The sequence below is a fragment of the Lampetra planeri genome, chromosome 34 (assembly GCF_965212315.1).
Source record: "Lampetra planeri chromosome 34, kcLamPlan1.2.h2, whole genome shotgun sequence".
Classification (NCBI taxonomy): domain Eukaryota; kingdom Metazoa; phylum Chordata; class Hyperoartia; order Petromyzontiformes; family Petromyzontidae; genus Lampetra; species Lampetra planeri.
This window is the reverse complement of record NC_136140.1, coordinates 10762061-10903638: the sequence shown is the minus strand read 5'-3', so window position 1 is coordinate 10903638 and position 141578 is coordinate 10762061. Positions and strand designations below refer to the sequence as shown.

General features: G+C 55.3%; 6 protein-coding genes and 1 long non-coding RNA gene across 8 annotated transcripts in view; 4 read left to right on the top strand and 3 right to left on the bottom strand.

The window, feature by feature from the left end:
- The window catches only part of LOC144729962 (prestin-like), a 27937-nt gene extending 16480 nt beyond the window's left edge, over positions 1-11457 (top strand). The window contains exons 8-18 of the mRNA XM_078610390.1: positions 859-936; positions 1255-1350; positions 2045-2151; positions 2351-2420; positions 3873-3965; positions 6409-6795; positions 8406-8627; positions 9713-9767; positions 9888-10051; positions 10410-10535; positions 11437-11457. Coding sequence (XP_078466516.1) covers positions 859-936; positions 1255-1350; positions 2045-2151; positions 2351-2420; positions 3873-3965; positions 6409-6795; positions 8406-8627; positions 9713-9767; positions 9888-10051; positions 10410-10535; positions 11437-11457 — 1419 coding nt within the window. The remainder of the gene's footprint in view (positions 1-858; positions 937-1254; positions 1351-2044; positions 2152-2350; positions 2421-3872; positions 3966-6408; positions 6796-8405; positions 8628-9712; positions 9768-9887; positions 10052-10409; positions 10536-11436) is intronic.
- Positions 11458-11680: 223 nt separating this feature from the next.
- On the bottom strand, positions 11681-25407 carry ARPC4 (actin related protein 2/3 complex subunit 4). Its single transcript, XM_078610733.1, has 6 exons — positions 25332-25407; positions 18461-18579; positions 15688-15799; positions 15467-15562; positions 13856-14026; positions 11681-12486 (listed from the first exon to the last, which is right to left on the bottom strand). Exons 1-6 carry the CDS (start codon positions 25332-25334, stop codon positions 12481-12483), a joined length of 507 nt encoding a protein of 168 aa, XP_078466859.1. The 5' UTR covers positions 25335-25407; the 3' UTR covers positions 11681-12480.
- A 750-nt stretch (positions 25408-26157) lies between these two features.
- TADA3 (transcriptional adaptor 3) lies at positions 26158-38775 on the top strand. 2 transcript variants are annotated; one of them, XM_078610732.1, is made up of 10 exons: positions 26158-26254; positions 27943-28181; positions 28970-29103; positions 30338-30535; positions 31379-31484; positions 32199-32331; positions 32451-32560; positions 33334-33443; positions 34335-34520; positions 38046-38775. In XM_078610732.1, exons 2-10 carry the CDS (start codon positions 27975-27977, stop codon positions 38236-38238), a joined length of 1377 nt encoding a protein of 458 aa, XP_078466858.1. In that variant the 5' UTR covers positions 26158-26254; positions 27943-27974; the 3' UTR covers positions 38239-38775. The 2 variants fall into 2 exon arrangements, with proteins under 2 accessions (XP_078466858.1, XP_078466857.1); XM_078610731.1 differs by having other exon boundaries at positions 26219-26306.
- Positions 38776-45508: 6733 nt separating this feature from the next.
- NWD1 (NACHT and WD repeat domain containing 1) lies at positions 45509-89147 on the top strand. Its single transcript, XM_078610389.1, has 28 exons — positions 45509-45627; positions 47480-47668; positions 48691-48776; positions 49583-49699; positions 50904-51101; positions 54662-54985; positions 57140-57329; positions 59576-59822; positions 64219-64450; positions 65008-65318; positions 65987-66190; positions 67439-67598; positions 68949-69066; positions 69196-69360; positions 69970-70167; positions 72118-72240; positions 73194-73489; positions 79424-79759; positions 81266-81365; positions 82279-82433; positions 84143-84271; positions 84493-84676; positions 85001-85131; positions 85533-85700; positions 85822-86226; positions 86641-86746; positions 86903-87095; positions 88900-89147. Exons 2-28 carry the CDS (start codon positions 47551-47553, stop codon positions 89129-89131), a joined length of 5226 nt encoding a protein of 1741 aa, XP_078466515.1. The 5' UTR covers positions 45509-45627; positions 47480-47550; the 3' UTR covers positions 89132-89147.
- A 7942-nt stretch (positions 89148-97089) lies between these two features.
- On the bottom strand, positions 97090-99593 carry LOC144730146 (uncharacterized). The gene is made up of 4 exons (XR_013587792.1): positions 99482-99593; positions 98455-98627; positions 97770-98038; positions 97090-97279 (listed from the first exon to the last, which is right to left on the bottom strand). It is a non-coding gene; the product is annotated as an uncharacterized LOC144730146 (long non-coding RNA).
- Positions 99594-104880: 5287 nt separating this feature from the next.
- On the top strand, positions 104881-116753 carry LOC144730145 (troponin C, slow skeletal and cardiac muscles-like). Its single transcript, XM_078610730.1, has 6 exons — positions 104881-104994; positions 105098-105131; positions 107339-107485; positions 112353-112467; positions 113121-113257; positions 116140-116753. Exons 1-6 carry the CDS (start codon positions 104986-104988, stop codon positions 116169-116171), a joined length of 474 nt encoding a protein of 157 aa, XP_078466856.1. The 5' UTR covers positions 104881-104985; the 3' UTR covers positions 116172-116753.
- Positions 116754-130934: 14181 nt separating this feature from the next.
- LOC144730144 (uncharacterized) lies at positions 130935-137993 on the bottom strand. Its single transcript, XM_078610729.1, has 6 exons — positions 137799-137993; positions 136501-136547; positions 135101-135226; positions 133147-133301; positions 132842-132959; positions 130935-132411 (listed from the first exon to the last, which is right to left on the bottom strand). The coding sequence occupies exons 1-6, from the start codon at positions 137914-137916 to the stop codon at positions 132274-132276; spliced, it is 702 nt and encodes a 233-aa protein (XP_078466855.1). The 5' UTR covers positions 137917-137993; the 3' UTR covers positions 130935-132273.
- Positions 137994-141578: the final 3585 nt, after the last annotated feature.

The following is a 141578-nucleotide window of genomic DNA, read 5'->3' as shown; positions in this document are numbered from 1 at the left end:
CGTGCAGCCGAGGGTCGGACAACGCTCGATTTTATTGCGCCTCACAATAGTCTACGGGAAGTCTGGAAAAAATATTACCAAGCTGCAGCAGCGTGTACAACATTCTCTGGCATGTGTCGCGACGGGTACTGAAAGATCCGACCGTGTCCGTCCAGTGCTCGCCAAGCTGGATTGGCTTCCAGTTGCAAAACGAATACGTGATAAGGTCACGCTCATTACACAAGGAGCATAAACCATCATGCCAACTCCGGTGGTCACCCTCGCTGCAGGAGCAGCTGCTTTGGCTGGCCATAGAACAAAGACGGTGGTCACCGCATTGCGTGGCGCTTTCAGATGCGCTTCTGCGGCCGTCTGGAACGCTCTTCCTTTCGATATTAGGAAGCCGTTGCAGCTATGCACTTTAAAATTATCATCTAGATTCATAACTTACTTCTTTACAACTGCTTTTTGTGTTTAGTTTGTTATCCTTCCCCTGCACTTCCGATTTGCACAGTTGGCTACGTACGATGTGAAAGAAGTTCAAAATACCTACATACCTCCCCCTTCCACCTCCCTCCCTGTAGCGCACCTGTACTACGAGCACAGCAACCCGAGTTTGATTCCCGCTCGGGACCAAACATCGGTGAGGAATATCTAAATCGGTCCTGGGCCTTCCCCAAGGACGATTCAGCCTTAAACATGTACCTAGTGTGGTGTGTAAGCATCGGCATTAGGGAAACAAAGGCGGGCAGGCGTGGTGTGCCGTTCACACAGCCCTTTATGTGTGTGTGGCATGCTGGCCTTAATAAGCTCCCGCTAACAGCACTTGCCCCAACAGCGATATGAAATGGTACACGGGGGGCCTGTGTCTCTGTGTAGGTGGCGGGTCTGGTGGCCAGCCTGGTGGTGCTGGTCAGCACGCTGTCAATGGGGCGTCTCCTGGAGCCTCTACCCAGGGTGAGTGGCAGGCAGATGCATGCAAACACACACACGCGCAGATGCACACACATGCACACACAAGACGAAAGATCCCCTCGATCGCCACCACTAACAACTACCAGCAGTGCCACCAATGCCACCAGTCTGTAACAGACCGTTGAGGCCAGTGCAGACAGCGAGTAGCACCTGAAAGGTCGGTATGGGGATGAGGCCATAGGTGGCCAGCACCACCACGCCCGGCTGCCTTTGTCTCAAATTGACAACCACGGTGTCCCTGCCCCACCCCTCCCCCGGCTCCCACCTCACTCCCTCTCATCCCTTGCTACCCTCGCACAGGCCACGCTGGCCGCGATCATCGTGGTGAACCTCAGGGGGATGTTCTGCCAGTTCGGGGACCTCCCCGTGCTGTGGAGAACCAGCCGCGCCGACTTTGTGAGTGCAGACCCGGGGGGAGCGGCCGCTGAGGATGTCCAGCCCATGACTCCAGGGTGGCGCTGCTGGGATCCAGGGTGGGGCTGGAGGGGTCCATGGTGGAGCTGGAGGGTCCAGGCTACCACTGGCAGGGTCCAGGGTAGGGTTGGTGGGGTCCAGGATAGAGCTAGAGGGGTCCAGGGTGGCGCTGTTGGGTTCCAGGGTGGAACTCGTAAGGACCAGGCTGGAGCTGGCAGGGTCCTGGATGTAGCTGGTGGGGTCCAGGGTAGAGCTGGACGGGTCCAGCATGGAGATGGTGGGGTCCTTGTGGAGCTGGTTTGGTTCCTTGGTGGAGCTGGTGGGTCTAGGGTCGAGCTAATGGGGTCCTGGGTGGAGCTGGAGGTGTCCAGGGTGGAGCTGTTCGAGGCCAGTGTGGAGCGGGAGGGGTCCAGGGTGGAGCTGGCAGGGTCCTAGGTTGTGTTGGTAGAGTCCACGTGGAGCTGGTGGGGTCCATGGTGGAGGTAGAGGGGTCGAGGGAGGAGCTGGCGAGGTCCAGGGAGGAGTTGTTGGGGTCCAGGTGGAGCTCGTGGGGTCTATGGTGGAGGTAGAGGGGTCGAGGGTGGTGCTAGTGAGGTCCAGGGTGGAGCTGATGGGGTCCTGGGTGTAGCTGGCGTGGTGGAGCGCCTCGCCTCACCGACACTGTGTGGTGCGTCAGGCCATCTGGCTGGTGTCCTTCGTGGCCGTGGTTCTGTTGGGGCTGGACCTGGGCCTTGCCGCCTCCGTCGCCTTCTCCCTCCTCACGGTCATCGTGCGCACGCAGAGGTGAGCCTCTCCGGGGCTTGGTGAGGCTGCCCGAGTTATTGTTGCCGCTTGGGCTCGTTTCGTTCGACCCAGGGGTGGTGTGGCTTGCCCAGGGTGGTGTTGTGGCTGTGTCGTGGTGCGTGCGTGCGCAAGTGCGGGGAGCGGTGGTGTAGCGGTTACTCGCTAAAGGCTATGCGGGGAATCTTTGTCGTTGTCACAGGCCGCACTACTCACTGCTGGGAAAGCTGCCGGACTGCGAGACGTACTGTGACATTGAGAACAACTGCGTGGTGACATCGCCACCATCACCAACCACCACCATTGCCCCACCATCACCAGCATTACTATCATCGCCACCACTATCACCATCGCCGCCACCACTATCACCATCGCCACCATCACCACCATCGCCACCACCACCAGCATTACTTTCATCACAATTACCACCACCACCATCACCATCGCCACCATCATCACCACCACTATCACCATCGCCACCAGCACTATCACCATCGCCACCATCACCACCATCACGATCGCTACCACCACCATCACTATCGCCACTACCACCACCATCATCGCCACCATCACTATCGCAACCACCACCATCACTATTGCCACCACCACCATCACTATCGCCACCACCAGCATTACTATCGCAACTACCACCACCACCATCGCCACCACCACCATCATTACCACTACCATCTTCTTACTTTGTACGTGCGCATGGAAAAGCAACAGTGTTGAAACGAGTTAATGGTTGAAGGCTAAAAGTTGTTTCAACCAATCCAAGGAGGCAGTAGACGCTGCATGGAGCATACATCAGCCGTCATCACCGTTGTCATTATCACTGACATCATCATCATCGCCACCTCCATCACCACCATCGCCACCTTCAAGAATACCAACAGCGTCACTCTTGCCATCAATACCGCCACTACCACAAACAGCACCATCACAATCACCACAACCATCGTCAACATTGTCAGCACAACCATACTACCATCATAAACCATCATATCACCAATGTCACCAACAACACCACAACACCCAGTCGCTATCAACGACTGCACTGGCCACTCGGTGAAAGCGACATCACCACAGCACTTCGCCATCACCACCAAAGACGAAGATCCCCCGTGTAGACTCTAACAGAATGTTGGGGCAAGTGCTGTTAACGAGTAATGCCTATGAAGGCCGGGCCGGTACACGAGGGGGGTGGGTGCCCAGCACAACGCCCGACTGCCTTTATCTCCCCAGTAGCGATGTTCACACACCGCGCCAGGCACTCATTTGAGGCCGAGTCGACCTACGGTGGGAGGCCCAGGACCGGTTCAGATAATCGTCACCGGTGTTGGCCGCGAGACGGAATCGAACTCGCGGTAACTGGGTTTTTGTCGCGCAGCCGCTCGCTAACCGCCGCGCTAACCACCACAACTAACCACCACCGCCAACCACCGCCACCAACCATCACCGCTGTCCACGACCGCTAACCACGACCGCTAACCACCACTGCTAACCACCACGACCGCTAACCACCACCGCCAACCACCGCCACCAACCATCACCGCTATCCACGACCGCTAACCACGACCGCTAACCACCACCACCACCGAGCTTCCAAACACCCGGCCGTGAGCCTCCGCCCCGCTCTCTGTGATGTAACCGGGTCACGTGGCGTGTGGCGACCACACGCTGGCTGGGTGCGGGGTGGTGGTGGTCGCTGCCTCTCTGTGCAGGCTCGGGAGTTGCCCGGCGTGAAGATCTTCCGGGCAAACGCCGCCCTCTACTTCGCCAACGTCGAGCTCTACGTGCGTGCCCTCGTCAAGAAGGTGATATAGGCCTAGCGGTGGCAGGGGGGTGGCAGGGGGGTGGCAGGGGGTGGCGGCTCCTCACCCCCTCTGTTGTTGTTGTTGTTCTACCCGCCATTCGCCACTAAGTGATGGTGACGTCACCACGGCGCCCGTGCCAGGCCAGGTGCACTTTGAGACTATCACGTGAAGTGTCGAAGGCTCCGCTGCTAACAGGAGGAGGTCTCGGGACAGACCCAGCAGGTGCCATGCGTTGGCTGACTGAGATGACCGGTAGATGCACCAACTGTACCCTCTACTGTGCCAACTTGCTACATTTTAGCCGCCCGTCGCTCCGCTCGTTGTTGTGGGCGGCTAAAATGTAGGAACATAGACGCACGGGTACATAGACACACGAGGGCACACGCGGGAATACACGGGTACACGTGGGTGCCGTGGGTTTGGCTGACTTGAGATGTCCGGTAGATGCACCAGCCTCACCCCTTCACCCCCACCCCAGAGTGGGGGGGGGGGGGGTTCAGCGTGGTCGTCGTTCAACCACGTGCCCAGCGCTGCGCTGTCTAGGCGAGGCCATCGCGCCCGCGCGCACGGCCGTCAGCCGGCGCTGTGGAGGTCCGCCATCAGTGGGGGTTGGTGTATCGCTGCACACTCGAGGCCGACTCAAACTGAATTTCTGGTTTCGGCTGAAACCGAAAGTTAAAAATTGACTTTCGGCCGAAACCGAAAGTATTCCTGAAAGAGGCCATTTGCCAACTTTCGGCGCCGAAACAGAATTTCGGTCGGCCTCTCCTGCACACCGGTGTTGTGCTGAGACTCCATTCCTTCGCCCGTGGGCGGCGAGGGGGTGCCGTACCCCTTGGCTCGCCCAGGTGAAGGCGGTGGAGCAGCAAGTGGACCAGTCGCCATCTATGTCCGTCTGTACAGGGATAAAGCGTTGCGCCCCCTCGCGCAAGGCGTCGGAGTTTCCTTCCGGGAATCTGTGGGGGAAAAAAGAGCTTGATAGCTCAACGGATTCCTCCAGTGTGAATACATATTCCGGTTTTCTCCGGGTTGCTCCGGTTTCCTGCCACACGTGTATAGTAACAAACGCAGATCGTCATTCATTGGCCCGAAAACATCTTGAAAATAAAAACCCAATGGAGCAGCAGCAGCAGCAGGACCCTCCTGAGAAAGTTCGAGGGCTCAGTGCGACTCTCTCGGGATAAATAGGTCGTCTCATCTCATCGAGGACTTCATGTAGCGCTACATAAAGTCCGAGATGAGATTTTGTCAAAGGGCTTTACAAGAATTATAAATGGTACATTCGTTATTGGCTGATGATGATGGATGGAGTTTGAGTTGTTGTGGAGGGGAAGGGATGGCAAGGAAGGGCGACGATAGGACAAGGAAGGGCTGGCGAGGTTAGGAAGGGGGAGAGGTAGGATGGCAAGGGAGGGCGATGATAGGGCAAGGGAGGGTGGTGGAGTTAGGAAGGTGGGTGGATGGTGAAGGGTTTAAGGACAAAGGCAGCGAGTAGTATGATCACGAACACGCGGGAGGCCGCGCCTTCACCCTCCGATTGCACCGGGGTCGACTCTCTCGAGTTGGTGGACTCTCTCGAGTTGGTGGACTCGGCCGATCGTCGGGTTGCGGAGGTCTCCTTGTAAATGTGGAAGATGTCTCAATCGTAAATGTTGGCGTGGGTTTTACTCTCGAACACACAACCGGTGTGCTGTACTCGTAACGACGTTTTGTCTACGTGACAAACCTTATTAATTGGTTGTGTCGGGTGGTGGCGGGTTTAACGACACATTCATATTTACGCGATCTAACCCAAAAACCTCTTACGGAGGTCTCCTTGTGGGAGCAGCCGGGAGTTCTCCCCTGTGAATGATACAAACTAAAACTATTCTGTATTTGACCAGGTAAGGCCCACTGAGCTATGTAGCTCTTTGACAGAAGCGACGTGGCTATCACGAAGGAAAGCTCAATGAAGCGGGGCTCAGCATCACCACGTGGACATTTATAGCAGCAGCCAAACACTCGAAACGTGTGACGTTGTTTCTAAATGTGCAGGGGAAATACCGGAGGACCCAGAGACACGCAAACTCCAAAAATACAGCAGGCGTCAGGATTGGGATCAAATCCACGACCTCATGTGTACCAGGCGAGGGAGTTAACATCTCATAGCCACCGTGATGATGATGAGACAGAGACACGCAAACTCCAAATATACAGCAGGCGTCAGGATTGGGATCAAACCCACAACCTCCTGCGTACCAGGCGAGGGAGTTAACATCTCATAGCCACCGTGATGATGATGACACCGAGACACGCAAACTCCAAATATACAGCAGGCGTCAGTATTGGGATCAAACCCACGACCTCCTGCGTATCAGGCGAGGGAGTGAACATCTCATAGTCACGGTGAACGCGATGCGCCGTCGCGAGTCAGCGCCGCTCACCGCGTGACATCGGTTCGCAGACGGGGCTCCTGGAGCAGGCTCGGGCTCCAGACAGGAGGTGCTCCAGGCACAGAGCTCACGGGGCTCCAGGGAACAACAAGGCGAGACGACTCATCCTCCTCCCACGCCTTCTCCTTCACTCCTCCACTCACTTCTCCACTCACTCCTCCACTCACTCCTCCACTCACACCTCTCGCACCTCTTCCACTCACACCGCCGCCACTCACACCTTATCCACTCGCGCCGCGGTGGCGACATGTTCACCACCTAGCCTGGTGTACAGGACGTGGGTTCAATCCCGACCCTGGCACGTACTGTACATTTTTTGGACTTTGCGCGTCTCTTTCCCCGTGGTCGCGTGGATTTTTCTCAGGTCCTCCACATTTATAATTCATTATGTAACACGATTTTTGTCCCTGGGTAGTGTTATTTTTTAATTGCTTATGCCTAAAAAGTATAGAAGATGGCTATTATTCCCCAAAAACTTTGCTTTTGTGACCAGTACTTTATGTGAAGGAATGACACAAATGCACACGTTTTCTCATTGAAAATAGATAAATTTCAACATATCACTGTCCTGGTCACAAAAGCAAAGTTTGTGGGGAATAATGGCCATTTTCAGTACTTTTAAAGCATAAACAATTAGGAAATAACACTTATTACCCAGGAACAAATTTATTTTTTACACAGTGAATCAACATCACGCATTTAGAGTATTTGGCTGCTATAGATTTTCACGTGACAATCCACTTCGTTATCATTGGTGATTGCCAGGTCGCTTCTGAAAAATCGATACACAGCTCAGTGGGACGCACCTGGTTAGATAAAAAATAGTTGTAATAGTTTATAGTTGTGCCTTCGCTCACACCCCATCCACCCACACCATCTACCCCCTTCGCAATTCATACCCCAAAGACAAAGATCTGCCGTATAGCCTTAGAAGACTGTTGGGGCAAGTGCTGTTAGCGAGCACTTAATGAAGGTCGGCACGGCACGAGGGAGGGGGTGGGTGGCCAGCACCACGCCCGACCGCCTTTGCCTCCTGAGCGGCGATGTTCACTACACATCGCAAACAGGTACTCATACGAGGCCGAGTCGACCTAGGGGAGGGCCAGGACCGGGTCCAGATATTCGTCATCGTTATTGATCGCGAGCAGGAATCGAATTAGGGTCGCTGGGTTCGTAGCGCAGCGCGCTGCTACACGACCGCTTCTCCACTCACCCTGACAGCCACCTACTATAACTCCACCCCCAAGCCAGACCTGAATTCACTCGCTTGCACGCAACTCCCATCGCTTCATCTCCTCCACTCGCTCTCTTCACTCTCATCTCATCGTCCACTCGCGCCTCGCCAACTTTCACCTCCTCCAGGACCCAGCACCGATGCAGCCACGGACAGACGATGGCCACCCGACATCTGTGAAAATGCAATAACCACGCACATCTATAGGATTGTGTTGACCCTGGTGATGTAATGACCCGGCTGATGAGTCGGGTAATCATGAGCCTACGGATACCTAGAACAATGAATGACACTCATGTTGAAATTATGAAAGAGCGATTCCAATTACACCCGTCATTGACACTGCCGTCTATGACCCTGGCTACGCCTATGCAAATGACCGCTTACAGATGTCCATGACCCCGCCGTACATTGCAGTGTTCTTGACCAATTTTGAGATTGGGGACACTTTCGCCTTTAAGACATCATCAGTGTGAGCGAGGGACCGCCACACCATGTGAAACCACTGGGGGGTGTGACGGCAGCACGAGGATGATGGGGGGTGTTCTCAAATGTTGTGTATTGTCTAGGGTGAAGGGGGGAGGGGCGCACGTTCAGGGGGCCGCAACTAAAGGCCACCAGAGGGCCGCCAGTGGCCCTGTAACGAACACCGGCACAGTGGAAACGCGATGACCTTCCCCGCTGCCCACGATACCGATGGCCCCACCGACGACTCGTGTCACTCGGCGATGTGGCCGCGCCCCCCCCCCCCACCCGCCCCCCCCCCATCTGCAGGTGGCGCCGGCCACGGGAGACGGGGCCCAGATGCCAGTGCCTGGTGCCGAGCCGGGGCTGGCGGTGGAGCCGGCGGGGAGGGAGTGCGCGCTCGGGCTGCCGGGGCTGATGGCGCCGGACACGGAGGACCGCGCGGCTCCCCGGCCCGCCATCCACTCGCTCATTCTGGACTTTTCTCCGGTCAACCTGGTGGACACCGTTGCCGTGAAAACCCTCAAGACGGTGAGGGCACGTGGAGACGTAACCCAGGCGGGTCGTGTCGCTGGTCGCCGATTCACTCCAGTCACTGGAACTACCGGTGGCCAGTCAACTTCTTTCGTACCGTACGTAGCCAACCGTGGCTAATCGGAGGCGCGGGGGGGGGGGGGCGACAACAAACTGAAAGCTGTAGTGACCATCTTAGCCAAACGCCGCTGCGAGAATGACAGGAGTTCGCGTGATTTAATGTGTTTTTAAATCCTTTATATTAAGTTCGCTTGCTTGCTTGCTTGCGCGCTTACGACCGTGCAAATCTTTCGGTCGTTTTTTAACCCACTTCCTGTGATCCAATCGAGCTGACATTTTCCACACAAACTCGTTGTGCGTGACAATTAATTTTCGTGAAAATTTTTTTGCAAAATTTTACACTTTTTAGGAAAAAATAAAATTATATTTAATTACCAATTGCTTAATGCTGCCAGGCAATCATCTGACCCATAGGTGGCAGCCATCACAAGCCAGAGGACGAGAGGACTCTAGCCGCCACGCATATAAAGGATTTATAGTGAAAAACTTTGTTTTTACGGGTTAATTTTTTTTGCGTGCATTCATTGGTGACCGCACCTGGGCCCATCAACTCACCACGCTTGAGAATCCGGTTTAATCACATGGTGGCTTGAAACCTGACTTAGAACCTAGGATCTCAGCATTGCTGGCTCAGCGTTCTTGACCTCCGAGCCACCCGGCCACCTCCCCGCATGGATCTGATGGGACCACGACGTCTTCCGCTGCTCCCGAGGCTGGAGACAAGATCCTCGCCACTCGCAATTCCCGCCAACAAAACGACGACGCGAGACCACGGGGCGGATAGGCCATCAGGAGCACGGGTAGCAGTGGGCATCCGCTAGCGGACACATCCAGCAGGCGCATCTACCCAACATGAGAGCACGACTCTCAAGCTGGGGCCTGGCTCGACGTCCCCGGGAAGGGTAACCGTTATCGGCCTGCGCCTGCGCTCGGCACAAAGCGCCGTGGCGACGTCCCCGCCACTTGCTGGCGAATGGCGGCTCCTGCTGTTGTTGTTGTTGCGCTCGGCGTGTGCGTCACAGGCCATGGCGGGGCTGGGCGCGATGGGCCTGGAGGTGTGCATCGCCGCCTGTCAGGGTAAGGGCTGAGCTCGCACACCGTCGACCCGCACCCGTGTTGCCACGCCGCCGCGCCCGCACGGTCATGACGGTGGCACCGTGCCCGTCACCGTCTCCCCCACCCCGCCCCCCGTACGAGGAGACTGCGTCCTGGAGCAGCTCCACTCCTGTGGGTTCTTCACGCCCGGCGTCACGGAGACGGGCACAGCAACGGACCCAGCAGGCGCGGACCCGGGAGGCGCCAGGCTGTTCCCCAGCGTGCACGCGGCTGCAGTCCACTGCCTGCAGCGGGGCCGGAGCGGGGTACGCACGGCCAACGCTGCAGCGCAACCACGCAGCGCAACCACGCAGCGCAACCACGCAGCGCAACCACGACGCGCAACCACGCAGCGCTACCACGCCGCGCAACCACGCAGCGCAACCACGCAGCGCAACCACGCAGCGCAACCACGCAGCGCAACCACGCAGCGCAACCACGCCGCGCTACCACGCCGCGCTACCACGCAGCGCAACCACGCAGCGCAACCACGCAGCGCAACCACGCAGCGCAACCACGCAGCGCTACCACGCAGCGCAACCACGCAACGCTACCACGCAGCGCAACCACGCAACGCTACCACGCAGCGCAACCACGCCGCAACCACGCCGCGCAACCACGCAGCGCTACCACGCCGCGCAACCACGCCGCGCAACCACGCCGCGCAACCACGCAGCGCAACCACGCAGCGCAACCACGCAGCGCTACCACGCCGCAACCACGCCGAGCATGGAAGCCGTCTCCGCACCGGTGCCTGGAGTGGGAGGGGCGCGGTTTGGAGCCAGTCGCGTAGATGAGGGCACGCGGCTCCGCCGAGGCTCTCCACTGCCCACCGGGCGCCGTTGCCAAGCTCCCTGGCCCCGCGGGCTCCCGTCGCGGTCGGTAGAAACGCCCGCGGCATCGCTCGGCTGGGGGGATTGCCCACGCACCTATTCGCACTTTCACCCGCTCACTTTGACCAACCCACCCTACCCCCACCCACCCACCCGCTCACCCACAAATCCGTTCACTTTCAACCACTGCCTTGCACGAGCTCACCCACACCCTTCGCTTCCACCCAACGACCCATCCACCCGCCGACCCGCTAAATCACTCAACTCCTCACCCACCCGGTGCTTTTGTAATGCGGGCGTAAACGGCTTCGCGGATATGACGTCATGGGGGGAGGAGTTAGGTCACGTGGGAGAGAGGGGTGAGGTCTTAAGGGAGAGATACCGGAAGAGACGGGAGAGTGTGGGAGACAGAGTTAGAGTGAGGCCACGCAGGGCGGAGGTCGAGGAGTGGCGAGATCGCCACATACACCAAGGGTAAGACTTGGCACCGTCGGCCAGCGGGTGACCAAGCACGGAGGAACGACGGGCAGCGGTGGAGCTGCAGTGAGGGCAGCGATGGAGCTGCAGTGAGGGCAGCCGGAGGACTGCACAGGGGGTCTGCAGCAGAGCTGCAGAGGTGTGGAGGCTACGGGAGCGAGGGCAGCTACGGAGCTGCCAAGGGGAGAGCTCTGAGCGAGGGCCGTGTGGGAAAAGTGTAAGAACCCGAATAAAGGACGACGGAGACAGAACCAGGATCGAGTCCCTTATTACACTTTCACCATTCAGCGACTCTTTCACCTCGACCGCCCACACTTTTCCTCTTGGTCCCCTGCCCACAGGTGCACACGGAGCTGGGGTGAGCTGGGGTGAGCCGGGGGTGGCGCGGAGGAGTGCGAGATCCACCCGACAAGCCGCGAGGAGCTGCTGCTGCTGCCTCCTTGCCCGCCAACCCGCCCGGCGCCCCGTTAGCGTAGACTTAGAAATAATAAAGGACTGCTTTAAAAACAAAATAAAAAAAACCACGATGGTCGGTCGAATCCCATTTTTTTTGCGTCTCCCTCGAGCAAGAGCACATCACGTGGGTCGGCGAGCTGCGGTCGTTTTTATTCGGATGCTCCAGTGACAAAACTTGCGGCACTTGCATGGGCCCAGACCCCCACCGCCCTCCCGTGTCCCCCCCACACACCGCCGCTCCCCTCTGCGCTTTATGCCGGGGCACCTCAAGGGCATCGAACACGCGCTCTCCACCACTGGGAGGTCGCGTCGCTGCCCCAGTGAACGAACGGCGAGAATACAATCTGAGAATACAATCTGAGAATACATTCTGAGAATACAATCTGAGAATACAATCTGAGAATACAATCTGAGAATACATTCTGAGAATAAAATCTGTGGGGGGGCGGGGGGCTCACGATTAGGGTTCACGGAGGGCTGTGCGCCGAGAGGGTGTTATTGCTATTATTGACGCCGTTTTATCCATCAGGCTCGTTAGACCGCCCCCACTAAGCTGTCAATCAAAACCCGAGCGGCGTGACTCCCCCGCCCCCTCCCGCGGGTGCACACCGGCGTGCTGCCGGCTCGGCGAGTACTCGGCCCTGCCAGGCGAGGAGGAAGAAGAGGAGGCGCATACAAAGATGAGCCGGGGATGGAAATGGTTCTCAAAAGCGTGGCTGGTTACCGACTCATAAATGAATATGTATCGTCACTGACACCATCCGAATCACACGTCGTTTACAAGCGAGCCCAACTGCCGACAATTTCTTTGTACAAAAAAATCCGTGGAGGTCGCAGCACGCGCCGCGTGGACGCAAGCGGGGGGGGGGGGGGGGGGCGTCCGGTGGTCCTCGGCTGGGCACGTCTTGCAGGGCTCCGGCCGTCTCAGCCTAGAACTGTAACGACAAAGGCAGGAGGCGTCACCATCACCACCCGCCGCCGTCACCACGGAATTTCATCCCGCAACCTCTCAGCAGCAGCCAGGCTCTAAATGAGCACCCGGAGGACCCCGAGTGAGTCACGGCGGTGACCGGGTCTCGAGTAACGAGTGACTGGCGGTAGCGAGCGGGTCCTCGGTGATGGGTGAGCGAGTCTCAGGGAGTCTCTCTGTGAGGAGTCTCGGTGATGGTGAGTCTCGGTGATGGTGAGTCTCAATGGTGGTGAGTCTCAATGGTGGTGAGTCTCTGTGATGGTGAGTCTCAGTGGTGGTGAATCTCTGTGATGGTGAGTCTCTGTGATGGTGAGTCTCTGTGGTGAGTCTCAGTGGTGGTGAGTTTCTGTGATGGTGAGTCTCAGTGGTGGTGAGTCTCAGTGGTGGTGAGTCTCAGTGATGGTGAGTCTCTGTGGTGGTGAGTCTCTGTGATGGTGAGTCTCAGTGGTGGTGGGTCTCAGTGGTGGTGGGTCTCAGTGATGGTGAGTCTCAGTGATGGTGAGTCTCAGTGATGGTGAGTCTCTGTGATGGTGAGTCTCTGTGGTGGTGAGTCTCAGTGGTGGTGAGTCTCTGTGGTGGTGAGTCTCAGTGATGGTGAGTCTCTGTGATGGTGAGTCTCTGTGGTGGTGAGTCTCTGTGGTGGTGAGTCTCTGTGGTGGTGAGTCTCAGTGATGGTGAGTCTCAGTGATGGTGAGTCTCTGTGATGGTGAGTCTCTGTGATGGTGAGTCTCTGTGATGGTGAGTCTCTGTGGTGGTGAGTCTCTGTGGTGGTGAGTCTCTGTGATGGTGAGTCTCTGTGATGGTGAGTCTCTGTGATGGTGAGTCTCAGTGGTGGTGAGTCTGAGTGATGGTGGAGTCTCTGTGATGGTGAGTCTCAGTGGTGGTGAGTCTCAGTGGTGGTGAGTCTCTGTGATGGTGAGTCTCTGTGATGGTGAGTCTCAGTGGTGGTGAGTCTCAGTGGTGGTGAGTCTCTGTGATGGTGAGTCTCAGTGGTGGTGAGTCTGAGTGATGGTGAGTCTCTGTGATGGTGAGTCTCAGTGGTGGTGAGTCTGAGTGATGGTGGAGTCTCTGTGATGGTGAGTCTCTGTGGTGGTGAGTCTCTGTGGTGGTGAGTCTCAGTGGTGGTGAGTCTGAGTGATGGTGAGTCTCTGTGATGGTGAGTCTCAGTGGTGGTGAGTCTGAGTGATGGTGGAGTCTCTGTGATGGTGAGTCTCTGTGGTGGTGAGTCTCTGTGGTGGTGAGTCTCTGTGATGGTGAGTCTCGGTGATGGTGAGTCTCAGCGAGGGGTCTCGGTGATGGTGAGTCTCAGCGAGGGGTCTCGGTGATAGCCTCACGTTTTTTAGGAACTCCTCGGCCACTATGCGAGCGCGGGCGTTGACGGACAGCTTCATCTCGCTGATCTCTTTGTCGATCTCCTCCATGAAGTTGATGAGGAAGTCCACCAGCTTATGCTTGTACATCTGCTCCGTGTGGAAGTTGGTGATGAGGAAGCTGATGTCGTAGCCCTGTGCAGCGCCCACAAAAGGGGGGGGGGGGAAGACGCCGTTTTCGATGTAGCAGGTGTAGCAGTGTACACCGCGCACGGCACATCGCACACGGCACAGCGTACAGCGTACAGGGCACACCGTACAGGGCATACCGTACAGCGCACACCGTACGCCGTACATCGCACACGGCACAGCGTACAGCGTACAGGGCACACCGTACAGGGCACACCATACAGCGCACACGGTACATGGCACACCGTCTACGTTACACTGCACACGGCACACTGTCTACGTTACACTGCGCACGGCACACTGTGTCTCAGTGCTATAAAGGGGGGGTCGAATTCCCGAACGGTTGATTGTCAACAAGTCTTCCAGACTACAGATGTTCCTGCATCTGTAGTCTGTCAACGAGTCTTTTTGCTTTAAAAAATGGCAGCATTGATATAGGCCGATAGTTATTAGAAAATGACGATGGTCCAAGGTTTTGGTTCCTTAAGAAAATGGGGAAACGGATGCGAGTTTTCAAGTCATGGAGGAACTGCGGCTTGACTGTAAACGAGTCCAGATTACGTGGGGGAGTCAACAGCGGTTGTCCGATACAGTCTCAGCCCCACCGTAGAAATGTGGAGTTTCCAGCACTGGTCTAGGGGCTTCATGCAGGATGCGAGCGCCGCCTCAGTGCTCGTCGGAGCAGCAAATTCGCTTCCGAGTCGGTCGCACACCACCACACGCGCCCTCGTGTGTACACTCCGCCATAAACACAACACGCACAGCACTAACACTGCGTGACACCACGCACTACCAGCTCAATCTCTCACGAGCTGTATACAGGCACACACACACCCCTATGCCACAGGTGAATAGGTGAGACACGGGTATAAGGTTGAGGAATTAAGAGAAAAGGGTGACACAGGGGGGTGAAGTGTGAGGACTAAAGTGAGGGTTAAGAGGTTAGGCAGGGAGGGTTAGAGGGGTGAGGAGGGCACCATGGTGGCTAGGAGATGTTAACCACCTCTCCGGGTATGCAGAGGGTCGCGGGTTCTATCCCGACCGTGACGCCTGCTGTATATTTGGAGTTTGCGTGTCTCTCTCCCCGCGGTCGCGTGGATTTTTTTCCGGGTCCTCCGGTTTTTTCCCTCCACATTTTACAATCAACGTCACGCGTTTTGAGTATTTGGCTGCTGTCAATTCCCATTCGACGACAAGCCACTTTCGCCGAGCCATCATTTGTGGTGGCCAGGATTGCTTCTGAAAAAGAGCTACATAGCTCAGTAGGGGCCTTACCTGGTGAAATAAAAAGTTTAGCTTAGTTAGTTTATAGGATTTGGAGAGGGGTGAGGAAGCTGAGACGTGTGTTTGAGTGCGAGGAGCGGTGAGGGGGGGGGGCGAGTGGTGAGGGGGGGGGGCGAGCGGTGAGGGGGGGGGGCGAGCGGTGAGGGGGCGGCGAGGGGTTACCTCCACAGGTTTGCGCCGTAGAATGAAGAAGTTCTCCGCCCGCATCATCATGAAGCGCATGAACTTGTGGCACAAAATCTTCTCGATCTCATCGGCCTGGGGAGAGTGGCGGGGGCCGGGGGCAAGGTGCGCGTCAGGGCCCGCACGGGACAAGGGGTGCGCAGTTGAACGCGAGGCCAACGCGGGGGCCGGCTGCGTGCGCGCGAGCGCCCGAGCGGTACCTGCTTCACGGAGATGCTGATGCGCACGGAGTTGATGGAGCCCTCGATGAGGACCTTCTCCTTCTCGTTGCGGCTGATCATCACGGGCTGCAGCAGCAGCTCCTTGCCGCTCCTGCTCGGGGCAGCACGGGGACGGCGGCCGTTAACGCGCGCGAGGCTCCAAGTGGTGCGGTTCGGCAAAGTGCCGTCACCCGCTTACGGGCGGAGAAAACTCTCGCTCTGTCAGGGTGATTTCCTGCTCCTCAGATGAACATTGAGCCATTGGTGCTCATCTTTGCTTCACAGCCCTGAGCCGCTGGTGGAAATTCCACATCCCGAAGTATGATGGGCCAAATCAACCTCCAACCAGGAGGTGAAACCTTGACGTGGAAATGCGGTTTCTCCCCACTGAGCAAAGTTGCCGGGCTTTCCCTGTATTCCCCATTGTGTTGTCTGTATTTCGGGAGCTGTGGGGTCTGACAGCCAGCACGAGGTCCGTTCACACAACGGTGCGAGTCTCCTCACTCCCCTCGCCACTTCTGACCACCAGCAGTATACATGTGTACACGACAGTTCGTCCATGAGCAGAAACTCTGCGGTGGCGAGATGTTACCGCTCTCGCCTGATATACAGGAGGTTGTGGGTTCGATCCAGGCCCTGAAGCCTGTGTATACTGAGTTTGCATGTCTCTCTCCCCGTGGATTTTTATTTGGGTCGTCCGGTTTTTCCCTCCAGTTAGAATCAACAGGCGTTTTGAGTATTTGGCTGCTATAAATTTCCACGTGAGAACCCACTTCATTAAGCAATCATTTGTGGCCAGGTCACTTCTGAAAAAGATATAAATAGCTCAGTGGGCCTTCCTTGGTAAAATAAAAAATAGGTTAAACAGTAGTTGACTAGTTTAACACATAGGCTTTCGCGACCAATATTATGGAGCAGTTGCATAGTTATAAGTGCTGGCTCCCTGTGTTCTATGACTTCAGGAACCTGACCAGCATCTACGACTGAACAAGGCTAATTCGCACGTCCTTCAACGCTGCGAGTTTATTGAATCTATCTGCGGTGCAACTCCAGAATGTACATGAGGACCCACATCTAATGGAGAGGGTCCCCTGTTTATAAACATCTGGCAGTTCACCAGCATTGGTTCAAGCATATTTGGAGACAATGAATTCTCAAAATGGCCCACAGTTGTTTCGTGTTGAACCAATTCCCACTGGATTAAAGCTATCCCAGACACGTGAAGGAGGTGGAACTACCTGCTTATTTGTTACTTTAATAGAATATACAGTGGTGTGAACGTAGAATAAAATATGATTTTAGCTTAATTCTAGATTTGAAGCTATCGTGACTGCAAGGATTCATACTCTTAGGTTTTGTCGGTAAAGTCACGTAGGTAAAAAATAATAATAATAAAATAATAATAAATGAAAATAACTAAATTAAATCACGACGTTTCGGTGGAAACACAAGTCTCCGTCTTCAGGTGGGACCGTCACAGCCAAATTTACTGTGTCAAGTTTTGATACAGTATTATTTTTTTTTTTACCTACGTGACTTTACCGAAAAACCTAAGAGTATAATTTTAGCTTGTAACGCGCAACAGGCTTCCCGGGCTCTCAGGGGTCGCTGCGGGGCGGGGATTGGCGGTGCGACGCTGCACGCTTCACCTGCGCCAAGCGCCACCGCTTGTCGCGGCGCTGGCGGCGGGCCCAAGTCGAAGTAATCACGAGCGCACGACCCGATCGTGTGACCAAGCGCCCCGGCAACAATGACAAGTCAGAGCACGAAGGCAACTCGCTCGACGACTCGAAGACTCTCTCCGGCCATTCCCATTCCTGGCCAAGTCTCTTCCCCGTCTGGTGACGAGAGCCCCGGGTGAACGCGATCGTCCCCCCATGTCGGCAAAAAGATTTCTAATTTGGACGCGACCTCTCTTCCTTGACCCACTTTATCTTGCCGATTAAAAACCTCTGCCCGTCCGAACTCATCGTCAGTCGTCTTCAATCTACTGCCGGATGAAATCCTCTCCTCAAGCCGTTGCTGCCTCTCACGATCCCGCAAAGACAATAAATCCATCCATCGTGTGCACACGAAAGGATTTCATCACTCCATCTCCTCGGTGGACGTTCCATCCCGGGGGAGCCACCCCGTCATTCACCGCTGTCTACCACCATTCTTTTTAGCCATGACACATACTGCCCACATCTACTCACCCTTTATTAAAAGTTTGAATGACATCATTAACCTGCATGTGTTCTCTAATCCATGTATTTATGAACTACATTCCAAAATAAGATATCCTGAATCGTGTTTATTTTGTATGTACCCATTCCCAGCTCCTATTTAATAATATGGATGTTCAAATTATATTTCTTACTTAGTTTAGCCACCTCAGTCTAGTTATTTCGGCATATCCATCTCAGTCTGACCACCTCAGCATAGCCACCTGAGTACAGCCACTAAGATAGTCATCTCAGCATAGCCACATCAGTATAGGCAACGCAGGAAAGCCACTCGAGCATAGCCACCTCAGCATAGGCATCTCAATATAGCCACCTCAGTGCAGGCATACCTCTTATAGCACTGCCTCTGACAACGTTGTTTAAATAAATTCATTGAACTCAGTGCTGCAGCTTCCAGTCCAGGTGGAAGAGGTAAGAAGAGCAGGTGGAGGGAGGGAGCATGAGGAAACCGCAGGGAGGGAGGGAGGAGGGAGCAAGAGGGAGGCAGGAGGAGCAGGAGGGAGCAGGAGAGAGGGAGCAGGAGAGAGGGAGCAAGAGGGACCACGTACCTCACTTCCACCTCGGGCTTGTTGTGCCGCTCCACGACCTGCGAGGAGAAGTTCTCCAGGCAGAGTGTGGCCTGTAGCGTGGCGCGCACTGCATTCAGGTAGGGCCGTAGAGTCGCCGTCTGTACCACGTACACGCACGCGCGCATAGAGGTGCACGCGCACACAGGCATAAAGCGCTATTGTTGACTATTACGTAATTTTATTTTGGTCAGGACAGCCTCACTGAGACTCATGACTTTTTTTTATGAGGGTCCTCCCAAGTTTATTTCAGGTCTCAGCGAATGGTTTGTGTATACCGAGTAAATTGATGATCCGACACTCACCGATATGCTCCCATCACTTGCTCACCGACGTACAGTCGTTTCCTTATCACCCTTCTATAGCTATTATCATGGTCAATCTTCATATATATTTACCCTGTTAATTCTTCCTCCTATGTTGAGCGTTCATTCAACCAGGCTGTTACATCCCATCCATACTACGTTCAAACGCCACACTGCCGGTGGGGTGAGCAAAGCGTCGCTCTCCCTGTTGATATTGGGTGGAACCAACGGCGTAAAGTGGCTCCAAGATACGTAAAATCCGGGGACCTCGTCGTGGTATCCATCACTGCTGCCACTCACCTCGACCACATGGGCACCCACCCAATCAGCCAACCGAGTGGGGATGCAGTTAAGATGTGGACATATCACATCAGCCCCAACGCTTCGTAACGTCGCTTTTGCGTGGGCATTTAAAGAGGGCAGTTCAGCCGCTTATTAGGAAGTTAGAGAGGAGTTCCGTGTTTGTAAGGTCCTTGTGCTTCCCGTCTTAGACCCTCAAATCATTGGGGGTACAATCGGGAAAGTCATTTATCAGGTCTCTGCACAATCTGATAATTGACCGTGTCAAAATTGTATTGACTGCACCTAGGGTTTGTACGCATATATGTTGAACTTCTTTTGCACCGTACATAGCCAACCTTGCTAATTGGAGGTGTGGGGGAAGGATAACAAACTAAACACAAAAAGCAGTTCTAAATAAATTAGTTTTTAATGTAGATTGAAAAGTGCATAGCTCCAGTGGCTTCCTAATATCGGAACATCATTCCAGACTGCTGAATAAGGGCATCCGAAAGCGCCGCGCGATGCAGTGACCATTGCCTTTCTTCGATTTGTTATCCAAAGATGATTCTGGCGTTTGCGTGATGGTTCGTGCGCTCCTTGACAAAATCAGCAAGGTAATAACACTGCCTTAAAAGGAATATGTATATACATAGTAGGCGACGGGGAGAGGTGAGACGCTACCTGTGGCCTACGTGCGGTGCAGGGCCACTGCTTGACACGTCACCTACTGCTGTTTATTACTGCGAAGGCCACACTGTTTTTTTGACAAATGTTTTTGCATTTTCAAAACACCGTCTCCTTTACACTACACACATGAATAGCCTCCTTGACGCGGCGTGCCGCACAGCACGGGTTATCTGACCATACTTCCCCCCCCCCCCCACATTGCCGGTCAGTGCAGATTTAAAGGCAGGGGGAACGTGGGCACGTGCGCATCATAAGACGTACAATGAAACCATTGACTTGACCACTCAGCTGGCTCTCAGATGGTTTTAAATAAGTAGTGTATCGTGGAGTAGCGCGGGGGCCGGTGGCATGGCCTTGCGGCAATAGGCGTTCGCTGCTTGTTGCAGAGGTTGGTAGTTTTTAATGCAGCGGCCGCCCTGATTAATACTGCGGGTATAATAGCCGGAGTAGCACGCTTCAGATTGGACGTTAAAGACCCCCACCAACCCACACCCCCTTGATGCCAATCATAAGCGTTAAATATCTAACGTGTACACATTTGACAAATTCCAAAATCGCCCACACATTACTCAAATGGGATTCAGCAATTTGCGGAAATCGTCAGACTAATGCCCCCGGGATAGCTCTTGCAAAATGAGACTCATCTCACGCCTCTTGTTCGCCTTCTCACCTGGTTACATCAAACTAACTTAAACCAAATGGGTTGTTTGATGCGCCGCCCCCTCTGCAGATCGTGTCGCCCCCACAGGGCCACCGACAGCAGCAGCAGCGGCTGTTTGTTACTCTTTGGTGGTCACCCATTCCACAGCATTAAACACGTTAAAAAAGCGAAAATATTACATTCCCTGATAGCGGGCCGTGAGTCTATCACGTGGGAAACACACTGTTGACGACACCTAAAGATTGCTTATGTTGTTTTATCGACCCCAGGAGGGATAACGGGCTGAATTGTATACCTGTCACCCCATACTATGGTTTACTCGTATTCTTGTACAGGGAAATGTAGTTTTAGGTCCATACGGCATACAGCTGTTTCAATACTGGCAAAAAATATATATATTTTTTTTTGCCTATTTGTGTGTTTCTATCTTGTGATGGGACTTTGTAGGATGAACGTTGATATTTATAAGTGTAACCAATCAAGTCTGAAATAGTCTGTAATAAGGGGTTGACAGGTATGGAATTGCAAGCACGACCCAACCAAGCTCGAATCTCTCTCCGTTTCCGATGACGCAGTGGCGATGTGGCCAGAGGCAGCGACGACTCGGAACACCGACATCCGCTCCTGCACTGGAGACCCACAATCGCCGCCGCACGAATCACGCGCCGCCTCGGGTCGAGCGGCTACCCGGGACGATGTAGCGGGCACTTGATAACAGCGCCACTCTCGTAGTGCACTACACCACCACCACCACACTGGTAGTGCACTACACCACCAGTACCACACTGGTAGTGCACTACACCACCACCACCACCACCACACTGGTAGTGCACTAAACCACCACCACCACTCGTAGTGCACTACACCACCACCACACTCGTAGTGCACTACACCACCACCACACTCGTAGTGCACTACACCACCACCACCACACGTAGTGCACTACACCACCACACTGGTAGTGCACTACACCACCACCACACTCGTAGTGCACTACACCACCACCACTCGTAGTGCACTACACCACCACCACTCTCGTAGTGAACTACACCACCACCACACGTAGTGCACTACACCACCACCACTCGTAGTGCACTACACCACCACCACTCTCGTAGTGAACTACACCACCACACGTAGTGCACTACACCACCACACGTAGTGCACTACACCACCACCACTCGTAGTGCACTACACCACCACCACTCGTAGTGCACTACACCACCACCACTCGTAGTGCACTACACCACCACCACAAGTAGTGCACTACGTGGTGTACTGCACTACACCATCACCACACTCGTAGTGCACTACACCACCACACTGGTAGTGCACTACACCACCACCACACTGGTAGTGCACTACACCACCACCACACTCGTAGTGCACTACACCACCACCACTCTCGTAGTGCACTACACCACCACCACTCTCGTAGTGAACTACACCACCACCACACGTAGTGCACTACACCACCACCACTCGTAGTGCACTACACCACCACCACTCGTAGTGCACTACACCACCACCACTCGTAGTGCACTACACCACAAGTAGTGCACTACACCACAAGTAGTGCACTACACCACAAGTAGTGCACTACGTGATGTACTGCACTACACCATCACCACACTCGTAGTGCACTACACCACCACACTGGTAGTGCACTACACCACCACACTGGTAGTGCACTACACCACCACCACACTGGTAGTGCACTACACCACCACCACACTCGTAGTGTACTACACCACCACCACACTGGTAGTGCACTACACCACCACCACCACACTGGTAGTGCACTACACCACCACCACCACACTGGTAGTGCACTACACCACCACACTGGTAGTGCACTACACCACCACCACCACACTGGTAGTGCACTACACCACCACCACACTCGTAGTGCACTACACCACCACACTCGTAGTGAACTACACCACCACCACACGTAGTGCACTACACCACCACCACTCGTAGTGCACTACACCACCACCACTCTCGTAGTGAACTACACCACCACACGTAGTGCACTACACCACCACCACTCGTAGTGCACTACACCACCACCACTCGTAGTGCACTACACCACCACAAGTAGTGCACTACGTGGTGTACTGCACTACACCATCACCACACTCGTAGTGCACTACACCACCACACTGGTAGTGCACTAAACCACCACCACCACACTGGTAGTGCACTACACCACCACCACACTCGTAGTGCACAACACCACCACCACTCTCGTAGTGCACTACACCACCACCACTCTCGTAGTGAACTACACCACCACACGTAGTGCACTACACCACCACCACTCGTAGTGCACTACACCACCACCACCACTCGTAGTGCACTACACCACAAGTAGTGCACTACACCACAAGTAGTGCACTACGTGATGTACTGCACTACACCATCACCACACTCGTAGTGCACTACACCACCACACTGGTAGTGCACTACACCACCACCACACTGGTAGTGCACTACACCACCACCACACTCGTAGTGCACTACACCACCACACTGGTAGTGCACTACACCACCACCACCACACTGGTAGTGCACTACACCACCACCACCACCACACTGGTAGTGCACTACACCACCACCACACTCGTAGTGCACTACACCACCACACTCGTAGTGCACTACACCACCACACTGGTAGTGCACTACACCACCACCACCACACTGGTAGTGCACTACACCACCACCACACTCGTAGTGCACTACACCACCACCACACGTAGTGCACTACACCACCACCACAAGTAGTGCACTACACCACCACCACACTCGTAGTGCACTACACCACCACCACTCTCGTAGTGAACTACACCACCACCACACGTAGTACACTACACCACCACCACTCGTAGTGCACTACACCACCACCACTCGTAGTGCACTACACCACCACCACTCGTAGTGCACTACACCACAAGTAGTGCACTACGTGTTGTACTGCACTACACCATCACCACACTCGTAGTGCACTACACCACCACACTGGTAGTGCACTACACCACCACCACCACACTGGTAGTGCACTACACCACCAACACACTGGTAGTGCACTACACCACCACCACACGTAGTGCACTACACCACCACCACACGTAGTGCACTACACCACCACCACACTCGTAGTGCACTACACCACCACCACACTCGTAGTGCACTACACCACCACCACACGTAGTGCACTACACCACCACCACACGTAGTGCACTACACCACCATACTGGTAGTGCACTACACCACCACCACCACACTGGTAGTGCACTACACCACCACCACACTCGTAGTGCACTACACCACCACCACACTGGTAGTGCACTACACCACCACCACACTGGTAGTGCACTACACCACCACCACACTCGTAGTGCACTACACCACCACCACACGTAGTGCACTACACCACCACCACACTCGTAGTGCACTACACCACCACCACACGTAGTGCACTACACCACCATACTGGTAGTGCACTACACCACCACCCACACTCGTAGTGCACTACACCACCATACTGGTAGTGCACTACACCACCACCCACACTCGTAGTGCACTACACCACCACCACACGTAGTGCACTACACCACCACCACACTAGTAGTGCACTACACCACCACCACACTAGTAGTGCACTACACCACCACCACACTAGTAGTGCACTACACCACCACCACACTGGTAGTGCACTACACCATCACCACACGTAGTGCACTACACCACCACACTGGTAGTGCACTACACCACCACCACACTCGAAGTGCACTACACCACCGCCACACTCGTAGTGCACTACACCACCACCACACTCGTAGTGCACTACACCACCACCACACGTAGTGCACTACACCACCACCACACGTAGTGCACTACACCACCACCACACTCGTAGTGCACTACACCACCACCACCACACGTAGTGCACTAAACCACCACACTGGTAGTGCACTACACCACCACCACACTCGTAGTGCACTACACCACCACCACACTAGTAGTGCACTACACCACCACCACACGTGGTGCACTACACCACCACCACACTAGTAGTGCACTACACCACCACCACACTAGTGCACTACACCACCACCACCACACGTAGTGCACTACACCAGCACACGTAGTGCACTACACTACACCACCACCACTGGTAGTGCACTACACCACCGTATTGGTAGTGCACTACACCACCACCACACTCGTAGTGCACTACACCACCACCACACTAGTAGTGCACTACACCACCACCACACTAGTAGTGCACTACACCACCACCACACTAGTAGTGCACTACACCACCACCACACTGGTAGTGCACTACACCACCACCACACTGGTAGTGCACTACACCACCACACTGGTAGTGCACTACACCACCACACTGGTAGTGCACTACACCACCACACTGGTAGTGCACTACACCACCACACTGGTAGTGCACTACACCACCACCACACTCGTAGTGCACTACACCACCACCACACTCGTAGTGCACTACACCACCACCACACGTAGTGCACTACACCACCACCACACGTAGTGCACTACACCACCACCGCACTCGTAGTGCACTACACCACCACCACTCGTAGTGCACTACACCACCACCACACTAGTAGTGCACTACACCACCACCACTGGTAGTGCACTACACCACCACCACTACTCTCGTAGTGAACGCAGAGGAACGCGGAAGCTAAAATCGCGGCCGCGCCCGCGCGCCGCTCCCACGGCTCCACGACTGCGGGGACGAGGCCGCGCACTCCGCCAGTTCGCCACCAAGCCCCGCGCCTCAGAGCCCCGCGCCGTGGCCGGTGACCCTCGCAGCCCCGACCGGGGCGATTCATCGCCCACAAAACGACCCGAAGCGGGTCCGCCGCGCCCTCACCATGGCTGCGTTCCGTCTCCTCCCGTGCCGCCGCGCTCACTGCGCATGCGCGCCCCGCCCTGATTGACGCCCCCCCCCCCCACGAGGCACGGACCGCACCACTTTGCCCTGGCGCCGGGGGGGGGGGTAGAATCCCTACAATTGTTTATATTCATACAATTACCTACAATTGTTGCTGAATTCAGACATGTCTATCTGGTGGCTTCTGCTTTACTCTTGTAAATTAACTGTAAACCATGCAGTTGCACAGCGATGGCGTAAAATGAGAAATGATCTGTTTGTAATAAAAGCAGCACACTTTATAATGGTAGGTTTTTACCCTTTTAACTGGTACAAAACTGACACCTTTATTCAAGGCATCATGTTTGCAATGACCACAACACAAGTAGTCAATAAAGCAAACAAAAAGAAGCAACTCTGATAAGGATAATAATATGCACTGTTATTGAAGTTGATTGGCCCACACCCGAGACGGCTTTCTTTAGAGCCTAGTCCCCATTGGTGTAGGGCCAGATGACACCAGAAGGCGTACAACTCAAAAACAGTGCAATATCAGAGTATTGAGAGTTCGGGGTAAACATTTACACTATGAGATCTCTTTTACCAGTGGCAAAATATTACTTGAAGCGTTCCCCCTATGTGTGTAATGGGGAACGCCGTATATTTTAAAAACATACCCCACATAAGGCGAAAACCGCCCCCATTCGCGAACGCTATTGGTCCAACCGCACCGCGTGACCGGCTGCACGACCCAACCGCGTATTTGAAAACGTAATACAGATTAACAAAACCCACCTTCGATTGGCTCAATGGGCGGCACGTGACGCGCGGAGGCGGCTGCGATTGGCTGTGGCGCGCGCGGAAAGAAAGCGGCAGAGAGGCAGAGCGAGAGGGGACCGCGGGCAGTGGGGACTGCGGGCCGGGTGAGTGCCGGGCCCTGGGTCCCTGTGACCGCGGTGTGGAGTTGGGATCTCGGTGAGCGTGGGCCCTGGGTCTCGGTGACCGCCTTGTGGGGTTGGGATCTGGGTGAGCGTGGGCCCTGGGTCCCTGTGACCACGGTGTGGGGTTGGGATCTGGGTGAGCGTGGGCCCTGGGTCTCGGTGACCGCCTTGTGGGCTTGGGATCTGGGTGAGCGTGGGCCCTGGGTCTCGGTGACCACAGTGTGGGGTTGGGATCTGGGTGAGCGTGGGCCCTGGGTCTCGGTGACCGCGGTGTGGAGTTGGGATCTGGGTGAGCGTGGGCCCTGGGTCTCGGTGACCACAGTGTGGAGTTGGGATCTGGGTGAGCGTGGGCCCTGGGTCTCTGTGACCACGGTGTGGGGTTGGGATCTGGGTGAGTGTGGGCCCTGGGTCTCGGTGACCACAGTGTGGAGTTGGGATCTGGGTGAGCGTGGGCCCTGGGTCTCTGTGACCACGGTGTGGGGTTGGGATCTGGGTGAGCGTGGGCCCTGGGTCTCTGTGACCACGGTGTGGGGTTGGGATCTGGGTGAGCGTGGGCCCTGGGTCTCGGTGACCGCCTTGTGGGGTTGGGATCTGGGTGAGCGTGGGCCCTGGGTCTCGGTGACCGCCTTGTGGGGTTGGGATCTGGGTGAGCGTGGGCCCTGGGTCTCGGTGACCGCCTTGTGGGGTTGGGATCTGGGTGAGTGTGGGCCCTGGGTCTCGGTGACCACGGTGTGGAGTTGGGATCTGGGTGAGCATGGGCCCTGGGTCTCGTGACCACAGTGTGGGGTTGGGATCTGGGTGAGCATGGGCCCTGGGTCTCGGTGACCACGGTGTGGGGTTGGGATCTGGGTGAGCGTGGGCCCTGGGTCTCTGTGACCGCGGTGTGGGGTTGGGATCTGGGTGAGCGTGGGCCCTGGGTCTCTGTGACCACGGTGTGGGGTTGGGATCTGGGTGAGTGTGGGCCCTGGGTCTCAGTGACCACGGTGTGGGGTTGGGATCTGGGTGAGCGTGGGCCCTGGGTCTCTGTGACCACGGTGTGGAGTTGGGATCTGGGTGAGCGTGAGCCCTGGGTCTCGGTGACCACGGTGTGGGGTTGGGATCTGGGTGAGCGTGGGCCCTGGGTCTCTGTGACCACGGTGTGGGGTTGGGATCTGGGTGAGCGTGGGCCCTGGGTCTCTGTGACCACGGTGTGGGGTTGGGATCTGGGTGAGTGTGGGCCCTTGTTCTCAGTGACCACGGTGTGGGGTTGGGATCTGGGTGAGCGTGGGCCCTGGGTCTCTGTGACCACGGTGTGGGGTTGGGATCTGGGTGAGCGTGGGCCCTGGGTCTCGGGGACCACGGTGTGGAGTTGGGATCTGGGTGAGCGTGGGCCCTGGGTCTCTGTGACCACGGTGTGGAGTTGGGATCTGGGTGAGCGTGGGCCCTGGGTCTCGGTGACCACGGTGTGGGGTTGGGATCTGGGTGAGAGCGTGGGCCCTGGGTCTCGGTGACCGCCTTGTGGGGTTGGGATCCCAGTGAGCAGGGTCTGGACTTGTGAGTGTTATGCTGTGTGTGTGGGAACCAGTGTTTAAGTGCGCCGTCTGGACATCTGTCGTAAAAAAAAAGCTTCGTAGCTCATCAGATTCCTCCAGTACAGTATAAAGATCCTGTGTGTGTGGCGTCTCTTGAAGGCGCACGTGGGGGGCGGGGAGCCACGGTCGCCATGAGCGAGCTCAAGGAGTGCCCGCTGGAGTTCCACGATTTCCGCGCAGTGGAGCACACGCGCCAGTGCCCGCGCTACACGGCCGTGCTGAGCCGCCCGGCCGAGGACGGCGTGGGCCCCGAGGAGCTGGACACGCTGCAGCTCGAGCTCGAGACTCTACTGGCAGCGGCGTCGCGCCGCCTGCGCAACCTCGAGACGGAGATCCAGGTGTGGTGGTGGTGGTGGTGGGGTTGAGGGTGGTCGGTGGTGGTTGAGGTGTTGGGGTAGAACCGGGCTGGGGAGCGAGAGATGGGATGAGTAGAGGAGGAGGAGATCCCAGGTGAGGAGAGAGTGGAGGGGTGAGCGGAGAGATGGGATTAGCGGAGGAGAGATCCAGGCGAGGAGAGGGTTGAGAGTGCAGGGGTCAGAAGAGTAGAAATCCAGGATTGGGATAGGATAAGTGAAGGAAGAGATTCCAAGTAAGGAGAGAGAGTGGAGGGGTGAGGGGAGGTACCAACGGACTGAGACCCCGGTGAATAAAGGGTGAGCAGAGACATGGGGTGAGCAGACGAGAGATGCAAGTGAGGAGAGTGGTGTGACACAGATGAGGGGATGGTGATGAGTGAGCTGGCGGTCCTAATGAGGTGCAGGGAGAGACCCAGGTGATGAGGGGTCGCGAGGCGCGGCTGGTTAAGGGGATCTTTCAGTCGTGTTTTGAGCCACGAATGCATTTGCATACCTGTCAACTCATACGGTTTACCTGTATTCTTGTACAGGGAGTTTTCAGGTCCATACGGCGTACAGCCGTTTCAATACAGGCATTTCTTTTGGTCTATTTGTTTGTGTATCTCCCTTGTGGTGAGACTTTGTAGGATGTACTTTGAGATTTATAAGGGCATGGGGTGACCAATAAAGTCTGAATTGGTCTGTGATGAGGTAGGCATTGATTAAGGGGTTTAAAGATATGGCACCATGACCCCTCCCTTGCCCCCCCCCTCTGTTGTGGTGCCGCACAGATCCTGACCGACTGGCAGGATCGTAAGGGCGATAAGAAGTTTACGAAGGCGGCCGAGCACGTGGCATCCTCCACAGGCAAGCACGGAGGCAGCAAACCCAAGAAACAGAAGCCGGACAGCAAGGGGAGCCATGGGTGAGTGCTTTCGGGGGTGGTGGCAGGTTTTATAAGGCCACGAGTTGACCAATAAGTTATGAATTGGTCTGTAATAAGGTAGGTACTGATAAGGGGTTGACGCCATCTCGCTTGCGTGTGCGTGTGCGTCTCCTACCAAACGCGACTTCACGCGCGCGGTGGGTGACCCCGCTCGTGTTTGCATGGAGACGTTTAGCACGAGCAGAAAATGTAAAAGATCTGAAAACCCCAAAAGAGGTGTGAAATTGTCCTTAAATATCCCAAAATCCTAAATGTTTTCTTCCACAACTCATCCTTAGACTTTCTTGATGTTTCTGACCCAGGTTTCTCTTGACAACGTCTCAATGGCTCTCGTGTACACGTACACTCTGTTGTCCCGTTAAGCGTGTTGTTATCATAACGCTAACTGGATATAACGCCATGAATATATTAGGGAACACATGTTTTGTTATGCCGCGGATGTGAATTGGATATAACGTGATCGAGAGAATGGAACTACGTCGCGCGAGTAGGAATAAGCAGCTGTACGGCTGCTTCGTCGTAGCGTGATCATACAAGGCATTGGGATGCTTCTCGATGCTACCCACGCGCCTCAATCTTTGTTTGGCCTGCATACGCATCTCACGTGTTATTGTGGACTGCTTTACGCCCTCTATTATATATTAATTATTATAATGAGATTTTCCCATAACGCGGTGTTCTTCAGGAACGGAACTACCGTGTTATAGGAGAACAGACTGTCCAGCCCTTTTTTCCACTAATGACTGAGGGCCACCTCACTCCACACGGGTTGTGGCGGTAATTTGACCATACTTCACCATGCTGGCCAGTGCTTTTTGGTGAAGGCGCAGGGAGCATCGTAGAAGTTCGGTACAACAATCGGCTTTTCTTATCTTCCCCTCTTCTCGGTGGCTCATGCCTGGTTTTAACATCATCTGCATTTATCTGAATAAATGTCATCTACCCGTCGATTCCTCCGAATGCCGCTTGGCCAGAGATGGCTGCAAAAATCTCATTCAAAGTTTAGACCAGAAATTGGCCTGCGCGTCAGACAAAATACGCCCTTCAAAGTTGTTGTTTTTCATTCAACAACGCGAGGATGTTTTTGGAGACACAAAGTCACCTGAAATATGGGACGAGCCTGGCTCAACCTCTGGCTCCCCTCGGGAGGTTCGGCCTTCCGTCGTTTGCTGACGCTAAAGTGACCGGTGGTGGGGCGGCGTGGTGCCGGTAGCGATGCCGAGACCGTCGGTGCGGGTCGCAGGCACGGCTCGGCGGGGGCGGGGGGCGCCCACGGCACGGGGGCAGGCGGTGGGGGCCATGGGCCCGGGCGGCCCAAGACCAAGAACCTCCAGCCCAAGTTCCAGGAGTACGAGTTCCCAGACGACGTGATGGACGAGCCCCGGGCGCCCAAGAACGACGCGCCCAGCCGGTAGCACGCGCACGTAGCACGCACATGCGTACTCGCAAAATGCGCGCACGCGTGCACACGCATACGTGCACGCTATGGCGCGCACAAAAATCCACACATTTTAAACCCACATTTACACACGCCAGAAGCACACACATACACCAACTAAACGTCGGGTTTACTCTCCAACACACCGGTGTGTTTTTGTTTACGTGACAAACCTTACTAATTGGCCGTGTCGGGTGGTGGCAGGTTTAACGACACATTCATATTTACGCAATCTAACCCAAAAAAACCTTTATTATGGATGACATTGGTCGCGAAAGCCTACCATGTGTTAAACTGATGCACAATTGCACGAACGTATGCGCGCACAAGCAACTGTAGGCTCACACTCACATTTACATACATGCACGCACGTGAAAACTTGCACAATTACACACGTACACGGCCATATATGCACGCGTGCGCAAATACGAACGTGTTTGCCGACACACATAGTTACATACAGGGACACCCGTATTTTCTCTCAAGTGCGCACAACAAAATAAAGCGAAGATCCCTTCCCTGTCAACAGACTTTTAGCTCACTGCACTACAAACCCGGTGACCTATGTAACATTCCCATTTGATAAATATTTCAACTCGTTCTGGGCCTCCCCTAGGGCGATTCAGCCTTAAATTGGTTCCTGGTGCGTTGTGTAAGCATCAGCATTGGGGAGACGATAGCAGTCAGGCGTAGTGCTGGCCACCCACCTGTTTGTTTGCTGTACGGCCTTCAATAAGGTGCTCGCTAACAGCACTTGCCCCACCAGTCTGTTAACGCTATACAGGGGAATCTTTGTCTTTTGCGCGTGATGCACAGCTTCTGGGCGTCAGTGGAGCCGTACTGTGCCGACATCACGGCCGAGGAGATCCGAGTCCTGGAGGAGCTGCTCAAGGTTCCGGAGGATGAGGCCGAATACTACAAGGTGAACTCCCACCCAGGAGTCACCCTGGCGGGCGGTCCCAGGCGCTGCCCCCCCCCTCCCATCTCCATGCGTTGCTCATTGCACGTGTGCGTTGGCTGGGCCGTCGTAGGTGCTCGCTATCAGGACTTGCCCCAGCTTTAATGGGGGGGGGGGTTCTTATTTTAGCTGGGTCATGTAGCCCATGCCAGCCACCACTTGCCCCAGCAGCTTTCGTTTGGATGGATAGAGGGGGATAAATGGATGCGGCACGGACTAGAGAGGAAATGGGCTGATCTGGTACAGGCAGATGTGGATCTGAGTGAACTTGCCGCTGACCGAAGCCAGCGGTGTCAAGATCGCCCTCTGTGGAGGAGGCTCGTGAAGGATGCCACTGGACAGTTGGAGGTTGTCGCCCTCCGGCAATAACAACGGGCAGAGTTCTGGGCGGCTAAAACGTTGCAAGGTAGCGCAGTTGGGAGCACACGTGGTGCATCTGCCAGTCATGTCAGTCAGCCAATAACACGGGTCTGTCCTGTGACCTGCCAATGATCCTCTGACGCTTTACGTGCAACTCGCCTTGCATGAGCGCTGTGGTGACATCACTGCTGCTTCGTAGAAAAGGATGGTTATTGGGGGTCTGTCAGTATCTGTGTTGGGATTGTAGTCGGGGCTCATGTAACGTGTTGTGGGCTCATGTCGGTGTGTTTTGTTGTGTGTGTGTGTGTTGGAGGGCAGGTCCCCCCGCTGGGCAAACACTACTGCCAGCGCTGGGCGCAGGAGGACCTGCAGGAGGAGCAGAGGGACGGCGCTCGCCCTGCAAGCGCGGCCGACAGGAAGAAGGGGACCCAAGGCACCCTGGGAAACACAGGTCAGGGGTCATTGGCACCAGAAGCGCTAATTTTTAAAGGTGTGTGGCCACAGCCACCGTCGGATTCTCAGTGCGGATGTTTTTCCGGAGCGCGGCAGGAACTGTGCGTGCGTGTGCAGAGGTGGACAACCTGATGCGGCGTAACGATGCGGGGACGCAGAACGAGCAGCCGGAGGACGCGTGCCCCTTTGGGCCGCTCACCCAGCGCCTGGTGCAGGCACTCGTGGAGGTAATGGCCGCGTCCACCCCTGAGCAATTGGTTGTGCTTCTTGGTTGCCTGCAACCAGAGACGACGTCCACATTATAAGCAGGCGATTCGTTCGTGCGACCTGATTGCTCGGGCGTGAATAAGCTGTCGACGGCCGTGGGTGCCACGCGCATGGCAAAAAGCAACGTTCTTCACTGTGGCTCTTCCTGCCGGTAGTGTGATCATCATCACCGTCATTTACTGTTTACAGCCAGCAGTGCACCCACATGTGGCTCTATTGAAGGGGCATAGCGTAGAATGTACTATCACAGTGGTAGCAAATAATTATGAATGTCTGCTGAAAACTGTCATTATATATACACATGTAAAATATACACACTTGGCTATTTGCAGAACTCATGGGTACTTGTTGGCTCTTGGCCTTTTACAGGTTCGTCACCCCTGGTTTATGGCCTCCCTCCCATGATGCAGTACATCTCAAAGTGCCAGTGGAGTCATGACTCGTATTCATTCGCCAGATGGCCACAAAGTGGTAATACAGCAGTGGGTTCTCAAATCCGTGGGGACGTTTTGAATATTACTCCCTTGTGTGCCTGTGGTTACTGTGGGTACTGTGGTTCTCTCAAGTATGCAAAACTTGCCATTTATGGAATTGGTCAAAGGACCCAAAGTAGTCGGACCCTCCTAAACAGAGTCTCCGGACTCGGCAAGGCTTCCCCAGGTAAAAAAATGAATGGCATTGTTGCTGAGCACACAAGGCTCTGCTGGTTGTAACGATGGTGTCTGCCTTGCAGGAGAACATCATCTCACCCATGGAGGAGTCTCCGATCCCGGAACTGGCCAGCAAGGCCAGTGAAGGGGATGGGGCGGCCACATCCCCCCGCAGCCAAGCCAAGCCGTTCAGGTAGACGTGTGTGTTTGGGTGAGGATCTGCATCGGTCCATGTTTGTTCGATGGACTGGTTACCAGCAGTGTCAAGATCGGCCTCTGTGGAGGAGACCCGTAAGCAACAATGGTGAGTGGTTAACCTATTTAAACTATTTTTTTTATTTTTGCAGGTAAGGTCCACTGAGCTGTGTAGCTCTTTTTCAGAAGCGACCTGGCCATAAATGAAAGCTCAACGAAGCGGCTTACACGTGGATATTTATAGCAGCCAAATACTCTAAATGCATGTTTCTAAATGTTAGGGAGAAACTGGAGTACCCGGAGAAAAATCCACATGACCACGGGGAGAGACACCGCAAACTCCAAATATACAGCAGGCGTCAGGGTCGTGATCGAACCCACGACCTCCTGTGTACTGAGCGGAGTCGATAAAATTTCGCCAATTAGTTACTAGTGTGTTTTAGAGTATACCTACAATATTTACAATTACCTTGAAACCCCTTGTTTACGTGACAAACCTCACTAATTTGCTGTGTTGAGTGATGGCAGTTTTAACGACACATTTATATTCACGCAATCTAACCCGAAACACCTCTTACAGATGATATTGGTCACGAAAGCCTACGTGTTAAACTAAACATCTCTCGACTGCGTAGTTAACATCTCGCCAGAGCAGAGGAGCGACCCTCACATCAACGATCCTGGTGACCCAAATTCGATTCCCATGCTCGCTGACAGCACCTGAACCACCAGTCTGTTCATCTCTATCCCAGAGGATCTTTGTCTTTGTAACGTGCGCCCGCGAGCGCCGTACCCATGTGCAGGACCTCACGTGTCTGTTGTGCGTTGGTACGTGTGCGTGCGTGTGCGTACGTACGTGCGTGCGTGTGCGCGCGTTGGCCCACCTCAGCGTGCCGCACACCAAGTCGCTGGAGGCGCGCATCCGGGAGGAGCTGCTGGCGCAGGGGCTGCTGGACTCGGAGGGCCGCGGCGGGGAGGACTCCGAGGACGAGGTTCTGGCCGAGCTGCGCAAGCGGCAGGCCGAGCTGCGTGCCGTCACGGCGCACAACCGCGCACGAAAGCAGGACCTCCTGCGGTGAGGCCCTGCTTGCTCAAATGAGCATTGGTGCATTGGTGCATTGGTGCTCGTCTCAGACTGCTTTTTGTGTTTAGTTTGTTGTCCTTCCCCTCCCCCCCACACCTCCGATTAGCACAATTGGCTACGTACGGTGCGAAAGAAGTTCAACATACATACATACGTCTCCTGCTAACATCTCTGAGCCGGTGGTAGAAATTCTACATTTCAATGGCAGGGACGAGTGTCTGTCCGTAGAACAAACCAACTGTTTGACTTTCCCACGAAGTGGTACCTGTTTTATAGGGCCCCCAGAGGGATGATGGGCTGAGTAAACCCCAACCGGGATTTATCTTGGTGACCTTCCCGTTGTGAGCCGCTCGCTCTACCGCTAAAGCCACCTCACCAGATTGCCCATCCCACCCGAGCGGATCGATTCATCCCACTGGGACATTTGATGAATTGTCGCAATTTCAGAGTCGTGGATCAATTCATGAATGGTTTTGTTTAACTTAGTGGTGAACGGCTCGCGCCTCTCGCGGTTGCATGGGCAACGTGAACTTAGCTGCGTGCGACGTATCATCCGCACAATGGGACCACGTCTATCCGCTGCTGGATGAGAACCTCCCAAAGCCCTTATTATTTGTTTCTTTCGGTTAAGTCACGTCTAAAGATAAAATAATAAATTAAATTAAATAATAGAATACGACGTTTCGATTGCAACACAAGCAATCATCATCAGGTATAATGAAATAGCGACATAAAATCTAACCAGAAAACTATAGACAGACATATTAGCAGACAGATATCACCAAGATACATAGCGACTTGTTTTCTCTGCCTGTGTCCTCTCTTTAGATTGTTCACACTTAAATTCTAACTTAGCAATCTTTGAAATACGTAATCAACCAGGCTATGCGTTAATTGTGTGTTGACCGACCCTCTGTGTTGTATTACATTACATTTCGATATTTTACTAGGTTATTTAATTTTAGTGTGTCCTTCTCCTGATTTTCAGGCTTGCTTGCCGTGCCATCGCATTCGCAGCACCACGTCTGTTGACCACTCATTGATATGCTAATTTTTTCTCTAACCCTCCTCCCTCTCTCTGCCTCCGCCCCCCCCCCCCTCTGTCTATTTAAGGCCACCACACAGAGACGATCACCCCTCTCTGTTACCTGTGTTGCTCTCGCTATGTATCTTGGTGATATCTGTCTGCTAATATGTCTGTCTATAGTTTTCTGGTTAGATTTTATGTCGCTATTTCATTATACCTGATGATGATTGCTTGTGTTGCAATCGAAACGTCGTATTCTATTATTTAATTTAATTTATTATTTTATCTTTAGACGTGACTTAACCGAAAGAAACAAATAATAATTCCTGCAGTCACGAAAGTTCTAAAATTAAGATTGAACCACTTCTACGGGGAAGTTTTAAGCTTATCTTTTTTCTCTCTCTCTGGCGACTTGTTTTCTCTGCCTGTGTCCTCTCTTTAGATTGTTCACACTTAAATTCTAACTTAGCAATCTTTGAAATACGTAATCAACCAGGCTATTGAACCACTTCTACGGGGAAGTTTTAAGCTTATCTTTTTTCTCTCTCTGGCGACTTGTTTTCTCTGCCTGTGTCCTCTCTTTAGATTGTTCACACTTCAATTCTAACTTAGCAATCTTTGAAATACGTAATCAACCAGGCTATGCGTTAATTGTGTGTTGACCGACCCTCTGTGTTGTATTACATTACATTTCGATATTTTACTAGGTTATTTAATTTTAGTGTGTCCTTCTCCTGATTTTCAGGCTTGCTTGCCGTGCCATCGCATTCGCAGCACCACGTCTGTTGACCACTCATTGATATGCTAATTTTTTCTCTAACCCTCCTCCCTCTCTCTGCCTCCGCCCCCCCCTCTGTCTATTTAAGGCCACCACACAGAGACGATCACCCCTCTCTGTTACCTGTGTTGCTCTCGCTATGTATCTTGGTGATATCTGTCTGCTAATATGTCTGTCTATAGTTTTCTGGTTAGATTTTATGTCGCTATTTCATTATACCTGATGATGATTGCTTGTGTTGCAATCGAAACGTCGTATTCTATTATTTAATTTAATTTATTATTTTATCTTTAGACGTGACTTAACCGAAAGAAACAAATAATAATTCCTGCAGTCACGAAAGTTCTAAAATTAAGATTCTCCCAAAGCCCGTCGCCATCTCTCTCGTGGTGTTTCGCTTTGATGGCCAACGTCGCGCCGGCTGTCGGGTCGATTTCATTCCTCTTAGCCCCTGCGGTGGTCGTCCCCCCCGGCACACTGCCTCCCTTCCCTGACAACGTTCTTGGCCGCTTATCGTCGTACCCCACTCACGTGCCCAGGCCCAAGCACTTGGCTTGACGGTCAATGTGATATCTTTTTTAACCTCAGCTTGTTTGTTTCTATTCTTCTGTGTGTGTGTCGTATATATATTTTTGGGAACAACAGAATTACACAATTCAATGCACGTGTTACAAGCTTGAGAATACATTTTAGTCTGTTAACCCTTGCCCATTCCGATGACGTACGTCATCAGTTTTTCCTCCGATTCTGCTCCGATCGACGTACACGTACGTTACGTACGTCATCGGAACGGATTCAAAATTAAAAGGCTATGCGGGAGGGGCGTGTGCGGCACAGTTTGGCGCCAGCTATCGTAAAGTTGCGGTCGTGTCGCTACGGTTCTCCGTCGTGAGTAGCGACGTCTTTAAAAACAGCGGCACTGCTACTATGACGCCTCTAAGTAAAATTAATGCCGAGCCGCTTGCGCATTTACGAGATTCGGCGGTGAACGGGGACAGCCACACGATGCAGACGTCTCGGAATGAGAAAGTTTGTAAGTAATATTATAATAAATAATAACAATCCTTACAATTACGTTGCGCCTGTAACGTAGCTCAAAACGTCTAATGGCAGCTGTCCAACGTGTGCAGTGCGAACCTGAACACGGCACCGGCCTGCAAGTGGCCACCGGTCTGCCAGCAGGGGGCGATGTTTCTATTGGTCGTTCCAATTTAAGTAAATTTGCGGTGTAATTTTTCGAATCGCTGAGCAAGCCTCTTTGTTGCACAGTAACACCTCGATTTACGTTTCCCCATTTTTACGTCATTTCGCAAGCACATCGTCGTTGTGTTCCTAACACAGCTACCCGATTTGCGTCGCCTCAAACCCACACTCGCGTCGCCGACAGCATCGTCTGTCCTTTCTCGTTATCCGTCGTCCTCTCAGCCTTCACTTGCCCCACCACCGTACTGCTACCCTGTAAACCGCTCCGATTGACGTCGTTTTGATATTCTTTGTCGCACATTTACAGGGACGCAATCCCCCGACGTAAACCCAAGGGGGTTGTATTACTCATATTACGGTTAATACACCGGCGGTATTAACCAGGCCAGCCGGGGCGGCTTGAACTGCCAATCCCTGCAACAAGCGGTGAATGCGCCACCGCTGGACACGCGTCTCTCTGCCCCCGAGGTTCGGGTTGGCGTGTACCGTTATGCGTCTTCTCGCGCAGGATGGCGCGGGAGGAGATGCGGCGTCAGGAGCTGCGCGCCCGCGCTCGCGTGGCCGACACGGAGGTGATGGAGGCCTACCGGCGCATCATGGGCGCCCGGCAGAAGAAGCGGACGCCCACCAAGAAGGAGAAGGAGCACGCCTGGAAGGTGCTCAAGGAGAGGGAGAGCATCCTCAAGCTGCTGGATGCGTGAGGACGTCAACGGGTTGGGCGGGGGATGGGGGGAGAGAGGCCATCGCCGCGTCGTCGGCCCTCTGGGGCTCGCGCCTGCGCCGTTGTTTCCGCGAGGGGAGATGTTGGCGTCCCGGGGGTGTGGAGGTGATAGCCGATCCTCGCGTGCGTCGCGATTTGACGGGTTCGTGATTCCGTTAAACGGTCAGTTCGTCTCGTTTTTGAGCGTCTCGTTGTCGCGTTGCCTCCTCTTCGTTTGTACAGTTTTATTTACCCCCCACTCGCCGACACTTGTAACGTGAGCGCGTCGTCTGTATAGTTCGCAAGTCGCGACTTCTCGCGCACGATTTAGGTAACGTGTGCATCTTGAGAACAGGAATCGATTTGAACCCGATGCACCGTTACACGCCCGGTGGGTAGGGTGCTAGGCAATCGTCTTGCTGCGTTTCCACGACCCCGAAGAAGCCGGCTCATCGTCCTGGATGCCTCTCCCATTACATCCCATCCCCTCCTGTGGCCTGGGAGGGAAGAGATAAGAGATACAAATAATGCAGGCCTGGTGTGTGTTAGGAGTTCCCAAGTAAGTATCTTGATTTATGCTTTTCAGCCGTGTTTTAGATGTGCACGGCCCCGAAACTAACTTCAGCGATGGGCGCCAATCGCCACACTTCTCGCTTCCTCATTGAAGCCATGATGCCACCACTGGTTTCCAAGGGCGGGCCCGGCTGACGGCGTGCAGCTCGCAAGCGAGCCAAGCAGAGGCCCTGCACGCAGGTCGGTCAGCTGGTTCCGGTGAAGCCAGCGTGGGAATTCGGCCTGAGCCAAGTTGCCCGGCTCGCGAACAAACCGGCACGCTTCCCAGTGGCAGTGGAAAAGGCAGCATTGGTATTGGTGTGAAGGGTTTAGAGTCTCGGCTAGTGCTCGTAGCATTAAGAAAAGGTCAGGTGTTAACCCCACAGGTAACATCATTAGGAGTTCGGGGCAGGGTTAGTGCTGTTTTAAGGGGTTAGGGTATCTGGGTAGTTCTGTGACGTGTATTGAGGTAGTGGTAGTGTTTTGCAAGAAGGTTTTGGGGTTGTGGTTTTTGCGCAGGTGTTAGGCGTTCGGTTGTGGATATTTGGCGAGCCGTCGGGACCCGCGCGTGTATAGCCTCGTCCTCCACAAGTAGCGTGTGTGTGCGGTGCGGTCGGTGTGTGAGTGGTTTCTACCTTCGTGTATGTGTGTGGTTTGTACTTCACTTTGAGTGTGGTCGCGACCTATGTGTGGTTTATAACCGTGTGGTCAGTACCTGACTGGTTGGTATTTGTGGTGGGTTTGTACTCGTCTGTGTGATTTAGTGTCCGCGAGTGGTTGGTTCCTGAGTTTTGGTACCTGGCGTGTGGTTGACGTTGGAGTGCGGTTCTGTGGTTCTGCTCCACGTGGGTTGCACATGACAAGTTAAAACAAGAGCAATGTTGAGTTGCTGAACACTTAATAAATATTTTTGAAATCCCAAGCGCTTGCCGTGAATCCCACAAATACGTGCCGCTTTAAATACGGCTGCAGCTCGGCCTCGTAGAAGAGCGTGGTGTATTATTAGTCGAAGGTCGTGTGAACGAGTGCGTTAGGTGAGATCGTACACAGGCGAATGTGTTGTGTGTCGAGTGTGTGTCCCAAGTGACTGTGGGAATTAATGTCTCCGGGACGAGTGACAAACTTTCCGGGGGGAGGGATCGTTTTCTACTTTGGTTGCCACCCCGTCGTTAATCTTGACCACCGGCCATCATCCCTTCCTGCCCTACTAATGTGTCCTGCCCAAGCTTCACTTTTATTTTTAACACGAAGGCTTTTGCGTCGAATATACATAATATTAAATATTGACTTAAAACTTTCGTGTGTCTGCAGAAATTCATATTCTTGGGTCTTTCGGTAAAGTCACATAGATCGGTTCAAATAAAATTTGTGTTATTTTCTTTGAACCTATCTACGTGACTTTACCGAAAGACCCAATAATATAATATATACTTGTTTAATTGGCTGTGTTGGATGGTGGCTGGTTTAATGACACATTTATGTGATCTAACCCAAAAAATACCTCTTATGGACTCACTTTTCTTATCATTCAACATTAACCACTCATAAATGTCCAAGAGATGGAACGATGGGATCAGTCCGTGTGCACGTGATGGATGGATTGTTTGTACATTGCAGGATTGTGCAAGAAGCCGATACATGTTGGCAGTTAGTGCCTGGAAGCAGATTTGGCCAAGAGCCAAAAGCCATCATCCGTGAAAAATGAAAAACCGTGGCAGCTAATGTTGGACGTTCGTTCCGAAGTCTACGTGGTATCGGATGTCGGTCGCATTGTGGCCAAGTGGTGAGCATTCGGCCCTGTGAGTTCTAAAAAACACAACTGTTAAACTAAACTTTTTTTATTTTACCAGGGAAGAACCCCACTGAGCTGCGTAGCTATTTTTCAGAAGCGACCTGGCTATCCCAAATGAGCTCAACGAAGTGGCTCATCGCGTGGGATTTTATAGCAGGCAAATACTCTATAAATGCATGTTTCTAAATGTGGAGGAAAAAAACCGGAGGACCCTGACAAAAATCCTCATGACTATGGGGAGAACATGCAAACTCCAAATATACAACAGGTGTCGGGGTTGGGATGGAAGCCAATACCTGTATACCAGGCGAGGTAGTCAACATCTCGTTGGGTGCTCTGTTCAAATTCTACTTTTTCTCACTTTAAATACAACTATATAATAAAAATATTTAAGAACCCAGGGCATTTTCATCCACCAATCGCTTGTGGCACAGTGGATATCGCAGTTGCGATTGTGTTCAAATCTCTAAACGAACTTTTGCCAACTTCGAAAGGTGACGTGATGACCATGGCTCAGCTTAATAGCTACGTGCCGGGCTGTGAGCCATGGGGTCCCAGGTTCAAATCCACGACCTCCTGTATACCAAGTGAGGTCGTTAACATCTCATCCATAAAAGGTTGTTTTGGGTTACTTCGCGTAAAAGTCGTTCAAACCTGCCACCACCCGAGACGGCCAATTAGTAAGGTTTGTCACGTAAACAAAACCTGCCAGTTACTAGTATCGCACACCGGTGTGTCAGAGAGTAAACTCACTCCAACGTTTCGGTTAAAAATGTACGTGATCTAACCCAACAAAACGTATAATATTGGTCGCGAAAGCCCACGACGTGTTAAGCTGACTCGATCTCATTTTTATTTCTGATTGAATCACGCAAAGTTAAACGGGGAATGTGTTTAGTCAATTTTACTAAATATTTCATACACGTATAAACTAAATCTGCAATACAAATGTCAAAAATGACAATGATGTAATAAGCAGGCCATGGACTGCTCGCACCGAGCCCACGTGGGGTAGTGGGTAGCACGGTGGCGAGGAGATGTTAACTTCCTCGCGTGGTATACAGGAGGCCGTGAGTTCGATCCCGAACCTGACGCGTGTTGTATATTTGGAGTTTAAGGTGTCTCCCCGTGGTCATGTGGATTTTTCTCCAGGTCCTCCAGGTTTTCCCCTCCACATTTAGAATCAACGTCACGCGTTTAGAGTTATTTGGCTGCTGTAAATTTCCACACGACAAGCCACTTAGTTGAGCTATAATTGTGGCCAGGTCGCGTCTAAAAAACGAGCTTTCATTGCTCAGTGGGGGTTACCTAGTGAAGCAACCAAAAATTGTAAATATTCTGACGCCGGTGTTTGCCTCCTTGCAAATTAAGCGATGATGTCACTAGGGGGCGCCGTTGCATTAAATTGACTTGGAGTGTCGTTTTACGAACATTGTCATTGAAACCGGGGTTTTCGATTAATTGAAGCCTTAAGCCAAGGGGAGGGGGTGGCTTGCAACATAACGGCGAACTTTGCCAGGGAAATGCAACAAAAAAAGTCGCGTGCAATTGGGAAAAGTGCGATTCCCAGTCGCCAGGAGACACGCTGAAATGCAGAGGTGGGACAAAGTCATTGTTATGCAAGTCCAAGTCGAGTCGCAAGTCATCAAATTCATGACTCGAGTCTGACTCGAGTCCAAGTCACATGACTCGAGTCCACATCTCATAGGTGGGACAAAGTCATTGTTATGCAAGTCCAAGTCGAGTCGCAAGTCATCAAATTCATGACTCGAGTCTGACTCGAGTCCAAGTCACATGACTCGAGTCCACACCTCTGCTGAAATGTGGCATGAAAACTGCTGCAACGACAAACGTCCTCGATTTTGTCTCGAGACAAAAAAACCCACTGCGAAATATTGCCAACGATACCCATTTACCCAGCAGCGGACTAACGTGATGTCTGGCAAAACAAACATAACATCTACAACACGTAACTTTGAGTGTCAAATTCCATTCTAAAAATCGCAGTGAGCATACCACCTGGGCAAACATTGACAAACCATTCTCTCTCGACTCTACCCTCCCCTCTCTCCCGTCTCTCACCTCCCCTCTCTCCAAACTCTCCCTACGCCACTTCGTTGAGCAATCATTTGTGATAGTCACGTCGCTTCTGAAAAATAACTATATGTAGTTAAGTGGGCATTACCTGGTTAAATAGTTTTAAATAGTTTTAAAATAGTTTAAATACTATATATGTAGTTTGCATGCCTCTCCTCGTGGTCACGTGGATTTTTTTTCTCCGAAAACCCCAGCAGTTTTTTCTTGCTGTGGTTGCCCCACCTGATGACGATTGCTTGTGTTGCGATCGAAACGTCGTGATCGATTATTTGTCTAGCTCCGTGACTTTACCGAAAGAACCGAAGAGTATCGTCATTATTGTTACCGTCGCCGTTGTTGTTGTCATCATCACACGAGTCCGGCTCCCAGCGGGTCCGGACAGATCCCGCTCACAGGCGCCAACCTCATTCGCGCTGCGAACCTTCACCACCCACAGCGCTGGCGGCTGCGTGGATGTCAAAGTGGAGGTGGCGTGGGGGGGGTCATAGCGGAATTTGACTTCTATATTTGGGGGGCTTGGGGGGGGTTCGTTTTGCCCCTCATACTTGGGAGGAGCATTGCCCCCTCCGCCCTTGGGGACATTAAAGACCCTCCTCTGGACATGAGCACGGAGCGCACAGCGGACGGAATCCGCACCCGACGGTGGCGGGACGCTGTGGCGTGGCGATCACCCCGGCGAGATTCACCACAGAGGGAGGGAGAGTCGCCGCAGCAGCCACGGCCACCAGCTACAACCATCCGGCCCAGAGGGGGAGGTGGGGGGGCTGCAACCGAAACAACAAGATCGAGCCATTATTTCTCATTTCGAATTTGGTTGAATTCAAGAACAAAAAAAAAAATCTTTCAGGAACCGCAATTGCACTGTGGGGCCCTTGATAACTCCTCACGTCGCACGAAGCCAGTCCCTCCCTTCAAGAGCCGCAGGCTTGCCGACCCCTGACTCGCGAGCGAGCCAGCCCAGTCAGCGAGCCAGCCCAGTCAGCGAGCCAGCCCAGTCCAGCTCAGTCAGCGAGCCAGCCCAGCTCAGTCAGCGAGCCAGCCCAGTCCAGCTCAGTCAGCGAGCCAGCCCAGTCCAGCCCAGTCAGCGAGCCAGCCCAGTCCAGCTCAGTCAGCGAGCCAGCCCAGTCCAGCTCAGTCAGCGAGCCAGCCCAGTCCAGCCCAGTCAGCGAGCCAGCCCAGTCCAGCTCAGTCAGCGAGCCAGCCCAGTCCAGCCCAGTCAGCGAGCCAGCCCAGTCCAGCTCAGTCAGCGAGCCAGCCCAGCCCAGCTCATACTCTTTGGTTTTTTCGGTAAAGTCACGTAGGTTAAAAAAGAAAACAAATAAATTAAATTAGAGCTCTCTTAGAGCTCTCTTCACTTGATACAGTAATTTTGCTGTGACGGTTCCACCTGAAGACGGAGGCTTGTGTTGCCTCCGAAACATCGTGATTTAATTTAGTTATTTTCTTTTTTAACCTACGTGACTTTACCGAAAAAAAACAAGAGTATGGATCCTTGCAGTCACGAAAGCTTCAAATCCAGTCCAGCTCAGTCAGCGAGCCAAGCCCAGTCAGCGAGCCAGCCCAGTCCAGCTCAGTCAGCGAGCCAGCCCAGTCCAGCTCAGTCAGCGAGCCAGCCCAGTCCAGCTCAGTCAGCGAGCCAAGCCCAGTCAGCGAGCCAAGCCCAGTCACGCACAAACACTTCTTTGCTGTCGCGGCATTCAAGTTTGGTGCCTCTCTCACGGTGTTGCAAATCGCCGAGGTCGTGCACCGGAGCAGAATCCCCGTTAGTTTGAAGAACATTAATTAGATTTAAAAGTAGAAACAAAAGAAAAAATGTTTATAATTATATATTTTTTTACAATACACTGTATATGTTTGTTTGTCTCTTAATTGTGATTCTTAGTGTGTTATTGTTAGTTGTAATGTTAGGGTTAGACGTGTCTTATTGTGTGTGCTCTCTAGTTACGGCGTGGGCTCGGCATTTCCCAATGCCTCCTGCCCAGCTCGCACGGCGACTTCGTGAATGAATGAACGCACGCGACCAACCACGGTGGTGGATCTTTGCATTTCTGAATGTGTGGGGCGTGTGTGTGTGAATGCACGTGCATGGGGTGTTTGTGTATTGTGTGGGTATGGGGTGTGTGTGTGTGTGGTGTGTGGTGTATGTGGTGTGTGTGGTGTGTATGGTGTGTGTGGTGTGTATATGGTGTGTGTGGTGTGTGTATGTGGGGTGTATGGTGTGTGTGGTGTATATGGTGTGTGTGGTGTGTATGGTGTGTGCGGGTATGGTGTGTGTATGGTGTGTGTGGTGTGTGTGGGGTGTGTGTGGTGTGTATGGTGTGTGTATGGTGTGTGTGGGTATGGTGTGTGTGGTGTGTGTGGTGTGTGTGTGGTGTGTGTATAGTTGTGTGTGGTGTTTGTGTATGGTGTGTATGGTGTATGTGTGTGGTGTTTGTGTATGGGGCGCTGTGCTCACACCAGGAGCGCCACGTGGTCAGTTTGCAGGTGACACTCCTGGGACAGCTGTGCGCGCCCTTCCTTCCACGGGACACGGGGCGCGTGACACCGGCTCCATTAGCTGGCTGGCCCCTCGCCCCGCAGGTGAGCACAAGGGAGTACAGGTGAGCACAGGTGAGCCACGCGAGGCGGTGGCGCACCCGTGGCGAGTCGTGTTTCTGTTGTGGAAACTCGCCGTGCTATTCACTGAGCCCGTCGCACCCTCGCACCCTCTGCAAACACTCTCTGTGTGTGTGCGTGTGGAGCTCAGTTCGTGTTCGGGCGAGAGCCAACAAAGAGCCCGGGGTGATGGGAAGAGAGGGGGAGCGCGGGGGGGGGGGGGGCGAGGAGGTAACTGGGTAACCGAAGCGTTTAGCAGGAGCAACGCATCGGTTCCCGCACGCGGTGGCTACCGTTCACCTGCCCGCGTGCGAGCTCACCTGAGCAGGTGAACGTGGACACGCACGGGCACAGGTGCGTACATGCGAGGGCGAGCGGGGGTGCGGTCGGATTCTTGTAGCTATCTGTGCGGAGGTTTAGTTGTCTCCGGCTGAGTTGTCTTCCTTCCCACGCGAAGCCGGACTCGCATTGCTCGGCCTCGTGGCCAAACGTCCCGGTGCGGCAGAATCCTCGTGACTCAGCGAAGCTCTCATGGGAGGGGTGCAAATGGCATTGTTGTTATTGTGAATCTCGCACTGGCGAGATGTTAACCACCTCGCCTGGTATGCAGGAGGTCGTGGGTTCGATCCCGACCCTGACGCCTGCTGCTGTATATTTGGAGTTTGCCGCGTCTCTCTGTCTCCCCCCGTGGTCGCGTGGATTCTTCTCCAGGTCCTCCGGTTATCCCCTCCACGTTTAGAATCAACGTCACGCGTTTCGAGGATGTCTGCTGCACACTTCCGCAAGATGAGCAACTTCGTCGAGCTTTCATTCGTGATAGGAAGGTCGCTTCTGAAAAGAGAACTACGTAGCAGCTCAGTGGGGCTTTCCTGGTAAAATAAAATGAAACAAATGTAGCGTGGGCTTCGTTACCACTTGGACAGAGCGCACAGGTGGACGTGCGTGCAGGTAACGCTGGGCACGCGTGCGCCTACACACCTGGGGTCTACCTGTGCCGGGGCAGGAGAGGGAGGGGCGGTGGGTGCCGTAGGAGAACACGGGAGACCCCCCCTCCCTACCCCCCTCGACCCCCCCCGCCCACCTCCCCTCGGTCCCATTCAGCCGCGGACCCCAAAATTCCCCGCGCAAAGCGCGCCCGGACTGCGCGGGAACGGAGCCACTGCCGGCTGCTGCTGCTGCCCCGGGGTGCGTGGGCGCTAGGGCAGCGGGGGGGGGGGGGGGGGGTTATGCGGACCCCCAATTGGGGGGATTACGCGGATTCCCTTGGGGGGGGTGGGGGCTTCGTAACAATGTCCCCCAGTCCCCCAGAGGGTGCGCGTCCGTGAGGTGGTGTATAAATGTGCGCAGTGATATCGTGCGTGAGAGTCACCGGTGAATGATAGCGTGTGAATCTGCCAATATGAACTCCCTGCGATCACATTGTAATCCGTGTGGTAACACTAGAACGGTCTAAACATACCTTTCTAAACTCATTGATCGTTAACAAAGCGGTGTTCTCGAGTAATCAGCGAGCGCGTCCGTTGATGGTTGTTGTTGTATCATTATTATTCGCTTGCAGTCACTTAGCAAGTTGGGATGGATGTATCTCACAAGATGGAACATTTGGTAAAAAAAATATCGACGTTCATCATTCGGACATTTATTTTCCCAGAACCATGTTGGGTGAGGCGAGGCGTGGCGGGGTGAGGGGGGGGGGTACACTCGGTTGAAACAGCATTCAACAACATACTCTTTGGTTCTTTCGGTAAAGTCACGTAGGTATAAAATATAAAATACATTTTACGGAAAGAATCAAAAAGTATGGATCCCTGCAGTCACGAAAACTTCAAATCTAGAATGAACATTCAACAAGGCGGGGAGAGCATTCACAAGGTTGAGAACCACCGCATTAAGGTTTGGAGCTAGAGGGGTTCGGGTTGGAGTTTGGCTCAGGTCGATAGAGTGAGGGGTTAGAGAGGGTCATGGATCGAGTCGTGGTGGTGAGCCGTGAATGAAGGATAGTGGTGAGGAGTTGGTGAGTGGTGAGAGGCGCAGAGTGATGAGGGTTCAGTAGTGAGGGGTGAGGGTGAGGAGTTCTATGTCGTAAGAAGCGTTGAGTGTTTAGGAGCGGTGAGTGGCGGTGAGTGAGGAGCGGCGATGTGTGAGGACGAGTGGTAACCTATGAGTGTATGCACCGCATGTTAAACTTCTTTCGCACCGTACGTAGCCAACCGCGTTAATCGGAGGCGCCGCAGAAGGACACCACAGCCACACCGACATCACGGGTCTCAGGAGGCCATGAAGAAGGCCTGGCAGAAATGGGGCCACAAGAGAGCCCTGGTGCGTGGCCGCCTCGGGGTGCAGCTGCCGGAGGCTTCCAACCTCGTGCGCGTCTTCCTCAGCTCCACCTTCTCGGGTCAGTGAGGGGGGACGCTCGGCTTCATCGGTAGCTCAGGCTCCGTCCGTTCGTCTTGCCGGGAGGGCTGATCTCGCTCTCATACCGAGGGACGTATTCGGTTTAAATGCGGGGTCTACAGACATCGTTATTTCAGTCCAACAGTCAGTCAGTCCAAGAGCTCAGTCAGCCAGTCAACCGATCCGTCAATCAGTGAGAAGCTCAGTCTGCCAGTCCGTCAGTTAGGAGCTCACTCAGCCAGTCAGCCAGTCCGTCAGTCAGGAGTTCAGTCAGCCAGTCAGTGAGGAGCTCAGTCAGTAAGTCAACTGGTCCGTCAGTCAGAATCTTAGTCAGCCAGTCAACTGGCCAGTCAGTCAATCCGGAGATCAGTCACCTAATCAGCCGATGCGTTAGTCAGTCAGGAGTTCAGTCAGCCAGTCAGCCGGTCCTTCAGTCAGTCCGGAGGACCATTTTACCAGGCAGTGAATCGGCTAGTTAGGAGGGAAATTAATTCGCCAACCAGTTCATCAGTCAGGGGATCAGTTAAAGCAAGCAGTTTATCAGTAAATTCGAAAACTCTATGGATCGTAGAACCGGTTCCATCGGTTTGACAATTGGCGATTTAAGGAGCCCGTCATTCCAATCAATCAGTAAATTGGCCACTCGATAAGACGATAATGTAAGGCGAGGAACTTAACCTATCTCCAAACGAGTCGCGGGGTGAAGTGGGCAGAACGTAGCTGCAGCCACCCAAACAACCGCAGCATGACTCAGGGGTCACAGGCACACGGAGGGCTCACGGGCGAGACTTCCATCCAGCAGCGGATGGAGAATGTGCGGGTGATGCCGTCGCTGGCAGCAGCCGTGCATTTGTGAGCTCGAGTCCCGGGGTCTCTGTGACCCCCCATGGTTACGGGGTCTCTGTGACCCCCTTGGTGGTGGTCTCTGTGACCCCCCTGGTGGTGGTGGGGGTCTCTGTGACCCTGGTGGTGGTGGAGGTCTCTGTGACCCTAGTGGTGGCGTGGCCACGGTGACCCCCGCAGACATGCAGACGGAGAGAGACACGCTCCTGGACAAGGCCTACCCCGAGCTGCAGGCCTTCTGCCAAGAGCGGGGCCTCACCTTCGAGGTGAGCACACCTCTCTCACCAACCCACTCACCTTTCTACTCGCCCACTAACCACATCGCGCCGCCGATTAGCACGGTTGGCTACGTACGGTGTGAATGAAGATCAACACAAAGATGCGCCGTACGTGTTGCCTCAGCAGACCCTTGGGGAAAATTATGTTAGCGAGGAGCACCTATGACGGCAGGCACGGCACACGAGTGGCCAGCACCACGCCCGACCGCCTTTGTTTTCTTCGTGGCGATGTTTATGCATCGCACCAGCTACTCATCTGAGGCTGACCAGGTTCAGGTCATCGTCACTGGTGTTGGCCTTGAGCAGGAATCGAACTCGGGGCGCCGGGTTCCTAGCGCGGCGCGCTGACCGCTACACCGCCGCTTCCCACTAACCAACCAAGACACCAACTCACCCGCCAACTCACTTGTTTACTCCCCTGCTCGCTCGCCCACTGATTCACCTGTCCACTCACCCGCCTACCAATCAATCCTCTCACCAGCATGCCACCCACGCATCCGCCTACCCACTCACCCTCTTACTCACCCGCTCACCCACCCACCTACCCACTCACCCTCTTACTCCCCCATTCACCCACCCACGCATCCCACCTACCCACTCACCCTCTTACTCACCCGCTCACCCACCCACTTACCCACTCACCCTCTTACACACCCATTCACCCACCTACCTACCCACTCACCCTCTTACTCACCCACTCACCCACCCACCTACCCACTCACTCACCCTCTTACTCACCCATTCACCCACTCACCCGTCTGCTCACCCCTTCACCCGTGGTGGTGGTGGCGCAGGTGGTAGACATGCGCTGGGGAGTGCGTGACACGGTGGCGGTGGACCACATGACCACGGAGCTTTGTCTGCGGGAGATCGAGAGCTGCCAGAAGACGTCTGTGGGCCCCACCTTCGTGGTGAGTGAGTCGGGGGGAACAGATTCACGCGTTTGGCTTTCGCAGGCCGATATTAGCCGTAAGCAGAAGATTGGAGAATCGCCGAATCGAGCGGACGAAGCCGAGGTCTTCGCGAGCGTTACCGAAGCAGGAGGATTTCTCCACAACTCCGGCTGTCCGCTCTGATGGTGCTTCGTTGTAATTATTGGCGAAACGTCGTAAATGTTGTGCGTTTTACTCTCCAATACACCGGTGTGCTGTACTAGTAACGAATTGGCGCGTTCTGTTTACGTGACAACCCTTACTAATTAATTAGCTGTGTCGGGTGGTGGCGGGTTTAACGACACATTTATATTTATGCGATCTAACCCAAAAACAACTATATTACGGGGGAACAGAGTTGGAAGCGGTGACGATTCAACAACGACGACTTACAGCCCTTGGTCAATACATGCCGGTATGAAGGCCTCCCCACGCTGTTCAAATCACGAGGGTTGTCTGACCATACTTCACCACGCCGGTCAGTGCCTGTCGATGAAGGAGGGAACCCGGGACCGGTTCAGAATCAGAATTATTTCAGATTACTTTCCGAATTTGTATTCATACTGGAGTGAGTAATCCGATGAGCTATGAAGCTCCGTTTTTTCGCCAATGTGAGCCGTGGCCGGGAATTGAACTCGTGTGGCCTGAGTTCACAGCGCCTTGTGCCAATCGCTGCGTTGCTTCCCCCCCCCTATCCTCCCGATCTCCTCTCTCCCCCTCTCCCTCTCTCCTGGTAAGATAAATCGTATTTTTTTATTAGTATGTTTTTTTTTATTATTTGCTTACATTTCCTATACGCTGCATTCCTATCGTGTTTTCGTATTGTTGTTGTGACGTTCTGACCCCGTGCCTCGACTGGACATCTGTGAAAAAGAGCTTGATAGCTCATCGGATTCCTCCAGGATCAATACATATCCTAATTCTCTCCCCCTCCCCTCCCACTCTCTCTCCTCTGTTTATCTCACTGCCCCCTCCCCCCCACCTATCCCACCACTCCCCGCTCTCTTGTACCTCTCCCCTCCATCTCTCCTCTCCCTTCCCCCTCCCCTCCCGCCCTCCCTTTCCTCTCCACTCCCCCCGCTCTCTCTCCACTGCCCCCCCTGACCTCTCCCAGCACTCCCCGCTCTCCTCTCCCACTCCCCGTCTCTCCCCCCCCCCCCGTCTCATCCCGGCTCGCTCGCAGGCCCTGCTGGGGAACCGCTACGGCTACCGACCGCTCCCGCGCACCATCCCCGAGGCGGAGATGGAGGCGCTGCGCGGCTGCGCGACCCACGAGGAGACGGAGCAGCTGGACGCGTGGTTCTGGCGGGACGCCAACGCGGAGCCGCCGCTTTTCCTGCTGCAGCCAATCACCGCCCTGCTGCCGCACTTCGACGACCAGGCCAGCCGATGCTCTCGCTAGCTCGCTCGCTCTCTCTCTCTCTGATCTGCACGTTTAAAACAAACAGACAAACATTATAGCTAGAAAAATAATAGATCACGACGTTTCGATCGCAACACAAGCAAGCGTCATCAGGTGGGACAACCACAGCAGTTTTTTTCTTGCTGTGGTTGTCCCACCTGATGACGATTGCTTGTGTTGCGATCGAAACGTCGTGATCTATTATTTTTCTACCTACGTGACTTTACCGAAAAAACCAAATAGTATTGATTCATACAGTCACGAAAGCTTCAAATCAAGATTATAGTTAGACATTTAATCGTTTATCGTAGGAGTCGTTTTTTAGGAGGGTCTTGCTGCTGTTGCTGCCGCTACAATGCGTTTTTATTTGACGATGTTTTCAGCCAATTCATAACGAGTACTGTGGACAGCGACTCCTCTACTTACGAACGAGTTAGGATCCATAGGTCTGTTAGTAAGTCGATTTGTTCGTTGGTCGTTAACTTTACTCCTGTCGACTCCCAACATGTTGTACGGCGTGTACACCAAATAAGTTGTGGATTCTCCTGTAGATGCCACCGGTTCACAACGCTTCATCACGTCCACGTTAGTTTCCATCGTAAGAGTGCATCACTTCTTCCGACCACCCTCAACACTTTCCCCACTCTGACGCGTCTGAGACAGTGCAGAGGTTGACGATGTTCGTGAAAAGCAGAGAGAACGTCGTCGTGAGCCGGCAACACAGCAAGATACATTACCCAGCATTCCCAGAAATTCAGGGAATGCTGGGTAATGTTACCCAGCAAGCACCGCCGTCTATTGCGCGGTGGTTGAACTTACGACTCACGGCCCGAACAGGCAACTCGACATACGGACCAGGTTCGTTCGTGTCTCTGAAAGTTCGTAAGTCGAATGTTCGTAAGTAGAGGAGTCCCTGTACCAGGTGGGAGGAAAGCGGAGCAACAAAACCCGCGCCTTGGGCGAGTTGGCAACGCTCCATCCCCGTACAGATGGAAACAGATCACTATTCGCCCCCTTGACGTAACCGCCTTCTCCTGGCGAGCCAGGGTATGGCAACCTCCTCGTCGCCCACGGGAAGCGAGTTTCACTAAACCACCATCGGTGTGTGGTGATCCACCGACCCTCGCTGCTGCTCCCAGCACAGAACTGGACGATCACAGGCAGCAGCAGCAACCGCAGCAGCAGCAGCAGCAGCTGCAGCAGCTGTGGTAGCCACCGCTGCACTCCCATCCTTCCCCCACACCATCCCCTATAGAGGGGAGTAGACATAGCGTGTCAACCCATGCGGTTTACCCGTATTATTGTACAGGGGATGTGAGTTTTGAGGTCCGTACGGCGTACAGCCGTTTTAATACGGGCAAAAACATAGTCTATTTGTGTGTGTTTCTCCCTTGTGATGGGACTTTGTGGGATGGATGTTGGGATTTATAAGGCTACGGGGTGACCAACAAGGTCTGAATTGGTCTGTAATAAGGTAGGGCACTGATAAGGGGTTGGCAGGTATGGGTAGATGGAGGCTATTGAGGGCAGGAGAGCACGTGTGCGTCACTGCGTGGATCAGAGAGAGGGCTGGGCCCTCACGAAGACTCGTGGAGACGAGTTTTTGGCTCTTGAGACCAGGAGTCTGAGACGGATGCTGGGAACTTCGTGGCAAGTTTCGGAGAAGCAATGGCAGAAGGCCGCTAGCGAGCACGGCAGGCGCGTGTTGTTGCTGTGGTTATGAGCGGTTAGCGCTGGGTGTGACGAGCGCGGGGTGGTGGAGGGGATGGAGTGGGGGGGAAAATTGCTTGTGGCAGACATCGGAAGCGGTCTCCACGAGCCCGGGCCACCCAGGGGAAGAGAAGACCTCAGATCTGACGGCGAGAGACGGTCAGGAGCAGACCTTGGAGGTCCCAGGGCGTCGACTGGGCAGCAGCTTCGGGATTTGGCGGAGGGGAGCGAGCGTTGGCGACGTGTGGTGGTAGTGGCGGTGGTGGCGGTGCTGGTGGTGGCGGTGGTGGTGGTGGCGGTGTCGGTGGCGTTAGCGGTTAGCGCGCTGCGAACCCAGTGACCCGAGTTCGATTCCCGCTCGCTGCCAAGGCCAGTGACTATTATTGAAACCGGTCCTGGACTTTCCCTAGGTCAACTCAGCCTCAAATGAATACCTGATCCGGTGTGTAAAAAAACATAGCCACTGGGGAGACAAAGGCGGTCGAGCGTGGTGATGGTCACCCACCCCCTCGTGTGCCCTGTCGGCCTTCATAGGTGCTCACTAATGGCACTTTCCCAAACAGTCTGTTAAGGTTTTGATCTAAAGCTTTCGTGACTACAGGGATTCATATTCTTGGTTTTTTCGGTAAAGTCACGTAGAAGGGAAATAATAAAATAAAAAAACAATGACTGTAACACAAGCAATCATCATCAGGTGTGAAATCCACAGCAAGAAAATTGTATTTATTTTTCAAATTTTCTCATTTTCTTTCTGTGGCTTTCGCACCTGATGATGATTGCTTGTGTTGCAGTCGAAATGTCGTGAGAATTTTTATTGTTTTATATTTCTATTATTTTATCATTTCCCTTCTACGTCACTTTACCGAAAGAATCAAGAATATATAGTCTGTTAAGGCTTCACGGGGGATCTTTGTCTCAGGTGGCGGCGGCGTCAGTGGCATCAGCGGCTTTGGCAGTGACGACGCCTTCATCTCTGCGCCCCGACAGGACCCCTCGCGGGCCGAGTTGCAGGCGCGGGACGCGGCGCTCTGGAGAGACGCGGAGTCCCGCCTCTCGGACATCCTGAGACGCAGCGCGGGCGCCGCCATGCGCAAGGGACTCCTCTCCGCAGAGAGATACCACGCATACCTCTGCTCAGGTGAGGTCTCGCCTGAGTGCGTCCCAGCCGTGCCTCTTACCGGTGTGTGCTTCCCGTGTCTCTCTCGCCCGTCTCACTCGTGTGTGTGTGTGACCTATCTCACACAGATAAGCCTCACCTGTGCCTCTTACGGTGTGCTTCCCGTGTCTCTGCCACATGTCTCACCCGTGTGTGTGTGACCTATCTCACACAGCTAATCCTCACCTGTGTTTCTGCTGTGTCCTCACCACGTCGTATACTTTATTTAACCAGATGGATTAAGCCCGATGAGACACGTGAACAGCACTCCCTCTGTTGCACGGGTCAACCTGGATTTCTCTCACTTGCGTGTTTGTGCCACCTGCGTGCGCTTTGCATGTCTCTCTCATCTGTCTCACCTGTGACCCTTATCGGTGTCTCTCGCACAAACGTGTCTTGTTTATCTCCTGCGTCTCATCTGTATTTCTGTCACCTGCGTCACTCACCAATGTCTCACCTCTGAGCCCTTGCCAATCTCTCTCATTCCTCACCCGTATCTCCCCTGCGTCACTCACCTGCGCACCCCGCCCCCCCCACCCTCACCCCCCCCCCCCCGCACACGCCGCAGTCACCGAGGCGGAGATAGAGATGGGCGTGCTGAGCCCCCCCCCCGCCGGCACAGAGTGCGGGGGGCGCTCCCAACCCCCCCACCCGCCCCCACCGTGCGGCCGAGTGTTGCTCCGTGTTCGTGCGCGAGGCCCGCGGGGTGGCCGCGTGCGTGCCCGCGAGCGAGCGCGCACGCGTCTTCGTGGACGCCGAGCGCGGCCCCGACGGCGCCTTCCGCGTCGACGCCGAGGCGCAGGCGCTGCTGCGCTCGCTCAAGCGCCGACTGCGAGCGCACGGCGGCGGCGGCATCCGGGGCCCCCCGGCGGGATCCGAGAACGCCCCCCGCGCCCGCCTCGTGGTGTACCAGGTGGAGTGGAGCGAGGGCATGGTCGACTCGGCCGTCGAGTCGCACCGCCGCTACCTGGACAGCGTTTGCCGCACGTTCACCGCGGTGAGTTATGGCCACGGCGCCTCGTGCCACGCAGGGACGGCTGCCGCCGGGGGAGGGTTGCTCCTTTCAAAGGCGTCGACGCGAGATCCGGGCGTGCGGGAGCGCAGCTCCGTCCGTGGGGCAGAGCGACGGCGATACCACGACAGCGCTACGTGTCACGGGCGGCCAATATTGTTATTATTGTTCTTCTTCTTCTCGTGTTGGATGCCTCGCAAAGTCTCGAGGCTCTTGTTTTTTTAATGACGGTTCCTGCCAAATTTTCGTAGTCTGGGGGATTGGTGTAAAGTCGTTTTAAAAACTCGGCCAAATTTTGGACGATGATGCCGTGCCCCCCGATTATGCACAACCCTGCCAAGCCACGCCCATGCCCCCACCAATTGCCATGACATTGCTCCCTGGACAGGAGCTCCCTTCTTCACTCTGCTGTCTGGAAACGGAACTCTGCCTCCCCTGATGAACACATTGCCGGCGACATCACCGATTTCGGTCTTCAGGCCTTTAAATGGCGAGCTCACACATTGGGACATTTCCTAACTTCACCGCACGCCTTGTAGGGACTGAGTCTCTGAGCTGCAGTGAGCCAATGATTATGTTGATCAGATGTGCTCATGTCTGATACGGCGATTGCTCACAATGGCACCAAATGAAGTAAAATAAACACAACGACCTCCTCGTCTCCGAGCGACGCCCCCGGGATTGACCGCCCGCCGTGAGCGGAGCAGACGTGCAGTGCATTGTGGGTTGTTCGGGGTGGCAGGATGGCAACACTCGTCAGAGGCGCAGCGATCTCTTCCTTCGGGGGTGGGGGGGGCTATGGCAAGATCCGACTGTGGGTGTCCACTCCTTTCTCGCGACTCGCTTTTACTGAAATAGCTACGGATGGTTTTTAACCCCGGGTAACAATACTAATGTGTAGGGCTATAACTACGCATATGTTATTATAGTTACACCGTGTATTGGATGTAGAGTAATACAGTCGCGCAATGACAGTTATTAATAGTAAAATATATACTTTAAGGTAACAAATACTTACAATTAAGTTTTCGTGCGTCTTGCTTCCATACCGCCCCCATCGGTCTCGGGTTTCCTCAAAGGTGGTGTGGATCGTGCTGCTGCTCTATTGATGCGATAGCCAGATCCGTTAATTGGGCTTGGTCCATGGTAGACCGCAGATTATTTGTAATTAATAAAATATAAAGTTGAATATTTTTTCTTAACATTATTAAACTGGTTTATTTGTTGATTCGGGGGCCCCCTTGTTGCCGACTGAGCCCCCTTATGCGTCGCATAATGCTGCCCCCCCCCCCCCCCATAGTTGCGCCTGCCGCACAGCAATAAGCACCTGGGTTTGATTCCCGTCTCGGGCGTCGTACTGCGTGGGATTCCTCCCAACTCCTTCCTTAGCCAAAGAAACCAAAGATACCCCGTATAGCCTTAACAGACTGTTGGGACAAGTGCTGTTAGCGAGCACCTATGAAGGTCGGCACGGCACACGAGGGGGTGGGTGGCCAGCACCACGCCCGTTCGCCTTTGGTGATGTTTATACATCACAGCAGGTACTGCTGTGATGTATAAACAGGTTGAGTAGAACTAGGGGAGGCCCATTACCGGTTCAGATAATCGTCACCGGTATTGGCCGTGAGCAGGAATTGAACTCGGGTCGTTGGGTTCGTTGCGCAGGGCGCGAACTGTTACGCCACCTCTCCCATAAACAAAGATCCCCTATATAGCACGAACAGACTGTTGGGGCAAGTGCTGTGAGCGAGCGCACAGACACACACACGCAGTGTCACCGGTATTGACCAAACAATTTTAGTGCTGAACAATTACCTGAAAATCACTCAATTGGGATCGCACGCACACCGCAACAGCAGCAGCAGCAACGGCAACATCAGCCCCCTTTTGCGGAAAATTGTCAGGAACCCTCCTGAGAAGGCGTCTTAAGACTCAGCGAGGCTCACGTGGCACAACAAACAACACGCGCACCGGCGATGTGAACCGGGGGCGAACCCGCTACCTGAAAACGGGGGGGGGGGGGGGGGGGGCGACGCCGCTGGGAACACCGTGGGGGCCCCTGCGGTAGGGTGCCACCTGCCCCCCCCCTATCGCCGCACCCCTCGCAATCACCAGACCCCCCCGCCCACCCCACTCCAGGAGCTGAAGCGGCAGATCACGCGGTGCGTGGAGGCGGCGCGGCGGGCGCAGGCGCCGGACGACCGCCTGCTGCAGGAGCTGGGACACCATGCGGCGCAGTGCGAGCGCAAGTCCCGGGGCCTGTGCGGCCGCGCGGCGCTGATGGCCACGCTGTGGTCACGTCTGCACGGGCGGCGGCGCGGAGACGGAGGTATCCGAGGCGTCCGTCGCCCCCCCCTCCCCCCACTGCGAAGTCGCGGCGTCGCCGAATCTGCCGGGTATACCGCACGAGGGGTGGCTACATCCTGATTTGAAGCTTTGGTGACTGCAGGAATCCATACGCTTTGGTTCTTTCGGTAAAGTCACGGAGGTTGAAAATAATAGAACACGACGTTTCGATCGCAACACAAGCAATCGTCATCAGGTGGGACAACCACAACAAGAGGCTGTGGGGGCCGTTGGCCCCCGGGGTCTCCCCCGCCTGCATCCCCTATTCCGGTTGCGTTACCGCACCGCCCTAATACCCGCTAGGGTTTCGCCGGCATTCGAACGCGACGCCCCCTACTCATACAGCCTCGCGCAGCGCTCCCACGCTGCGAGGATACTTATACAAAGTACCGCGCACTCCAAACGCAGCCCCTCCCCTCGGGCTGCTCTGCGCAGTGCTCCCACGTGGCGAGCCACTGTATACACAGCACCACACGTGTTCACACTTCTCAGCGAGATCATACGAGGCCACGATCAGCTATTAATGATTTATTCTCGGCTACCTGGGAATTGATGTTAAATCAGTATGAATCGACGAGGCTGGCCTACCCTGATACCCCTGGGCCTATTCCCTATTTATCTGCTTACGATACTCTTTCACCTTCTTACTCACGGTTCGAAGTATTCGGCGTCCCGTGGGTTTTCCTCGCTGCTCGTCTCGACACGTCGCACGGACGTCCGGAGGGCAGAGCTGGGAGCCGTCTTGACCGCTGGCTTCTTGGAGTGAGATCGCGTTCATCTCTCTCCCTCTTGCTTTTATACCCAAAACTACAAATAAATTCCCACTCGCCCGCCTTTCTAGCCAATAGGGTCGTCGCGTTCCCAGCTTTATTCTTGAATAATCCTAACAATGGGCGCATACACGCTTGAGCCCCTTTTGTCATGCCAATTATGCCGCGGCATCCATCACAAAGGCTTGCCGTGGGAAGTTATGCACGGAGCTTCCTCGTGCCTCCGCCCCTCTGATTATTCGTAATTCCAGCTTTACCCTTTAATTTCCCTAATAATGGCGCCTACGCGCTCGAGCCCCTTTTGTCCTGCCAATTATGCCGTCTCGCTCCTCCCCTGCCTGTCTCGTCGATACGTGTGTGGGTGTGGGGGGTGCGTTTCAACCGCAGTGGCCGAGTGGCCCCTCGCCACGACCATGCAATCTTAATGCCGGTCACAGCGCCGCGAAGTAGCATCGGGGGAGGTCGTCCAATTCCCTGGTCGCCGGAAACCGTCAAAGTTATCCCGATAAGGGCTTCTCAGATTAAAACCGGTCGGCCAGGTGACTTCCCCTCGGAGCTCTATGGGGGGGGGGGTGGGGAAATGCGTGCGGGTGTGTTTATGTGAGGTGAGGTGGGGGGACGCGGGGGTCGGCTCCGTCACTTGGTGGTGGCGAGGTCGGGGATGGGGCGCCCGCCGAGCGGCTTCGTGGCGGCGGCATCACAAGGCCTCGGCAGTAGGGGGGGAGAGAGAAGTGGGGTGGGGGGGAAGGAGGCGGGGCAGACAGTGGACCCCGCAGCAGCGCCCGGGTCACTGGAGTAAAGTGGACCACCGCGGCAGCACTGGAGAGGTCAGCTGCTGGGGGGGGGGGGGAGAGAGAAGTGGGGGGGGGGGAGAGAAGTGGGGGGGGGAGAGAAGTGGGGGGGGGGGGGGGAGAGAAGTGGGGGGGGGGGGAGAGAAGTGGGGGGGGGGGGGGTTAGCCCCCTCGCCGCAGTGGCTGGGAGACGTTGGCTACCGTCGCCTGCTATGCATGGGGGCCGTGGGTTCGATCCCGACTCCTGGCGGCGCCCGGTGTTAATTTGGAGTCTGCGTGTCTCTACTTCACGTGGTCACGCGGATTGTTGTCCGGGTCCTCCGGTTTTTCCCTCCACATTTAGGAGCAGCATGCAGTTTAGAGTATTAGGCTGCTGTACATTTGCACGTGATAAGCCACTTCGCCTTTACCTGGTGAAATAAAAACAAGTTTTGGTTTTAGTTTGCTCAGAATCAGAAGATTAAAAAAATCCGGTGACTCTTTAAAAACGAATCCCCCCCCCCTTCTTCAGAATCTAGATTTAGACCGGAAGAATCCGATGATCTTCGAAGCTCTTGATGATCACAGATGACCGGTGCACCTCCAGTGGCGGCATCACGTGACCGCCTAGCACCTGCAACCCGCCGGACGGTTGCGTTGATCCCCCCGCCCCCCCACCCCCCCGTTAGGACATCCCCCGGTGGTGGTGTTCGGACCGTCGGGCACCGGCAAGACGTCGGTGCTGGCCGAGTTGGTGCGCCAGGCGCCCGAGCAGCTGGGCGAGGAGGCGGTAGTGGCGGCGCGCCTGCTGGGGACGTCGCCGCTCAGCTCGGACATCCACGCGGTGCTGCGGGGCCTCTGCCTGCAGCTGTGCCTCGCCTACGAGCGCGAGCGGCCGCCCGCCCACGTGCTCAACGTCTACGCGGACACCGTGCGGTGAGCGCCCGCCAGCGCCGGCCGCACCCGTCGCCTGCGTCTGGGGGCTCCCTCGGGGATTCTGTGGGGGGAGTGTGTGCGGGTCTCCGTGCGGGTCTCTGTGTGAGTCTACGGGGTCTCTGTGTGAGTCTACGAGTCTCTGTGTGAGTCTACAGAGTCTCTGTGTGAGTCTATGGGTCTCTGTACGAGTCTACGGGGTCTCTGTGTGAGTCTACGGGTCTCTGTGTGAGTCTACGGGGTCTCTGTGTGAGTCTACGGGGTCTCTGTGTGAGTCTATGGGTCTCTGTGTGAGTCTACGGGTCTCTGTGTCAGAGGCGTAGCTAGGATATTTTGCGCCCGGGGACGAGCTATAAAATTGGCGCCCCCTGCCCCCCCCGTTTAATCACATTTTCCTATTACATGGAATAAGGAATAACAATTTAAATTTTAATGAAACATTGTATTTAAAGAAGCAAATTTATAGAAATTATATTACATGCCTCACTCAGCCACTGTCGTAGACTGGTTGACATAGTCTACAAAATATTAATTTTTCTTGATTTCACTGTCGCAAACTGGTCAATCAGGTAATCAAAATCTGTTTTTTTCCAATGTTTCTCTTTCAACGCTAAGAAGAGCAAGATCGCTGAGACGATCTTGTCCCATTGAAGCACGCAAATACGACAAAATAAGTTTCAATTTGCTGAACGACCGCTCACAGCTCGCAATTAAAACTGCTATTGTTAATCAAATTTGCAGTGAAATTCGAAAATTCGGAAATGTCGTCTCCATAATACACAATAAAACCAAGAAGATCCAAAGTAGTTTCTGGTAGAACTTAATTCCGGTTACTGAGCAGCATTTTGCAATCTCCAATTTCTGTGAAAAGTTCGTGGCCATTTATGTCGGTGTCATAGAAATTTCCAAAATCTGTGCAATTTCGGCGAATTGCATCGACATCTGTGTCGGATAGAAGAGTTTTGACGTCCAGCAGAAATCCAAATTTTGTGTTCAGGTCTTTTAGTCGTAAAAACCGTGTTGACATCTCCTGTTGAAGTCGATAAAATACGCTCTTCATAACGCGCAAAATTTCTTCTTCTGCTGAAAGTCCTGCATCTCTTGCCAGTTCTCCTGGAATCTTCCGACGTCGCCTAATTCTTCTGTCCACATCGATCCCCCAGGCTGTGCATCTTGTTTTGGCGTTTTCTACAGAAACTTGGCTCAAATCATCACGAAGCTTGACAAATTCATGCTCCAAAGATTCAAGATCAGTTGCTGCTTTCTTGAAATTCATAGTAGGATCCTGTAAGCGCTTTTGAACACGATACATTTTTCCAAGAATGACATTCCAGAAATGTAATAAAACTATGAAGTTAAAATTTAATACGCATGCCTGTAACTGTTCTGCATCAAATTTCGATTTAAAGCTTTCGTGACTGCAGGGATTCATCTTGGGTTTTTCGGTAAAGTCACGTAGAACGGAAGTAATAAAATAATACAAATAAAACATAATAAAATAATTCTCACGACGTTTCGGCTACAACGCAAGCAGCCGTCTTCAGGTAAAGAATGAGACACTGCCAAGCTAGGAGCTTATATATGAGCTGAGTTGGAGGTGGAAGAAGAGCGCCTTAACAAAAGAATGTGCATATTAAGAGGAATTTAGCATATTCATGGTAAATGCGTAGGAGGTGGGCGGGGGAGTTTCAAAGTCATATTATGCCCATGCATTATGCAGGATCAGCAGCACCAAAGGGAGGGGGCAGGGGGTAGCATTAACAAAGGGAGGGAATGTTAATAGTATGTAGAAGCAATGAAACATGATATATATAAGCTCCTAGCTTGGCAGTGTCTCATTCTTCATCTGAAGACGGCTGCTTGCGTTGCAGCCGAAACGTCGTGAAAATTATTTTATTATGTTTTATTTTTATTATTTTATTACTTCCCTTCTACGTGACTTTACCGAAAAACCCAAGATGTTCTGCATCACTTCTGGTTTCAGGCGTCATAGTTACGTCCTCCGATAATTTGTCTAGCAGCCCTACTAGTTCATCCAGTCCTTCATAGATAGCTTTAACAGCTTCTGATCGTGCACTCCAGCGTGTTTCAGACTCCCGCTTTACTGTGATGGGCACAGCTTTTTTTAACTCTTCCAAACGAATTGTTGAACGAGAGAAAAACAAATATATACTTTCAACTGTTCCAAAAAATGTGACAAGTGGATCCTGTTTAGCTGAGTGTACTCCTGCTAAGTTTAAGATGTGGTTGTCACAGTTGACAAACAATGCTCTGTGATTTTTGTCATATTCGTTGTTGAAGGCCGGATATATGCCCAGTCATCACAGCAGCATTGTCATAACATTGTGCCCGACAGTCGGCTAGAGGTATGTTGTCAGATTTCAGTCTCTCGACGATGACTCTTTCTAGGCTTGCTGCATCTTTTGCATGTATCTCGATATAACCTAAAAATGTTTTGATAGTTACTTTTTTAGTTTGAAAATCCACATCCACAAATCTTATGACCTGAGAAAGCTGTTCCCGATGTCCTAGATCAGGAGTTGAGTCAAGTAATATACCGTAGTACTTGTTTTTCCTGATATCACTCAACAATTGGTTCTTTACAGTCGACGCAAGTATGTGGATAAATTCATTCTGGATTTCCGGTGACAAATAAGAAACTGATCCCGGATTTTCTCCTGCGTGCTGTACGTGTTTTGCTAACAATCGGTTATACTGAGCAACGAGTTTGATCAGCGCGAGAAAGTTTTCCAACATTTTTATCCTCATCCGCATTCAAATTTTCCTCATGGCCACGTAGTGCCAAATTTTGTGAAACCAGAAACTTAATACAGGTGAGTATTCTTTGCAATATATCTCGCCAACGTTGTTTTTACAAATGAATCTGAGCTTGAACCACTGCGTCAATTTCAGTACCATCAATTATATTTCGTTCGGCTTCCTTCCATGTAGTAAAAGCTGTGCGGTGGCTATGATTGTTTTCACGAGAATTTAGTTTTTCTGACTTTCTCCACTTGTTGAAACCGTTTGTTAACTCAAACGAAGCGCGTGAGTTTGAACTCGATGATGTAAATAATAGACAACAGAAACAATAAGCAGCTTTATTGATTGGTGAATATAATAGCCACAAACGATTCACTTCCTCTCCATTCGCTAGTCGGCGTCTATACCATGCTGATGTAATTGAACGTTCCCTGGATACTGATGATAGATTGTCTCTGTGCTGAAAAGGCAAGGATCCGAGAGTAATCATTTCATTGCGACGAGGCTGTGATATTTTCGATAGCTTTGTCGTTTTATCAAATTCTAAGTAGCCAACATCGTGAAACCTTAGTACAGCAGGAACAGCATCATAATGAGTATTTTCAGCTTCTCTATCAGAAGATTCTTCTATCTCATCTTCCCCGTTACTGTCAACAAGTTCATCATCATGTCGTAGTTTCCGCCACCAAAAAACACATGCCACTAACTAAGGCTGAAAGACTGCACCTGTTTGTTGTTTGGGACGTTCTTCCATGTAAGTTCTTAATAGGACGCGTACCAAAATGTAATTACATGACATGTACGCTGTGTGTGGCGGGATATATACCTTTTAGGTTGAGGTGTAGATTTGTGCAGCAGTTTCAGGCTGCCGCGCCCGCCGCAATAAGTTATAATGCAACGTTGTAAGCCTCATTTTGGCGCCCCTTTACCTTGGCGCCCGGGGACAGATGTACCCCCCTGCCCCCCCCCCCCCCTAGCTACGCCTCTGCTCTGTGTGAGTCTATGGGTCTCTGCGTGAGTCTACGGGTCTCTGTGTGAGTCTACGGGGTCTCTGTGCGAGTCTACGGGGTCTCTATGCGAGTCTACGGGGTCTCTGTGCGAGTTTACGGGTCTCTGTGTGAGTCTACGGGGTCTCTGTGCGAGTCTACGGGTCTCTGTGCAAATCTACGGGGTCTCTGTGCGAATCTACGGGTCTCTGTGTGAGTCTACGGGTCTCTGTGTGAATCTATGGGTCTCTGTGTGAGTCTACGGGGTCGCTGTGTGAGTCTACGGGTCTCTGTGCAAATCTACGGGTCTCTGTGCGAGTCTACGGAGTCTCTGTGCGAGTCTACGGGGTCTCTGTGCGAATCTACGGGTCTCTGTGTGAGTCTACGGGTCTCTGTGTGAGTCTATGGGTCTCTGTGTGAGTCTACGGGGTCTCTGCGCGAGTCTACGGGTCTCTGTGTGAGTCTACGGGGTCTCTGTGCGAGTCTACGGGTCTCTGTGTGAGTCTATGTGTCTCTGTGTGTGTCTCTGTGTGAGTCTACGGGTCTCTGTGTGAGTCTACGGGGTCTCTGTGCGAGTCTGCGCGAGGACGGTGCGATTCCCCGCCGCGCGGAGAAGCGTAAAACCACGCCGCCGCCTCTCCCCGCCGCAGGTTCTTCCACCGGCTTCTGACGAGCTTGGGCGAGCAGCCGCAGGCGCCGCCGCTGCTGCTGGTGCTGGACTCGCTGGACCAGCTGTCGGGCGCGGACGGTGCCCACCGCCTGCACTGGCTGCCCAAGCGCTACGCGGCGAGCGTGCTCGTGGTCGTCTCCACGCTGCCCAACGAGCACGGCATCCTGGACGCGCTGCGCGCCGCCGTGCACGACGCGGACGCGTACCTCGAGGTGACGGCGGGGGGGGGGGGGGTTGGGGGGGGGCGAGGAGGGAGTGGAGGAGAGGGTAGGGGAAGAAGGCGACAGAGGGAGGGGAGTGGAGGTGAGGGAGTGAGGAGAGGAGGGTGGGAGGAGAGGAGGGAGGAAATGGAGGGAATTTGGGAGGAGAGGAGGGAGCGCGAGTGGAGGAGAGGGATGGGAAGAAGAGGGACTGGAGGAGATGGAAGGAGGAGAGGGAGTAGAGGAGAGTTTGGGGGGGGGGGGGTGTGCATGGACGGAATGACCGACTTTGCGAGGGGCGACAGTGGTGGTAAGAGGGTGAGGAGTGGATGAGAGGTCGTGGTGAGTGAGGAGAGGAAGGGGGGAGTGGGGGAAGAGAGCGGGCGGCCCAGCGTGTGCAGTTCCAATCCGGCGGGCCCACCCCGGTTAATATTATTACTACAGCGGGTGCGTTCACCGTAACATCACGCGCACACCACCGGCTTCTCGAGTGGCGGTCGGAGACTCTGACGACGTCATTCGACCCACGCCCCCCCCCCCCTCCCCTACACCCCCCCTTTCCTCCGCAGGTCGAGCCTCTGATGCCGGAGAACGGCGGCGAGATGATGGACGGGCTCCTGCGGGTGGCGGGCCGCACGCTGGCGGGCGAGCAGCGTGCCCTGCTGCTCTCGGCGTTCGCCCGCTGCGGGCAGCCGCTCTTCGTGCGCCTGGCGTTCGACGAGGCGCGCCGCTGGCGCTCGTTCGCGCCGCTCGGCCTCGAGCTGCGCGGCCGCGTGGCGAGCGACACGAGGGAGGCGGTGCACGCGCTGTACGCGCGCCTCGAGGCGCAGCACGGGCGCGCGCTCGTGGCCCACGCGCTGGGCTTCGTGGTGGCCTCCAGGTGCTGCCACGCTCCTCGCACTTTCTCTCTCTGTGTGTGTGTGTGTGCCTCGAGCCGAATTCGCGTCGTGCGTAGCCGGCCGTGGTCGTCGGAGGTTCGGTGGAAGGTTGACTAACAGGTGCTATCGGCTTGCCAGGGTCGGCGTTGTCAGCAGGGAGCTGTGCAGAAGATTGTTGTGCTGTACATCTAAAAACAACCTCGTCCTCGATCAAGCATCATCATCATCCATCATCATCATCAACCATCATCATTATCAACCATCATCATCATCATCAACCATCATCATCATCATCCATCAATCATTATCATGATCATCATCAACCATCATCATCCATCAATCATTATCATCCATCATCATTATCAACCATCATCATCAATCATCATCAACCATCAACCATCATCATCATCAACAACCATCATCATCATCACCGCGGCTGTCATCATCACTGTCCCATTCATGTGGCTGTCACCGTGGTTACCATCCCGATTGTACTTTTACCATCGTCATAATCATCATCACCATCGTCGTCATCACTTTTGTCGTCACCACCGTCGTCAACTTCATTAGACAGCATCCTCGCCGCCGCCACCTCTATGTGACATGCGCTCGTACGTACGCACGTGCACCCCGCGCTAATGGGAGGTGCGTGGTGGGCGGCCCTGGCCAGGAGCGGCCTCTCGGAGCTGGAGCTCAAGGACTGCCTCTCGCTGGACGACGCGGTGCTGGCCGACGTCTACCAGTACTGGTCTCCGCCCAACCGCGACATGGTGCGCCTGCCACCTCTGCTGTGGACGCGCCTGCGCCACGACCTCGCCGACTACCTGGTGGACCGGCAGGCGGACGGGCACACCGTCATCGCGCTCTACCACAGGTGCGCCCGCCTCACCGCCTCGCCGCCTCGCCGCCTCACCGCCTCGCCCGGCACGGTGCTGGTGTGGGCACTTTCGTGACCGCCGCTCTGCCGTGAGCAACCCCAGACGAAGTAGATGTTTCACCCTTTCCCGTGCCATCATCAGTTTTTCTTCCCCAAAGCGACGTAGGTGTACGTCATCAAAACTAAACCGGGAGAAAAACTAAAATGAAATAACTTTATCGGTAGCGAGGCTCCCACAAGGCCCCGCAGGAGGGAGTGCAGCAACAGTTTGGCGCCAGCTATCGCAGAGTGAGGCAGTCACGTCGCTACGATTCTCCGCCGTGATTACCGATATCTTTAAAACAGCGGCGCTGCTACTACGCCTCTCTAAATAAAATTAACGTTCCAAGATTCGGCGGTGAACGAGGACACCCACACCCTGCAAGTTGCAGGGTTAACCCTTTCCCTACCTCGCTGGTATGCAGGAGGTCGTGGGTTCGATGCCGACCCTGATGCCTGCTGCTGCTGTATATTTGGAGTTTGTGTCTCTCCCTCTCGCCCCGTGGTCGGGTGGATTTTCCCCAGTTTTTCCCTTCACATTCCGAATCAACGTCACGCGTTTAGAGTATTTAGCTGCTAAACATTTCCAAGTGACGATGATCGGCTACTTTGTTGCACTATTCTTTGTGGTCTGGTCGCTTCTGAAAAAGAGCTACATAGCTCAATTGAGGCCTTGCCTGGTCAAATAAAAAGGGTCAAATAGTTTTAGTTTCACCCCGCAGCTGTCCCCGATGCTTTGACCGGCGCACCTGGCCAGAGATGAGCAGTTCACGACTGAAAAATGCAAATAAGGCGTGTAAATTAATTACATTGGTAACTTGTAATCGGTGCATAAATTACACACCTCAAAGCAATTGGTAATTTCCCACCACGTGGCACGAGACCCGGTCGTTGGTTCTGGTTTGTCTTCTGCCGACCTCCCACCGACACCTTTTGATCTTTCCGTGGCGATGAAGCCAGGGGGAAGGAGGTGCGGACTTGTGGGTGAGGGGGAGAGAGGGGAGGTTGCGGACTCACCAGCCAGACTCACCTGGCAGGTGAGAGTGACAGGTGACAGTGACAGGTGAGAGTGACAGTGACACGTGACAGGTGAGGGTGACACGTGACAGGTGAGAGTGACAGTGACAGGTGACAGTGACACGTGACACGTGACAGGTGAGGGTGAGAGTGCCATGTGCGAGTGGCAGGCTTCCCTGTCCGTCGCAGGCAGTTTGTGGAGGCGGTGCGGGAGCGCTACCTGCAGGGCGAGGAGCGCCGCCTGCTGCACCAGACGCTCGCCGACTACTTTAGCGGCAGCTGGGCCGGGGGCCGGCGCAAGACGATCCACCTGAGCCAGCGCGGGGAGGTGCTGCACGCGGACCGCAAGGTGCTGCCCGCGGGGTCGCGTGTGTACATGGGGAGCGGTGGCGCAGCGGTTAGTGCGCCGCGGTTGAGGACCTCTTACCACGGCATCTCTTTCCCACTTCAGCAAAAAAAAAAAATCTTGCTGTGGTTTTCCCACCTGATGACGATTGCTTGTGTTGCAATCGAAACGTCGTGATTTATTTTATACCTACGTGACTTTACGGAGCCGGGTTACATTTTGCGGCCCACGGCCATCGTCGGTGGTGCACACGAGCCTCTCTTCGCCTCTCCGAGGTCGTGCACGTGTGTATGTGTGCGCGTTTCTGTATGTGCGTGTGTATGTGTGTGTGTGGGAGCGGTGGTGTAGCGGTTAGCGCGCTGCGCTGTGAGCCTGACAACCCGGGTTCGATTCCCGCTCACGGCCAACACCAGTGACGATTATCCGAACCGGTCATGGGCCTCCCCTAGGTCGACTCAGCCTCAAATGATTACGCGGTGTAGGGTGTGGACGTCGCCACTAGAGAGACAAAGGCGGCCGGGTGTATGTGCTGGCTGGCCACCCACCCCCTCGTGTGCCGTGCCAGCCTTCATAGGCGTTCGCTGACAGCAACTTGCGTATGTAAGTGTGTGTACATGTATCTGCACGCGTGTGTATGTTTTCATTGTAATAGAGGAGCTGAGCACACTAGGCATGAATGCCCAAAACGCCCAGTGGTCAGCAACAAACGGCATGACCAAAGTTGTAATAGATTCGAGTTAAAACTCGTGGCTTGAATCGAGATTCGTGACCTGCGGTGTGGTGAGTGGGTGGGTGGCTGGGTGGGTGGGTGGGTGAGTGAGTGGGTGGCTGGGTGGGTGAGTGGGTGGCTGGGTGAGTGGGTGGCTGGGTGAGTGGGTGGCTGGGTGGGTGGCTGGGTGGGTGGCTGGGTGGCTGGCTGGGTGAGTGGCTGGGTGAGTGGGTGGGTGAGTGGCTGGGGAGTGGGTGGGTGAGTGGGTGGTGGTTGATCACGGTACGGATGACATCAAATAGTCAGACTGATAGACCAAGTCCTCAACATGGGAGCAGGAATCAATAACCATCGTAGTAGCAACAGTGCTGGCAATCAAAGGTGGGAGACAAACGGTTATAACAATAAAACTATTAACTATTTTTTTTATTTTACCAGAGAATTATAGGTCAAAGGCTGAGGTCAAAAGGTCATCATGGCCCTTGTTGTGCTGCCTTGGTCATCGCTTCCACCCTTCATAGCTCGAGCCAGCGGACTCCCCACCACCATCACCGACGCCAGCACCACCAGTCAACAGCGCTGCCCCGTGTACTCGTCCCCCCCCCCCACCCTCCCCGTGCCTCCACCCCCCCCCACCTGCACAGGTCGCCGCCCAGCCGCTACGATTTGGCGAGGACAAGGTGAACCTGCGCAAGCTGAGCGAGCTGCCGTTCCACCTGGCGCACGCGGGGCGGCACCAGCAGCTGCGGGAAGAGATATTCGGTAGGGGCCACGCAACGCCAGCGCCATCGCCGCCATCGGCACCACCACCCTCGCCTCCCCCCCCCACCCCCCCCAGAAGCCGCGGGGGCGAGAGGGCTGACGCCCGCCTCCCTCCTCCCGTGGCTGCAGGCAGCGTGGAGTGGCTGTCGCTGAAGCTGAGCGCGCTGGGCGTGAAGGCGCTGCTGGAGGACTTCGCCCTGGCGCTGGAGCTGCAGCCGTGCGCCGAGACGCAGCTGGTGCACGACGCCGTGCTGCTCATCCGGCCCACGCTCGAGTTCATGGAGAACGGCGTCGGTGGGGAACACACGACCCTGACCCTAACCCTGACACACAGCACTGACTTAATCCAGACCCTAACTCCAACCCTAACCCCGACCCTAACCCTGACCCTAACCCTGACCCTAACCCTGACACACAGCACTGCCCTAACCTCAACCCTGACCCTCACCCTGACCCTAAGTCTGACACACAGCCCTGACCCTAACCCCAACCCTGACCCTCACCCCGACCCTAACCCTGACGCACAGCACTGCCCTAATCCAGACCCGAACCCTAACCCTGACCCTGACACAAAGCACTGCCCTAACCCCGAACCCAGTAACCTAATCCTAACTCTGAACCTGAATGTAGCCCTCAGCCTCACGCGATCCACAACTGAGTGGTGCGATTACCGTGGCCCAATCCTCATCCCCCCCCTGCCTCACCGGTTACTTTTGTCCCTCATCACTCCCCCGGGTGTCTCGTGATGCGTGATTTGTCCTCGAGGAACGGGGTCTGTCTCGACTCTCGCGTCCTCCTTCCTCTCCCTTCCGCTTGTCGTCACTGAGTGGTCTGACCAGCGCATCCACGCGACCGCTGCCCCTCCGCACCTGCCCTCCTGTTCATCCCCCCCCATCCCCACAGACGAGTCGGTCTTCTTCGTCGAGCTGCTGGCTCGCCTCGAGTACTTCGAGCGGCAGTACCCGGCCATGGTGGGGCGGCTGTGCGCGCAGTGCCGCCAGCTGTGCCAGACGCGGCCGGAGCCCATCCTGCTGCCGCTCTCGGGCTGCCTGCAGCCCCCGGGAGGGCCCCTCCGCACCACGCTCACGGGCTTCGGCCAGGGTGAGGGGCACGTGGCCAGGGTGAGGGCGCGCGGCCAGGGTGAGGGCACGCGGCCAGGGTGAGGGCACGCGGCCAGGGTGAGGGCGCGCGGCCAGGGTGAGGGCGCGCGGCCAGGGTGAGGGCGCGCGGCCAGGGTGAGGGCGCGCGGCCAGGGTGAGGGCGCGCGGCCAGGGTGAGGGCGCGCGGCCAGGGTGAGGGCGCGCGGCCAGGGTGAGGGCGCGCGGCCAGGGTGAGGGCGCGCGGCCAGGGTGAGGGCGCGCGGCCAGGGTGAGGGCGCGCGGCCAGGGTGAGGGCGCGCGGCCAGGGTGAGGGCGCGCGGCCAGGGTGAGGGCGCGCGGCCAGGGTGAGGGCGCGCGGCCAGGGTGAGGGCGCGCGGCCAGGGTGAGGGCACGCGGCCAGGGTGAGGGCACGCGGCCAGCGCCGGGCGGGGCGGCCCCGTGGGTCACGCGGCACTCGCCGACGACGCTCGCCGATGACGCTGGGACGCAGCTCGCGGACGACGTTGGGACGACTCTCACGGGGGACGTTGGGACGACGCTCGCAGACGATGCTGGCGCGAGCCTCGTCCCAACATCGTCCATGAGCGTCGTTCCAGCGTTGTCCGCGAGCATCATTTGCGTTGCCGGTCGATGGCGGTTTGTCACGCAGGCAGAACTCTGAGGAGCGGTGATTGTAAAACTTTCGCCCTTCTGACCGTTAAACGGAGAGAGCAACCGTGAATGTTCACACACTGCACCTCCGAGCCGGAGGAGCACAAGGTTAGATTCCATTTCCCAGCGCGGCTGTGACAACAGCAGGGCAAGTTTCTCAAAGCCTCCCCCCCCCACGCCCCTGTCCACCCAGCGGTGTAAATGGGTTCACCACTGTTGGTCGATCATGTGGCGGGGTAAAGTGTGGGTACAGCTGCCTCTTCCAAGTTTTCCGATCAGCGTGGAAGAGTAGACCAAATAACCCCCCTCTAGAGCGCCCTCTAAGTGGGGGCACTGTCCACCAGCAGTGGCGCGAGCGAGCGGCTGCAGGGCTCCGCCTTTACCTCGCAGCTGAGACACGAGGGGGAACCCACACGGTGACCTGGGCCGCCGTGCGGCTTGTGTACGTCCGCGCGAGCCGCTCGGCACGTCCGTCAGCGGTTCCTGGTTCTAGGGCCCCGTGACCGGCTCCCGGTTTATGCCGGCTGTCGTTTAACAACTGCGTAGTGGGCAATCGGGACGATGGCAATGGTCGTCTGTGCAAACTGGACATCTGTGGGGGATAAAAGAGCTTAATAGCTCATCGGATTCCTCCTCCAGTCTAAATAACAGATTCTGATTCAGAAATATAGGTGGTGAGGACGATGGCAAAACCGGTGGAGGGGATGATGATGATGGGACAAGGTGATGGGATGATGACCGGGCAGACAAAGCGACGATGCTCAGGTGTGTCACGTGGCAGTAAAGTGACGGCGGTAGAGGAGGAGGCTGGTGGCAAGGAGGGCGCCATGGTGGCGAGATGTCAACTACCTCGCCTGGTATACAGGGGGTCATGGGTTAGATCGCAACCCTGACGCCTGCTGTATATTTCGAGTTTGCGTGTCTCTCTCTCTCTCCCAGTAGTCGCGTGGATTTTTCTTAGGGTCCTGCGGTTTTTTCCCCTCCACATTTAGAATCAACATCACGTCTTTAAGAGTATTTTGCCGGTATAAATGTCCACGTGATGAATAGCCACTTCGTTGAGCTATCATTTGTGATTGCAGGTCGTTTCCGAAAAAGAGTTACATAGCTTAGTGGGGCCTTACCTGGCAAAATAAAAAAACTAGTTTAGTTTAGGATGCTGCTCCGGGTGGGGGTCGCGTTGGAGGGGGTGGTGCGTGTCGCTTTTCCTCTCGTGTGGAATCACGGGGTGTGAGCTCAGCGACGCTGGGACCTGTCTCGTGAGTGCCCCCCCCCCCCATGCCCCCCCCCCCGGGCGCAGGCGTCTCGGTGCTGGCTCTGAGCGCCAGCGGGAGGGTGATGGCCGCGGGCTCTCTGGACGGCACCATCATCGTGTGGGACCTGCAGGAGGACGAGGCCACCCACACGCTCGCCGGGCACGCGGGTGAGCGTGGCTGACGCGTGGGCCCACCGGGCGAGGGATTGTGGGCCCACCAGGCGAGGGATTGTGGGCCCGCCGGGCGAGGGATTGTGGGCCCGCCGGGCGAGGGATTGTGGGCCCACCGGGCGAGGGATTGTCGTGGGTGACGCAGGTGGCGGTCGCGGCACCGCGGCGCGAATCCGGCGACCTGAGTTCAATTCCCGCTCCTGGACAGCGTTGGTGGTGAGTGGGAGCTGAACCGCTCCGAGCCTCCCCTGTATACCTCGCCTGGTATACAGGGGAGGGTGTGGGTTCGATCCCCACCCTGACGCTTCTATATTTGGAGTTTGCATTGTGCTCCCAGTGGTTGCGTCGATTTTTTTCTCCGGGTCATTTGGTTTTTCCCCTCCACATTTAGAATCAACTTCACGTGCTTCGAGTATTTAGTTGCTATATATTTACGCACGATGAGACACTTCTTTGAGCTATCATTCGTAATAGCCAGGTTGCTTCTGAAAAAGAGCTACATAGCTCAGCGGGCCTTACCTGATAAAATAAATAAAATGTTTAGCTTAGACTCAGCCTCAAATGACTACCTAGTGGGTAAACATCACTACTGGGGAAACAAAGGCGGCCCGGCGTGGTGTTGGCCACCAACCTCCGCTTGTATCGTACCGACCATTACAGATGCTTGCTAACAGCATTTGCCCCGACAGTCCGTGATAGGCTACACGGGAGATATTTGTCTTTGTGTGGCAGGTGAATGGGGAGCGGTGGCGCAGTGGTTAGCGCACTGCCCTACGAATCGGGTGACCAGAGTTGAGAACCCGTTCACGGCCAACACCTCCAGTGGCGATTATCTGAACGTGGGCTTGGGCCTCCACTAGTTCGACTTAGCCTCATGGCTACTCGCTAGCAGCACTCGCCCCAACAGTCTGTTCGAGGCTACACGGGGGACCTTTGTCTTTGTACCGCAGGCGAAGTGCTGTCCTTGGTGCTGGGCCGCCGGGCCGACCTGCTGGTGTCGTTCGGGCGCGACTCGACGGCGCGCGTGTGGAGCCTCGTCACGGGGAAGCAGGTGACGCTCGTGTCCACGGCGCCCGCCGGCCCCACGGGTCCCAGCGGCCCCAGCAGCTCCCCAGGCCCCACCGGCCCCGGCGGCCCCACCGGCCCCGCCGCCGCCGCCTCAGGCAAGGAGGAGGAGGAGGTGTCGTACAGCCTCATTGTCGTGAGCGAGGAGCGGGAGGAGTTCCACCTTTTCACTAACTCCACGGTGAGCGTGGGGGGTGGGGCGGTTTCCGCGCGGATCTATTGGCTCGTCGTCACTTTTTGGCCAAAACTTTCGTTGTTTTTGCTTTTGTGCTTGGTGCCATTTCTTACTTCGTTTATTCGTGATTTTGCTTGGTGCGCGCCTGTGTGTGTAGGGCTTCTTTAGCGACGTGGGTAGCTAACCACGTATATGGGATTGGTCCGTATATATATGTAATGCGAGCAAGGACAGGGTGGGCGCTGCCTCCGCACCACTCACACGGGCCGGTGTATTGGAGAGGCGGAGCCTGGTCGTCGGGGTGAGTGGGGGCGGAGACAGGGGCAGGATGAGAAGGTGGAGTTTGGGTTACGTGAGAGAGGGGATATAAGGGAGAGACGGAGGAGCTGGGGGAGAAGAGAGTGAACGACAGAGGGGAGCCACGCTGGCGGTGAAGGGAGAAGTGGCGCCATTGCCACGTGGTTGGGGCCGATAGGCGTACTAGAGGTGAAGTGTGCGCGGGCAGTGGAGCGTGCGGGTGTGCACGGGAGAGAGAGAGAGAGCCGGAGCGGGTGTGGGGGACCCGAAGGGCAGTGTGGCTCGAGCGGGTGAGGAAGAGCACACGGAGGGGCCGGAGGTGACGGCGTGGCGAGAGCCACACGGGCGTGCGCGGGGCGTACGGGGACGGAGGGAGAGAGAGAGAGCCAGCGGAGCGTGCGCAGGGCGCACGGCGAGGGTCGGAGCGAGAACCGGCGGGTGGAAGGAAAATAACTCAATAAAGGACCAACGGAGAGCGACAACATGTGGAGTCCTTTATTACATACTAGCGGAAGTACCCGGCTATGCCCGGGTGAAAAATATATTTCTTAAAAACCTTACATATATATACACAGATACTAAGGTATTGTCAAAGCCCGGTGGGCTGTTTGTACATTTCTCCACCAACAAATATATAAGAGGCTTTCACAAGTCCAAAAAGTTGTAGAAAGTGTGGGGTAAATAGTTGATGTCAAAATGTTTCCGAAAATTGTGGTCTCCCCCCCCCCCTCAAAAAATATCTTTACCCCTCGTAGGTATATATACTAACAACACCTTACATACAACAGAGGAAGTGGTATCTATTGACTCTGTAGTAGTATCTACTGACTGTACCGTAGTATCTACTGAGCCAGTAGTAGCTACTGACTGTGTAGTAGTATTTAGTGACTGTAATAACTACTGACCATAGTAGTATTTACTGGGCCTACAGTAGTATCTACCGACTATATACTCGTAACGACTAACTGTATAGTATCTGCTGACTCTATAGTTGTATCCACTGACTATAGTAGTAACTACAAAATCTATAGCAGTATCTACTCACTCTATAATAGTATCTACTGACTCTAGTAGCTACTCACCGTAGCAGTATGTACTGACTGTATAGTAGTATATACTGACTGTAGCAGTATTGACTGACTGTAGTGGTATATACTGACTGTTTTAGTATTTACTATAGCGGTATCTACCAACTCGATAGCAGTATCTACTATCACTACAGCAGTGTATACCGACTGAGGTCGTACCTGCTATCACTACAGCAGTGCATACTGCTGTGTTGGTACCTGCTATGATTACAGCAGTGCATACTGCTGTGGTGGTATCTGCTATGATGAGAGGAGTACACATTGTGGTGGTGGTACCTGGTATGATAACAGCAGTGCATATTGACTGTACTCATCATTCACCCTCACCATTCACCACTCACAACTCACCCTTACCACTCATCCTCACCACTCCCACTCACTATTCACCATTCACCCTCACAACTCACCACTCACCAATCTCCCTCACCACTCACCCTCACCACTCACACTCACCACTCACCAATCACCACTCACCCGCACCACTCACTCTCATCACTAACCCTCACCACTAACCCTCACCACTCCCTCACCACTCACCACTCACTCTCACCATTCACCCTCACCATTCAGCCTCACCACTCACCCTCACCACTCACCGTCACAACCACCACTCACCCTCACCACTCAACTTCACCCTCACTACTCAACATTCATCCTCACCAATCACCACTGACCAATCACCACTCACCACTCTCCACTAGCCCTCACCACTCACCCTCACCACTCACCCTCAAAACTAACCACTCTCTCACCACTCACCCTCACCACTCAGCACTCACCCTCACCACTCACCCTCACCACTCACGCTCACCACTCACCCCTCACCGCTCACCACTCACCCATCACCACTCACAACCGCCACTCACCCTCACCACTCATCCTCACCACTCACCCTCACAACAACCACTCACCCTCACCACTCACCCTGACCACTCACCACTCATCCTCACCAATCACACCCTCACCAATCACCACTCACCCGCACTGCTCACCCTCACCACTCACGCTCACCCTCACCACTCACCCCTCACTAATCACCACTCATAACCGCCACTCACCCTCACCAATCACCCTCAACACTCACCACTCACCGTCACCACTCACCCTCACTACTCACCACTCATCCTCACCAATCACACCCTCAACAATAACCACTCACCCTCACCACTCACCCTCACCACTCACTCTCACCACTCACCCTCACAACAACCACTCACCCTCAACGCTCAGCACTCACCCTCACTACTCACCCTCACCACTCACCACTCATCCTCACCAATCACACCCTCACCAATCACCACTCACCCTCACCACTTGCCACTCACCCTCACCACTCACCACTCGCCCTCACCATTCACCCTCACCACTCTCCCTCGCCACTCTCCCTCACCACTCACCAGTCACGCTCACCACTCACCCTCACTACTCACCACTCACCCTCAACACTCACCCTCTCCTCTCACCACTCACCCTCACCACTCACCCTCACCACTCACCCTGACCACTCACCACTCATCCTCACCAATCACACCCTCACCAATCACCACTCACCCTCACTGCTCACCCTCACTGCTCACCCTCACCACTCACCCTCACCACTCACCCTCACCATTCACCACTCACGCTCACCCTCACCACACACCCCTCACTAATCACCACTCACAACCGCCACTCACCCTCACCACTCACCCCTCATCCTCACCAATCACACCCTCAACAATCACCACTCACCCTCACCACTCACGCTCAACACTCACCCTCACCACTCATGCTCACCACTAACCCTCACCACTCACCCTCACCACTCACTAATCACCTCTCACAACCGTCACTCACCCTCACCACTCACTCTTACCACTCACCCTCACCACTCACCCTCACAACAACCACTCACCCTCACAACAACCACTCACCCTCACTACTCACCCTCACCACTCATCCTCACCAATCACACCCTCACCAATCACCACTCACCAATCACCACTCACCAATCACCACTCACCAATCACCACTCACCACTCACCCTCACCACTCACCCCTCACTAATCACCACTAACAACCGCCACTCACCCTCCCCACTCACCCTCACCAATCACCAATCAATCACCCTCACCACTCTCCCTCACCACTCTCCCTCACCACTCTCCCTCACCACTCTCCCTCACCACTCTCCCTCACCAGTCACGCTCACCACTCACCACTCACGCTCACCACTCACCCTCACTTCTCACCCTAACCACTCACCACTCACCCTCAACACTCACCGCTCACCACTCACCCTCACCACTCACCCTGACCACTCACCACTCATCCTCACCAATCACACCCTCACCACTCACCCCTCACTAATCACCACTCACAACCGCCACTCACCCTCACCACTCACCCTCACCCTCACTACTCACCACTCATCCTCACCAATCACACCCTCAACAATCACCACTCACCCTCACCACTCACGCTCAACACTCACCCTCACCACTCATGCTCACCACTAACCCTCACCAATCACCCTCACCACTCACTAATCACCTCTCACAACCGTCACTCACCCTCACCACTCACTCTTACCACTCACCCTCACCACTCACCCTCACAACAACCACTCACCCTCACAACAACCACTCACCCTCACTACTCACCCTCACCACTCATCCTCACCAATCACACCCTCACCGATCACCACTCACCCTCACTGCTCACCACTCAACCCTCACCCTCACCGCTCACCCTCACCCCTCACTAATCACCACTAACAACCGCCACTCACCCTCCCCACTCACCCTCACCCTCACCAATCACCAATCACCACTCACCAATCACCACTCACCACTCACCCTCACCACTCACCCCTCACTAATCACCACTAACAACCGCCACTCACCCTCCCCACTCACCCTCACCAATCACCAATCAATCACCCTCACCACTCTCCCTCACCACTCTCCCTCACCACTCTCCCTCACCACTCTCCCTCACCACTCTCCCTCACCACTCTCCCTCACCACTCGTTAAGGGCGATCCTAAAGGAATCTACAACCTTCGATGATTCCTTTGCGCGATTCAAAGAATCGATTCCTGGTGCATAGGAGGTTTCCGTTTTTAATTACAGAGTTTTATTTTCATTGTTATGTTATGTTTTAAAGTTTTCAGGAGTTTTTAATTATATTTTAGCCCCGGTCAACGCCGGATATTTCCCATTCGTAGCAGTTTATATCAACTCTATAACCAACTTATATTAAACGAAAATAAGGCGATTCTAAATGAATCTACAACCTTCGATTCCTTTTCGCGATTCATAGAATCGATTCTTGGCACGGTCGGGTTTAGAGTTTTAATTACACAGTTGTATTTTCATTGGGATGTTATGTTTTAAAGTTTTCAGAAGATTTTAAATGTATTTTTCCCCCGGGCAACGCTGGGTATATCGAGTTTATACCACAAAGTCGTCGCCTGACAGAGTTGCGTGTCGAGGCCTAGTACCGTGCAGAGCCTCCGGCCTCGCCTAGATTGCCCACCCGGCTGAGGCTGGGTACTGGGGCCGTTACCCACTGTCTAATCGCTATAATTTTATTATCTACCGACCCTATAATAGTAATTGCACACATTGGGGTGGGGGGGAGTGAAGAGGACGTGAAACTTTGATGAATTTACCTCAGAGTCGCGTGTTAATGCGTGCGCATATTTTTAACGGGAATTAAAAATGGCGTCCACCCCGCAGCGAAGTTGTTGCTACCCGTTGCCAGGGGCAACCGCCGTGGTCCGCGCCGGTCGGCGATAGTAAATAAATAAATAAAGATTTAAATACATAATTAAAGAGAAATCGCACTAAATCGATAATCGGGCCGATTGAAAGTTTAGAGACGAAAAATCGGAAATGCCTAAGTTCACCTGCAAAATTTAATCTCGGCGAACCCCACGGTCCGAGAGCTACATCCCCTGCAAGGGAGCGTACGCAGACGGACAGACAGACAGACAAAAAATGAATTATATAGGTTAGATACAGTAATTAATGTACAGCATTGTGGGATGCTGTTGGCATGAATGACGCGAGATAAAATTTAAATATTTTTTATTATTATCGTACCCCTACGAGTAACGAGACCTGTAAGAAACGAAGCAGACGTTACTCCTCCAGTCTCCCCGCGGTGTTGACATCGGGCATCTCGTCAGCAGCGTAGACCTGCACAGAGCGCTGCCCAGCGCAGATGCCATGCACAACGACGCTGGCAGTCGCTCTGGACACTGCCACGTGCTCCCCCCCCCCCCTTGCTCTCCCTCCCCCCCCCATGCTCCCCACGTGCTATCCCCCCCCCCCTGTACTCCCCCTCATGCCCCCCAAGTGCTATCCCCCTCACCGTGCTCCCCCCCACCCCTTGTTTCCCCCCCCCGTGCTCCCCCCCCCCCTTGCTCTACCTCCCCCCCCATGCTCCCCACGTGCTATCCCCCCCCGCTGTGCTCCCCCCCCACCCCTGTACTCCCCCTCATGCCCCCCACGTGCTCTTCCCCTCCCTTGTTCTCCCCCCCCCCCCCGTGCTCCCCCCCCCTCTTGCAGCTCCGCTCGTTCTCCCTGTGGAGTGGAGCGCCGCTCCTGTCGGAGCCGCTGGGCGGCCCGTCACGCTGCCACGCGCTCGGCGGGGACGGCGAGGGCGCCGTGGTGGTGACCGCGGCGGTGGCGGGCAGCGGCGACGGCGACGGCGGCGGCTGCCACGGTGGCGGTGGCCACGGCGGCGTGCGCGTGAGCCTCGTGGAGCCGGGCGCCGGCTTGCTGAAGCGGCGTCTGGACGCGTGGGTGCCGGGGCCGGCGGGCCCCGCGGGGCGCCCCGTGTGCGTGGCCGTGGCCGGGCGCGGCCTCCTCCTGGCCGGCTTGGCCGGCGGCACGCTGCTCACGGTGAGGTTCCGGCGAATCCGGTGCGGCTTCGTCTGGCGTCGCGCTCCGTGGCCTCCTCTCGTCCCGTTGTATTTTCCCACGCCCAACATTTTACGACAGATATCATGGGATAACTTTTTGGCCAGTATCAAAGTATGAAAAATAAGAAAAGGTTTTACCCTTTCTGGCAATAAAACAAGATATTCAAACACCAAATTGATACCTTTTGTAAGGAATCAAGTACTGCATTAACCACACACAGCACTTGTGTCTGACTCTGGTGAGACTAGGCCATAAAGAGGGCTGTCTCTGTTGTAAGCCAATCAATTTCAAAGACAATGCATATATCATTACCAGAGTATGTTTGTTTGCAGATTTCATTCCTTGCAAAAGGTATCAATTTGGTGAAGTTTTCGTGACTGTAGGATTCCATACTCTTTGGTTCTTTCGGTAAAGTGACGTGGGTAGAAAAATAATCGATCAGAACGTTTCGATCGCAAGACAAGCAATCGTCATCAGGTGGGATAACCACAGCAATTCAGTTTTTTCTTGCTCTGGTTGTCCTACCTGTTGACGATTGCTTGTGTTGCGATCGAAACGTCGGGATCTATTATTTTTCTACCTACGTGACTTTACCAAAAGAACCAAAGAGTACATCTTAACACATATTTTATTGCCAGAAAGGGTACAAACCTAATTTTTCATATTTTATGACGGAGTTGCCTCCGACCGGACGCTGGTCGATTGTGTGTGGTTCTAAAGTAGGGAGGGCTTCGACCATCGGATCAGCTCCTGGCTTCTCCTGCACCGATTCTGAGCTCTGCCGATTCCCACGTGGGTGAACATATTTCACAAAAATACAGCTGTTGGGTGTAATTTTAAAGCGTTGTGGGTAGCTGGGTGACTCAGCAGTGAGAGAACCAAGCCGGCAACCTCTCACATTCTGGGTTGGGGTCCAGGTTTCAGCTGCCCGCGATTAAGCTGGGTTCTCAAATGTAACGAAATTCTAAGTTGTTGAGTCGACAGCCACACAAAGAATCGGCATGATCCACCAACCCCACCATCACATCGCAGCCGTGGCTTGGATCGCTTGAAGCTGTAGTGATGACACACACACACAACACGCACCATGAAATCGAAGCCCTGAAGAAGGGTGCCAACCGCATCGCTGCCCGAACGCCTCGTTCGCAAATTCACGATAATTGGAAGGTTCCTAGTCTTCACCCCCCTTCATCGTCTGTGAACATTTGTGACCTTGGGCGCAATGTTGCCTCGCCTACGAGTGTCCCAGCTGTCCCCCTGAGGACACCGTGGCCAGGTGGCGCGAGGTCACCCCCATCGCTCTCACACGCTCGCCGTGCCCCCCCCCCCCCGTGCCCCCTCCGTGCCCTCCCCGTGCCCTCCCCGTGCCCTCCCCGTGCCCCCCCCCGTGCCCCCCCCCGTGCCCTCTCCGTGCCCTCCCCGTGCCATCCCCGTGCCCTCCCCGTACCCCCCCCCGTGCCCCCGCCCCGTGCCCGGAAGACGCAGGTGTCGCTGGAGGACGGCGGTAGCTGCCGGAGCACCGAGGCGCTGGGAGCGGAGCCCAGGTTCATTGCCGTGAGCCCCGACTGCACGCTCGCCGCCGTCGGTCAGAGCCCGCGCCTTTGCCCCCACCTCGGCTGCTCGCAGTACACGCACGTGACCCTCGCCTCCCCCCCCCCCCAAAAAAAAAGAGACAAACGTCTCCCGCTGTGTAGCCTCGGCAGCCCGTTGGGGTGTGCGTCGTTAGCGGAGTTGGCACCTCTGTGAAGGCCGGCACGGCGCACCAGGGGGTGGATGGCCAGCACCACGCCCGACCGCCTTTGTTTACACACCGCACCAGGTACTCATTTGAGTCTGAGTTGACCTACGGGAGGCCCAGGATCGGTTCACATAACACAGACGCGTGTGCGTGTGTGCGTGCGTATGTAAGTGTGTGCGTGCGTGTGCATTAGGAGTGGACAAACGTGTGTGCGTGCGTGTGTAAGTGTGTGTGTATACGTTAAGAGTGGACAAGTGCGTGTGTGTGTGTGTGTATGTAGGTGTGTGCATGCGTTAGGAGTGGAAAAGCACGTGCGTGCGTGCGTAAGTGCATATGTAAGTGCGTGTGTGCGCATGCGTGCGTTAGGAGTGGACAAGTGCGTGTGTAAGGGTGTATGTGTAAGTGCGTGCGTGTGCATGTGTCAGGAGTGGACAAGCGCGTGTGAGTGTGTATGTAGGTGTGTGCGTATGTGTGCAAGTGCGTATGTAAGTGCGTGTGTGCGCGTGCGTGCGTGCAATTGCGTATGTAAGTGCGTGTGTGCGCGTGCGTGTGTTAGGAGTGGACAAGCGCGTGTGCGTGTGTAAGTGCGTATGTAAGTGTGTGTGTGCGCGTGCGTGTGTTAGGAGTGGACAAGCGCGTGTGTGTGTGCAAGTGCGTATTAAGTGCGTGTGTGCGCATGCGTGCGTTAGGAGGGGACAAGCGCGTGTGTGTGTGCAAGTGCGTATGTAAGTACGTGTGTGCGCGCGCGTGCGTGCGTTAGGAGTGGACAAGCGCGTGTGCGTGTTCGACCTGCGGGGCGCTGGCGAGGCCCCCGCGCGCCGCGCCGTCGAGCCGCGCCACCAGGACCGCGTAGAGGCCGCCGTCTTCTCGGGCTGCACGGCCCTCATCAGCGCCTCGCTGGACGAGACCATCAAGGTTCGCCCGGCATCTCCTCCCGGGCCCGCTGCCGGCACCGCTCGCCTCTCTCGCCTTCCACCCCTCTCCCCCTCGCATTGGCAAGACGCCGCGGCGTACGGGGGCGGCGTGGGTGGTGTGTCAGAGTCAGAATATTGATCTCTACCGGGAGGAGGGAGGAATCCGAAGAGCTATAAAGCTCTTCTTCACAGATGTCCAGCAGGAGCGCCAGGGTGAGAACGTGACTTGTTTTTTCGGAAGCAACCTGGCCACAACTGATAGCTCGACAAAATTGGCTCATCACGTGGAGATTTATAGCAGCAAAATAATCTTAATAACTATAATTCGAGTTTATAAATGTGTTGCGTGGTGCAGCGACGTACAGCGGTGTGTGTGCGCAATGTGCGGCGAATCCTCGTTTAACGCGTTCCTCGTTAAACGCGTTGAAGCGACGACAATTTCCCCGTAAATAATGTACCGGCAAAGTTTTGGCGAGATACGACGAATCGCGCACACGCGGTGAGATGGTGGGACGAAGATAACCGAGGCTGCACCGCCACGTTACTGTATCATTCCGCGTGACTTTCTTCGCCGTCGACCGCTCAGAAACGGCGTTCGAACAACGGTGGACGCGCGTTCCGCGTTGTGGTGCGCGAAAAGTGTTCCCGAATGGAAGAACAGCGACAATGCATTGCTATGTAAACACCATTCCTGTCAACCCCTTATCAGTGCCCTACCTTATTACAGACCAATTCAGACCTTATTGATCACCCCCGTGCACTTATAAATATCAACGTTCATCCTACACAGTACCACCACAAGGGAGAAACACAAACAATTTTCGACCATTTTTTTTGCCCGGATTGAAACAGCTGTACGCCGTATGGACCTGAAAACTCAATGTCCCTGTACAAGAATACGGGGTAAACCGTCGTATGGCTTGACAGCTATGGAACACCGTGTGTTTAAGCGAGGGGCTCGCCACACACGGTTCGGGGATGGGCATACGGAGGGCAGTCATTCGTCTCATGTGCGTCAGACCAGCTTGTAACGACGACGTCCACGACCGCTAGCGGTGGGCACGGTGAGGCGTGGTGCTCCTGGAGCGCGGGGAGCGACGCGCCCTTTTTGCCGCAGGCTCCGGGCCGTGTGCCCGGGCTGCAGGTTTATATTCTTGGATACTTTGTCGATTCCAGGTATTTTATTTTGCATTGTAACAAAACGCGAGCACGGTACAAGCGGCTTCGCGTAACAACCAGATGTCACGGTACCCGCAGAACAGTCCCGACGCTACTGAACCATATACAAAAGGGGGGGGGGGGGATAAGAGATAGGGGGATTAAGTATTTATTTTATGCGATTTGCTTACCTTACCTATACTTTGCACTCCAGTTGTGTTTTTGCATCGTTTGCCATTGCAACGACCCCGTGCCCTCTTACTGGACATCTGTGAAAAGAGCTTCATAGCTCATCGATTCTGAGCATGCGGGTCGGCGGTCACGGCTCTCGCTCCGTCGTCGTAAACTCTTCGGCATTCAGAGCCACGGTCTCCGGGCACGCTGTGGCGGCGTTGAGCGGTGCGTACGTACGTTGCACTTCTATCGCACCGTACTTAGCCAACCGTGCGAACCCGTGGTGCGGGGGGAAGAACAAGAAAGCGTGCATGGCGTGCGAGCTAGCGTGTGCGTTGCTGTGGTACGTGCGACGCGCGTGCCGTGTGCGGCGCTCAGGTGTGGGACCTTCGGGACGGGCTGTCGCTGCGCGAGTGCATCGAGGGGATGGGCATGGCCGTCACGGCGCTGTGCCTCGCCGCCGACGGAATCTTGGTGTCGGCGTCGCGCCAGGCTTACTACCTCAAGGTGGCACCACCGCAACCTCCGCACGCACCACCGTGCCGCCAACCGCACCGCCCGCGCACTGCCCACGCCACCGTTATGCGCCACCAGCGACACGTCCATCACCGCCGCCACCACCAAAGTCGCTACCACCGTCATGCACCACGGACTCACAGGCGGGTGTCGGTAAGCCCCTGTGCCCGTGCCGTGATGGCGTTGCCCCCCTCCCTCCGCGCCTCCGGCAGGTGTGGGACGTGGGTGAGAGGCGCCTGCGTGGCGGGGACCCAGGGGGCGGCAGCGCCGGAGGGCTCCTGAGCCCCCCGTTCCACGACCGCAGCGGCCTCGTGGCCCTGACGGTGGACGCGGCCACCGTGGTGCTGCAGGACATGGAGGAGGCGTCGCGAGTTGTCCTGTGGGACACGCGCACAGGTGTGTGTGCGTGTGTGTGTGTGTACTCGCACACATACACAGGTGTGTGTGTACTCGCACACATACACAGGTGTGTGTGTGTACTCACACATACACACAGGTGTGCGGAGCGGTAGTGTAGAAGTTAGCGCGCTATGCTACGAACTCGGCGACCTGAGTTCGATTCCCGCTCACGTCCAACACCAGTGACGATTATCCGAACCAGTCCTGGGCCTCTCCTAGGTCGACTCAGCCTCAAATGAGTACCTGTTGCGGTGTGTAAACATCGACATTACTGCTGCCGCTGCTGTCACCGCTGCGCCGTGCGTCGTCGCCCCGTGCCAGGAGCGCCACGCCAGCTCGTGAGCTGCCCGGCGCACGTGACGAGCGTGGAGTGTGCGCGGGGTCGCGACCTCATCCTCGTCGGCCTCAGCTCAGGCCTCGTGCTGGCGCTCACTCCACAGCTGCACTCCACGGTGAGCATCGCCACGGCAACGGCGCTCGCTCACCCACCTCACCCTCCTCACCCCCTTCACCTCCCTCACTCCCCTTACCCTCCTCACCCCACTCACTCCCCTCACTCCCCTCACCCCACTCACTCCCCTCACCCTCCTCACCCCACTCACTCCCCTCACTGAGGGTTTCTTTACCGAATTAGAAAAACCAATGGCTCTTCGACCTTGGTGTTTTGGTTGCCGTTAGCCCCTGGGATATACCCACTTTCATGCGGGTGCCGCGTACACCTCGCTCCGCTTACGGCACGGCTACCACCGGGCTCCCCCCTCGGCCGGGCCGCTGTGGGTCGCCGGGATGGTCGAGACGAGGTGCGACTAACAGTGCCGAGTGACCGAAGCGAGTGGCCGTGCGTTGTCTGCAGGAGAGCGGCGGAGAGGGGGCCGTGCCCCCCGCCGACGCGCCGTGGGCCGTGGCGGCCGAGCTGGGGGTGGCCGGGGCGGTGAGTGTCACGTGCTTGGCGCTGGGGGACGGGGACTCGCGCCTGGCCATGGGCCTCTCCTCCAACCGCGTCGCCGTGCACTGCACAAAGGTACCAGCCGCGCCGGTGGGGGGGGGGGAGATGGGGGGCGGTGGGGGGGTGGTGCCGCGACAATGGCGGATGATGGAGCGCGGGGGGATGCGATTGTCGCGGTCAACTCCGTCGCGTGCAGACGTGGCGGCGCGAGTGCGTGCTGGAGGCACCGTGCCGCGGGGCTCTGAGCGCCGTGGCGATGCTTCCTGGGCTGGCCGGCGCAATGTGGGGCAGCGACTCGGGACAGCTGGGCATCGCGCTGCGGGGACCGCCAGTGCCCGCCGGCACAGGGGACCGGGAGCCGGCGTCGTCGGTCCCCGAGGGATCGTCTCGGACCAAGGACCGCGCTGACGACGACGGCGGCGGCGGCGGCGGCGTAGGAGAGGGCGGAGAGCGTTGCGTGGAGCTGGAGGGCTACGGCACGCGCGTCTCGTGCGTGCTGCTGAGCCCCGGCGGGCGATATGCCTTCGCGGGCTGCGATGGGACGCTGCAGCGGCTGTGGTGCGCGCGCACCTGGCAGGTGCTGCACGAGTACACGTACCAGGTGAGCGCCGGGGGTGCGTGCATCGCCGCCCAGCATGGCTCACCAGAGCCCGTGCGTTCGTGCGTGTGTGCCGGTGTATGTGCCTGTGCGTGCGTGCATTGTGGGGAGCGGTAGTGCGGCGGTCAGCGCACTGCTCTTCAAACCCCGGCGACGCAGGTTTCATTTCTGCTCACGAACAATCACGCCAGTGACGACTGTCAGAACTGGTCCTGGGCCTCCCATAGGTCGACTCAGCCCCAACTGAGTACCTGGTGCAATGTGTAAAAAATCGCTACTAGGGAGACAAATGTGGTGGGGCGTGAAACTGGCCGCCCCTCGTGCGCCGTGCCGGCCTTCGTAGGTGCTGCTGGCTAACAGCGCTCGCCCCAACAGAGGCCACACTGGGGCATCTTTGTCTCTGTGTGTGGGGCGCAGGGAGCTTTCTACCAGGGCGTCACCTCTGCCGCCTTCTCCCCCGAGGAGCGGTTCCTGTTCACCGGCTCGCGCGACCGCTCCATCAAGGTGTGGTGCGTCGTGACTGGTAAGCCTCGCCGCACCGAGCCGCCCCTAAGCGCCCGCGCCGGCGCGCCACCATTCACCACCGCCACCGCCACGCCATTCACCACCGCCGCATTCGCGCTGACACCGGGAGTCGTGCCCCCCTCTCCTCCCCTTTTCCCTTTCCCCCCCCGCGCAGGCATCCTGCTGAAGGTGCAGTACGTGTACGCGACGGTGACGCGTTTGGTCGCCATGGAGACGCGGGGAGGGCCCTCGGGCGAGCAACTGGGGTCCGAGGCGCGGCCGGCGTGGGCCTGTGTGGTGCTGGCCTGCACGCGCCTCGGATACGTCCTGCGCCTCGAGTTCCGCTGCCCCCCGCGCCTCGCCCCGGGGTGAGCGCTCGGCACCGCCAAGCGCCCAGCGCTCGTGCCAGACGCAGCCCGTTCTGCTGCAAGGCGGTGGGAGTTGCGTTCCCGAAGAACGACCGCGTTCTGAAACGAAAATCGCGCCATGATAGATAATGTATCATGTGGTGCACGGTCCGCGATAACACGTGAGATGTTGGCCAAGCAAAGACTGAGGCGTGTAGGTAGCATCTAGAAGCATCCAGCAGCATCCCGCCTTGTGAGATGATGCTACGCGAGGCAGCCGCACAACCGTGTGATGAATTGGATGTAACGCGTCACAGAAGAGAACGGACTGCACATCGATGAGTTGGCAGTCACCAGCAGGGGCGGTTTCTTCATTAGGGCGATTGGGCGACGCACCACCAATGTGTGAAAGGGACTTTTTCAATCACATTAACAATCTCATTCAACCACAGAGCTATGCTAGCTGTTACTGTGCCTCTGGATATAGTCCAATCAGCGTCATGTCACGTTCTGTGGAGTACCGCCTCTTTTTGGGCGATTTCACTCTGGCTGAGAATCGCCCCGTGTGGTCCCATAGACTTACATTCAAAGATGTTTTTTTTCGAAGGGCGGGCGCTGCAATGCATTCTCTATGGCTTCCGGGAGGGCTCGCACTAATGTGCTTACGTCATCATACGTAAGCACGTTTCAGTCAACAAAATTATTTGTCGCCACCTAGTGGAATCTTTAATAAAAGAAACTGAGTGGATTGTAATAATAGTGAGTATAGAAACAAACAAGATGTATTGTAAGAGTCACTTTATTTTTCATTAATATTAAAGAAATGAAGTTGCCTTTACATGCTTAAGCTGTTAATTTATCCATTGCATGGGTGGACCTTATCCTTCTCAATCATCCAGACATTTGCCCCCCGAGAGATTTTGCAGGAGCCGCCACTGGTCACCAGCCACCGTCCTTAGTGGCCCCGTAAAACAGCAAGCCACGCCAGCGCCTGTGCACGTTGCCATCTCACTTAGCGTCAACGCTGTTCGTGAATGAATAACATTTACAATTAGCAACCTTACAATTAACAACACTACAATTAACAACAACATTACAGTGGGCCACAAGGCTCAGCGGTCGAATGGGCGTGGCTCACATTCGGATATTTGTGGGATTCGAATCCTACTTGGGGGGTGACTGGACCCATCATCTCCACGTGGTGGATAAAATTTATACCATTTTCTGGGGAATTCAACAGTGGTTGTTCTGTGAAATGGAGAACTTCACCACTGGCTCAAGACTGTTGAGACAAAATGGATTTCGTGGGTTCGATCCCAACCCTGACGCCTGCTGCTGCTGTATATTTGGAGTTTGCGGTGTCTCTCTCCCCGAGGTCGCGTGGATTTTTCTCCGGGTCTTCCGGTTTTCCCCTCCACATTTATAAACGTGCGGTTAGAGTATTTGGCTGCTGCTATAGATTTCCACGTGATAAGCCAATTTGTTGAGCTATATAATTCGTGATAGCCAGGTCGCTTCTGAAAACGAGCTATATGGCTCAGCGGGCCTTACCTAGTAAAATAAAAAATATTGTTTACTTTTAGTTTATAGTTCAAACTGAGTGCAATTGGCCAGAGTAGAACCCCCGTCACCGCATCCTATTGCCCGCCAAGTTGTATGTTTATGTTAAACTTCTATCGCACCGTACGTAGCCAACCACGACGATTACGGTGAACACCGCAATTCACCATTAGCGTCGTTGCCGGTGACGGTTTCCAGCGAAGGTCACTCCTAACTCACCGCGGCGGATCACGGCCTCTGCACGGGCTGTGGTTGCCATCTACAGGTACGACCCCCTGCGCTACATCAAAGCGTCGTCCAGCGTGCGCTCCTGCAGGCCCAGCGCCCCGGGCGGCGCGTGCCGGGAGCAGCCGGAGGCCGCCGCGCGGGCCGAGTGGACGCGGGGGCTGCAGGACGACGGCGGCGGCGTTGGGGCCGCGGGGACCACGAGGGAGCAGGAGGAGGCCGCGGGGCCGGGCAGACGCGGCGGCTCGTCGCGCACCTGCGCACTGCTCTGAGCCGTCACGTGGGGGGGGGGGGGGGGGGGCACGTCGTCTGTGACGTCACCACGCTGCGTCATCACGCGACTCGCAACCGGAGTCTGAATATTACTGAGACCGGAGGAATCCGATGAGCTGTGAAGCTCTTGTTCACAGAGGGTCCAGTGGGGGCACGGCGGTCAGAACGTCACAACAACAAACGCAAGACTCACAAACACGATTAGAGTGCAGAGTACAGGAAAGGAAGTTGCTGACTTCAAATCCTGGCTGGGAAGTTGACACAGCCCATCATCCCTCTGGGGTAGATAAAAATGAGTCACTGGTTTGTAGTGGCTGTCCTATGGTTAGACCTGCCCTGCCACAGGAATGAGGAATTCCCACCACTGGCTCACAGCTGCGAACAGGAGATCAGTACCACCACAGTGCTAATTTCAGCAGGAAAATCACGATCTCTTGTAGTTTCATTCCACTTCTAACTGATATCTAAAATGATGTGCCCCAAAGTAGCTCTCGAGTCATCCGTGATCCAAATTGCGCGAGGCACCGGGCACATCCATCGTTAGCATCTCATCGCATCCCCTCGGGTCGTTGCTGATTTATATATTAATATTCATCTAGAATGTGTAATGTGTAATACTCATGCAAGATAATTATTCGGTGGCGCAGCCAACAGTCTGCCCAAGTTCTGCTGGTCCTACACTTGTTGGGAAGTTTGGACAAACCCCCGTTAACGAGCGCTCATACTTGTGGCAATAAACCGGAGTTCCCGGAGAAAACTCACGCAGTGTGACAGGGGGAGGGAGGTTAGTAACACTCAACCTCCCGTAGCAAGAGGGAAATGAACCCCCTTGCTGTACTGCCCTCGCACCCTGGGCCACCAGTCGGGGAGAAGATGGGGACCATCGACGCGCCCGGGCGTTGGAGGGGAGTTCCGCGCAGTGCGCGCGCCCGATCCACCAGCGCTCGCTGGCCTCGTTCCGCTTCCAAACTCGTGGTTGGATAAGAACACAAATTCTGTCAGATCACGGGAATGAACCATGCCTGTGTCGTGTTGTGCGTCTCCTCTTCCTTCTCTTGCTCGAGGCTTGCGTGCGGGTGGCGTGCGTCGCACACGCACTCACACACACGCACACACGCAACAACAACAACAACCGCCATTCGCCACTAAATGGCGGTGACGTCACCACGACGCTTGTGCCAGGCCAAGTGCACCTTGAGGCCACGTGAAGTGTCGAACGCCCGCTGGCAGGAGGTCACGGGGCAGACCCAGGTGCCACGGGTCAACTGACCGAGATGACTGGCTGATGCACCACCTGTGCCCCCTACTGTACCAACTTTCTGTGCTTTAGCCACCCGGCGCTCCGCTCGTTGTTGTGAGCGTCGCTCCTCTGCCCTCCGTTGTTGTTGGAGGGCGACTGCCTCCAACTGCCCAGTAGAGTCCTTCACGAGCCTCCTCCACAGAGGCCGATCTTGACACCGCTGGTACCAGTCATCAGCAAGTCCACTCAGCTCCACGTCCTCCTGTACCACATCACTCCATCTCTTCTCTAGCCCGTGCCGCGCCCGTTTAGCCCCCTCGATCCGGCCGAACAAAAGCTGTTTAGGCATGCGGTGGCTGGGCATGCGGGCTACATGACCCAGCCAACGCAGCCTTGCCTGCCGGAGGAGCTCACCGATGGGACTTTGCCCAGATCTTTCAAGGATTTGTGAGCTCCTCACACAATCCAGCCTGGTTAAACCCAGGACGGATGGTAGGCAGGCCAGCCTAAATGTTTCCAACCGGCGAAGATGTTCCATTAGGGGGGTCCACGTTTCGCAAGCGTAGAGAAGGGAGGGAATGACCGTGGCCGAGAAGACTTGAAGCTTCGTGCGGAGCGACAGTCCAGGTAGCTTCCACATAGCGTTACACAACCGATGAAAATATATTGCCGCTCGACTGATTCGGAGTGAGACCTCTGCTGTTAAACTGGAGCCTGTCATAAGCACACTGCCCAGGTATGGGAAACTCTCCACTCTCTCCACTACTGCCCCATCGCACACGCACACACGCACACGCGCGCACACACACTCACACACGCACACACACGCACTCAGTCGGAGACGCGGTGGTCGCAGCAGGCACCGTCCTCTCTCACGACCACGCTGCCACACGACCCGTCCCGTGGGGGGGGAGTGAGTGTTGGGTGGGGGGAGTGGGTGGGGGGGAGTGGAGTGGGGGTGGGGGTGAGTGGGTTTGGGGGAGTGGGCGTTGGGGGGAGTGGGCGTTGGGGGTAGTGGGTGAGGGGGAGTGGGGGTTGGGGTGGGGGGGGAGTGGGGGTTGGGGAGAGTGGTTGGGGGGGAGTGGGGGTTGGGGTGTGGGGGAGTGGGGGTTGGGGTGGGAGGGAGTGGGGGTTGGGTGGGGGGAAGTGGGGGGAGTGGAGTGGGGGTGGGGGGTGAGTGGGTTGGGGGGAATGGGGGTTGGGGGTAGTGGGTGAGGGGGAGTGGGGGTTGGGGTGGGGGGGGGAGTGGGGGTTGGGGTGGGATTGGGGGTTGGGGTGGGGGGGAGTGGAGGTTGGGGTGTGGGGGAAGTGGGGTTGGGGTGGGGGTAAGTTGGGGGAGTGGAGTGGGGGGAAGTGGGGGTGGGGGGATCTGTATTCCAAGAGGGTCCGCTCTGGGACGACGCAGGGATTCTGCGTAGCAGTGCACCGCCGGTGGCGCTCTGCAGAGATCCGTGCGGCAATGTGCTGTCTGTATGTTGAACTTCTTTCACATCGTGCATAGCCAACCATGCTCAGGCCACTGCCTAAACTGATGAAAGGTCTGGAGCGCCCCTTTGAGAGGATATTTTTGCCTTCTCTGCGAAGCTGGCCAGACGTCGTGGGAAGAGATGGGAGTCACCCACACGTCATCTTACAGCTTCGTCCTACCACACACGTACGCACGTATGTTGAACTTCTTTCGCACTGTGCATGGCCAACCGTGTTATTCGGAGGTGCACGGGGGGGGGGGACGACAACAAACCATAAACACAACAACAATCGGTCCTAACAGAAATGAGTTTTCAATCGAGATAATTTAAAGGCAAAAATTTTACGCTTCTGATTATTTGATACGGCGCCTACACGCGCGCGTTCTGCATAACCCGTGGGGCCACGATCTGCCGCAGAGAAAATCACGGCCCGGACCCTGGACAGGGAGTCGGCAGCACGGAATACTGGATGTTGGTGGTGGGGGGGGAATGGAGTTACTAATTGAGGGGCCAGCAGAGGAGGGAGGAAGAGGAGGGGAATAAGCGAAGCAAACGCAGGGCAAAGGTTGACTCGAGGCGAGTCGTGAGAACGCCTTGGGTCGCGAGAGCAGAGGACGTGGGGCTGGGAGTGGAGTGAGTGAGAGGGGTGGAGTGTGAGCAGCGGTGTAGTAGCGACATCATTGGCGTAGTAACTACATTATCAGTGGCATCGTAAATGCATTACACTATGTAACACAGTAGTAAGTGTTATTTCTTAATTGCGTATGCCTAAAAAGTATAGAAAATGGTTATTAGTCCCCACAAACTTTGCTTTTGTGACCAGGACAGTGATATTTAGAAATTTACCTATTTTCAATGAGAAAACTGGCGAATTTGTGTCTTTTCGTTCACGTAAAGTAAGAAAAAAAAAATATGAATCAAAATTAACATTTATTTATACTAAAGTAATACAAACATGAGCGAGATGAGAGGGGAGTGAGGTGAGAGGGGAGTGAGGTGAGGGAGTGAGGTGGGAGGGGAGTGAGGAGAGAGGGAGTGAGGTGAGAGGGGAGTGAGGTGAGAGGGAGTGAGGTGAGAGGGAGTGAGGTGGGAGGGGAGTGAGGTGAGAGGGGAGTGAGGTGAGAGGGGAGTGAGGTGAGAGGGGAGTGAGGTGAGAGGGGAGTGAGGTGAGAGGAAGTGAGGTGAGAGGGAGTGAGGTGAGAGGGAGTGAGGTGAGAGGGAGTGAGGTGAGAGGAAGTGAGGTGAGAGGGATTGAGGTGAGAGGGAGTGAGGTGAGAGGGGAGTGAGGTGAGAGGGGAGTGAGGTGAGAGGGAGTGAGGTGAGAGGGGAGTGAGCTGAGAGGGAGTGAGGTGAGAAGGAGTGAGCTGAGAGGGAGTGAGCTGAGAGGGAGTGAGGGGAGTGTGGTGAGAGGGGAGTGCGGTGAGAGGGGAGTGAGCTGAGAGGGGAGTGAGCTGAGAGGGAGTGAGGTGAGAGATGTGAGAGGGAGTGAGGTGAGAGGGAGCGAGGTGAGAGGGAGTGAGGTGAGAGGGGAGTGAGGTGAGGGGAAGTGAGGTGAGAGGGAGTGAGGTGAGAGGGAGTGAGGTGAGAGGGGAGTAAGCTGAGAGGGAGTGAGCTGAGGGGGAGTGAGGTGAGAGGGGAGTGTGGTGAGAGGAAGTGAGGTGAGAGGGGAGTGAGGTGAGAGGGGAGTGAGCTGAGGGGGAGTGAGGTGAAAGGGAGTGAGCTGAGAGGGAGTGAGGTGAGAGGGGAGTGAGGTGAGAGGGAGTAAGGTGAGAGGGGAGTGAGGTGAGAGGGGAGTGAGGTGAGAGGGGAGTGAGGTGAGAGGGGAGTGAGGTGAGAGGGGAGTGAGGTGAGAGGGGAGTGAGCTGAGAGGGGAGTGAGGTGAGAGGGGAGTGAGGTGAGAGGGGAGTGAGCTGAGAGGGGAGTGAGGTGAGAGGGGAGTGAGGTGAGAGGGGAGTGAGGTGAGAGGGGAGTGAGGTGAGAGGGGAGTGAGGTGAGAGGGGAGTGAGGTGAGAGGGGAGTGAGGTGAGAGGGGAGTGAGGTGAGAGGGGAGTGAGGTGAGAGGGGAGTGAGGTGAGAGGGGAGTGAGGTGAGAGGGGAGTGAGCTGAGAGGGAGTGAGGTGAGAGGGAGTGAGGTGAGAGGGAGTGAGGTGAGAGGGAGTGAGCTGAGGGGGAGTGAGGTGAGAGGGGAGTGAGGTGAATGGGAGTGAGGTGAATGGGAGTGAGGTGAGAGGGGAGTGAGCTGAGAGGGAGTGAGGTGAGAGGGAGTGAGGTGAGTGGGAGTGAGGTGAGAGGGGAGTGAGCTGAGGGGGAGTGAGCTGAGGGGGAGTGAGGTGAGAGGGAGTGAGGTGAGAGGGGAGTGAGGTGAATGGGAATGAGGTGAGAGGGGAGTGAGCTGAGAGGGAGTGAGGTGAGAGGGAGTGAGGTGAGTGGGGAGGGAGGTGAGAGGGGAGTGAGGTGAGAGGGGAGTGAGGTGAGAGGGGAGTGAGGTGAGAGGGGAGTGAGGTGAGAGGGGAGTGAGGTGAGAGGGGAGTGAGGTGAATGGGAGTGAGGTGAGAGGGGAGTGAGGTGAGAGGGGAGTGAGGTGAGAGGGAGTGAGGTGAGAGGGGAGTGAGCTGAGAGGGAGTGAGGTGAGAGGGAGTGAGGTGAAAGGGAGTGAGCTGAGGGGGAGTGAGCTGAGGGGGAGTGAGGTGAGAGGGGAGTGAGGTGAATGGGAGTGAGGTGAATGGGAGTGAGGTGAGAGGGGAGTGAGCTGAGAGGGAGTGAGGTGAGAGGGAGTGAGGTGAGAGGGAGTGAGCTGAGGGGGAGTGAGGTGAGAGGGGAGTGAGGTGAATGGGAGTGAGGTGAATGGGAGTGAGGTGAGAGGGGAGTGAGCTGAGAGGGAGTGAGGTGAGAGGGAGTGAGGTGAGTGGGAGTGAGGTGAGAGGGGAGTGAGCTGAGGGGGAGTGAGCTGAGGGGGAGTGAGGTGAGAGGGAGTGAGGTGAGAGGGGAGTGAGGTGAGAGGGGAGTGAGGTGAATGGGAATGAGGTGAGAGGGGAGTGAGTTGAGAGGGAGTGATGTGAGAGGGAGTGAGGAGAGTGGGGAGTGAGGTGAGAGGGGAGTGAGGTGAGGGGAGTGAGGTGAGAGGGGAGTGAGGTGAGAGGGGAGTGAGGTGAGAGGGAGTGAGGTGAGAGGGAGTGAGGTGAGAGGGGAGTGAGGTGAGAGGGGAGTGAGGTGAGAGGGGAGTGAGGTGAATGGGAGTGAGGTGAGAGGGGAGTGAGGTGAGAGGGGAGTGAGGTGAGAGGGAGTGAGGTGAGAGGGGAGTGAGGTGAGAGGGGAGTGAGCTGAGAGGGAGTGAGGTGAGAGGGAGTGAGGTGAGTGGGAGTGAGGTGAGAGGGAGTGAGGTGAGAGGGGAGTGAGGTGAGAGGGGAGTGAGGTGAGAGGGAGTGAGGTGAGAGGGGAGTGAGGTGAGAGGGGAGTGAGGTGAGAGGGGAGTGAGGTGAATGGGAGTGAGGTGAGAGGGGAGTGAGGTGAGAGGGGAGTGAGGTGAGAGGGAGTGAGGTGAGAGGGGAGTGAGGTGAGAGGGGAGTGAGCTGAGAGGGAGTGAGGTGAGAGGGAGTGAGGTGAGAGGGAGTGAGCTGAGGGGGAGTGAGGTGAGAGGGGAGTGAGGTGAATGGGAGTGAGGTGAATGGGAGTGAGGTGAGAGGGGAGTGAGCTGAGAGGGAGTGAGATGAGAGGGAGTGAGGTGAGAGGGAGTGAGGTGAGAGGGAGTGAGCTGAGGGGGAGTGAGGTGAGAGGGGAGTGAGGTGAATGGGAGTGAGGTGAATGGGAGTGAGGTGAGAGGGGAGTGAGCTGAGAGGGAGTGAGGTGAGAGGGAGTGAGGTGAGTGGGAGTGAGGTGAGAGGGGAGTGAGCTGAGGGGGAGTGAGCTGAGGGGGAGTGAGGTGAGAGGGAGTGAGGTGAGAGGGGAGTGAGGTGAGAGGGGAGTGAGGTGAATGGGAATGAGGTGAGAGGAGAGTGAGCTGAGAGGGAGTGAGGTGAGAGTGAGGTGAGTGGGGAGTGAGGTGAGTGGGGAGTGAGGTGAGAGGGGAGTGAGGTGAGAGGGGAGTGAGGTGAGAGGGGAGTGAGGTGAGAGGGGAGTGAGGTGAGAGGAGAGTGAGGTGAATGGGAGTGAGGTGAGAGGGGAGTGAGGTGAGAGGGGAGTGAGGTGAGAGGGAGTGAGGTGAGAGGGAGTGAGGTGAGTGGGAGTGAGGTGAGAGGGGAGTGAGGGGTAACGCGCACGCTGGCACTCTGCGTCGTGCCGCACTGGAGGTCTCACCAGACGGACATCGTCATCATCGTTGTTGTTGTTGTTGTTGTCCTTGTTGTTGTTGTTTCCAAAGCGGGAATTGAGGCTTCCTCGTTGGCCACAGATCGCCATTAGCCGCGAGGGGCAACGGGGTTGTGCACTCTATTTAACAACAACAATAATAGCTATACTTTAAAACAGCGTCAATCATGCCGACAGCCCGGTTGGTTGGCTGAGCACGGCGCGAAAGAAGCCGAACTACTACAAAGTAAATACAAAATTATATATCAATGGTACAAAAACAATAAGCACAAGCAACAACAAAGAAAGTTTCACGACAAAGAAATGTGACACGCACCACCCCTTCCACCGCGACCTCCAGCATCCTAAACGAACTATTTTTATTTTATTTTATCAGGTGTAAGGCCTATTGAGTTACGTCGCTCTTTTTTCATAAGCGACCTGGCTATCACAGATGAGAGCTCAGCGGAGTGGCCATTCATCACGGTGACATTTATAGCAGCGGCCAAAACTCCCGAACGCGTGATGTTGATTCTAAATGTGGAGGGGAAAACAACCGCAGGACACGGAGAAAAATCCACGCGGCCACGGGGCGAGAGAGGGAGAGAGAGAGACGCAAACTCAATATACAGCAGCAGGCGCAGGATGGAACCCACAATCTCCTGTACACCAGGCGAGGTAGTTAACATCTCGCCACCGTGGCGCCCCACCACGACCTCATCCAACACCACCACCTCGTCGCCCACCAACTCCTCCAACTCGTTGTCCACCTCCTCCACTACCACCTCCTCCACCTCCTCTACCACCACCTCCTCCACCACCTCCACCACCTCCACCACATCCACCTCCTGCACTACCACCTCCACCACCTCCTCCACCATTACCTCCACCACTTCCCCGCCACCTCCATCATCACCTCCTCCACCACCTCCTCCGCCACCTCCTCCTCCCCATGGACCCCCCCTCCCCCCGCATGCTCCACATGCATCCCGACCCGTCCTTCCCCGCAGCACTTTGCCCGGACCCACACCACGTGCCCGTCCCGGTCGCACTCCGCCCCGCAGACAGCGGCGGCTGCGGCCTCCACGGCCCAACGCGCGGGGACGTCCGGCAGCCCAGGGCGCAGCGGAGTGACACCGAGTTGACGAGGTTTACTGGAGTGGGCACAAGGTCAATGGGGCACCGGGAAGGGAGGATGACAGGGAGAGGAGGGAATTCCAAAGTTGCGCAGTGAGGGCGAAGAAGCAGAACGAGAAGCGAGGTGACCTGCAGTGTGGCGAGCGAACGAGTGGGTGAGAGTGGGTGGTTGAATTAGCGAGTGGGCGAGTGAGTGGGTCGGTGAGTGGATGAGTGTTGTTGTGACCTGCAATGTGGTGGTAGTTGAACCGTGTGGATGGGTCGAACCGGTGCCTGGTGTAGACCGAGTCCTCAAAATTGGAGCAATCGACGAGTGAAGTTCAACAGTAACCATGGTGGTAGCGATGGTAGAGAGATAAGCAGACTCCTGACCGCCAGTGAGTGCTCAACGTTTAATTCTGCATTGGGTGGGAGTAAAATCACGCATTCTTATTTACGAAACTCGTTTGTTTTTAATCAGAAGAGGCTCGCATCTGAATAAGTAAGACGAGGTGAAACACAACTCACGCGTCTTTGTTGTTGTCAGCAGCAAGGTCGACTTAATTAGGGAGCGGCGTGCATGGAGTGACAGGGATTCGAAACATGATTGGGGAGAGTCGGGCAATGTCGTCTGCGTGCGTCGTTGTGGCGGAGTGACGAGTGAACGGGGGGGGGGGTCCTCGGCTTGTCGAGGTCCTCTGCTCGTTGCGCACTTGGCCGGCTCGAGGTGTAGCAGCTCTCGCGCCGCAGCGAGGAGACTCCGTTTGCGAACTGTCTGATTTTCGCGCAGGGCCCTCCTGGACAATAAAAAAAAGCAAATCTCGACTCGCGCCTCCCCGGGTAAACGAGGGAAATTATACTCTTTAGTTCTATTCGGTACAGTCACGTCGGTATACAATAAAACAAATTAAATCGCGACGTTTCGATTGCAACACAAGCAATCATCATCAAGTGGGAAAACAACAGCAAGATTTGTTTTTTGCTGAAGTGAGAGAGAGATGCCGTGGTAAGAGGTTATATAGGTAAAGAGAGGGGGGAGGAGCAAGGGAGGGGGTGACTTTACCGAAAGGACCTAAGAGTATGGATCCCTGCAGTCACGAAAACTTCAAATCTAGATTGAGGGAAATGATAACAACCGTCGAGGGCGAGTCCGTCACACGTGATGCACAGGGTAGAGCGGCGGAGTGAGCCTGCAGGTGTCTCAAGGCATCACCTGCACAGGTTGGTTGGGGTGGGGGGGGGAGACGGAGTCGTGCGGTGAGGCTCGGGGTCTCGACATGCGTGTCGCGCCTCCGTGCTCGCGAGATGGTTCGAGTCAAGCAGGACGCAGCAGCGCACGTGGACGTGTGTCAGGACGCCAGCTTCCAGGGGCGTGAGGAGCACGCGCTGCCACCGATCGAGCGACAACTCGGAGTGAGACAGAGAGAGAGCGAGTCGCGTCCAGACAAAAACACCACGCAGAGGAGGCCTCTTCACCAGGGAGCCCTCCGAACCACCTCATCGCCCGGCCTCCACGCGTCAGGGGATGAAGCTCTTGCCTCGACGAGGATTATGTTTGCAACGCGCTGGAGACGACCTCGCAGCGACGACGGATCCCAGCGGAACAGAGAATTGTCACAGCAGAAATGATGTATGATGAAACAAAACAGAATCACCGTGCAGTGGCCGTCTCTCCACCTTCACCAAACCGCACCTCAGATGAGCGCGTTTGGCAACGTACGGCGCGAAAGAAGTTCAACATACATTTATTTTGTTCAAACGCAAATTAAATCCTGATGCAGCGCCAGCGCACCGGATGATTGCTAAACCACAGTCCGCGTCAACCTTACGGGAGAGCACGTGCGTGCCACGTGACTGACGCAAGAGGAGCCGCCGCTCACAATCAACCAATCGGCGAGCCCCCCGCCCCCCTCCTCCCCCTCCCTCCCTATGTCGCTCGGCACGCGTTGCGCAATCATCGCGATCCGAGTTTGGATTCGGAACTGGAGGCGCGGTGGCTCACGGGAAGACTTCGCATCCCCTGGGCCGGGGTCGTTGCGGTTCTGAGTAGACGGCGTGCTGGTGCTCAGTCATCATCGCTAAACCGTATTGATTTTAAATGTAATATCACCTCCACTTGGGGGGGGGGGGGGTAATCACAACATTTGTACACTCGAATAAAATGCAAAGACAGTGGAGTAATATTTCAAGTAAAAATCATGACAAAATAGTGAGTCTTGGCACTCCACTCCTAAACACACCGAGGCTCGCAGCGTTGCCGAACCACGAGCCGGCAATGCGTTCCAGATCCTTGCGGCAACGCTTGAGAAGGCCTTCAAGAAGGCCCTCACCCTCACCCGGCGTCGAGCGCAAGAGCCGAGGCTGTGAGGGTCGCAGCAAGGCCGTAATTATAATACATTTTGGGGGGGATATTCAAATATGCTCAAAATGTCCCCCTCAATATATTGCTATAAAATCGATTTCTGTTTATTCGATGGTGGTTATGGTTGTACTTTATTAATCCCTAATCTCTGCCATCACATACAATGAAACAAGAAAAGGTAAAAAAAAAACAGCAATGTAATACAATACACTATTAGACATTGTAAAAAAATAAATTAAAAGTCCATCCTTTGTGTTTGTGATTTTTAAAAATATATATATTAGGCAGGAAATTCGTTTTCAAATTTAGATTTTTTTTCTGGGGGGTGACCCCAGACCCCCTGGAAGTTTTGGTCCCCCCCAATGTTGACTCCATGGCTACGGCCTTGGGTAGCAGCGGGTCCTGCTCCGAAGAGCGTAGCGCATAAACCCCAGTCCTATGACAGATCAGTCGGACCCGCAGGTACACAAGTGCAAGACCACGCAGAGCTTTATAGACCAGAAGAATGGCTAACTTATACCGGGATGTGAAAGCTTACTGGAAGCCAGTGCAGGTCGCGGAGAGCGCGGAGTGCTGTGGCAGAAACAGCAGCAGCGGCGGTGGCGGCCTCATTATTATCGGGCGTGAGTGATTAGCGCTCAGAGGTGGATGACGCATGTCGCCCGGCCGAAGCGAATCCATCCCATGCCTTGCGTCCTTACCCCGTGACCGTCGCCGCTGCCGCGTTAACCACGACAAGATTATTGCTGCGAAAATACATCGGGAGGAGCGGCGGCGGCGGCGGTGGCGGCGAAGTGGTGAGCGCACAGCGGCTACAAAGCCGGCGACCCGGGTTCGTTTGCGCGGCCACAGCCAACATCAGTGGCGAGTGATGTCTGAACTGCTCCTACCCCCACCCACCCACCCCGCCCCCCTCACTTTTACCATTTTGCCTGGGTAAGTATGGTCAATAAACCCGCACGACCGCCACTAGACAGGGTCGGCACAGCGCCCTAAATGATTGATTGATGAATGTGTACATGTCCTGATGCTTGTAGGCAGCGTGAGACGGGAATGAGACCCACGTGACATGGGAATGAGGCCCACGTGGGACGTGAATAAGGCCTACGTGATGCGGGAATGAGGCCCACGTGGGACGGGAATGAGACCCACGTGGGACGGGAATGAGGCCCACGTGGGACGGGAATGAGACCCACGTGGGACGGGAATGAGGCCCACGTGGGACGGGAATGAGACCCACGTGGGACGGGAATGAGGCCCACGTGGGATGGGAATGAGGCCCACGTGGGACGGGAATGGGGCCCACGTGGGACGGGAATGGGGCCCACGTGGGACGGGAATGAGGCCCACGTGGGACGGGAATGAGACCTACGTGGGACGGGAATGAGACCCACGTGGGATGGGAATGAGGCCCACGTGGGACGGGAATGAGGCCCACGTGGGATGGGAATGAGGCCCACGTGGGACGGGAATGGGGCCCACGTGGGACGGGAATGGGGCCCACGTGGGACGGGAATGAGGCCCACGTGGGATGGGAATGAGACCCACGTGGGACGGGAATGAGACCCACGTGGGATGGGAATGAGGCCCACGTGGGACGGGAATGAGACCCACGTGGGACTGGAATGAGACCCACGTGGGATGGGAATGAGACCCACGTGGGACGGGAATGAGGCCCACGTGAGACGGGAATGAGACCCACGTGGGATGGGAATGAGACCCACGTGAGACGGGAATGAGGCCCACGTGAGACGGGAATGAGGCCCACGTGGGACGGGAATGAGACCCACGTGGGATGGGAATGAGACCCACGTGGGACGGGAATGAGACCCACGTGGGACGGGAATGAGACCCACGTGCGACGGGAATGAGGCCCACGTGGGACGGGAATGAGGCCCACGTGGGACGGGAATGAGACCCACGTGGGACGGGAATGAGACCCACGTGGGACGGGAATGAGACCCACGTGGGACGGGAATGAGACCCACGTGGGACGGGAATGAGGCCCACGTGGGACGGGAATGAGGCCCACGTGAGACGGGAATGAGACCCACGTGGGACGGGCGAGAGCCGCGCACGTGATCGCGGCGTCGATCCAAGACGTTTAGTTTGCGAGCGCACGTTCAGCCAGGTACCGTTATCTGTTGCCGCAATTGACGCGTTGAGTAGCGGTGACGGTGGTGGTGGAATGAGCGGGGGCACACGAACTCTCCTCCCCCTTCCATGGGACCCTGGGCCCGACAATTTAAATGTTAGAGAGCCCCCTCCACCCCCTCCACGCATAACGCTGGGGTTAGGAAGCATTAACCGCTGCGTGGCGCCGAGATCAGCGCTGTCAGCAGCGAGGCTGGCGGGGCCTCCGACACCGCTGATACCCCGCGTCAGCCTCCCCCCTCTCCATTATCTCACTGTGTCAACTGTGTCAGTGCTGCCAGAAATATTCACGTGGGCAGCGAAAGTTCCGCCGTGGATAGACAGACGCGTGTGTGTGTGTGTGCATTTTCCAGTACTCTTGTCAATCCACTGCTGGATGAGGGTCTCCCCACGCCGTGCGGATATTGGGGGGGGGGGGGTAGGTGGAGGGATATTTGACCATACTTCACACTTCTCAGTGCGGATTTGAAGGCGAGCATAGACGTTGGAGCGAAGTACAGCACAACAATCTGCTGCACTGCTCCGTGCTGCCAATGTAGACCCTCGCAAGCCTATAGCACATGTTTGTCGTCCTTCCCCCGCACCTTTGGCTACGTACGGTGCGAAAGAAGTTCTACATACATACACCTCGTGTCGTGCCAGCGCGAGGCTTTTAAATAATTTAAATGAAATAGTGGCGACATTCTACAGGAATGTTCAGAGTACACGTGGGTGTAACGAGGTGTAATTAATCGAGGTTCGCGTGCAGGACAGAATTACGATGCTAATGAGGCTCAAACTGTACGTCACTATGTATTTTGGGCGAATTGGGGTGAGCGGAACTGTAGACAGCAGAACGGGTCTCCAGTCTGCGCCTCTCTGCGAGTCGATACCTCGAACGACGAACAGAAGAGCAGGGGCACTGCTCGCTTCGAGCATTCACCGATCCACCAGCAAACTCCCACCCTCCACGTTGGCTCAATCACCCACCTGGGACACGGAACAAACGAAACACCGCCGATCGATCAATTCCTTCTCTGCGTGCGAAAGACGACGCTCGCAGTGGGAATCGATACAAACGAGGCGGTGAAAGCGAGACGAAAACAACCGGTGCCCCTGTTCCATCTACGCGGTCAGACCCGTGCCGTTTTTGGGGTTTTGCCTTCATTGGGACTCTTCGGGAGTCACAGACGGAGGCGAGGAGCACAGGGGCAGACGGTACGGGTGAAGGGCCCAGGGCTCAGACACCGACGCACGGAGTGGCAGTGATCAAGGCAGTGCCGTGGTGCGCGGGGATATCGTGGCAAATAACACTGGACTTTTGCAGCTGTTTTATACAAATGTCAGGGTGCTGATTCCAAATCTGATCTCAGATTTGCTCTATCAGATCTCATTTTTATGCTATCGGCATACCCCATTTTCATTGATTTTACCCGAAATTAACTCTGTCACTTATGATTGCAAGTTGTTGCGAGTCAGTGACTGCTTTAGTGTTAAAATATGGTGCTGTCTTTTTAGGATAGTGTGTTTATAATATCGACATTTACTTAATATTTTTCTTCTGGAGTGTTTATTAAAAATGCAATATTTGATATCTCAAAAACCTGATGTGATAGACAAAAACTGATGCCAGATTTGGAATCAGCACCCAAAATTACCTCAAAACCGTTGGAATACCTTATGCCAGAAAAAGTGTGTTGACCAGTGTAATTAGATTCGTAACGTCGAACGGATTTATGCTGGCTTGAGTGTCACATTCCAGGGGGGCTCATGGAGGTGTCAGTGACTTAGATCAAGGTAGAACGTTCGGTCGAGCCTGGCCTATTAAAATAAATGAATTCAACGTTACCGCGAATTTATCGGGACAAATATTCTAAAACGTCACGTGGATTTTCGGATTCTATTTGTGAGCAACAGACTCGGGCATATTTGTGCCAGAGTTCAGCATTGTGTTCCTCCTGGGACATCGATAGAATGTTGCATCCATCATTCCCGCGGAACACCTCTCGATGGACACACGCGTATCGGATGACGTAAACAACGGACGGAACGTCATCGGCCCCGGGGGGTGGGGGGTGACGGACGCGCTGCTCCCGATTCGCAGCGAACATGGAGGACGCGGCAAGTTGCATCTCCTGACAGGTGGCACCGCCGCGGGTGAGACACGCGGCGGCGGGCATGGCGCGTGTCCACGTGGCGCCGTGCGCCTCAAGGTCGCGACTCTCTCGCTCTGCCAAACCAGCACCGGGGGGAGAGGGCAGAGAGAGCTTGGAGAAAGTGCAGGACCACCCGAACCCCCCCCCCCCCCTACCATGCCCCCGTTAGAGACCAGGTTTGAATCGTTGAACCATGAAGAGATGTGACCATGAACTTTCTTCACACACATGCCCGAGTCCTCGCTGCACCTGCTCGATCACTGATTGGATTGGGAGCGTCACGCACAGATCACAGAGGAGAGAGGCATCGGCCTCTGTGACCCCGGGTGGCCTAAGGGGTCACCATTTTTTTGCACCGTGGACCGCATCGTAGCACCGCTTCCCGCTTCAATCGCTCCCTTGTGAGTGCCTCAGCGAAGTCTAGTCGCACGGGTCTCCAGTCTGCACCTCCCTGCGAGTCGATACCTCGAACGACGAACGGCAGTGCAGGGCCACTGCCCGCTTCGAGCATTCGCCGACCCACCAGCAAACTCCAACCCTCCCCGTTGGCTCAATCACCCACCTGGGACACGGAACAAACGAAACGCCGCCGATCGATCAATTCCTTATCCGCGACGCTCGCAGTGGCATCCATTCGCCGCTCGGCCCTCACTAAAGGTTAGACTGAGGTCACCCCGCGCCGGCGCGCGTGCGCACTCGCGTCGACCTCTCTCAAAAGTCAGCCGCGACATTTCGCCCGTCCGTCGCACGGAGTAGAGCCCCCCCCACCACCTCCCCCCACCACCACCACCACCCCGCCCCCCTCCCCGTGGGCCCTCGTGGCGCGCTGTCGCCGTGATTGTGCGCGGAGCTCTCGTGGTTATTCATAGCCTCCTCTCGGCATTGTTTATGGGTCCTTGTGCCCGGGCATCGGGCACCGGGGATGGAGGGGGTGATGATGAAGGGGGGGGGGGGGGCGTTGGGGGCGGTGGGCGCCTCTCTCTAATATGGTCAAACTATGCGCGCGGCGGTCGCTCCAGCGGGCCGCGAGGGCCCCCTCTTATAAGCAGCGCCGAGCCGCGTATCTCCACTGCTGCCCTGGTCGCCCGCAGACATGGAGTTGGTAGGTGCCGTGGCGCCGGCTCTGCGTCCCCTCGCCTCTCTCACCTGGACTCGTCGTGGTGGCGCAGCGCCCTTACCCTCTCTCCTCTTTGTCTGTTTCGTAGCAGGAGGAACAGCTGACCGAGGAGCAGCGCAACGGTAGGGAGCGGTGCCGCCACGGAGCCCCGGGGCGCGCACTCGCTCGCTCGCACCCGCGACTCACCTGAACCTCACCTGAAACCCACCTTGAGCCTCACTTTAACTTCACCCGCGACTCACCTGAACCTCACATGAAACCCACCTTGAGCCTCACTTTAACTTTACCCGAGCCACACCTGAACCTTGCCTGGAAATTCACCTAAAGCCTCGCCTGACCCTAACTTTAACTTCGCCTGAGTTGTCACTGTAACTTCACCCGAGCCTCACCCGAGCCTTACCTGGGCGGGCATCACGAGCCGATGGAAGCCCGGGCACGAGGTCCATGTGGGATAGGGGAGGGAGCGCAGAGTGGCGCTCTCCGCCGGCTGGGATTGAGTGGGATGATGAGTGGGATGATGAGAGGGATGATGAGAGGGATGATGAGAGGGATGATGAGAGGGATGATGAGAGGGATGATGAGAGGGATGATGAGAGGGATGATGAGAGGGATGATGAGAGGGATGATGAGAGGGATGATGAGAGGGATGATGAGAGGGATGATGAGAGGGATGATGAGAGGGATGATGAGAGGGATGATGAGAGGGATGATGAGAGGGATGGTGCAGATTGGGATGATGAGAGGGATGAGAGGGATGGGAAGACGAGAGAGGAAGGCACAACGCGCCGTTTCATCCGCGCTCTTCCCGAGTGCACGCTGCCTGGCACGCGCGGCTTTCAAGGCTGTGCGATGGGGAAACAAAGGCGGCCTGGTGGGACTCCCGCTCGCTCGTCCTTCCTCGCCCGGGCCCCACCGCGTGCCGGAATGAACGCCACTCGGGTCCCGCTGTTGCGCCAGGAGGCGACGCTGAGTGGGGCGCGAGGTAGCCGCGGGGTTTAGAGCCGCGGGTGGCGGCGCGCGCCTGCGCCGATCTCTGCGGGGCGCGCGTCAAAGAGCCCCGCCCCCCCCTCCTCCCCCGGTGTGTGATGAACGGATGGGCCCGAGCCGGGTGCCGTCCCCTGACGCGGAGTTGACTCTCCGTAGCCAGCGGATTGCCGAGCGACGCTGAGGGTCGCCCGGACCCCGCGGTGGCTCGGTTCACGGTTCGACTCCAGCCCGCAGCCCCGAGTATTACTTCGGCGTGGAATAACCGAAGCAGTGATAGTAATGCTAATAATACGAATACCACCACGACTACTACTGCTGCTGCTGGTGGTGGTGGTGCGCGTCGTCTGCTGCTTCACGCTGAATGTTGAAGAGCCCGTGACGTTATTTCGCAAGAGGAGGCCAATGCGTGCCCGCGTCAGGGTCCAAATGTGGCAAACTTGAAGATGTGACCGCAAACGGCTCAATTGGGATACTACACCAGCAGAAGTTACAATCATTGCCCTCTTCCTGGCAGAATAATGACACCACAGGTCCACTCGTGCAAAATGAGGCTCCGATACCTTGGTCTCTTGAGTGCTCGCCTGGTTGAACAAATGCACCCGAAGCTTCGCTTAGAAAAAACCTCAACTCCTCGTGCCTGAATGCATTTAATTCAACAACAACAACAAGAGATGAAGGGTGAACGTGAAGCTCTCCCCGTGCAACAAGCCGGAAGGTGCTTCGCTAAGGACGCATCGCCCTGTCCGCATTCCCGATCTGTAAACGAACTTGTAGCTGATTCAGCGGCGACTCCTGCAACACAGACGTGGATGGGAGCAAGTGGATACGATGCTGCTGATGATGTGGATGATGATGCTGATAATGGTGGTGATTATGATGATGGTGGATGATGATGGTGATGATGATGATGGTGGATGATGATGGTAATGATGATGCTGATGATGAGGCTGATGATGATGGGGATTATGATGATGGTGATTATGATGATGGTGATGGATGGTGGTGATGGTTTCGGTGATGCTGTTCGGGAGCCTCAGTGAAGCGCTGCGCTACAAATCCGACGAACAGAGTTCGACTCCAGATCACGGCCGACACCAGTGACGATTATATGCAACCGGTCCTGAGCCTCCCCTAGGTCGACTCAGCCTCAAATTAGTACCTGGTGCGGCGTGTAAGCACGGCATCACCTCGTGTGCCGTGCCGGCCTTCAGAGGCGCTAGTCGCTTACATCAGCTATTGCAGGCTATGCGGGGGGTGGGGGGGGTAGGGATCTTTATCGTCGGTGATGCTGCTGATGATCGTGATGATGATGGGGTGGTCGTCGTCGTGTGGCGCGAGGCAGAGTTCAAGGCCGCCTTCGAGATGGTGGTGCAGGAGAGCGAGGACGGCCGCCTGAGCTGCCGCGAGCTCGAGAGCGTCATGCGCATGCTGGGACAGAGCCCCTCGCCAGAGGAGCTCGCCGCCATGATCGACGAGTTCGACGAAAACGGTGAGAGCTGTGGCTAGTGACGACATTGTGACGACATTATCAGTGGTGTAGTGACGACATTATCAGTGGTGTAGTAACTACATTATCAGTGGTGTAGTAACTACATTATCAGTGGTGTAGTGACGACATTATCAGTGGTGTAGTAGCTACATTATCAGTGGTGTAGTAGCTACATTATCAGTGGTGTAGTAACTACATTATCAGTGGTGTAGTAACTACATTATCAGTGGTGTAGTGACTACATTATCAGTGGTGCAGTGACTACATTATCAGTGGTGCAATGACTACATTATCAGTGGTGTAGTGACTACATTATCAGTGGTGTAGTGACTACATTATCAGTGGTGTAGTGACTACATTATCAGTGGAGTCGTGACTACATTATCAGTGGCGTAGTAACTACATTATCAGTGGAGTCGTGACTACATTATCAGTGGTGTAGTAACTACAGAATCAGCTCAGGGGGTACGGAAATTGGTCACGTGGGGCCCCAATATTTGGTTTGTCTCGCACGGTCGCACCCTCGACGCATTGAAATATCGCGGCTCCTCTTGCCCTCACCACATCATCGTTACGCTCACGGTCTCGAACATTTAACACTGTAGGAGGCGCTCCGTCTTCAAAAAATGCAGCCACCACAGCTCCGTAGCAGTTACCTCTTTGTAATATTACGTTACCGCTCGAACTGAATTGAAATACAGTACAACGTGGAACTTAAATGGAAGCATTTTCATAAAACATGAATCTAATGGTGGTTGGCACGGGGTGGGGGGGGGGCAACTCGTAGCTTTGGCTAGGGGGTGCCCAGATATGAGGGCACAAAGACAAAGATCCCCCGTATCGTCGTTGACAGGCTGTAGGGGCACCTACTGTTAGCGAGCAACTATGAAGACCGCAGTGGCACACGAAGAGGGTGGGTGGCCAGCACCACGCCCGGCCGCCTTTGTCTTCCTAGCGGTGATGTTGATGCATAGCACCAGCTATTCATTTTGAAGCTGAGATGATCTAGCGGAGGCCCAGAACAGGGTTCAGATAATTGTCACTTATGTTGGCCGTAAGCGGGAATCGAACCCGGGTCGCCTCGTTTGTCACGCAGCGTGCTAATCACTATATCACCACTCCGCACAACAACCGCCATTTCCCACAAAGTGACAGTGACGTCACCACGATGCTTGTGCCAGGCCATGTGCACCTTGAGGCCACGTGAAGTGTCGAACGCCCGCTGGCAGGAGGTCACGGGGCAGACCCAGGTGCCACGGGTCGACTGACTGAGATGACTGGCTGATGCACCACCTGTGCCCTCTACTGTGCCAACTTGCTGTGCTTTAGCCACCCAGCGCTCCGCTCGTTGTTGTGAGCGTCGCTCCTCCGCCCTCCGTTGTTGTTGGAGGGCGACTGCCTCCAACTGCCCAGTAGAGTCATTCACGAGCCTCCTCCACAGAGGCCGATCTTGACACCGCTGGTACCAGTCATCGGCAAGTCCACTCAGCTCCACGTCCTCCTGTGCTACATCACTCCATCTCTTCTCTAGCCTGTGCTGCGCCCGTTTTGCCCCCTCGATCCCGCCGAACAAAACCTGTTTAGGCATGCGGTGGCTGGGCATGCGGGCTACATGACCCAGCCAACGCAGCCTTGCCTGTCGGAGGAGCTCACCGATGGGACTTTGTCCAGATCTTTCAAGGATTTGTGAGCTCCTCACACAATCCAGCCTGGTTAAACCCAGGATGGATCGTAGGCAGGCCAGCCTAAAGGTTTCTAACCGGTGAAGATGTTCCATTAGGGAGGTCCACGTTTCGCAAGCGTAGAGAAGGGAGGGAATGACCGTGGCCGAGAAGACCTGAACATTCGTGCGGAGTGATAGACCAGGTAGCTTCCACACAGCGTTACGCAACCGATGAAAAGATAATGCCGCTCAACTAATTCGGAGTGAGACCTCTACTGTTAAATCGGAGCCGGTCATGAGCACACTGCCAAGGTATGGGAAACTCTCCACTCTCTCTACTACTACCCTACCACAAATTGGGAGTTGTGGGGGTGGAGTGTCCGATGGTACAAAATACCCAGGCAGGTGCTTAGTTTTGTTGGTGCTGATGGTAAGGCCCCACCTCTTGGTGGCAAGCTCCAGGTTCAGCAGCAGCGCCTCTAACTCTTCATCTGAGTGAGCAGCAATTACCAGATCATCGGCATACATAACGTGGTTGAGCAATAGGGAGCCATCCCTTGACTGCACCCGGGCATCGATCAGCCTCGCATTGTATCTGTACCAGATGGAAATTCCTCCGGTACAGCTATTGAAGGCTTCACGAACTACGTGGTCAAAATAGATGTTAAATAATGTGGGAGCCAGAGGACATACCTGTCGCACCCCAAGGTGTACAGGGAATGTCTCTGACTCCCGGTCACGTTGTTTTACCCTGGCCCACTCACCATCATGTAGGTCCTTAAGGATCATGAGCAGAGGGTCAGGGACACTGAAAGCACGAAGAACAACCCAGAGCCCAGGCCTAGTGATGGTATCATAGGCCTTGACCAGGTGAATAAAGCAGAGATGTAGGTCTTGTTGGAATTCCCTAGCAGACGGACAGAAAATATGGCATCTGTGCAGCACCGCCCTTTCCTGAAACCGCATTGGGGCTTTGCAAGCCTCTCCTCAGCGTGCCTAGCAAGGCGATATTGAATAATCCTTGCCAGGACCTTTCCCAACACACTGTGGAGTGAGATGCCCCTGTAGTTAATACAGTCTGTGCGTTCCCCCTTCATCCCCACTTTGTCCCACGTTGTTTTCCTGGGTGAGGGATTTCCCCTCCCCCAGGACCTCATAGAAATGCTCGGCAAATCTGCAAACCTGTTCTTGGGGGTCGGAGATTGGATCACCGTTATTTCCCCGAATGATGGTAGTAGGTGTGGCGCTGCAGGTTACTTTTTTGATGGAGTTAAAGAGCGATTTGTGATCGCGGGCCACTGAGGCAGATTCCATCTGTTCAGCAACCCGCGACCACCACTCATCCTTGCAGCGCCTCACGGCTCTCCAAACTTCCGAGCGAAGGCTGCGGTAAGCCTCCTCATTCTCCAACGTGGGATGCTGTAGCCGATGACAGTGGGCCTGTTGCTTTTTCTCAGCCAGCTTGAACACCTCCTCTGTCAGCCAGGGTCTCTGGGGAGGTCTGGACCGTGTACCCAAAGCAGCCATTGCAGCTGCATGAGCCACAGTGCTAAATCTCGCCCATTTCCCCTCGACATCAGGGGGAGTGGGGGACGATGCCAACCCCAGCCGCAATTGATGATGAAATTCTCGCTTGCAACTTTCATCAGCTAGTTGAGACCATGCCACCAAGGGTTTGAATGGGGTCATGGGTGTACACCCACCACCGAAGTGGAAGAATGGTAGGCGCACCCTAGAGATGACAAGTCGATGGTCAGTGGGCAGATCAGCTCCACGGTAGGTCCTGGTGTCAAGGACATTGGCCCGCATCCGCTGTTTCGTCACTACGTAGTCCAGCAGATGTTCTTGCTTGGACCTGGCATGCATCCATGATGTTGTGTAGATCAACCGTTGCCAAGACAGCGTGTTGGTAATTACAAGCCCATGGGCTGCACAAAAGTCTAGGAGCCTGCTACCATTATTATTGAGCTGATCTGGCCCATGCCTTCCAATCACTCCAGACCAGGTGCCATCATCATGACCAACTCGGGCATTAAAGTCACCAAACTAGATGATTCTATCCCAAGGGGCCACTTTAGCCAACACCTGTGACAGGAGGTCAAGGACGGCATCTGACTCATCAGCCTTGCCTGCATCCCTCCACTGATGTTCATCTTCGGTGGGGGCATAAGTAACCACGACCACCACTCCTTGCCTCTGGTTGATGGGAAGGTGAGCCCAAAGTTGCCTGGGGTTTACAGCTTCCCACACCTCACCGCCACACTCCCACTCCCTTCATTCTTTTGTTCAGAAGAAGAGCCACACCCTGTTGTTTGGCAGTCTCCTGCTGCGGATAGAGGACTGTCCACCCCTCATGATGGCAGGAGCCAGAGCCGATCCCCTGGACCTCCTAAATACCGCAGATATCCAAGCGGTACCGGTCCAGCTCCCGGCAGAGGAGTGACAGCCTCTCCTCCGCAGTGAGCATTGGTACGTTCCACGTGGCCACCCGCAGTGGTTTTTTGCTATTTCTGGAGGAACCACAAGGGGAAGGATTCAATCTCCAGGCTCCGGCAAGTAGAGTTTGGCCAGGAGACGTCATAGACGCAAGGCTCCCCGGGGCTTCTGGCACAAGCTTAGCTTGTGTTGCCTTCGAAACGTCGTGGTTTATTATTTTATTTCTATTATTATTTCTATTAATTGTATTATTTTTATTTTTTATATTTTTTATAATTTTTTTATTTTTACCTACGTGACTTTACCGAAAAAACCTAAGAGTATGAATCCTTGCTGTCACGAAAGCTTCAAATCTAGGATGGATATTCTTTTCGTGGTTTAGTGGTAATTAGTTGAAGGTGGCGTGTTTACCAGCCCCTCGCACCTGCCCAGAGCCCCCTTTGGCCGCTGTGGTGGCGACGAACCCCATGTGGGAAATGACCAATCGAAATTGGCCCTCCCTCTATGGTACTGCTCACCACAGCGTTACCATCCGCACCAACGAGGAGATAAGGGGTTGCTTTGCTGGACCAAACACACACACACACACGTACACACAAACAAATACAGACACACATGTACACACACACACGTACACACAAACATAGACACACACATTCGCAAACACAGACACACACTCGTACACACAAACACAGACACACGCGTGTACACACACACACGCGCGCACCCCACACACTGAGATCGGGCGTGTGCCCCGCGTGCTCCCAGGCACGGGCACCATCGGCTTTGAGGAGTTCCTGGAGATGATGGTGAGGTGCATGAAGGAGGAGGGGAAGGGCAAGTCCGAGGAAGAGCTCAGCGACCTCTTCCGCATGTTCGACAGGTGACGGGCACAGCAGCGGCACGCACGCGGCGGTTGCGGCGGCGGTAGTGGTGATTGCGGTTTGTGGCGGTGGTGATCGTGATTGTTGTGGTGGGGGCGATCGTGGTGGTGGTGGTGGTGATCGTGGTGGTGGTGGTGGTGATCGTGGTTGTGGTGGTGGTGATTGTGATTGTGGTGGTGATCGTCGTTGCGGTGGTGGTGATCGTGATTGTGGTGGCGATCGTGGTTGTGGAGGTGATCGTGGTTATGGTGGTAGTGATCGTGGTTGTGGTGATCGTGATTGTGGTGGCGATCGTGGCTATGGTGATCGTGTTTGTGGTGGTGGTGATCCTGGTTGTGGTGGTGATCGTGTTTGTGGTGGTGGTAGTAGTCATGGTGATCGTGGTTATGGCGGTCGTGGTATTTATGGTGGTGGTGGTGGTGGTTGTGATGGTTGGTTATGGTAATCATGTGGATAAGTGCGCTGGTGCTCGGGATGATGTCCTTTGTGGTGATAATGATGATGATGATTAGGACCGTGACCATGATGACGATGACAGTGATAAAAATAGAAATCATTCCACACGGAAGGAATTCTTGCTCCGAGACTGGGTCTCACGCTCGCGTATAAAGGCGTGAGCCGTGAGTCGTGACCCTGGCTCGCGACCCCGCAGGAACTCGGATGGGTACATCGACCTGGAGGAGCTCAAGGGGATGCTGGAGCAGACGGGGGAGAAGGTGGGCGAGGAGGACGTGCAGGCGCTCATGAATGATGGAGACAAAAACAAGGACGGGCGAATCGACTATGACGGTAGCTGCCTGCAGGAGGAGGCCACCTCGCACCGTGCACTGACACCCTCCACTTTGTGTACAGAACCGTGCCTCTTAAACAGTGAACCCCACACCTGACCCCCTCTCAACCCCCCCCGCCCCCCCCCCCCACCCCGGTGCGTTCGTCAGTCAGTGGCTCAATCTCACGTGGGGATCCTTTATAGCTGTCTCGACCCCTCGCCAAGAAATGGCCATGACAGCACGATGCTGGCGAAACGAATTGAGAGTTTCGTTTGGGAAGTCTGTAGCTTGGGTAGATATGGGAGCCGATGTACTCCAGGAGGTTGTGGAGCTGAGTTGACTTGCCGATGACCGGTGCCAGCGGTGTCAAGATCGGCCTCTGTGGATGAGGATTAGTGAAAGACGCTGCTGGGCAGTTTGGAGGCAGCAACAACGGAGGAGGGCAGAGGAGCAACGCCCACAACAACGAGCGAAGCGCCGCCGGGTGCATAAAGCGCAGAGAGTTGGCACAGTAGGGGGAGCACAGTTGGTGCATCGGCCAGTCATCTCGGTCAGCCAACCCATAGCATCTGGGTCTGTTCCATGACCTCCTGCCAGCGCAACTTAGACGCTTCACGTGGCCTCAAAGTGCACCTAGGATGGTCCAAAGTGCCATGGTGACGTCACCACCACTTATTGGCGAATGGTGGTTGTTGTTGTTGTGGGTCTCTATGTAAGCCATTGGTGGCCAAGGCTGAGACTATGAACTCGCTATGCTCGAGAACGCCTCCTAAAGAGGGTCAGTGCCATGGCCCTGTGGGCAGAGCAACCGCCTCTCATTTGCAGAGGCTCAGGGATTTGGAGACATGAAGGCCCCCCCCCTCCCCCCCAGTTAACATTACGGCGCCCGTTCAGCCTAAAGTAAACACTACGCTCCGTCTGCTTTACGGTGGTGGACTTCATCAAGATCCAATGAGGTCAATTTTGAAGAGGAGGCCATCGTGTGCCGGCGTCATGGTCCAAGTTGACCAACCTCACAATTCACTTGAGAATCACGGAAATCGCACCCCCACCGCCCCCACCTCCCTCTGCTGCAAACAGTTGGAAGGGATCTCCTGAAAATCAAAACTAGGAGTCGTAAGACTCAGCGGGTCTCTCGTGGGTAAACAGGGGTGGTGACCATGATAATGGGCGGGCTGAGACTGACTGGCATTCTCCAGCAGTGCCGGCTCCAATCCAGCTCCAATCCCGGCTCCAACCCTGGTTCCAATACCGGCTCCAATCCCGGCTCCAATCCCGGCTCCAAACCGGCTCCAAACCGGCTCCATTCCCAGCTCCATTCCTGGTTATAATCCTGGCTCCAATCCCGGCTCCATTCCTGGCTCCATTCCTGGCACCAACCCAGCTCCATTCCCGGCTCCAATCCCGGCTCCAATCCCAGCCCCATTCCCGGCTCCATTCCTGGCTCCATTCCAGGCTCCATTCCTGGCTCCAATCCCGGCTCCATTCCCAGCTCCATTCCTGGCTCCAATCCCAGCTCCATTCCCGGCTCCATTCCTGGCTCCTATCCCGGCTCCAATCCCGGCTCCATTTCCGGCTCCATTTCCGGCTCCATTCCTGGCTCCAATCCTGACTCCATTTCCTGCTCCAATCCCAGCTCCATACCCGGCACCATTCCCAGATGCAACCTGGCTCCTATCTCGGCTCCAATCCCGGCTACAATTCCAGCTCCATTCCCAGCCCCAATCCCAGCTCCATTCCCGGCTCCATTCCCGGCTCCATTCCCGGCTCCATTCCCGGCTCCATTCCCGGCTCCATTCCCGGCACCATTCCCAACTCCATTCCAGGCTCCATTCCCGGCTCTCTTCCCGGCTCCATTCCCAGCTCCATTCCTGGCTCTATTCCCGGCTCCAATCTCGGTTCCATACCCGGCTCCAACCCAGCTCCATTCCCGGCCTCCAATCCCGGCTCCATTCCCAGTTCCATCCTCAACTCCATTCTGGCTCCAATCCTGCCTCCAATCCTGGCTCCAATCTCGGCTCCAACCCGGCCCCATTTCTGGCTCCATTCCCAGCTCCAATCCCGGCTCTATTTCCGGCTACATTCCCGGTTCCAACCTGGCTCTTATCCCAGCTCCAATCCCGGCTCTATTCCTGGCTCCATTCCCGGCTCCAACCTGGCTCCTATCCCGGCTACAATCCCGGCTACAATCCCAGCTCCATTCACGGCTCTATTCCTGGCTCTATTCTTGGCTCCTATCCCGGCTACAATCTCGGCTCCAACCCGGCTCCAACCCGGCCCCATTTCTGGCTCTATTCTCAGCTCCAATCCCGGTTACATTTCTGGCTACATTCCCGGCTCCAACCTGGCTCTTATCCCGGCTCCTATCCCGGCTCCAATCCCGGCTCCATACACGGTTCCTATCCACGGCTCCAAACCCAGTCCAATCCCGGCCCACCTCGGCACACGCCTCCCCGTACTGAACCCTTCCCTGGGCATTGACCCAAAAACGAACTCCTCAAGCAAGCCGCGACGCACGCATTCACTTCCCAGTTTAACACCGAGCAGGAGTATAGCAGCAGTAGGGCTTTTGCGACCAATATTATCCATAATAGAGGTTTTTTTACATTAGATCGCGTAAATATAAATGTGTCGTTAAACCCACCCTCACCCGACGCAGCCAATTTGTAAGGTTTGTCACTTAAACAAAACGTGGCTGATTCATTGCCAGTTCAGCACACGGCGATTGTGTGTTGGAGAGTGAACCCACTACAGCATTTACAATTCGAGGACCATGATAATTCGCCGGTAATTACAACAACCAGCATCATCAGGTGAGAGTCACAGAATTGTGGAGGAATCCTCCTCTCACCACGCTGCTGCTGCTGTTGCTACCGCCGCTGCTGCCACCGCTGCTTTCAGAGTTCATCGAGTTCATGAAGGAGGTGGAGTGATCGCCGCGGAGGCGCCATGGCGAGCCTGGGGACCTCGCGCTCTGCCGCGTCTCCACGACCCCCGCGCTGCCCTGCGGCCCTCTGCGGCACGCGAGAGCCACCACCACCACCACCCCACCCGCCCAGAGAGCTGGGCAGCTGACCCAGTCCCTCCCTGTCTTTCTTTGCTCACCTGGTGCAGTCAGGTGCCGTGTCGCTACTCTCAGAGCAAACTACCACCAACCCCGCGTGCGATCCTCCAACCCCCCCACCCCCCACCCCGACTTCTGCGAGGTCCCCGTGAGAAATCTGCGGTCTCGTATCCAAGAGCGCAATCAGCGAACGCGCTCCTGCAGTGGCTGCCCTGTTTCGATGGCTTCACGAGGCCACGCGGTTCAGAGTTGAAATCGATCGTGGGGATCCCTGCCGCGCTCAACCCTTCGACGCGAGTCGGGGGCCTCTCGGGTCAACCGGGCGGTGGGGCGCCTCGTTCAGCTTCGCTCGCTCCACGTGTTCGGAGCTGCTGTGCGTGACGACGTTTAAATGTAAATGTGCCCTTTGTCTACTACGCAGAGGAATAAATGTTCATGTTGTTTCATAAAACATGGGGTTGGTTTTTTGTTGATGCGGCACCACTCGGTTGATTCCTTCTCACTAATTTCCCCACCGCCGCCACCCCCAGACGATCGCCAGCTCACGGCGAGACGACACGAGGAGCTGTGGCGCATCAAGCGTGGGGGCAGGCAGGGGATGCCACCCCCCCCCCCTTGGCCAAAGCTACGTGTTGAGGCCCCCTTTGACAACCACCATGAGATTTGTTTTCAACAATATTGGGGCCCCACCTGACTTATTGAGTACCCCCTGAGCTGATAATGTAGCTGCTATGCCACTGATGATGTAGTCACTATGTGATGCCGCCGCCACGAAGCCACTCAGCGGCCGCCCCATCTACGACCTCGCCACCACCAAGCGATGGGGCCGACCCCGCTTCCCCCTCACCGCCCCCCACATAAACACACCCTCACACATTTCCTCCCCATAGAGCTCCGAGGGGAGGTCACCTGGCCAACAGGTTTTTACCCGGAAGCCCTCATAGGGATAATCTTCACGGTTTCCTGCGGCCAGGGAATTGGGCCACCTCCCCCAATGCTAATTCCACCGCGGCTCTGTGACCTAGGTTGAGATTGCATGGTCACGGCAGGGGCTGTCCAGCCACTACGGTTGAAACGCATCCCCCCCACACACGGATCGGCAAGGCAGGCAGGGGGGCCGCAGCCACGAACGAGGGGAGAAGCCAGGGTGGGCGGCTGATTGGCATAGCGGGTGTGCTCGGGGACCGCCGCGGCGAGCCCATTGTTACGGAAACCGCGGCTGATTAGCATAGCAAAGGCGCCCGTGGACCTGCGCCGCAGGCAGCGGGGGCCCATTGTTGGGGAAATTGGGAGTGCGGCTGAGCAGGTACGGCGACCTGATTGGCCGAGAGGGCCCTCGGGTCGGCTTTCTTTGATGTGGGTTAACCATAAAAAGGGGGCGCAGAAAGGTAGAGGGGTCTCTTGCTCCAAAAGTCAGCCCTCGCGACGGTCTCCAGCTCGGCCACTCGAACGTCCGTGTGATGCGTCGAGGTGAGCAGCGAGGACGAGACCACCGGTGCGCTGTGCGCATCTAACCGTGAGTAAGAGGAAAGAGAGTATTGGGATTGAGGCTAGAAAAACCAAAACCGCTTAGAGCCTATCAAATTAGATAAATCGGGTATAGACCTTTGGGCGATAGTGTCGGCCTGCCTTGCCGATCCCTACTGACCCAACAGTGAATTACAGTCGGCCGATAATAAATCATTAATAACCCATCACAGCCTCGTGTGGTTTGGACGAGCGGGTGTGCTGTGTGTGTGTGCGCTCGTAACGTGGGTGGTCTGTGTTTCCACGGGTGCACGCTCCGTTCTGTCGCCGTGGAGACTTGTGCTGTGTGAGGGCTCACACCCACCGTAAACACCTGTTCCATGGCCCCTTTAAATGAGCGTTATCACCCGCTCGCGGCGGCCGCGCGTGTGCGAGCAACGGCATTCGCCCTCCGACCCCTGACCCCCCGTTCAGAGCGTGTGATTGCTGCACGGGGCTGTGTGAGGGGAGGCGTCGCATTTGATTGGCGGAGAGGCAACACAGTGTTTACAGGCGTCCGGGAGACGGCGACGAGCCATGCCTCTCTCGCGAACTCGCGGGGGTGCGACCCAGGGAGGGGAGCCGTGCCTGACAGCCCTTACCCCGCGAGCGATGAGCCCAGCGGCGGCAGCAGCTGTTCGCACACCAGTGAGGGGTCGGGAAACGGCGGGACCCCTGCAGTCGGCGCCCAGCAGGGAGAGACCTCGGGGGCCAGCGGCCCCAACAACTACGCCACTGATAATGTAGTCACTACACCACTGATAATGTAGTCACTACACCACTGATAATGTAGTCACTACGCCACTGATAATGTAGTCACTACGCCACTAATAATGTAGTCATTACTCCATTGATAATGTAGTTACTACGCCACTGATAATGTAGTCACTACGCCAATGATATTGTAGTTACTACGCCACTGATAATGTAGTCACTACACCACTGATAATGTAGTCACCACGCCACTGATAATGTAGTCACTACGCCACTGATAATGTAGTCACAACTCCACTGATAAGTCACTATGCCCTTGGTCAGATGTCTAAATCCCACTGGGCCACGTTCTCGCTCAAGGGTGAAGAGGTGACGAGCAGACGACGCTTGTCACCTGAGCCCACAGAGCCACGAGGTGTCTCATCGAGCCGTGCACCTCGACCGGCACGGCCTGATGCGTGTGACCGAGGACACGAGGCTTGTGGGGGTGCCACCGTCGTTTTGTGCATACCACATCCAGTATACCTCGTGCCATGACTGAGGCTACCAGCGACTCGGACATGGGGTAGACTCACTCTCACCTGGGACAGACTCACACTCACCTGGGATAGACTCACTCTCACCTGGGGTAGACTCACACTCACCTGGGATAGACTCACTCTCACCTGGGTCAGACTCACTCTCACCTGGGACAGACTCACTCTCACCTGGGGTAGACTCACACTCACCTGGGATAGACTCACGCTCACCTGGGATAGACTTATACTCACCTGGGACAGACTCACTCTCACCTGGGATGGACTCACCCTCACCTGGGACAGACTCACTCTTACCTGGGATAGACTCACTCTCATCTGGGACAGACTCAATCTTACCTGGGATAGACTCACTCTCACCTGGGACAGACTCACACTCACCTGGGGTAGACTCACACTCACCTGGGATAGACTCGCTCTCACCTGGGATAGACTAACACTCATCTGTGACAGACTCATTCTCACCTGGGATAGACTCACTCTCACCTGGGACAGACTCACTCTGACCTGGGATAGACTCACTCTCAACTAGGATAGACTCACCCTCACCTGGGATAGACTCACCCTCACCTGGGACAGACTCACACTCACCTGGGATAGACTCACTATCACCTGGGACAGACTCACTCTCACCTGTGATAGACTCACTCTCACCTGGGGAAGACTCACTCTCACCTAGGATAGACTCACTCTCACCTTAGATAGATTCACTCTCACCTGGTATAGACTCACCTTCACCAGGGATAGCTTCACCCTCACCTGGGATAGACTCACTCTCACCTGGGACAGACTCACACTCACCTGGGACAGACTCACCCTCACCTGAGATAGACACACTCTCACCTGCAACAGACTCACTATCACCTCGGATAGACTCACACTCACCTGGGACAGACTCACTTACACCTGGGATAGACTAACTCTCACCTGGGATAGACTCACTCTCACCTGGGACAGACTCACCCTCACCTGAGATAGACTCACTCTCATCTGGGACAGAATCACTCTCACCTGGGATAGACTCACTCTCACCTGGGACAGACTTACTCTCACCTGGGATAGACTCACCCTCACCTGGGACAGACTCACTCTCACCTGGGACAGACTCACCCTCACCTGGGACAGACTCACACTCACCTGGGATAGACTCACCCTCACCTGGGACAGACTCACCCTCACCTGGGTCAGACTCACTCTCACCTGGGACAGACTTACTCTCACCTGGGATAGACTCACCCTCACCTGGGACAGACTCACTCTCACCTGGGACAGACTCACCCTCACCTGGGACAGACTCACTCTCACCTGGGATAGACTCACTCTCACCTGGGACAGACTCACTCTCACCTGGGACAGACTCATTCTCAACTGGGATATACTCACTCTCACCTGGGACAGACTCACCCTCACCTGGGACAGACTCACCCTCACCTGGGACAGACTCACTCTCACCTGGGATAGACTCACCCTCACCTGGGACAGACTCACACTCACCTGGGATAGACTCACTATCACCTGGGACAGACTCACACTCACCTGCGACAGACTCACACTCAACTGGGACAGACTCACACTCACCTGCGACAGACTCACACTCACCTGGGACAGACTCACACTATTCTGGGATAGACTCACTCTCACCTGGGAAAGACTCACACTCACCTGCGACAGACTCACACTCACCTGGGATAGACTCACACTCACCTGAGATAGACTCACTCTCACCTGGGATATACTCACTCTGACCTGGGATAGACTCACTCTCACCTGGGCCAGACTCACACTCACCTGGGACAGACTCACTTTCACCTGGGACAGACTCACTCTCACCTGGGATAGACTCACTCTCATTTGGGACAGTCTCACTCTCACCTGGGATAGACTCACTTTCATCTGGGACAGTCTCACTCTCACCCGGGATAGACTCACACTCACCTGGGATAGACTCACACTCACCTGGGACAGACTCACTTCAATCTGGGATAGACTAACTTTCATCTGGGATAGTCTCACTCTCAACTGGGATAGACTCACACTCACCTGGGATAGACTCACACTCACCTGGGACAGACTCACTCTCACCTGGGATAGACTGACACTCACCTGGGACAGACTCACTCTCACCTGGGACAGACTCACTCTCTCCTGGGATAGACTCACTCTCACCTGGGACAGACTCACACTCACCTGGGACAGACTCACACTCACCTGGAACAGACTCACACTCACCTGGGATAGACTCACTCTTACCTGAGAAAGACTCACACTCACCTGCGACAGACTCACACTCACCTGGAATAGACTCACACTCACCTGGGATAGACTCACTCTCACCTGGGATATACTCACTCTGACCTGGGACAGACTCACTCTCACCTGGGACAGACTCACTCTCACCTGGGACAGACTCACACTCACCTGGGACAGACTCACTCTCACCTGGGACAGACTCACTCTCACCTAGGACACTCACTCTCACCTGGGATAGACTCACTTTCACCTGGGACAGACTCACTCTCTCCTGGGTTAGACTCACTCTCACCTGGAACAGACTCACACTCACCTGGGATAGACTCACACTCAACTGGGATAGACTCACTCTCACCTGGGATAGACTCACACTCACCTGGGATAGACTCACTCTCACTTGGGACATACTCACTCTCACCTGGGACAGACTCACACTCACCTGGGAGAGACTCACTCTCACCTGGGATAAACTCACTCTTACCTGGGATAGACTCACACTCACCTGGGACAGACTCACTCTCACCTGGGACAGACTCACTCTCACCTGGAACAGACTCACTCTCACCTGGAACAGACTCACTCTCACCTGGGAGAGACTCACCCTCACCTGGGATAGACTCACTCTCACCTGGGACAGACTCACTCTCATCTGGGATAGACTAACTTTCATCTGGGACAGTCTCACTCTCAACTGGGATAGACTCACACTCACCTGGGATAGACTCACACTCACCTGGGACAGACTCACTCTCACCTGGGATAGACTCACACTCACCTGGGACAGACTCACTCTCACCTGGGACAGACTCACTCTCTCCTGGGATAGACTCACTCTCACCTGGGACAGACTCACACTCACCTGGGACAGACTCACACTCACCTGGGACAGACTCACACTCACCTGGGATAGACTCACTCTTACCTGAGAAAGACTCACACTCACCTGCGACAGACTCACACTCACCTGGAATAGACTCACACTCACCTGGGATAGACTCACTCTCACCTGGGATATACTCACTCTGACCTGGGACAGACTCACTCTCACCTGGGACAGACTCACTCTCACCTGGGACAGACTCACACTCACCTGGAACAGACTCACACTCACCTGGGATAGACTCACACTCACCTGGGATAGACTCACTCTCACCTGGGATAGACTCACACTCACCTGGGATAGACTCACTCTCACTTGGGACATACTCACTCTCACCTGGGACAGACTCACACTCACCTGGGAGAGACTCACTCTCACCTGGGATAAACTCACTCTTACCTGGGATAGACTCACACTCACCTGGGACAGACTCACTCTCACCTGGGACAGACTCACTCTCACCTGGAACAGACTCACTCTCACCTGGGACAGACTCATCCTCACCTGGGAGAGACTCACCCTCACCTGGGATAGACTCACTCTCACCTGGGACAGACTCACTCTCACCTGGAACAGACTCACTCTCACCTGGGACAGACTCACTCTCACCTGGGACAGACTCACACTCACCTGGGACAGACTCACTCTCACCTGGGACAGACTCACTCTCACCTGGGACAGACTAACTCTCACCTGGGATAGACTCACTCTCACCTGGGACAGACTCACACTCACCTGGGACAGACTCACCCTCACCTGGGACAGACTCACACTCACCTGGGACAGACTCACCCTCACCTGGGACAGACTCACTCTCACCTGGGATAGACTCACACTCACCTGGGACAGACTCACCCTCACCTGGGACAGACTCACTCTCACCTGGGATAGACTCACATTCACCTGGGATAGACTCACACTCACCTGGGACAGACTCACTCTCACCTGGGACAGACTCACACTCACCTGGGATAGACTCACTCTCACCTGGGATAGACTCACTCTTATCTGGGATAGACTCACTCTCACCTGGGACAGACTCACCCTCACCTGGTATAGACTCACTCTCACCTGGGACAGACTCACTCTCACCTGGGATAGACTCACCCTCACCTGGGATAGACTCACTCTCACCTGGGACAGACTCACTCTCACCTGGGACAGACTCACTCTCACCTGGGACAGTCTCACTCTCACCTGGGATAGACTCATTCTCACCTGGGATAGACTCACTCTCACCTGGGATAGACTCACTCTCACCTGGGACTGACTCACACTCACCTGGGATAGACTCACCCTCACCTGGGATAGACTCACTCTCACCTGGGACAGACTCACTCTCATCTGGGACAGTCTCACTCTCACCTGGGATAGACTCACACTCACCTGGGACAGACTCACTCTCACCTGGGACAGACTCACTCTCCACCTGGGACACTCACTCTCTCCTGGGATAGACTCACTTTCACCTGGGACAGACTCACTCTCTCCTGGGATAGACTCACTCTCACCTGGGACAGACTCACACTCACCTGGGATAGACTCACACTCACCTGGGACAGACTCACTCTCACCTGGGACAGACTCACTCTCACCTGGGACAGACTCACACTCACCTGGGATAGACTCACTATCACCTGGGATAGACTCACTCTCACCTGGGATAGACTCACTCTCACCTGGGACAGACTTACACTCACCTGGGACAGACTCACTCTCACCTGGGACAGACTCACTCTCACCTGGGACAGACTCACACTCACCTGGGATAGACTCACTCTCACCTGGGATAGACTCACTCTCACCTGGGATAGACTCACACTCACCTGGGACAGACTCACTCTCACCTGGGACAGACTCACTCTCACCTGGGATAGACTCACTATCACCTGGGATAGACCCACTCTCACCTGGGACAGACTCACTCTCACCTGGGACAGACTCACTCTCACCTGGGACAGACTCATTCTCACCTGGGACAGACTCACTCTCACCTGGGACAGACTTACACTCACCTGGGACAGACTCACCCTCACCTGGGACAGACTCACTCTCACCTGGGACACTCACTCTCTCCTGGGATAGATTCACTTTCACCTGGGACAGACTCACTCTCACCTGGGACAGACTCACTCTCACCTGGGACAGACTCACTCTCACCTGGGACAGACTCACACTCACCTGGGATAGACTCACTATCACCTGGGATAGACTCACTCTCACCTGGGATAGACTCACTCTCACCTGGGACAGACTTACACTCACCTGGGACAGACTCACTCTCACCTGGGACAGACTCACTCTCACCTGGGACAGACTCACACTCACCTGGGATAGACTCACTCTCACCTGGGACAGACTCACTCTCACCTGGGATAGACTCACTCTCACCTGGAATAGACTCACACTCACCTGGGACAGACTCACTCTCACCTGGGACAGACTCACTCTCACCTGGGATAGACTCACTATCACCTGGGATAGACCCACTCTCACCTGGGACAGACTCACTCTCACCTGGGACAGACTCACTCTCACCTGGGACAGACTCACTCTCACCTGGGACAGACTTACACTCACCTGGGACAGACTCACCCTCACCTGGGACAGACTCACTCTCACCTGGGAAAGACTCACTCTCACCTGGGACAGACTCACTCTCACCTGGGATCGACTCACACCTGGTATGAACGGGGTTCAGAAAGGCACTGCAGGCAAACGAAGTTGTGTTGACGATTTTACTAAAAGGACCGTTTCCAATTGTAGTGGTGGTGTTGACGCGCGCCGACAAATAGATCACGGGGCGGCGCGGGGTGCGTAGTTGTGCGCGCTGACACAAGGTGGGAAATAGGATCGTGGGCAGCGCGCAGTGATTGGTCAACTGGGGTGGGTGCTCTCAGCGACGTCCGCATGAAGGACTATAAAGGGGGACGCGCGGGAGCACTCGGGGAGTTGATAACCAGTTGAAGATCGAAGACGGAGTTGAAGAGGTAGGGCCCTGAGACCCCTAGTCCCGCGGTCCTTGTAACGGCCGGGACCCTGTGTGGCTCGGAGGCGAGGCTGTGGGACCCGTGGTCTGACGTCCATGTGGGACGAGGCTGTGGGACCCAGAGTCGAGACGGACACCCCAGCCGGGTGGGTTCCGAGAAGCTACGGGGCGTAAGAGCCCGTGTGGGTGTAGCCAGGGGAACCCCGTGGGTTAAGGCTGCAGTTAGCCACCCGTGTAAAATAAGTTGGTGTTAATAAAGAGTGTGCTACCCGTAAGGTCGTCTCCCGCCAAGTTACTACATTACAACTGGCGTCAGAAGTAAACCTGTCTTCAAAAGGATGGATACTAGGAAGACTGCCCGTACCCACGAGCGAGATCGGGAAGACGACGGCGTACCGGAGCCACAAGCCTCGGAAGGCGAGGACGAAGAGATGCCGCCGATGCAGCACTTCGCGGCGATGGCCGACGCTCCGCTCGCCTCCGACACCGGCCTCCAGGATGCACACTCCTGCCTGGCGGAGTTGCTGCTCGCCGCCGCTTCAATTTTGGCAGAAATCACCGCTTCAGGAGGCGGGAGGACGACTACGAGGTTGGAGGAGGGAGCGCGGCCGGAGGGATCCCGCCAGAACGCGCTCCGCGCCGAAAGTTTTGAAATTGGCGCCATCTTTGAGGGTCCACCATCGATTGGCGGGAAGCGTGGACACCACGTGGTCAGGGACCTCCACTCTACACAGCCCGCGTCATCGGCGCACGCCAAAACTCTCCACCATGCGCCTGCCGACGGAGCCGACATTTTCGTCAACCACAGCGGCGCGCGGGAAAAGCATTCATCGGAGGACGACGACCAGGTCTTCCAACAAAGACTGCCCGCGCTGACGGCGTTCAAGGCAGACGGGGGCGACTGGGGGGCCTTCCAATGAAGGTTCCTCACACATCAAGAGATGTCGGGGTGGCCCAACACCACTGCCCTACGCGCGCTGCCGGCGACGCTCGACGACGACGGACTTGCGGCCTTCACATCCGCCCCAAGGTCGTCCCGCTCAACGCTCCAGGCCGCGCTACATCTCATGGCTAAGGTGTTCGGACCGCCCTCGACCTGTTGCCACCAGTTCTACGAACGGCGTAAGATGGATGGAGAAACTACGCTCGCCTATCGCACGTCGCTGCTCGCCCTGGCGGACGCCGCTTTTCCCCGCATGGACAAGGAGGGGAAGGACGCCATGGTGACAGAGCAGCTGCTGGCGTTGGCTCACGACCTGGGAGTCCCCATCAATACGGCGGACCAAATGGACATCTGCTCCCTGGGGGTTGCTACAAGTATCCACGCACACGAGGTCCTCAAGCGCAAGCGGACTTTCGTCTGTGCATCGGCGGGGATCGCGACACCTGCCGCGACGGTCGCCGAGCCTCAGACTGCTACAGCTCGGGAGGAGGCCTTCACCGTGTCGAGACCGGGGGAGTGGAGATCGGGAGGTCGTTCGCCCATACGATCGTCCCGCAAGCTGGAGCAACTGAAACCTACGACGTCCCTCGTCATGTGTTACAACTGCGGCCTTCGGGGTCACGTCGCGTCCGGGTGCCGGGCTCCGCGTCAGCGCGCCACGGGACCACGTCCGGACGACGACCAAGGCCCCAAGTCGTCCCAGCTAACCCCGGCAAGTCGCGGCACCCCACACGCTCGGTCCACATACACGGCACACTCGGGTCGCCGCTTCGCGGTGGGGGGACCGCGTATGGGTACCGGGGATTCGGTTCGGCGAGGGGGGTTCGTACACGGCCCGGGAGCAGTCAAATGGTCCGAGTTGGCCCACAGGATAGTGGCTGCGTCGGCCGGGTCGTCCGTAGTAACGGGTTTTATTGACGGGGTTGAGGTCCGGGTGCTGGTGGACACGGGTGCGTCGGCCACTATCATTTCGGACTTTATTTACAACATCCTCCCCGTCCAATGTCGACCCCTTCTTCCGGTGGACGTACCGTTTTACGCGGCGAACGGGGGATCTTTGGGAATCATCGGACAGATTCGGGCGACTATTTGTATTGGCGATATCAAATTGGCGGGTCCTATTTTTGTGTCATCATCTCTGGCAGTTCCTTGTTTACTGGGTACGGACTTTCTGGCTAAAATGCCCATTAAAATTCTCGTCGATCAGGCCTGCATTGAGCTTCCATCGGGTCGGCGGGTTGCATTTTAACGAGTCCTACCAAAATACGCACGGTTTGTGCAACGGTTCAGGCGCTGGCAACTCAGACTGTGCGGGTGCCCCCGGGATCGCAAATGTTGGTACCCCTTCGATTGCGAAAACCCCTCGGGGTGGATGCGGCGGAACAAGGTGTTCTGTTGGGGCCGTCAAACAGAGCTGTTGGGGGCCTCGACTTAGCGGTAGCTCAGACCATGGTGCGGGCGGACAGGGATCCGTTCATTATGGTTCTGAATACGGGGTCGCGGCCAGCTGTAATTACACAGGGCACGGTGCTGGCTCACGCGGTACCGCTACCCATCGATGAACAGCTCGTTGCACATGCGGATTCTAGCCTCAATACGCATCCTCCATTGGAGGAGGGGACAGAATGGTTGGACTCGTTGTGTGCTGGGTCTAGTAACTTGTCTAGTGTGCAGTTAGGAGCGTTGAGGGGCCTGCTACTCGAATTCGCTGACGTGTTTAGCAGACACAAGTACGATATTGGCTGCACGGACCTGTTGCGCCACCACATAGCGACGGGTGACGCGGCCCCTATTCGGCAGAATCCCTTCCGGCTCAGCCCAGCCGAGAAGGAGCATGTGCAGTCGGCTGTTAATGACATGTTGGCTGCCGACATCATTTCACCCTCTTCCAGTCCGTGGGGTGCTCCCATCGTCCTTGTTAAAAAACAGGACGGGTCCTTGCGGTTTTGTGTGGATTTCCGCCGCCTAAATAAAATCTCGAAGGGCGACGCGTATCCACTCCCCAGGATGGATGAGTCGCTGGATGCCTTGGAGGGAGCACAGTTTTTTTCAACGCTTGACCTGCTTTCGGGATTTTGGCAATTACCCCTCGATGAGGAATCGAAACCAAAGACCGCTTTCCGGACACTAGGAGGCCTATTTGAATTCAATCGATTGCCCATGGGCTTACATTCCGCTCCCGCCACGTTCCAGAGGCTCATGGAATTGGTTTTGTCAGGACTCCAATGGGACACCTGTTTGATTTACCTCGATGATTTCATCGTCTTCAGCCGGACTTTCGAAGAGCACCTCCAGCGATTGAGAGGGGTGTTCCTCAGGATGCGTTCCGCTAAATTAAAATTTAAACCGGCTAAATGTCACCTGCTTCGGGAATCGGTCAGGTACTTGGGGCATATCGTTGGCCGTTCAGGGATCTCTACAGATCCTGCTAAGACGCACTGCGTCAGCTCATGGCCAACACCAACCTCAGTCACTGAAGTCCGCAGCTTCATAGGATTCGCCTCCTACTTCCGCAGTTTTGTCGAACATTTTGCCACCATAGCCAGGCCCCTACACGCTTTGACGGCTAAAGGGGTAAGGTTTCACTGGGGGCCGGAAGAGGAGGCTGCGTTCTGCTCCCTTCGGGACGCCTTGGTGCGGGCTCCTCCCTTGTGTTACCCCGATTTCACGCAACCGTTCCTGCTTGACACGGATGCCAGTAACACGGGTATCGGGGGAGTGCTCTCACAGGTGGTCGGGGGGGTCAAACGGGTGGTCGCCTACGGTAGCAGAGTTTTGTCACCTGCGGAACAACGCTACTGTGTGACACGTCGTGAATTGCTAGCGATCGTTTTTTTTATACAGCAATTCAGGCCGTATTTCTACGGCCGTCATTTTACCGTTCGTACGGACCACGTGGCTCTCCAATACGCTATGCGGGTGGTGCAACCCTCCGGCCAATTGTCCCGATGGCTGGAGGTCCTCCAAGACTACCAATTCACGACGATTTACCGTAAGGGATTGCGGCACTCGAATGCGGATGCCTTGTCGCGGTTGTCGCCTCGCTCGGAATGCGCATGTCTTCTGGGATCGGCGCGGTGTAAACCCCCTGTCGCCGTCCCCGCGGAAGTTTTGCTCGCCGCCACTGACGCTCCGGGGGTCGACGCGCCCGCCGCTCCCACGGGCGGGGACTCATTACTCGCGTTGCCTCTTATCGGGTGGGGCCGTCTCCAAATGGCCGACAGCTCCCTACTCACGTTGCGTCGGAAGGCAGACGCTCCCGGGGGGGGGGGGAGACGCGGGTCGGTTCCTGGGTGGTCAGACAGGGCCTCCTGATGAAGTGGGACAATATGTCCCGGCGTCATACGCTCGTTGTGCCATCTGCTATGCGGGGTAGGGTCGTTCTGGCTGCTCACGAACGACTCATGCATTTGGGATTTCATAAAACGCTCGCCCTACTCCAACGGGACTATTATTGGCCGGGTATGGGCAGCGACGTGGCAAACATCCTCAAGGGATGTGTGGGGTGCGCTCAAAGAAAACCGCCACCAATAGCGGCTAATCCACCGCTACAATCCATTCATGTTTCGCGCACGAACGAACTGGTTGCGCTCGACATCTTGGGGCCCTTTCCCGCTACACCTAGGGGTAACAAGTACCTGCTGGTTGGCGTAGAATACTTCACCCGATGGCCCATGGCGTGGCCACTCGCCAACCAGTCGGCTGCGGCAGTGGCGGACGCCTTTGTCCAGGGCTATGTTTTGGACAAAGGCGCCCCCGAACGCTTGCTAACGGACCAAGGAAATAATTTTTCGAGCGTTTTGTTGCGCGAGGTGTGCGACCTGTTGGGTATGAAGAAAGTGCGTACCTCCCCGTACCACCCGCAGACTGATGGAATGGTTGAACGTCTAAACAGGACGATTACTTCTATGCTGTGCCAACAGGTCTGCAACGATCAGGTTAATTGGGACTTACAGGTACCTGGGGTACTCGCGGCCTATCGAATGGCCCCCCATGCGGCGACGGGGTTTTCCCCATTTTTTCTCATGTATGGGCGGGAGGCCGATCCGGCCATGGATGTCCAACTGGGGATTTCCCAGCCACGTGCGAAATCTAAATTGGCCGACCACATCAAATTTAATATCGCCAAACTGGCTGAAGCGCGAGAGGCTGCGAGGTTGAATTCAAGGTCTCGCCAGATCGCTAACGAAAGATTGCATGCACGAAAGGTGTATACGCACGATTGGAAACCAAGCGATAAGGCCTGGCTGCACTGCCCACATGCACCGTTGGCTACGTCCCCTAAATTGTTGAGACCATGGAGGGGACCGGTGGAAATCGTGCGTATTGCGCGACCCCAGAGTATCCAGATTAAATGGGAAAAACGCCGTTGGTACGTACACCCCTCCCGGCTGAAACCCTTCGCGGCACCACATGGCCTCCCTTTGTGCCGTAACGACCGAGCGTGTGATGTGGCCGTCGACTCGGGGAGGGATGTGTAGCAGTCTGATCCTCACGTGTCTCCACCTGACCCACTCCCAGGTGTCTCGGACCTGACGGCTGTTGACCGTCCTGAACCGGAACCCCGAGGCACGCGCGGATCTCCGATGCCTGCCCCGTGCCTTCCTGGACTGCCGCCGCCACCGGACGGTCAACCGCGTCTGGTGCCGTACGACGGACCGGCCAGGCGGACTCGTGCTAAGACACGACACTTTTCATGAAAAAAAAAAAAGAGGGGGGGCCCGAGGTTGCAGCTCGTCGCCGCGTTCCCCTTCTGCCCGGTATAATGTCCCGTTCAAGGGGCGCTCGGAAATGAAGGGATGCATCACGAGTCATTTTTTTTTTTGCATACACATTTATTGTTGTCGCTCGCCGGGTTGTACATATTGTTCTTGTTGTTGCGGTGGCATGTTCTGATTCTTGCGGATGGCGGAGTTCTTGTTGTGTTGTGTTGGGTTGTTGTGATTGTTGCTTGTGTTACGGGGCACACACGGGGGGGGGGTAATAATTTTTTTTTATAGCAGCCGGGTCGGCTGCGAGCTATGTGGTAGGGGGTGATGTAGTGGTGGTGTTGACGCGCGCCGACAGTGATAGATCACGGGGCGGCGCGGGGTGCGTGGTTGTGCGCGCTGACACAAGGTGGGAAATAGGATCGTGGGCAGCGCGCAGTGATTGGTCAACTGGGGTGGGTGCTCTCAGCGACGTCCGCATGAAGGACTATAAAGGGGGACGCGCGGGAGCACTCGGGGAGTTGATAACCAGTTGAAGATCGAAGACGGAGTTGAAGAGGTAGGGCCCTGAGACCCCTAGTCCCGCGGTCCTTGTAACGGCCGGGACCCTGTGTGGCTCGGAGGCGAGGCTGTGGGACCCGTGGTCTGACGTCCATGTGGGACGAGGCTGTGGGACCCAGAGTCGAGACGGACACCCCAGCCTGGTGGGTTCCGAGAAGCTACGGGGCGTAAGAGCCCGTGTGGGTGTAGCCAGGGGAACCCCGTGGGTTAAGGCTGCAGTTAGCCACCCGTGTAAAATAAGTTGGTGTTAATAAAGAGTGTGCTACCCGTAAGGTCGTCTCCCGCCAAGTTACTACATTACACATTCAACATCTTCCCTTGCACTCAACATCAATCAAGATTTAAACATCCATTTACGGACGTGTGTGTGCTGTGTGTACTGTGTGCCTGCTGCATGTGTAATTTGTGTGTACTGTGTGTATGTGTGCTATGTGTGTATGCTGTGTGTGTCTCGTGTGTGCTGTGTTTTCTACGTGTACTGTTCCGTGTGCTGTGTGTGTGCTGTGAGTGAAAGAGCTACGTTTGAATGATTGTTGTTGGTGAGAGTAGTGAGTAGATACGTGGTGAGGGGTGAGGCGCTCGTCATGAGTAGTGAGAGGTGAGCGCGGTGAGCGCTAAATGTGCGTGGTGAGTGGACGAGCGGTGAGTGGACGAGTGGTGAGCGCGGTGAGCGCGGTAAGCGCTAGATGTGCGTGGTGAGTGGACGAGCGGTGAGTGGACGAGTGGTGAGCGCGGTGAGCGCGGTGAGCGCTAGATGTGCGTGGTGAGTGGACGAGCGGTGAGTGGATGAGTGGTGAGTGGCCGAGCGGTGAGCGCGGTGAGCGCTAGATGTGCGTGGTGAGTGGACGAGCGGTGAGTGGATGAGTGGTGAGCGCGGTGAGCGCTAGGGGCGGCTGTGCTGCTCCCACGTGGCGCCGCTCGCCATGCCGATGACGCAGCAGGCGATGCGCTTTCCCGAGTTGCCGTGGAGACGGCTGCCCTCGTCCTCCCCGTGGCCCAGGTCGTCCTCGCCCTCGTGCACCTGCGTCGCCACACGGTTCCAGCTTTACCAATCATCGCGAGCAGCGTGCAATTTTTTTTCGTGTATTTTGGAATTGCTAGCGCCGCCTCATTGCTGCTGTCTCAGCTCCGGGGCTCTGAGACGGATCCTGGCTGGGAACTCCTCGTGGCGGAGGGAGAAGCGATGGGGAAGTGCGCTGGGTGGGGAGAGCGTGTGGGGCGATGGTGGGGGAGAGGGGGGGGGCGATGTGCGGTGGAGAAGCGATGGTGGGGGGGGGGGGGGCAAATCGTCTGACAAACGGTGTGCCCACCACATCTACCCTCACCCCTCCCCCCCACCGATCCCCTCCGCTCCACCAGGAGGCTCCCACCACTCCCCCCCCCACCACGACCCCCCCACCACGACCCCCGCATCTACGAGACCCCTCCGGCCGGCCGGGTGTTGCTCTGACCACGATGGAGCGGCCCACGATGGAGTCGGGCCCGTACAGTGTGGCTTGCAGGCGGGGCAGGAGCTGCTGCACGCGGCCCTGCGCGTCCGGCTGGAAGTTCCCAAAGTCCCCGGGGTGGCTGGTGGGGGGGGAGGGGGGGGGGACCGGCCGATGTAGTTAACACCTCGCCAATCGGTGGCGGCGCAAGCAGCCACCGCCAAACCGTTCACCGTGGCGAGCGTTGTCTTCGAGATGAAAGTTGCTTTCCGGAGTGAATGTCGCCCCCGTCGGGAGCGTCGGTGCCGGTGCTGAGCACCCCACCTCACCTTCCGTGGTGGGCCTCGTGGGGGTTGAAGTGGGGCCCCGCGGCCTCGCAGCCCGGCGCGATCTCCCCGTGCGCGTGGACGTGGATGCCGTGCAAGCGTCGCTCGCGCGGGAACCCCTCCAGGCGCAGCGCCATCTCCAGGGGCTCGAGCACCGACTGGGCCACGCGCGGTGCCACAGACACAGCACACGGTACACACACACAGCACACACATGCAGTACACGCACACAGCACACACACACGGCGCACACACACACAGCACGCGGTACACACACACAGCACACGCACACAGCACACACACACGGCACACACACACACAGCACACACACACAGCACGCGGTACACACACACAGCACACTCACACAGCACACACACACAGCACACGGTACACACATACAATACACGCACACAGCACACACACACAGCACGCGGTACACACACACAGCACACGGTACACACATACAATACACGCACACAGCACACACACACAGCACACGGTACACACATACAGCACACGCACACAGCACACACACACGCCGCACACACACAGCACACGGTACACACACACAGCACACGGTACACACATACAGCACACACACACGGCACACACACACGCCGCACACACACAGCACACGGTACACACACACAGCACACAGCACACACACACAGCACACGGTACACACATACAGCACACGCACACAGCACACACACAGCACACGGTACACACATACAGCACACGCACACAGCACAAATCAAACGCACATTGCACACACATCACCATCACACAGCACACGCACACAGCACACATCACACGCACACAGCCTGCGCAGCACACAGCTCACGCAGTACACAAGCAGCAAGCAGCACACAGCACGCAGCACAGCACGCGCGCAGAGTGCACGTACACGGGACACGCAGAGCACACGATTATCTTGCAGACATCACACGCGAGGCTGATGGTGTGGCAAGGACCACCCACGCCCTCCTTCATCTCCCCAGTGCTCATGTTTGGGGCCGTCCACGCGATTTTGGACGATTTTTGACCCCCCCCCCTCGTCACACGGCGTCACAAAAAGTCAGACCCCCCCTCAAATATGACGTCACAAAGCTCTGCCCCCCAGCCCCCCCACAAAGATGAAGCAAGCTTCAAATCGCTTTAAACTATTGTCATTCTAGTGCGTATTTAATGTGGCGCTGCACTCTGATGTTGTAGGAGAAAACATTTATTAAAAAGTCTATTTAATTAAGTAGAACGTGTTGTCTATATTTATTTAAAGTTGCGCATTTTGATGTGACGTCACATTTCTCAACCCCCACCCCCCTCATCACACATCGTTACAAATGCCTGACCCCCCCCCCCCTAGGTGCATGACGTCATTTATTGACGGCCCCTTTACACATCGCAACTGGGTACTCAATTGAGGTTAGATCACTCTAGGAGTAGCCCAGGACTGGTTCAAATGTCCGTCACTGATGTTAGCCGTGAGTAAGATTAACACTCGAGTTGCCGAATTCATAGCGCAGCGCGCTAACCATTACACCACCGCTCCTCACACATCACAACAACAACAATCGCCATACGTCACTAAGTGGCGGTGACGTTGCCACGGCGCTTGTGCCAGGCTATGTGCACGTTAAGGCCACGCAGAGTGTCGAACGCCCGCTGGCAGGTCACGGGACAAACCCAGGTGCCATGGGTCGACTGACTGACTCAACGCACAGGTCAAAGGTCAGAGTGAGTTCCTACTGAAATGAGCATTGGAGGTTGATGCTCACCTCGTGCTCACAACGCCGAGCCCAGTGGTGGTGGAAATTCCACATTACTATGCCAGGGGCAAGTTTTTTACAAACCGCCAGAGTGATGATGGAACGAGTCAACCCGCCCAATGGGGGATTCTGTCTGAAAGGTGCTCGTGAGGGTATCGGGAGGGTATCGTGAGCGCAAGCGAGCGAACCTTCTGGTGGAAGAGCACCACTCCGCGCACGGGGATCTGCGAGTCCGCAGCCTGCGCCCGGTTGGGCTCCATGGCGCAGGCTGCACGGAGCGGCTCCCCGCGTGGGTCAGGGTGCAACAGACTCCGCTGGGGGAATCGTCACACGGAGAATCACATGGAAATCATTCAGGAATCACACGGAAATCACACGGGAATCATTCAGGAATCACGGGGGCATTACAGGGGAATCACACGAGAAGCAGAGGGGATTCACATCGGAATCATACAGAAATCACACGGGAATATCATGGGAATCACATGGGAATCACACAAAAATCGCACAAAAATCACACGGGAATCACATTGGAATCACATGGAATTCACATGCGAATCACAGAAATTGCACGGGAATCGCAAGGGAATCACAGGGCAATCACAGAGGAATCACAAGGGAATCAGAAAGGAATCACACGGGCATCACAAGGGAATAACATGGGAATCACATGGGAATCACACAGGAATCATTCAGAAATCAGAAGGAAATCACAGGGGAATCTCACGGGAATCGTAGAAGAATCACTGGGGAAACGACACGGGAACCACATGGGAATCACAAGATAATCGCAGGAGAATCGTACGGGAATCACAGGGAATCATAATGGGATCACGGGAATCACATGGGAATCACACAGGAATAGCAAAGGAATTACATGGGAACCATAGGGGAATCACACGGGAATCACAGGGGAATGGCATGAGAATCACATCGCCCTGAATGTCTCAGTCTTATGAGACCCCTGAAGCTGAGCCGCTGTCTGCCCGGTTCGTCCTGTCGTGGGAACAGGAATACCACCTCTTTGGTTCTTTCGGTAAAGTGACGTAGTTAGAAATAAAATAAAATGAGAACCAAAGAGTATGGATTCCTGCAGTCACGAAAGCTTCAAATCAAGAGGAATACCACCCTTGGGCTGCAGCGGTGGCCAGGTGATGTTCGCGACAGAAAGATTCTCAAAAATACATCCGTGCGCGGCTTTAACAATCAGCGCATCGTACGCGTTATGTGGGGTTGCTCCAGGTCCTACTCCCCTCCGTGCCCCCCCCCCCCTCACTAAGACACGTCATCATTCGTGGCACGCACTGGCTAAACATCCAAACGGAGCAGGGACCTTCAGAAAACGAAACAAATGCGAGCGTCGTGACTCAGAGAGTGATATCCTGGACATCTGTGATGTAAAAAAATAGAACCTCGTGGCTTACCGCAGCAGTCCCTCCAGCCCAAAGAAATATTCTCACTCACGAGTATGCTGCTGACCTCCGCCGCCAGGAGATATATACCACGGTGGCGGAAATCAAACCAATGTTGTAGTCCCATGGCATCGAGTTAGCCGTTACTGCCGCCTGGGTGAGTGCGTGCCTCTCACCCAGAGAGCTGTCACCTTCTCCTCCACGTTCCGCAGCGTCTCCGCATCTGCAGAGAGAGAGAGAGACACGTCAGCCGGGAATTGTGTACAGTTTCTGTGTGTGTGTGCTGAACTTCGGACGCTGAGGACGGCTGCTTGCGTTGTGGCCGAAACGTCGTGATAATTAAATTTTATTATGTTTTATTTGTATTATTTTATTATTTCCCTCCTACGTGACTTTACCGAAAGAACCAAGAAGATGTGCTGAACTTGTGTCGCACCGCTATGGAGTCAGCCGTAATAAACTAAACACAACCAGAAGCGGTGGTAAATAAATGAGTTTGTCAATCCGGATGATGATTTAAAAGTGCATAGCTCCCAGCGGCTTCCGGAGATCGGGAGGAAGAGGCGTTCCAGACGGCCGCAGAAGCGCGTCTGAAAGCGCGATGCCGTGACCGCCACCGTCTGTGTGCGATGGCGAGCAGCCAATATCCGATGCTGCGAGGATGATGACGGAGTTGGCGCGATGGTTCATGCTCCTTGACGACATCAGCCAGGCATTGTGGTTCATTCGTGGCAAGCCAGTGGTGGACACTCCACATTTCCATTGTGCGGGCGAATCTAACCACAGGGCAACCACGGTTGTCTTTCCCACGTAGTGGTGTTTCTTTTATCGGCCACGGAAAGATGATGGGCTGAGTGAACCTCCAATCGGGATTTGACCTAACAACCTTCCGATTGCAAACCGCTCGCTCTCGTGGCGAGTCACCTAACCCTCACCCACACAACCATGTGTGCACTCACCACCACCACCACTCACCATCACCACTCACCACCACCACCACTCACCACCACCACCTCTCACCACCACCACTCACCACTATATTAATATAGACCCTCGTTTAGTAACCACGGCGATCGGCGCCTGTCGTGATTTGATCGCTGCTGACGATGAGTTCATCAGCGTGCGCGACGAGCGGCTTGGCCGAGAAGTCGCCTGAATCTACGAAGCCCCGTGGCGTCATGGAGCCAGTCCCGCTGTGGGTTCATCATCATCACCAGCAGCAGCAGACATCCACTCGTCCACGTGGCCGTAACCCCCATCCCGCCACCCAGAGCAAGGGACCTGCGGGCCTGTGGTTGGCTACGTACGGTGCGAAAAAAGTTCCACATACAACGTGCCCGCTCTCTCAGCAGCACCGGCGTCTGGACCCCATCCAGTGCAGCTGCACAGCCGACGCGCTGAAAGGTCGCAGGAACTTTAATAAGAGCGCACTGGAGGCCAGCCCCACCCGCACTCCGAACCCGCCCGGACCCACCTCCGCCACCTCCAGAGCAGCCCTCCCTCTTCGAGCTGTCAGGCCGCCTCCTGTAGGCGGTCCCGCAGGTGAGCAGAACGGCCGACAACAGCAGCCAGGTAAGAGCCCGGGTCGCCATCGTCCTCCTCTCGCTGTCACCGTCTCAGCCGCAAATGGCCAGCGGAGTCTCGCCAGAGAACTCTCGACCCGAGTCCCTCGCCCCCCCCTCCCTCCCCCCTGGGCAATGATTAACCCGGGCTGGGTGCGCACCGAGTGTGAACCGACCGCGAGAGTGAACCGACCAACCATCCCCGAGCAAACACCGCGCCGCCCCGCGTGATGCCAGAACAGGCGCCGCAATCCGCCTACTGCACAAAAAAGTCCCCTCCGGCCACAAATAAACAAACAGCGCTATCGCCCCCACCCCCCACGGACTTCTGGGAATACCGAATGTTTATTTTGCTAATGTCACTCGACAGTGATTTACTCTTCACATGAGCACTGGTGGCATTGGCTCGTTTCCCGTTGGCGTCGATTCTATTCGACAGTGGACGACCACCGTCGTCGTGCTCACAGACTAGTACCTATTTTCGTGACCTCGGAGGAATGATGGTGCGAGTTGGAACTTACAGCCTTCCCATTGCGAGCCGCTCGCCCACCGCGGAGCAATGTGGCTGCGTGCCAGTGGACCACGAGAGAGTATTTACGATTGCTTCTGTTACGCGGTTGCTATTTGTTATGCTCCGATGGTCTATTTTATTTATTACTCCAATTTCTACATGGGACGTCACAGTGCCCCCTACTGGACATCTGTGGAAATAGCTTTATAGCTCATCGGATTCCTCCAGTATAATGATTCTTATTCTGACGTTTAATACCTCGTCTCGTATACAGCGGGCCGTGGGTTCGATCCCAACCCTGACGCCCGTTGTATATTTGTAGTTTCGGTGTCTCTCTCTCCCCGTGGTCGCGTGGATTTCTCTCCGGGTCCACCGGGGTTTACCCCCTTCACATTCAGAATCAACGGCACGCGTTGAGAGTATTTGGCTGCTTTGAAATTCGACACGATGATAAGCCACTTCGTTGAGCTATCAATTGTGGCGAAGTGGCCTTGTGAAACATAGCTATGTAGCTCAGTGGGCTTCACCTGATAAAGTTTATCTGGCGCGCTCTTGTCTGGCTTCCAACATTATCCAGCGGCCCTGGGCCGATCAAACGAAATTGGCAAACCGCTCCAAAGGCCAGAACGAGTTCGGCAACCCCGTGCATGACAAAGGGAGTAGTTCTAGGCTTGATTTCAGTGTTAAATATTGTATACGGTACATTATACACTACATACAACTTAATGAAATACTGCGCTATATACAGTGAGGGAAAAAAGTATTTGATCCCTGCTGATTTTGTACGTTTGCCCACTGACAAAGAAATGATCAGTCTATAATTTTATAGGTAGGTTTATTTGAACAGTGAGAGACAGAATAACAACAACAAAATCCAAAAAACGCATGTCAAAAATGTTATAAATTGATTTGCATTTTAATGAGGGAAATAAGTATTTGACCCCTCTGCAAAACATGACTTGGTACTTGGTGGCAAAACTCTTGTTAGCAATGACAGAGGTCAGACGTTTCTTGTAGTTGGCCACCAGGTTTGCACACATCTCAGGAGGGATTTTGTCCCACTCCTCTTTGCAGATCTTCTCCAAGTCATTAAGGTTTCGAGGCTGACGTTTGGCAACTCGAACCTTCAGCTCCCTCCACAGATTTTCTATGGGATTAAGGTTTGGAAACTGGCTAGGCCACTCCAGGACCTAAATGTGCTTCTTCTTGAGCCACTCCTTTGTTGCCTTGGCTGTGTGCTATGGGTCATTGTCATGCTGGAATACCCATCCACGACCCATTTTTAATGCCCTGGCTGAGGGAAGGAGGTTCTCACCCAAAATTTGACGGTACATGGCCCCGTCCATCATCCCTTTGATGCGGTGAAGTTGTCCTGTCCCCTTAGCAGAAAAACACCCCCAAAGCATAATGTTTCCACCTCCATGTTTGACGGTGGGGATGGTGTTCTTGGGGTCATAGGCAGCAATCCTCCTCCTACAAACACGGCGAGTTGAGTTGATGCCAAAGAGCTCCATTTTGGTCTCATCTGACCACAACACTTTCACCCAGTTGTTCTCTGAATCATTCAGATGTTCATTGGCAAACTTCAGACGGGCATGTATATGTGCTTTCTTGAGCAGGGGGACCTTGCGGGCACTGCAGGATTTCAGTCCTTCACGGCGTAGTGTGTTACCAACTGTTTTCTTGGTGACTATGGTCCCAGATGCATTGAGATCATTGACAAGATCCTCCCGTGTATATCTGGGCTGATTCCTCACCGTTCTCATGATCATTGCAACTCCACGAGGTGAGATCTTGCATGGAGCCCCAGGCCGAGGGAGATTGACAGTTCTTTTGTGTTTCTTCCATTTGTGAATAATCGCACCAACTGTTGTCACCTTCTCACCAAGCTGCTTGGCGATGGTCTTATAGCCCATTCCAGCCTTGTGTAGGTCTACAATCTTGTCCCTGACATCCTTGGAGAGCTCTTTGGCCTTGGCCATGGTGGAGAGTTTGGAATCTGATTGATTGATTTCTTCTGTGAACAGGTGTCTTTTATACAGGTAACAAACTGAAATAAGGAGCACTCCCTTTAAGAGTGTGCTCCTAATCTCAGCTCGTTACCTGTATAAAATACACCTGGGAGCCAGACATTTTTCTGATTGAGAGGGGGTCAAATACATATTTCCCTCATTACAATGCAAATCAATTTATAACATTTTTGACATGCGTTTTTCTGGATTTTGTTGTTGTTATTCTCTCTCTCACTGTTCAAATAAACCTACCATTAAAATTATAGGCTGGTCATTTCTTTGTCAGTGGGCAAACGTACAAAATCAGCAGGGGATCAAATACTTTTTTCCCTCACTGTACATCACCCCATGCAGAGTCTTCGAGATTGGAGTGGTAAGTACGGTACAGTAAATAAAGTAACTTTTTTAAAGTAGGATATTTATTTTGGACTACTGTATTTGTATGTTTATTTCTGCTAAGTGCATAAACATTGAAAACACATAAACGCGTAACAAAACTTAAAAGAATAACGTCATGTACGCATGTGCAAAAAAAACTATTTTAAATAACGACGATTAGTGATTTTCCGCGTTTTTGAAAATCCGGTGCCCCCTCGAACCCGAATAATCAATCATCTACCGTAGTTTAGGTTAACTTGGTTGTTTTTGCATCGATTTACATTTGCTTTGTAGCTGCGCTTAGCTTTCATGTGTTTTTTTTGTTGTCGTTGCCTTTGGCACCCCAGGTCACTCTTGCAACCAGACTCATCATGCAAGCCTCATGCCTTCCGGCGTTCTCGCCCTGCGGTTAAACAGAATCGGCTCGCCACTGCTTGTCGACGGGTTAATCGTCGTCACGCACGCGTGTTCAGCCTTCACTATTCCACAACCTTTGACCTTCCACAGGAGGTTTCAACCTCGCATAGTAGGCCGGTTCTTTCGTTCAACTTTTGTTGTTTTCTGTCTTTACCCCCTCCCCCTCCCAACGTTATCCCAGTCGTCATATTGTGACGTCATGCTATAGTGACGTCATGCTATTGTGACGTCGAGGATTCCATTCGGATCTCTGGCAAGGTGGGCGGCTGACGCGTTCGTGTTCTGGTGAACGGCGTGCGGAAGTAGATGTCACAGAGCTGCCTCTGAAATCCCTCCACGTGACTCCAGGTCCACACACACACAGTAGGGGAACG

Excerpts from the sequence above, each read along its gene's own strand:
- ARPC4 (XM_078610733.1), bottom strand. Across the intron at positions 15,563-15,687 it reads TCAGCATCTCCGTGAAGCAG|GCCGATGAGATCGAGAAGAT; the intron begins GTACCGCTCGGG and ends CACTCTCCCCAG. Across the intron at positions 14,027-15,466 it reads TACGGCGCAAACCTGTGGAG|GGCTACGACATCAGCTTCCT; the intron begins GTAACCCCTCGC and ends GGCGCTGCACAG.
- TADA3 (XM_078610732.1), top strand. The coding sequence starts at position 27,975 with ATGAGCGAGCTCAAGGAGTGCCCGCTGGAGTTCCACGATTTCCGCGCA. Across the intron at positions 30,536-31,378 it reads AAGAACGACGCGCCCAGCCG|CTTCTGGGCGTCAGTGGAGC; the intron begins GTAGCACGCGCA and ends CGTGATGCACAG. Across the intron at positions 34,521-38,045 it reads CGAAAGCAGGACCTCCTGCG|GATGGCGCGGGAGGAGATGC; the intron begins GTGAGGCCCTGC and ends CTTCTCGCGCAG.
- NWD1 (XM_078610389.1), top strand. The coding sequence starts at position 47,551 with ATGAAGAAGGCCTGGCAGAAATGGGGCCACAAGAGAGCCCTGGTGCGT. Across the intron at positions 59,823-64,218 it reads GTCTACGCGGACACCGTGCG|GTTCTTCCACCGGCTTCTGA; the intron begins GTGAGCGCCCGC and ends TCCCCGCCGCAG. Across the intron at positions 86,747-86,902 it reads GGTGTGGTGCGTCGTGACTG|GCATCCTGCTGAAGGTGCAG; the intron begins GTAAGCCTCGCC and ends CCCCCCGCGCAG.
- LOC144730145 (XM_078610730.1), top strand. Across the intron at positions 112,468-113,120 it reads CTCTTCCGCATGTTCGACAG|GAACTCGGATGGGTACATCG; the intron begins GTGACGGGCACA and ends GCGACCCCGCAG. Across the intron at positions 113,258-116,139 it reads CGGGCGAATCGACTATGACG|AGTTCATCGAGTTCATGAAG; the intron begins GTAGCTGCCTGC and ends CGCTGCTTTCAG.
- LOC144730144 (XM_078610729.1), bottom strand. The coding sequence starts at position 137,916 with ATGGCGACCCGGGCTCTTACCTGGCTGCTGTTGTCGGCCGTTCTGCTC. Across the intron at positions 133,302-135,100 it reads TGGTGCTCTTCCACCAGAAG|TCGGTGCTCGAGCCCCTGGA; the intron begins GTTCGCTCGCTT and ends CGCGTGGCCCAG. Across the intron at positions 132,412-132,841 it reads TCGTGGGCCGCTCCATCGTG|GTGCACGAGGGCGAGGACGA; the intron begins GTCAGAGCAACA and ends GTGGCGACGCAG.